The sequence below is a fragment of the Homalodisca vitripennis genome, chromosome 7 (assembly GCF_021130785.1).
Source record: "Homalodisca vitripennis isolate AUS2020 chromosome 7, UT_GWSS_2.1, whole genome shotgun sequence".
Taxonomy (NCBI): Eukaryota; Metazoa; Arthropoda; class Insecta; order Hemiptera; family Cicadellidae; genus Homalodisca; species Homalodisca vitripennis.
The window spans coordinates 12155314-12287500 of record NC_060213.1 but is presented as its reverse complement, the minus strand read 5'-3'; the positions used below and the strand labels follow the sequence as shown (position 1 = coordinate 12287500).

Genomic DNA, 132187 nt, shown 5'->3' with positions numbered 1-132187 from the left:
AATTATCGAAATACATAGCGAAAAAATATAATTCGAAGAATATGAAACCTATGAAACTAACTGAAGAAGAAGAAATTTTGTATCAAAATTCAAACGTTTGTAATATCTGTGAAACAGAAGGTTTTGATGGTGAAAAAAGATTAAAAGTAAGAGATCATTGTCATTTAACAGGTAAATTTCGAGGCGCAGCTCATTCATGTTGTAATCTGAATTTGAAATTTCCCCAGAACATCCCAGTTTTCTGTCACAATATGTCAAATTACTATACTCATTTGTACATAAAGGAATTGGCTAGACAATATGGAAACGTTGATTTGATTGCAAACACAGATGAAAAATATATAAATTATTCGGTAAATTCAAGATATGGCTATGAGTTTGAAGATGATAAACCTATAAAATTTAGTAGTAAAGTTTTCTTTCGAAGATACATTTATGTTCATGGCGTCATCTATTGAAAAGTTAGCTAAAAACCTCAAGAAAGAAGACTTAAAACATACAAATCATTTTATACAAGATGGGCGAATATTGAACGCAATTCTAGAAAGACAACCAAATGAAGAAGAAGAAATCTTTAAAATTCTATCTGGAAAAGGCATATTCCCTTACGAATTTATCGATAGTATTGAAAAACTTGATTACACAGAAGAGCTGAAAATTGAAGATTTCCATTCACTTTTGACAGATGAGAGCATATCTGAGAAAGATTTTCAACATTATTTGAGCGTTTGGAACAAATTAAAAGATAAAAATCTTGGAAATTACTCTGATTTGTACAATATCCAAGATAAAATATTGCTCGCTGATATATTTGAACATTTCAGAAACATTTGTCAAAATTGTTACAAACTTGATCCGGAACATTATCTAACAGCTCCAAGTCTCGCATGGGATCCTATGTTAAAATTAACGAAAATAGAATTACAATTGATTAGTGATTATAATATGTATTTAATGATTGAAAAAGGTATTCGTGGAGGCATTTCTCATTGTATTAAGCCATATGTTAAAGCAAATAACAAATATTTGAAAGATTTCGATAAGACAAAACCTGAAAATTATCTGTTGTACGTCGATGCAAATAATCTTTATGGTTATGGTCTTATGCAAAAACTGCCGTTTAGTGATATCAAGTGGATGAATAGAGTTGTAGCATTCGACTCGCCTTCGGCTCGCTGGGGGCTACGCCACCAGGCCCCTAATTATGGAGTTAGCTAAATGCGGGGATAAGCGGAACTCGGAGACAGGTTAAGTCCGAGCATTAGATTAGGGATCTAGAAATTTAAAGTAGACCTATTTTATTGATTCATTCTGGATTCAACCAAACTTTGGACTTTGAGGGCGTTTTGTAGCTTAAACATTACAGATACGAGAAAAAATGACTGGACCTTTCTTGTAGGAAATTTAATTTTATCTTTCGATTCTGACCTTTTATTTTAGCTTAGGAGTTTCGGTTTAGCCAATATACAGCATGGAAGAAAAGTTTGCACTGGTCAGCTATTGTGAATTGTTTAGTGAAATGATAATAAAAACAGATTCTAAGTTACAATTTTTAAATGTATAAAGGAAGTATAATTTGCTCAGGAGTTCAACTATTCATCCCACGAAACACCCTTTAGGGGAGTTAATGTTACCGGGGATTAATACATCAGGGGCTATAATTTACTCAAGAGATTATTTCGTTATAACAGGAAATTTCGGGTTTGGGGGTAAATGTTACCGAGGGTTTTAAGGCATAAAGATATAGAGAATAGTCATTGGACCTTTTTTGTAGTTCATTTAACTCCTGACAAACGATTTTTCCTCAGATTCGAGTTAGCTCTAACGGTTTGGCTGCTATCGGGCTTCAAAGGAAAGCCTGCAAGGGTGAAAAATGTAAAATTTTAGTTTTAGAGCCCGGCATCTAAATTTGACTTGAAAATTGCACAAATTTTGCACTCAATCACGTTTTATGACCAAACCGATGGAGACAGACAAAAACGATACTTGACCTTTTTTCTAGATCTTATCATTGTATATTTAGAATTTTTTTTATATTTACGCTAGATTCAGTAGTTCGACCGCTATCGATTCCAGAAAACAAAATGTCACGTCAAGATTACAAAATATTACCATTTATCATCCAAACGAAAGGAGATAGAGCAAAAAGTCACTGAACATTTTTTGTTGAAAGCATAATTTTGTATATAAATCAAATTTTTATATTGGGCTACAGTTAAAGTTTTTGCTGCAATGGAGCCCAAAAAACAAAATTCACTTAAACTTAAAAAATTATACTTTTAAACGGATTTTTCGGTCAAACCATTGAGGATAGAGCAAAATGTCACTAGATATGTTGTGTAGATCAACTAATTTCCTATATTTTAATAAAATTTTTTTGAGCTACAACAAACGGTTTACCCGCCATAAGGCCCGGAATTTAAATTTTAGTTAAAAATTTACACGTAATCGCGTTTTGCAGCCAAACCAATAAATATACAGAGAAAAGTCATTAGACCTTTTTAGTAGTTCCCTTCATTCCTGACTAACGATTTTCCCTCAGATTTGAGCTGGCTCTAACGGTTCGCCCGCTACCGGGCTTCAAAGAAAAGCCTGTAAGGGTGAAAAGTGTAAGATTAAATCAAAGAAATAGCTTGGGAGAAAAGTCTGCCCTGGGCAGCTAGTGTGAATTGTTGAGTGTAAATATAATAAAAAAACATCCACTAATTTAGTATTTTTAACTTGTTTAGGGGGTTTAATTTTCTCAGGAATTTATCTAGTCATGCCAGGAAATTCCCTGGGGGAGAAGGTTAATGTTACCGGGGGTTAAGACATCAGGGGTTTTAATTTACTCAAGAGATTATCTGGTTCATACCAGAAGATGCCGGGTGGGGGGTTCATGTTACCGGGAGTTAATGACACATGTGGGCATCTTGTAGAGGGTGTTGTGTCTGTGAACATAATTAAAATTCCCTCTGTCCCTATCTACTTTTGTAGCTTCGCTTACGCTCAGACAATTCGCGATGTGGGCTAGTAAACGTATACTAGTCATTCGTTCACATAGTAATAAAAACTCAATCTGGAACCGGGATGAGTTGCACACATTTGTGTTCTTTATCAGATTACTAAGTTGATCAGGGGCTTTCATTTACTCATGAACAATTCCGAGGAGGGGAGTTAGTGTTATCGGGGGTTATTAGAATACGTTTTTTTCTGGAGGAAATTTATGGACCAGATGATCCCAAACTGGAGCAATTTCTACAAATTGTGGTCACATAGATCTTAAAACCACCTAAAATAGCCAATTCACGACAAACATTTTTTTACTATTGAGAGCGTTTATCGGGCTTATGCAAGTATATAAGAAAAAGGTGCTTAACCATTTTTGTAGATCTAATCATTGTCTAGTTATAAAAAATATAAGTTTTAAGTTACAACCAATGGTTCAATCGCTACCGCATCCAGAAACAGAAATCTCATGTAAAAATTTACTAAATATTTGAATATAAACGACTTTTGCAGCCAAACCATTGACGATATGGCAAAAAGTAACAGAACTCTTTTTGTACATCACGTGATTTGCTAATTCCAGTACTACATCCGTTTTGGGCTACGATTAACGGTTTGGCCGCTATGGAGCCCGGAGTCTAAAATTTCACTTGAAAATTACGCCCCCAGGCCCCCAAAGTTAGTACTTAAAAATTCGGGGATTATATAGAATTGGTGATTGGTTAAATTCGCATATGAGGTTTCATGTTCCCTGCTGCATCCAATTCGGAGAATCGTACAGGTGATAATGCTTCGCTAACGCTCAGCCAAATTACGTATGGTATATAAAAATAAACAATGGATTTCGGCGAAAAATTTTCTGAATTGTTAGCAAATTTAGGAGACAAGAGAATTGAGGAGATAACTAAAGTCCAAGATTAGGTTCGCCAGAAAGTGGTAAGTTGAGTGTTTAATTTTAACCAGAGTTTTGAGTTTGAGGGCGTTTTGTGGCTTAACCGTAAAAGTTACGACAAACATTGACTGGACCTTTCATTGACTGGAAACACAATTTAATTTTGTATTTCCATTCTGCCGTTGGATTTGATGTAGGACCTTTGGTTTAGCCGGCACAGAGCTTGCAAGAAAAGTCTGCACTGGTCAGCTTTTGTGAGTTGCTTATTGTAAATATTATAAACACCCACCCTAAGTCAGTATTTTCAAGTTGTTTAGGGGTTTAATCTGCTCAGGGGTTAATTTAGTCATGCAAGGAAATTACGGAGGGGGGGTGTTTAATGTTACCGGGGGTTAAGACATCAGGGAGTTAAATTTACTCAGGGTGTTATCTGGTCATACCAGGAAATTCCAGGGGGGTAATGTTACCGGGCGTTAAGACACACGTGGGCCTCTTTTGGAGGGTGTTGTGTTTGTGAGCATAAATAAAATTCACTCTGTCCCTAATTACTATTGACCTTAGCTAACGCTCAGTCAATTCGCAATGTGCTCTAGTAGACGTATACTAGTCAGTCGTTTACTTTGTAATACAAACTAAATCTGGAACTGTTATGAATTGCACAGTTTTTAGTAGAAAAAATAAAAAATCCCTAAAATTGCCAATTCACAAAAAAAGATTTTGCCATTGAGAGCGTATAACAACCTTACGGAAAGATATACACCAAAAAGCTACTGAAACTTTTTTTGTAGATCCTATCAATTTATAAATGTTTTGAGATTTTTTAAGATAGCAAAATCGGGTCAACCGCTATCGACTCCAATAAAAAACTTAAACCATTATTAGGCATACCGATGGAGATAAGGCAAAAAGTCACTAGTCCTTTTTTGTAGATCGCATTATTTTGTTTTAATAGATTATTAAGTTGATCAGAGGGGGGTTTATGTTATGAGGGGGGGGGGTTATAAGTACGCGAAGTACTTTTCTGGGAAATCTGTGTCTGTGCTACAAGATTATGTGTACAGTAATTTTTATCAAAATAAAACGTTGATCTGGGGGTTTATATTACTTGGGAAATTGTCATTCAATACCAGAGTGTTGACAATGAATCACTATTTCATTAAATTAATTAAAAAGTACTCTGTCCCTATCTATTATTGACGCTTCGCTAACGCTCAGCCAATTGACGATGTGGGGTTGTAGTCACTCGGTAACGTAGTGACACTAGTTAAATCCTGAACTACAATGGATTGCACAAATTATAGTTGCATCATATTTACAACTCCTGAAATTGCTAATTACGACTAAGATTTTCCATTAAGAGAGATTTTATGGCTTACGTAAGGATATACGACAAAAAAGTACCTAACCTTTGTTTTAGATCTCTTGATTTTCTAGTTATTGAAAATTTAGGATTTAAGTTATGACCAATGGTTCGGCTGCTACCGCCCCCAGAAACAAAATTCTTACGTAAAAATTATAAAATATTTCCATTTAAACAGGTTTTTCGGCCAAAGCGACAAGTGACTTCGAAAAGGACTTTTATAAGCTCATGAAAAACTCTGTTTTTGGAAAATCTATGGGAAATGTGCGAAATAGATGTGATATCAAACTAGGAAATGAAGAGTTTTCAATGAAACAGGCCAAGAAAACAAACTTCAAATGCTTTAATATCTTTGACGACAACTGCATAGCAAGTCACATGTACAAACAAAAGGTTAAATTTAACAAACCGATCTACATAGGATTTTCAGTTCTTGACCTATCGAAATTGTTAATGTACGAGTTTTATTACGATAAATTAAAGAAGTTTGACCCAGATTTGAATCTGTGTTATATGGATACAGACAGTTATTTGCTAGAATTGAAACGAGATCCTTTTAAAATTATTAAAGAAAATATAGATGACTTTGATACGAGCGATTATCCAAAAGATCACTAAGGTTTCACTACTAAAAATAAGAAGATAATAAGGAAATTCAAAGATGAGTTAAATAGCGAAGTTTTAGAAGAATTTTGTGGTTTCAGATCGAAAATGTACTCATACAAGTATCTAGACAAAAATCCTGTAAAATGTAAAGGAATTAAGAGAAGCGTTGTAAATAAAACAATAAATATCGAAAACTTGAAGAGATGTTTGTTCGAAGGTAAAGAAGAATTTAGAGAGACGGCTTGCATTAAAAGTTATAAACATTAGTTGTACACAGTTATTATAAACAAGTTAGCACTTAGCGCTAAAGATGATAAGAGAATTATCCTAGAAAATAAGATCGATACAGTACCGTATGGCTGTACCATAGTTGTAATTATTTATGCTGAATCGCGGTAGGCTCTTTTTGTTAACTAGACGCGGTGCGTGGACATTGTTTGTTTAGTTAGACCGGTACATCAGCTGATCGAGATGACTACGGCGATACGTTCCGACCCGGCTCGCTGGAGAGAGAGGGGGATCAGTTGAGTCTTGAAGCCACAACGAGAAGGAGCAGACGTCGAGTAGAGCATCGGTTGTTCTTCCTCTAATCCTATAGTTTTGGGATCTAGAGTAATTCTTTTTATCGCGTGTAAATTTAATTCAAGTATTTAATTTTTCTTCAGTGCGTATTAAATCCCTATCTCCATAGTCTTCAAAGTAGTAAGTCCCGTACCAGCGTTTAGTTAATATCTTTTATTTTTTATACTGTTGTATTTAAAATTTCTAAAGTTTCCCATCTTTCAGAGTCTGAGAATTAATTCAAATTTTTGAAATATTGTGAATTAAATTTTGGTCCTAAAGTTAATATCAAGTTTTGTGTTATTTTGATTTTGAATATTTTGAGAAGAGAACTTTTTATTTTGTTTTGTTAATTTAAACCATTTTTGGAGAAGTATACATTTTTAGTTTCATTTTAATTTTAATTCTTTTTTTGATCAGACTCTTAATTAGATTTGTTCGATTGTGTGAAATTTTGAAGAAAATCGAATTTAAAGTTTGTAAACTTTGTCAAATTTTGAGTGAACTTTAATCTCGGAATAAATCAAGTATTTCCGAAAAGTTGTTTTGATTTACGAAGTATTAGCTCCATATAAATTTAATATATGTGCTACAATAACGGTACATAACTTGCGCAACTCTGCTATTTCTTTTTGAGCATAAACTTGTGTAACAGGTTACTTACAGGAAAGAACTTGTAAACTTGTATAAACTTGTCTGATTCATGTAAGTGTGTGTAACTTGTATAAGACTTGTGTAAGACTTGTATAAACTTGAAAAGTGTGTATAAACCTGCATAATTTTGTGTATTGTGTAAGACTTAGGACTTAGAATAGTATTGTGAGTTTAGAATATTGGATTTATATTAAGTAAATTATTTTAAAATAAAATGGAGCTAGCGCATGTTGATCTGTTGTTCAAAAAGGAATTAATATTTGAAATAAAATTTTAGGGGCGGAAATGCTTTCGAAAACGACACCGTCAGAATCTTAGAAAAATGTGGAGGTCCCCTTTGAAATTTAATATTAGGGGCAGTGCTAGTAATCTGAAAGGGGGTAAACAATAAATAAAATAATTATAGATATAGTAGAAAGGGTCAAGAACAATGAGGGCAGGAGAAATGATTATTGTGAGGGTTTCCTGTGTAAATGTAAAAAGGTCCGGATGTTCCCAACCCGCAATAATTCAGCGCGTTGTAAAAGTATTTGTTTGTAAGAGTCCGTATCATGAAGTATTATTACAAGTGAACCTGATAAGTGAAAGCGAAGTGAACCCTGATAAGTGAAAACAAAGTGAGCCTGATAAGTGACAGCATTTATGACTCAATAGTAAAGATAGGACTGGGCAATATGATTAAACATACAGATGTTAAATGCTTATCGGAAATAATAAGGAAATATCGATCCTGGTTAAATGTGTTTTTTTTGTTTTAAAATAAAGATAGTTTGTTTTCTTTTTTTTTGAAGGTGCATATTTCTAAATTAAAATTTAAATATAAAATGTGAAATTTGAGAACTCAATAAACATTAGCCCCCCCCCCACGGGGCAGAGGTCAGTATGTTTTATTTTCAGGACAATTATATTGTCGAAAAGGAACAGAAGATGGGTCTAAAACAATAAAATGGCAATATAATTATTTCTAAATTAAACTCAAGAACTGATTATATATTTATGTATTAATTTGGCCCAAAACACAAATCAAGTTAAATATGAGAGTCAAGTAGTTTATTATAATAGTAAAAATAAATATTGGAATATAAAAGGGTGATGTGACGACGTTTTTATTTCAGCAAATTGTATGGCTAAAAGATGAGAAGTCATGATATAAAATGCCAGTGTAAGTGTGTGATAGGAGTGTTGTTGTAAACCATGTAATTTTCAGGGACAATGAATGGCATTAATGGTGCATGAAGTTAATACACAGATGTATTCTGATGTATTGTGATATTTCTTCCCTGTTCCTTCAAATGTAGAAGGACAGGGTAATTTTGGTAATGTTGTGGTATTGTTGTCCCCTGTTCCTTCCAATAGAGAAGGACAGGGTAATATTTTTTGGTAACAATGAGTGGTATTGATAGTGATATTTCTTCCCTGTTCCTTCAAATGTCGAAGGACAGGGTAATATTGATTTTAATCACTATATGAGGTTTATTGTGTGTAAACAATTAATTATTGTGCTATTGTAATCCCTGTAAATTGATTGTTTTGTAATTAACAACATCTGGTAATGGTTTACATTCGTGACACTGGCGCAGGCGTACAATAAGAACACCGTGAAAGACTGACAGCCATACAATTATACGGAGGGAATATTTTGTAAAAAGGAATGTCCTCCAAGAGCTCAATGTCTCGTGGGCTGAAATTGTTATTAGATTGGAGGAGCAGGTAGCAGTGATATTAGTGAACAGAGCCAGCCAACCACAAAATCTACGAGGCCGCCGCACTGCACCGGCCGCACGGTCATTGGAGAAGCTACCAGCCTCATCTCCTCACCTACCACATCCCTCTGCGATGGCTACCTGGGGACCCATACTGGACGTCGGGCAATCCTACCACATCACCCCTTGGACTACACATCACGGCCTCCACGTAGTGATAAGTACCAAAGAATTGTTATTTAAAAGTGTGCATGTGGAGGGAAATTATTGTACTTAGTCCGGGATGAGTGTTTTAACGGTTTAGGTTCCTACCGTGATTTCAGCTTCGGGTTAGGGAAAATATATGTACCATAGTTGTAATTATTTATGCTGAATCGCGGTAGGAAGTAGGCTCTTTTTGTTAACTAGACGCGGTGCGTGGACATTGTTTGTTTAGTTAGACCGGTACATCAGCTGATCGAGATGACTACGGCGATACGTTCCGACCCGGCTCGCTGGAGAGAGAGGGGGATCAGTTGAGTCTTGAAGCCACAACGAGAAGGAGCAGACGTCGAGTAGAGCATCGGTTGTTCTTCCTCTAATCCTATAGTTTTGGGATCTAGAGTAATTCTTTTATCGCGTGTAAATTTAATTCAAGTATTTAATTTTTCTTCAGTGCGTATTAAATCCCTATCAGCCTCCATAGTCTTCAAAGTAGTAAGTCCCGTACCAGCGTTTAGTTAATATCTTTTATTTTTTATACTGTTGTAATTAAAATTTATAAAGTTTCCCATCTTTCAGAGTCTGAGAATTAATTCAAATTTTTTAAATATTGTGAATTAAATTTTGGTCGTAAAGTTAATATCAAGTTTTGTGTTATTTTGATTTTGAATATTTTGAGAAGAGAATAAAAAAGAAGGATTAGGGTCTATGTGTAAGGATTGTCGTAGTAAATATGAGAGAGAATTATACGAAAAAATAGAAAAATTAACGTTAGAAGGGAAAAAATGTTTCGTTTGTAAAGAAATTAAGAATATTTCAGAATTTCACAACTGGCATTATAGTAAAGATAAAAAACAAGCTTTTTCTAAGGATTGTGCTATAAGAATTTTCCGAGAAAGTCAAAAGAAACCGACTCATTGCGAATGTGGAAGAGTTCTTCAATGGTTACCTAGTTATGCTAAACATTTACAAACCAAATATCATAAGTCAAGAGTTTTTAATAAAATTTAGTAACATTTTCATCGTGTAATAATTTTTTCTATATAATTGGAGTCTCAAAAGAAATGTACAAAGTGTCAAGAATTTTATAAGGAAGAGAATAGAAAAGACGGATTGTACTGTTATTGTAAGTATAATGATGAATTATATGATAAAATGGACAAATTAACATTAGAAGAGAAAAAGTGTTACTTTTGTAAAGAAATTAAATATATTTCTGAATTTAATAACTGGAAGTATAGTAAAGATAGAAAAGATACTTTTTGCAAAGATTGTGCTAAAAATTTTCAGAGAAAGTTATAAAAACGAAACGCTTTGTGAATATGAAAAAAAATTCTACAATGGTTACCTAGTTATACTAAACATTTACAAATGAAATATTATAAATCGAGAGTTTTTAGTAAAATTTAGAAACATTTTCATCGTGTAATTTAGATATTCTATAAATCAGTTGAGATTCTGCCATATTTGTAGTAAAATGATTTCCGTTGTATGAAATATTCAAAGATTCTTTCATTTGGTTGTATAGATGTATACTATTTGGATCTCCATGTCTTAATAAAATTTCCATTTCTGGGTAATCAATTTTAATTTCTTTAAATCTTTTCGGTATTTTCTCTCTTTTGAGCTCTGATAACGTAATAAGGATATTCCCACATGTGATTCTTCTTAATTAATACAAAAACATGGTGTTTTTTCTTATCAAAATTTTTACATATCATATCTCTCTTCATTAATTCCATTCGCAATTCTTGAATCTCTTTTTTCAACGATTTCATTTGACCTGAAATGTGTAACTGTTTTATTTCATCTTTTAACTGTTTATTTTCTTTTTTGAGTTTGTACTCACCATATTTTCTAATGGAAGGTAATACTTCTTTCGCAACCCAATTTTTAAACAATTTCGCTTCTGATTTATGCGATCTCAAAATTAAAGAATAAAGTCCAGATTCATTAACGAAAACAGTGTTGTTTTGAAAGTTTGAAGGTAAGCTATTCAATAGACGATTCATGTCTTTAAACGTTAATTTATCATCTTCGTCAACGTTTAATCTGATCGTTTGCATAGTATTTTCATATTATAGAATTTTTGCAACATCATTAGCCTTAAACCAGATCATATTGTTTTCGTCTACAGTCGTTAAGATATTTGTGTTATTGAATTTGAGTTGATTATTGAGTAGGTCTACAAGTGACTCCATTTAGATAGAAACATTTTTAACTAGTAATTTTTATTTCAGTATAAAGACCAGATTCATTAATGAAAACAGTGTTTTTTTTGAAAGTTTGAAGGCGGGGGCGAATCACCCCTACCTTCAGAATGTATGTTTTCGAAGCTTTTTTATATTTTTCTTTAACATGTTCTTTAATTGCTTTCTTCGTATCTTTATATTATCACACCTCTGCAACATCTTTCGCCTTAAACCAAAATTCATTATTTTCGTCAACAATTGTTAAAATTTCTTTATTATTGAATTTGGGTAGATTCACAACTGACTCCATTTAGATAAAAAAAAAAATTAACAAGCAATTTTATTTAGAGTGTAAAGTCCAGTTTCAATGATAAAAACAGTGTTTTTTTGAAAGTTTGAAGGTAAGAACGATTCGTTCCCCCCTTGATTCATGTCCCATCATTCTTTCGACAATCTTAAATATATTGTTGTTTTACTCTCATTATTTAATAAATTTCCCTCAGAGTCTTGTATAGTTAGAACGATTTTTTGAATTCTTTTAATATTTTTTCTAATTGGAATATAATCGATTTCATTCGGTTTTTCACTGATTTTTTATCCATAAGCAACATTTGGGAAAAATGTGTACAAAATTTCAGATTCTTTGTGTAAATGTTCGGTATGATTTTCAAAACTAGGTTCAACGAGATTGCAGTGCACTTCAGTTACATCGAACGGTCTAAATTTTGGCGTTTTATTTCCTAAATATACCTGATTTGGCTCAATAGTTTCTTGAACAAACCCTAACAAATCTACAATAATTGCTGAAAACATTATTCATTCTGGAGATTTTATTTGAATTTTATTAGAGGGATATTTTTTTTGCATTTGAAACTTGTTTTCGTCAAAGTTTAAAGATTTATCTGATTGTTTGAATGTTTTCAGATAATTTTTAAAGGAATTTTTTATTTGATCGAAGGTATAATATCCTTTGCTTAAACCATAATATTTTGTTAAGTTCTTCTCACTAAATCCTATACAATAAGGATAACTAATATTTATTACAAAATTATCAGAATAAAAACCGCTTAAACCGATAAAATAATTTGATTCTTCCTCTAAATGAATACGATGTTCCAAGTTTAAAACTAATTTAGAGCTCTCTGAAGTCAACTTGAACAGCTTTATTTTCGCTATTTAAATGGAGAAATTTTTAAAGCAAAAAGATCAGATAAAATCAGATTGTTAATTGTTGGTTCAATTGGATGTGGAGAAACAACTTTATTATTAAATTTTATCTACAATAGGTTGATTCCTTATTCCAATTTGTATGTTTTTAGTAAATCTTTAGAACAAGACGCATACAAAAAATTACAACAAAGATACAAAAATATTGAGAAGAACTTAAGCAAAGAAATATCACATTTTTATAATGCTTCTGAGGACATAGTTCCGTTAAGCGAATGTAAACCCAATTCGTTAATCGTTTTTGATGATTGTATTTTGGAAAATCAGGACGTTATTATGGAATATTTCGTAATATCTCGTCACAAAAATATATCTTGTATCTCTCTTTCCCAATGCTTTTCAAAGGTTGATAAACAAGTTATAAGAAATAATTTGAATATGTTGTGTGTTTTTAAGCAAGACGATCACTATTCGAGAAAGATTTACAACAATTATGTGGGAACTGATATGAGTTTTAACCACTTTAATGAGTTATGTGATAAAATTTGGAAAGAAGGCTATGGATTTTTAACCATTAATCTAACTTTGAAGCCTAAAAATGGTAAATATTTGAATAAATTTTCTAATATTAACGTGTAATAATCTCGTACGTTTTCACGTTCCACGTTTACGTTCCACGATATTTATTTCAAGTTTTCACGTTCCAAGTTCATGTTTTCACGTTCCACGTTCACGTTTCAAAATTTTTCTAATGAAATGGTGAACGTAACTTCTGAAGAAGCGAAAAAACTTGATCAAATCGAAAAGAAATTAATCAAAGAATTTAAAGAACAGATTAGAATTGATGAAAAAGAACAATAATTTCTTCAAAATATTAATCAAAATGTAACTTCTGCAATAAAAAATGTTGAAGGTAAAATTGAAAACGTTTTAAGCGATAATCAAAATTTTATGAATTTGGTTCCAGTTGCGCACAACAACTTGCGTACAGTTGTGAGGACAATTTGCTGATATTTCGATTCCAGAATCTGAAGTAGAAGAGTTTGAATTGCCAAAATTACCATCTTCAACACCATTTAGACCTCGAATTATTAAAGACTTTACCATAGTTAAACCAATAAGTCCTTTAACAACGGATATAATAATTGGTGAAATTGGTAAAAAAATCCTTCCTAGAGCAAAGGATGATAAAATTGGTTTGTATTGGGATAGAAAAAAGAAAAGTTTTATGATTGGAAATTTACTTGTTAATTTTGAACATAATGATATAATTATTAATGAAAAAACGTATGAAGAAACTTAAGGTTTATGGAGATTATTAACGGACCATGATGTTCCAAAAGAAGATTTCTATTCTGAAGAAGATTTGAAAAATTATACTGAAATTTTATGGAAGCCTGATACAATTTACACAAATAATGAACCATCCACTAAAACACCTAAGTCAAGTAGAGGTAAAAAATATATGAATTTAATTAAGGGAATTTGGGAAAAACGAATCGAAGGATCAGGTGTGAGAAAATACAGTGATAATAAGATTGAATACAGATATATCGACGATTTGACAAAACTTGATGGAATTATTAATTATATTTATGCTCAAGAAAAGGCTGGAAATAAAATTTTTTTTATGAAAAGAAAGCGATTAAAGATTTTATTTCGAACAAACTTGATAAAATGATTGAAAAACCTGATGGAATTAAATATTTAAAACGAATTTTGCCCGCAATAAGTTCATCTATGATTGAAGGTAGTGGACTTTTGATTGATTTTATCAATAATTTACCTTTTGAATTACATGTACCAACTTATCAATATCTGGGGCCTGGGACAAAACTCGAAAAAAGAATGAAAAGAGGAGATCCTGGTATAAATAAATTATATCAAGCTGCAATGGAGCACGATATTTTTTATGCAAAACATAGAGACACAAATTCCAGACATATAGCAGATAAAGTTTTGCAAGATAAAGCAATGAATAGATTTTTATCAAAAGATGCTAGTTTAGATGAAAGATTTGTTGCACTTCCAACAGCTGGAGCAATGTTTTTGAAGAGAAAACTAGGAATGGGAATCGAAGAGAACTTGAAATTTTAACTATATAAATGGAGGTAAACGTAAATTTCAGCAAAAATCTGAAAGAAAAAATAAAATCTGCTTTTAAGAAGAAAATACCTGTTAGTATTCAATTTAAAATAGATCATCTAAAACTGGCGAAGGTAAGATATTTTTAACAAATAGACAATACAAAAAACTCGAAAAACATAAGAAAAACAATAAAGGAACCAGAATAGAATTTTCGTATAATCAATAAAAGAACTTAAAAATGGTGGACTTTTGAAAGATTTATTAGATTTTGGAAAAAATATTCCAGTTGTTAAAAATGTTGTTCCTTATGTTCGTAAGGCTGCTCCAGTCGTTAAAAAAGACTTGATTCCTATTGTTCGAGACATTTTAAATTGGTTAGATAAAGAGTTGGAAGATGTTACAGGATCTGGATTAGATGAAAAAACTTTAAATTACGTGAAATCAAACATTAAAAAAAAATTGAAATCAAACATTCGGGGAATTGGAAGAAATCTGCAAAAATATTAAACATTTTAGTGAAATATTCATGAGAGATACATTACCTGAAAAAGTTAAGAAATTTTAGTGTGGAATTGTGGATTTAGACTCGATAATGGGAAGTGGAACGCATTGGATTTGCTATTATAAAAATGATAAGATTGCGTTTTATTTTGATTCGTATGGAAGAATTAAAGGACAAACCACCGAGAGAATTGATCCAATTCTCAAGAAAAAAATCAAGCGTCAACTACAATGATTCTCAGATTCAAGATTATAAAGATCCCCCAATTTGTGGTCATTTATGTGTTTTTGTTTTGAATGAACTGAGTGATGGTAAATATTTTAAAGAAGTTGTTAACAAATTATTACTTAATAAATATGGATTCACAAAATATTTTTGACGTATTTGGTACAGAAATTAAAACAGAAAGTAATCAAAATGTAGATAATAGTTTGAATTTTGATAGTTTGAGAAATGAGTTTGATAACAAGTTAGAAAATTTATTACAAAACCTTCCAGATTCAGATATGTTTGCTGTCAAAATTGAAGATTTTAAAGCAGAATATGATAACAAACTTGCAAATTTCATGAGTTCAAATGAAGTTGCTGATAAAATAAAAACATTGGAAAAAGAAGTTGATGATGGTGTAAAAAATTATTTACCAATTTAATGTCTCTTATCGAAAAAGCTGATAAAATTACTGAAGCGATCAAAGTTAAAAAGAATTATGTTAGTTTGGCTAATAAGAAAAGAATTGTCGGTGTTCGACCTGGTATTGACAAACATGATGTTGTTGTTAAAGAACAAATTTTGAAACCTCTAAAATTATCAGAAAACATCGATATAGTTGATTTACATGATCCGAATGTTAAAAAAGCCTTAGATTTTAAAGGAAAAAGACTTAGCAGCGTTGGTAAGGGAATTTATCCGTTTGATGTTGTTGTAATGATTCAATTAGAAGATCATATTAAAATGTTTAATGAACTAAACAAAAATTACGAGAATCATAAACAACATGTTAAAGATTTTACAATAGAATTATATGACAAGTTAGAAGCCAGAAATAGAAGATCAGTAGAAGATGTTAGTGAAATTAATGAAAAAGTTATAAATCTTGCGCAAGACTTTAATACATATAAAAATAATGTTATTGAAACAATTATAAAACTTTTGCAAGATTTTAATGCATATCAAAATAATGTTAGTAAAACAGTTACAAAAATTCAGGAAGCTTTTCTTACATATCAAGATTATGTTCGTGAGAAAGTAAAAAGTAATGGTGAATTACTTGAAAGAGTAGATGATAAACATTCTTTGTATTTTGATAAAGTAAATAAACTAGAAGAAAACTTTAATACATTTAAAGAAGATGTTAATAAAACTTTTGAAAATATTGATAACAGATTGGATTAGGCGGCTATGATGACTAATTTTCCTTATATAAATGGCGCTCATATACTGTGTGAGATGTAAAGAAAAAACTGCAACAAATGATACAAAATACTATGCAAACATCAATGGAGTTAAGAGAATATCTGGAAAATGTGCTGAATGTAACACTAAAAAGAGCCAATTTATAAAAAAACTTGATTTTGAAATTTTTTCTTAATAAATAGAGATGGCGGGACATTACAGTGCTTTCGATCTTTTTATAATGAAACACGAAAGAGATTTGAAAAAAGAACATTGCAATGATATTTCTAAAAAATATGAATTATCCGAAGATATGATAAGATTATACGTAAACAAATTGAATTGGTATAACATTGCTAAATATCAAACTTTATCATCAGAGTTTATTCAAGAAAATATACATTATCAATTAAAAGATCATATGTCTGTTCTTTGTCTCTATCAACACTTGAGTATAAAGTTTTTGGATGAAAATAAAGATACAGTTGATTGGTACAATATTATAGATAGTGGTTACTATCCTGTGCAAATTTTATTGAAATATGTGACCGAGATCGCAAAATTTTAGGAAGAGAATCCCGAATATGACGAAGTTGACCATTAATAAATGACTCTAATCTTTATATTTATTTTACTAAAATATATATCTTTTCTTATAAAAACTTACATTAGATCGATGAAAAAATGATATCTTTCTTATACATGATGTTTAAAATTTCTAAATTTTTTCTTAATAAATAGCGGACTACAGAAAGTATGCTAGTGATATTGAAAGGGCGGAGTTTAAAAATTTCTATCCAATTAGTAAACAACATTTGAATGAACCGAATAAAAGAACTGAGCTTAATATTGATTTTGGAGATAATTTTGCTCGTCTAACTTCCAGTTTTATATTTCTGGAACTTTAACAAAACAAGATGGTCAAGCATATCTTGGAACTGATAATGTTAGATTAATCGATAATTTTATACCGTTTTTATTTTCTAAGTTGAAGTAAGAAAACACAATAAATTGATAGAAGAAGTCGAAAACTGTGGCCAATATAGCACAATTAAAGGAACTATTTCGTATTCAAAAAGTGATGTTATTTCTCAAACTTCTAATGGCTTTGAATCAGATTTTAAATTTGGTGTTTTTGAAGCAGCTAGAAATTTATCTCATTTTGGATTAGGATTTTTTGAAAATGTTACTATTCCGATCTATAAAGGAGGATTTTATCTAAGATTTATAAGAGCAGAAGACGATGATGTGATTCTGAAGACTGCAACTGGAAATGTTATGCCTGTTGATAGAAAAATAACAATTACAAATTTTTTTATTAGAGTTCCAATGATTGATTATAAAACCACGAGTAAAATTAGGTTGATTAATGAAATTACAAAAAGTCAAAACATTATGTTTAATTTTCTAGATTGGCAATGTATTGAACAAAAAGGTATTACTGGAACAACTTATTCGTTCGATATTACAAATATTTATAGAAATATTTTCCATCCCAAGTTCGTTATCATTGGTTTTAAAACAGATAGACAGAATAATCAAGAAAAAATCCTTCAAAGTTTTATAGTTTGAATGTATAAAATATCAGAGTAAAATTTAACGGTTCTTATTATCCAGATGAATTACAAAATTTGAACATTTCAGGAGGTCTTTTCAGAATCATGTATTAGATGTATCTAGATTTTAAGAAAGTTTACTGTATTAATAAGGAAATGTATTACAATCCTAAAGAATTTTTAGCGAATAGACCTATTTATGTCATTGATACAACAAAGAGTTTGACCAATATTTCTGGTTCAAAGAACGATATAATTATCAATATGGATTTTCAAAATGCTGTTACAAACGCGATTTGTTATGTTGTTGTGGTTTCTGAGAAAGTTTTTAGCCTATGATGTGATTAAGAACGATATTAGAGAAATTCAGTAAAAATCGCGTTATTTTCACTATTATTCATCAGATAATTTTCAAACTTTACAGAATTGTTAAAGACATTGATAAAAGTATACATTTTAAATTGCATTAAAAACACTTTGAAAAATTGGGGATGATATTAGGAAAAAACTATTTCAAGGTCATGGACCGGAAGTGATGATTTAAAAAAATACGTTTATTATTTACTGATCCTATATACCAAATTTCATCAAAAAAGCTCCAATAGCTTCTCGAGATATAAGAGTTTAAAGATAAGGGATGATTGAGGTAGATTTTGAAAATTTTGTTATTTTCATGAAATTTTAAGTTGAACTCGCTTGTTTTTGAAGTTTCAGATTTTTCTGATAATTTTTTTAATTTTTTTATGAATATTAAGAAATAGGGGATGATTTCACCTTCATGGATAAGTTAAGTCGAAAGAGTTAAGTATTTACTATATGTGTACCAAATTTCATTAAAATCGATTAAGTGGTTTTTGAAATATAAAATTATTAATAAACTTGTAAACTAGCACTCCTAATTGTAAAAGTGAGAACAACTTATAAAGCAGAGATATAGCTTATTACTTTCGAGACTCTCCGTAGCTTAGTTGGTAAGACGCTTGCCTTCAAAGCCTGAGGTTCTGGGTTCAAATCCTAGAGCTTCAGGCGCGCTTTTTATTGAGGAAGACATGGTTTTCGTTCAGTGGTTGGGTACAAGTCTTTACACGAGTGGCCATAGTGTAATGACTATAGAACAAGCCGAGTAATGACAACTGTGGTTGGCGCGCCATTTGCTTCCTCACCTTTCCACTTCATTCCTTCATTCCTTCTCTTCCTTAATTCGTTCATTACATTCATCATTCACATCGTTCATTAATACAACATTACACTTACAAACCACCCGACACAAATTCCCTAATTGTATCTCTCCATCAACTTCTACACAGTAGTTAACAAAGAAAATTGAGACTTGGGAAAAAAAATCCAGAGTCTTAAGACTCGAATTACAGCTCCTAGCCATTAACTTGGTTGGACAGTAGCAGTGCAGGGCCAAGTCTCTAAACAATAGACACCGTAGAAGTTGAATGTGATGTGATTCCCCATAGCGCAAACACGCACACTAATAACACTACACCTAAGACACAATCATTCATTTTGTCTTTAACAATAATTGATGATGTTCATATTATTCTCTTTCATTCCTTCTAAAACTTCAAAAATATACTCTTTCACTGATGAAAAATCTCGATTTCTTCCGTAATAATCTTTGTAATCATAGACAAAATATCCTAAATAGTTGAATAATAAAATAAAATCATTTCTTTTTATCTCGGTAGTTGAAATATAAACATAAACATTTGCGTTGAAAAATTTATATCTCGGCAGAGTTAGTTCCATAATCTCCATTCATAACAAAAACCTTTCTGTTTCAATGGAAGAGTATAATGCCAACTGTTACAAGTGTTATAATAGAGGAGAAATTATTGATAAAAGATATTTAGTTTGTAGAGATTGTAATTTAATTTTGTACGAAAGACCTAAACCTAAGAAATTTCGAAATAAACTAACACATTTAAATAACCTGCTTAGAAAATTACAATATGGAGACAAGAAGCAAACACAATTTGTTACAGAATTTAGAAAACAGAATACAAATTTTTAGTTATCTCTTAGAACTATTGAAAAAATTATTTTCCTTTTTAAAGAATACATTAGGTTTGTTGGTTTAAATACACACGTTTATTATGAAAAGATATTACCTGTATTTTTTCATTATCTGGATGTTGAATTTGTCTACGATTTTAAGCCAGAAATCCTCGATGATTTTATAGTACACTTGGAAAAGATAAATAATGTACCTCGTCAAACAATGAAGATGTTGGCAATTCCCTCGACTTCTCGAGTGATTGTTAGCAAATTTCATTTTTTCCGTCTTCAAATTTTTTCTATCTAAATGGAGTTCTTGAAAGAGTTGAACGCGGTTGGTGAATTCAAGTTTAAAGAATATAAGAAGTTGAATGAATTAGAAGAAAATAAGAAATACAAAATTTTGAATTTGGAGAAAATAAAAGATAAATTTGGGTTTACAATAATTGCCGAGTTGGAAGATTATAAAGTACACTTACCGAACAGACTTTTGACTGTTTTGGATGAAAAAAAGATTAGAGAATGGATGACTTCAGACAATACTTCAAACCAGGCCGTGATATATCTGTAGATGAGGCCATGATTTGTAACATGCTTTCTACTTGATTTAGTGTATGTCCCCAAATGAGCCTGATCACCTCATTAAAATATCTAATTAAAGAGCTAGCCTTTAACGTTTGGACGAAATACTCAAGCCTGGAAGTGTTGCATTTTGCCTAACCTACCATAAGGGCGCAGGAGAAATTCATTTTGCGAGTGAAGGACATCGGCTACTGCTAACAGTAGGTCAACAGCTGTTTACCGGTAGGGCAGGCTGTTGATAGTGATATTGACATTGATAGATTGATAGCGGTATCCCTGTTTAGACATGCTTACCAGTAAGGAACCTTCTAGTGGCTTCTGGACATTGATGATACGACATCGGACACTAGATGAATCCTCTACACTACGGTGGTTTACTTTGGTTTTCAGAAGAACATTTTAGAGGTAAGCAGGTGTCCTTATTAATAATATGTATAATCATGGACAGAATATCCATTACCGATTTTATAAATTCAAGCCCCAACCATAATTAAAGTATCAGTAATATTTTGAGTAAAGGGTCGATTGGCTGTAGTAGGCGGAAGCGTCACCTCGTGGCGTTGCCGAAAATATTTTCATGTCTGGAAAAGATAACTATATATTCACAAAATATATCCCAATAATTTCATAAAGGTGTAAAAACCCATTTATATAATAGGATTGTTGATTTCTGTATGTAAATTATTAATGATTATGTACGTTACCTTGCTAATTAAGGATGTTATAATATTTTCCCATTGTGGCCTAAGCAATGTAAAGCCTAATAAATATTAGATAATTTTATCTTGATCGCCAAAATGTAGAAAAGATAGTTTTGTTCATGTAATTGTATTACTTTACTGGAAGCCTCCCATTACTTCATGTAACTGCCCTACTTCAGTAGGTTAAAAATAATTCATCACTGTTGTAATAATTCATTTGTACTTCTAGTATACACTCCGATTAAAATGTTATAAAGAAATCATAATGAATACAATTAATCAGTCATGATACTTACATAAATGTTTGTCTACCCTAATTAATTATATAGTAATTACAAATAAATAATTAAAACTAAATCTGTTTTATTTTTAATATACATGCAATCTAAATTAGTAGTATACAATACCAACTCTTATTTAATAATACATTTAATTCATGTTCAAGTACAGTGTGCAACTTAGGTAAATATTCAGATGAAAGTAGATATATAGTTCACTACTTGTTTCAAATATAGAGAACTTTCATTAAGTTATCCTTGGTTGAGATAAATTAATTAAGTAATTTTAGTTATACGATCATTGTAACAGGAGGATTAGGAAACCTATTCAGAGTGTGGTGTTAAATTAATGTAATGTATGTAACGGTTGTAGTACAGTAGATGTTAAACAAGATAAACTATAAAACAACTTGGAATTACAGCCTAATTAATTAAATAATTATGAATGTTAATTTGATTAAACCAATTTATAATTTTTATGTCTTGTAAAACAATGTCGTCATGTCACAAGTCTACGTGTCACCATGAAAAATATTTGTAAATAATAATTGTGTATTCTAAGCTTATTTTGTATGTCACTAAATTTAATGTTTGCTCGCTCAGTAACATAGTAATTTCCTCTAAAATAAATATACCTATATAATCTTTTAGTATCTAGTATTGGTATTGCACTGTGCAATGTGTGATTGATTATTATTTTAATAAAAACTGTTTCTTTGAAAATAATTAGTAATACGGGCAGTAATAATGCTAAACTTAGTAAATACTAAAAGCAATTTAGTCCGAAAAGCACTCCATTTTTGGTCACAAAACTATTTCCGCTATGATACTTGTACCTTTTAGTAACTGTAAATGATGTTGCAATCCCGTGAAGATGCTGTGACAGTTACTTTTAAAATATGTCTTTTACTGTTGTCTTGAATTATTATTCGTTATGGTGCTTTCGTTATTGTATTTAATATTCAGTGTAGTTAAAACTTTGAATACGTTGTATGTGAAGTAATTTTAAGAGCTGGGCTATCATCTTTGTACATTGTGCAGGGTTTTTATTCCCTGGAGCTGATCGTGGCTACTGGACTGAGGATAAGTCTGTTAGCCCCACTGTTGCTGCACTCTCCGAGTTGCTGTTGTCGGCACCCGCCTGTTCGTCTGCCGTGCCGTACCGACCGACACTACCGTACCGCACATCCGGTTCACCCGCGGTCGTGTGCTTCCTCTCGGTTCGGTCGACTTCGTTGAAGTTACCGGGCGTGGACTTGTCGTCTTCTGGTGAGTGACTTACAAATTTTCTGGTGATCTCTCAGGTATACTATATTCCTCTCCGAGACTGGGACCACCCCTCTCGATATACCTCTCGAAGGATATTCAGCGCCTGGGACTCCAGAAATAAAAGTTGCATCAATTATTACTCTTTTACTGTCTTTAGGTAGTTAAGTTGGTTTATGTTTAATGTTTAATTATATATCTGTATTGTAAGAAGGGTTTAATTATCTTAAGATATCTTATCTAAGTCTGTGTGGTTATATCAGTAATAGTCTTGGTTATATCTAGTTGTTTTGTTTCACTGTCACGCAGATTAGAGGCAATACTGGCCGTAACTGTTATAAAATAATATAGGATACGTTTTTGCCCTTTACGGGAATTATTGCAATAAACTCGAGTCTGTAAAGTTCTGTAGTCTTGAGTTTCCCGTCTTCACAGCTTAACCATAATTTTCCTATACTTTTACTATAAAGTACTCTACTAAGATACAAGAAAAGCTAAGGATTCAATAATATAGTTACATTAATATAGTTGGAGTCACGCCAAACATTTTCCTACTTACTAAATTTATAAATATATTCTTATTCTCACAATTAAATTTAACGTTTATTGTAAACGGTTCATCGACCTTTGGTAATTCTCTTGGGTCCCTACACCTGATTACCCTGGTGAAGTCCCGGAACCTGGAAAGGACTGGTTCCTTGTTACAGTCCCTGGAGTCTCCTTCCAAAACAAGGTGGCGCCCCAAAATAAATATTGAACATTTTTCGTCGTTGTTGTGGACTTCGCCTAGGAATTGGAACAACTTACCCCCCTTTCCCCTGAGCTAGCCAGCATCAGTAACAGAGACTGGTGTGGACTGTTACAGATTGGTTTCAAGGGTCGGTTTTGTCTAAAGCAGTACATGCCGAAAAAGCCGACTGAATGGGGCATAAAAATGTGGGCGTCTGCTTGTAGCAAAAGTGGTTACTTTTTATTTGGTAAAGTATATCTGGGTAAGAAAGAAGAAAAAAACAATACACTTTTATTGGGAGAACAAGTTGTGATGGATGTGGTTGAACCATTTATTGGTAAAAACCATCATGTCTACTTTGATAACTTGTTTTTATCTTTTAATTTAGCCAATATGCTGTTAGAAAAAGACACTTATTCATGTGGGACAGTCAGAATAAACAGATTTGGATGGCCTACAGAGCTAAAAAAACCTAAATCGTTGAAGCTAAAAAGGGGTGATAGTGTGTTTAGGCAGAGTGGCCAGGTTATTGCGACTGTTTGGCGAGATAACAGAGAAGTTTTATTTCTTTCAACTAATTCTAATCCTGAGACAACTTTAGAAATAAATAGAAAAACAGGAAAGGGCAATGAAATTATAAAAGTAAATTGTCCTGAGGTAGTAAATAAATACACAAAAAATATGGGTGGAGTAGATAAATCAGACCAGTATCGCAGTTACTACGGTGTTGGTAGGCCATCAAAGAAATGGTGGAAATATTTGTTCCACTTTGTTATAAATACCACTATTGTAAATTCTTTTATTATTTATAAATTATCTAACTTACCTGCAGAAAACAAACATGGTCAAACACAACTGGATTTTCGCAAAAAGCTTGTTGAGCAACTCGTTGGCAATTTTAAAACGCGGAAGCGATTAGGAAGAAAGCGGAGTTTACCGATAGGTGTAGTGTCACCAAAAACCCCTCATGTTTTGGAGAAACAGTCACATGCAACAATCTGTGTGGTTTGTCGTGATAACAAAAAGAAAACTAATTCTGGCAGACCAATCAGAAGCTATTGGAATTGTAAGCAGTGCGACATTACGTTCTGTAAACATCCCTGTTTCCTCACGTACCATCAAAATAAAGGAGTCGAGATTTCTCAATGACTAGTAAGTAAAGAATTTATTTATTACTAAACATATTTTAGTCTTATCCATACATCTATCTAATAATTAAAATACAGAATAGATGCAAGCAATATAAGCCACTGAGCGCTCACCGTAACGCGCCGCCGCAAATTAATAGGTATCGTTCTGCCGTGAGCGCCTGAAATTAATGTGACCGGGAGAGGGTTAAAGATAAAGACTGTGTTACTATCAATTTTGTAGAATAGAAGATTATCATTAGTTCCCCACTTCATAGTACGCTTTTGATAACCATAGTTTGTGTCTCTTTTCATAAGAATCACATGGAATATTATCTATAGTAATACCTTTTGTTTCACGAAAAATATAGTGATATTTTATAAGAAAAATCTGATTGTGCTCTTTAATGAAGTTTGTTGATAAATCTTGATTCTCACAAAAAATCCTAAGGAATTCACAAGTAAGTCTTGATTATATTCAAAAAACGTACAATATTTAAAAAATTTCATAAAATATCGATGAAATCTCTCTGTTTGTTTCTTTTTTAATTTCTTTTCAATATCTTTCGTAATTAAGTTAAATAAACAATCCAATACATTTCGTGCTTTATGATGAAAAAACAACCCTCCATAATACGTTCTTTCTGCAAAAGAATTTACAAGTTCAATGAATTCTGTATCGGAAAGTGTCGAAGACGGTATCAACTGTTCTATAAAATGTTTTGGTAATTCGTTAAATTCATCTTTGTTGCACTGTTTAAACGCTAGAAATTTTAGAGACTTAGGTAAGTTCATGTTTGCCATTTAGCAGAAAAAATTTTTATTAAAGTATGTTTTTAGTAAAAAACTTTTAAATTGATTAAATTTTATTAAGATTTCGAAGATTTTTCGTTTATTCGTAGCAGATTTGACAACATTTCCAATATATTTTACATTAAATCAGCTTAAGAAAGTAGAAGCAAACAGCTATAGATTCGGTTATTTTTCATTCGTGAGTTACTGTTTGATTTTACAGATTCGTTTATTGTCCTTTAAACAGTGTTTTCCATTGATTTACTGTTGGCTCCGAAAGTGGTCTAGAAACGCCATATTACTATCTACTTATATATATATATATATATATATATATATGTGTGTGTGTGTGTGTGTGTGTGTGTGTGTGTGTGTGTGTGTGTGTGTGTGTGTGTGTGTGTGTGTGTGTGTGTGTGTGTGTGTGTGTGTGTGTGTGTGTGTGTGTGTGTGTGTGTGTGTGTGTGTGTGTGTGCGCGTGTGTGTGTGTGTGTGTGTGTGTGTGTGTGTGTGTGTGTGTGTGTGACAAAGAATGGTGCTATTTCACGGTGTCTTATTAGCTACAGAATATAATCTTGGTTTATTAAGTCTTCTATCGTAAATGTTCTCGGGATAAGAAAGTAAGAAGTGTACCTCTTACCTATCATCTGAATATAGAATCTGTCTGCACCTAAGAAGCTTTGTCTTTTAATCTTCAATACGCTTTACAAATATGTATAACTTTTATATATATTATGGTAAATGAGAGTTCAGAAAAGAAACATAAAATGTAACATTGGGTCTATTGGCAAAGGATAATTAACTATAAAAAATTCCTTCTGTTGACAAAAAGCTAAATTGTCAATAGGCTTGACATAGTGTTCATCGGCATAACTTTATTCAGTATCTACAAAGGTAGTAATAGTACACACCACGTGTCGTAACAGGCTTAGCTTAGGGTTAAATTCTGGTTTTTGTTAATTAAATTGGGTTTTTATATCTGTTTTAAATAATAATAGTATACACACGTATACACGATTAAATTATGTTTATGTTGCATTACTGTTCTTCAACCCCTACCCACCAAAGTTGTGTAATAAAATAACCATATTATTTGACACAAATAACTTGTAAGCACGTTTTGGAAAATAATTTCTTTCATAACATTATCGACTTACTAATATAATAAAATGTTAAAATTGATAACAAAGGGCTGATTGGGAAAAACGCCATGCGCATATAACACAAGCGATAACTACGTTATCAATCTCATCACAACGTCGACGTCCGGGGAGAACTAAATATGCTCCTATAATGGATTTAACACTAAACCCAATTTTATGCTGCTTAACGCTATCTATTTTAAATTATTTTTTGTTTCAAACTAGTTTAATCTAAAAATTATTTATTACATTTCGTCTGCTTATAACATTTTCTAGTAGATACACAAAATGCATTACAAAGTGAATAGTTCATATCTTTTATACGTTAATTTTGTAACCCCTAAGTATTTATCAATTATACAGAGTGTCTGTATCTACTTTGAGTTTTAATATATGTAGCTAAAATTCTGTAATGCCAAAGGTGTATTTAAATTTATGTAGTTAAATGTACAACTGGCTTTGCCAAAACAAAGTAATAGCAATTATTAAATTTACTTGTTAGTAGCTGATAAAGATGTGGTTGCCAAACTCTATAATACTTAATAATGAGAAATAAATAACCATATAAATTATTGTATACTTCTTTACATTCTTGTAATGCTTTGTATACAAACCACCATTTTAATAACCGATATGACTAATCGATACATTATTTCAATCTTATATCATATTTTTTGACTATTATGGACAATGTACATTTATGTAAGCATGTAGCCTACCTAGGGTCACTATAGGTAAACTATGGGATTCCTGAAACACCTGTGTAAGATATATTAAACTATATACTAAACAGACGATTTATACTTTCTAGATGATTGAAAAACTATGCTGAAGATCTATAAAGATAAAAATCCAACGGACGAAATAGACGTAAAAAAGGAACATGGGGATTCTATTTTAAAAATACATAAATGACATGAAGATATAATATTATATTAAGAAAAGAATCGGTATATTTTTGCAAAATATCAAAACTTGTCATCTTCTTCTATGAAATACAATATATATTATAAACTAAAATATTATATGTCTGTTATCTGGCTTTAATAATAAATGATTCTGGAAGTTTTCAAAGAATTTAAAGACTACATTGATTGCAATAATATTATTGATCGTGGTTAATAATCTATTTTAAATTTATTGAAATATGTAGTTAAAGTTAGGAAAATTAAATAAACTTATATTCAATGCAAGGAACTTGAATTAACTTGTTTAAAACTTAAAAAATAACTTTTAAATTTGATTTATTTTTTTAATAAGTTTTAAAAGAGTTTCACAAATAAATGAAGGATTACCAAAAGTATAAAAGCAATATTGATACAGCAGTATTTAATAATGTTTTTCTAGTTGTAATTGTAATGCACCAAAGTGCACAACGAAATCTTATACTGATTTCAAAGATACGCCTAAATTCATATTTTAACATTAATGGGTATATTATTTATACAGTGTATACTGTAATATATAATATATAGGCTATATAAGTAGATAAGAGAGAATATCTAATTATTTTTATTTTAATAATTTCATACTATTTTAATTTATTAAATTTAAAAACACAGCTAAATTATAGAAGATATTAGAAATTGAGGTCAATGAAATGAAATAAGGCAACCAATTTTTAAACATCCTACTAATATTATAAATGCAAAAGTTTGAACTTTTGGATGTTTCGATGTTCATATGTTTAGATGTTTGGAGGTTTGTCCTGGAATCACGCTAAAACTGCTATATGGAGTGTGCTGAAATTTGGAACAGATATAGCTTTTGGTCTGAATTAACACTTAGAGCGTTTTTAACACCCATAAGATATTCTTTTCTCCAAATAAAGTTGTATTTAAATTGAAAAATTAGTTTGTTTACATTCGAATGTTATGATATTGGAGTGTTTTACATTGGATTTGGCAGATTGCGCTACGACACGTAATATAAATTGAACTGATACTTAACAGCTGTTAACACTTTAAGCTGAAGTTCATCAAAGAGGCACAAACATTTGATTACATTTAAATTTTAGTAAATATTGAATTATTGTAAAGTGCTTAATCAGTAGTGTAATGCAGATTGCAAATACGAAGTTATATAATTTGAAATTTAGATTGCGCAAATGATCAATGATCTAATACAATCAATGATCAATCAAATCAAATGCTATTTATACGCTCTTATAACAACTACCTTATTGTATAAAGCTGTGAATGTTTGCACATAACGTAATCTAATCACAGCTCCTTTAACATTGTGTATGGCCTTTTTACTGTAGTTATTGAAAAGAAAATGGAGTTAACATTGCCCTAATACTTGAAGCATATACCCTTACACATATTTAGTGATCGATAAAAATATTAAAATCACTTAATCATAAAAATTTAATCTAAGTTAGATTCCAAAACCAACATATGAGACCATTATTTGGTTAGTGCAACAGCATAAATCAATTGTGGAACTGTAAATAGATTAGACCGGGGGTGAATTTAAACGACCAGAACAGACACATATTGACCGCAGCAACTTTTTAGTTGTACGATACACTTTCGTCATTGGGATAAAAAGGCTACCTATTAATTGTTACTGAAGCTATCGAAGAACTTCAATAAATTATCATGGAATGTTGGAGGGAAATACTAATCTTATAAAAACTGTTTCACTTTACGACTTCAGGATCCCAAACCTCTGTTCTTTAAACTTAAATCAAAAGTGGATCAGGAGATTGAAATAGCTTTGAGTGATTGACTATTGATTATCTGTAGACTGTTTATTGTGTCATAGAAAAAGAATACATAGATATATTGTCCAGTTTTCAACAGAAAGCCGCGGGTATATATATATATATATATATATATATATATATATATATATATATATATATATATATATATATATATCCGTGTGATATATGTGTGATATATATACATACATATATCACACAAATATATATATAGATGTATATATTTGTGTGTGTGATTTTTACGGATCGGAAATTTATCTAATCTCGGATTATGGTATTTTTTAATATCTTATCTATAAATTTGGATTTTATACTAGTTGTAACTTGAAATATTATCCTTGACGTGTGATAAATGCATTGAAGTTATTTTATTTCAAAAAGGTAATTCCCAGAAATTTTAAATCCCACATTCATGTGTAACTCATGCGCTCTCAAATAATGAGAAACTGGAAAATAGTTACCGTATATAATTTATAAATCCACACCATACATTCTGTAAGATTATACCTGTCAAGAAGACACAGTTACTTCAACAAAAAATAACTCAATCAGCAAGTATTTCTATTTAATTAGAAAGTACTCTATAAAGATAACCAACTATATTTCTGAACACTTGAAGGATATTTGAAACCTGCACTAATAAAATAGTTCCTGAATGCTATCATTGAGAAGTAACAGATTCTCATCTAGTTCGGAAGATATGCTCTATTGAAACCTCCTTCGGTTTTACGCCATAAGACCAAATTCTTTACTTTAAGTTTGTTTTTGACAATAGGATGATTGTGAAGGAAACAGTATTTTTCCTGTTACTGAATTTTTTTATCACTGAACGATGGCAAATGTCCAGAAAAGCCTCTATCCTTCATAAGGCTGATGTTAAACTACAAACTTTTTATGACCTCAATAATAGCCGTAATAAGATGGAAGATGCTCATTTAAAAATCATATTAATCCGCAACAAACCGTTTTATTAGTATACGATAATTATTGGTTTTATCGTTTTTTATTTATAAGTATCTAATCTGTTGATAATGAAACAAGAAATTGCATCAAGCTTGTCAAATTAAGGGTGATTAGAAATATTATTAATCTTATATTTTACATTAAACACATCCAATAGTTGTACGAAAAAAATAATAGCACCTAAAATCAAGAAGGCACAACTTACTCTTATGGAAGATGTACACAAATCTAGGTGGTTGCAAGTAGAGCAAAGCGTGATTAATCAACGTATGATGTTTATTAATTATTTATTTACTGAGTTTTTACCAGCAAATTTTTAAGTACCTCATTAGTAAATACTCTATACAATTTATGAATGAGACCCGTTTTACACAGATTAACGAAACAAGAATATCACATTTTAATATATGTAGAAGTTCACATCCCTCGCTTTGAATAGAGGGATGTGAACTTGATAGTTGAACTTGAAGACTTAAGAAGTAAACATATGAGACCAACGACTCCATATCAACCACTTCAACCAGTCAACTGCTTCAACAAAACTGACGACCTTTAACAGTGAATATAAAAGTTTTAGTATTCTATATTTGATAATTTGTTCCCTCTCGGATATGTTCTGGGTATGTCCATCGAGCAATTGAATGTTCTATTTTCAGTGTCTGTTATTTATATTTCTCCATACTAGATTACAGAAAGTTATGATGAGAAAAACTAGATTGTTAGATTGGATATACATTAACATGAAACATTACGTGAAAAACAGTTTTAGAGGATGATTGTCGGCTGTAGACAAAAATTTTTATACAGGTTGTTCACATAATTTTTCAAATAAATTAAAAATGACAAAGTGTTAGTACAATGATTTAATTCAGTATTGTAAAATTAATACTTATAAAACACTAATAGGGCCACAATAAATAACTATAATTTCGTACAATATATTAAAGTTTTTCATAACACTAGGCATTCAGGGGGCTTAATGGTTTTCAATGAATGTATGCCTTGCACTTAACGTGTAGTACGTGACGTAGGTAACCATTTAACAGTTTTACTTTGTATGAAAGATAAACGAATAGTTTACAATATTTAAAGTATCAAGCAAACGAAAAATTCTATATTTATTGGTCTTTTACTAACGCAATGATGGAGGAGTTTAATTTTCAAAAGTTAAACCTATCATACTTGTATTTATTATATTTAGTATATTCTCAGTTTATATGCCTGGAATATCGATATAGGATAAGTTTCAGATAACTTTGTAAAAAAATGATAATGTAATCTTGGAAAAACTATTTTTAATTAATGCTAAGTTCACGTAATGATATCCCTTTCATATCCCTGCAACGATCTTCTATAGATCATGTTCTGAAGTATATGGACACAGAGGCTAAACATATCCTTAAACTAACAAGCCTTGTATGCGGTTTATTCAAGTTTATACACTAACATTATACCATAATAGTTTTATTCCTGTAAACTTCATTGGATAAAATTCTTTTTAATAAATTATTTTTTATTACTTTCCTGGTTCTGTAGAACACCATGATAATAAGACATGTTTCGTAATTTTCTCCCTTAAGCAATACGATAGATTCAATCAGCTTCTTCTTATTGGAATATGATACTTAATTTACATACAAACGCTACAATAATAATTATATTTTATTATTATGTAAGGAATAAAATTATGCTCATGTTGTCTTTCCTATGTTGGTCACCAAACTAAACGCCTAAGCTCAATCAGTGATGATGAGTTAACATGATAGATACAAATATGCAAAGAAAAGCTCAAACCAATGCACAAATTTCAAAATGCATCGTTAATGAAAAGTTTATATACAACTTTCGTTGAAATGGAGTTGTTTTTTTTCATTCCGTTCTCAATAAAATGGAGTCGAAATATTCATTTTCGTTTCTTTTCATCTTTTAAATGTAAGTATGTTGCTAAAACGTAAAATATAGGCTAAATCTCGAAAACGGTTTATTGAAGAAATCTGCTAATTCTTAATTTTATTTTTACAATAAGTACAATGGTTTTAATAAAGAGATACAGGAAAATATTTCTAAAACTTTTAAAAATAAAAAAACCTATTGTAATACTAAAAACATGTAATCAAAATTACGTAACACTAAACTCCTGTTAAAATTTTTAGCTAAATTTCACCAAACAGGTATACATTTTGTAAATTTAAATTTAAGAAAATAAATCAAATATATGTAGTGCTATCAAGAGTGTAATTCGATTTAATAGTCATAGTTACTAACAGATTTTTCTTTTATATTCCTCCAGTGACGAATAAATCAGCTAAAGCATTGAAAATACTACTTAAACTGCTGTGATAAAACCCATCTTAATGTACAAAGCTGTGAAACTTTGCACATAAGGCACTAAAAGAAACTAGTTGGGTTTATTAAAATTGCGTATGATATTTTTATTTTGGCCTCACTCCCTTGGATACAAATACGCATCAACGAGTTATTCTGTCCCGGACTGCAGTATGGAAAGCCGAAAATAAACGACTTTAGAAAATGTTTTTATACCGAACTAGTCTTTGTAAGCTGACTTTTCCTTAAATTTTATTTATAGGAGTTAACAATAAAAATATATTACCTCCTGAAATGTCGCAGACCGGAAGTAGACGCATTGTTGGTTTCTAGAACTTACATACTCATATGTGCAGGTATATGAATGTTTTTGGTCATGGATACAACCCAAACTCAAATATGGAACAATAAACTAGACTAGAAGTGAGTCCCTATATATATATATAAGAGTAGATATGAATATGCCGGTTCTAGGACACTTTTGGGACAGTCAGAAAATCAATGTAAAATACTGTCCATTGAACCATAAACAAATCTGAGAAATCAAACAGGAAATCACGAATGTTAAATAACCGAATCTATAGCTGTTTTACTGTTCAATGTTTGCTTCTACATTTATAAGCTGTTTTAATGAAAAAATCCTGAAATCTTAATGAAAAATCTATAAACGGAAAAAATGAAATTTGCTAATAATCACTCGAGAAGTCGGGGAGAATGTGAGTAAAACCGCATTCTTTTCACGAGGTTCTTCATTTACTTTCTCCAAATGTACTATAAAATCATCAAAGATTTCAGGTTTAAAATCGTAGTCAAATTCAATGTCCAAATAGTGAAAGATTATAGGTAAAATCTTCTCATAATAAACGCGTGTATTTAAACCTACAAACCTAATGTATTCTTTGAAAAGGAAAATAATTTTTTCAACGGTTCCAAGAGATAAGTAAAAATTTTTATTCTGTTTTCTAAATTCTGTAACAAATTGTGTTTGTTTTTTACCTCCATATTGCAATTTTGTAAGCAGATTATTCAAATGTGTTAGTTTATTTCGAAATTTCTTAGGTTTAGGTCTTTCGTACAAAATTAAATTACAACCTCTACAAACTAAATATCTTTTATCGATAATTTCTCCTCTATTAGAACACTTGTAACAGTTGGCATTATACTCTTCCATTTTTACAAAAAGAATAAATGGAAGGTATGGAACTAACTCTGCCGAGATATAAATTTTTCAGCGCAAATGTTTATGTTTATATTTCAACTACCGAGATAAAAAGAAATGATTTTATTTTATTATTTAACTATTTAGGATATTTTGTCTATGATTACAAAGATTATTCCGGAAGAAATCGTGATTTTTCATCAGCGAAAGAGTATATTTTTAAAGTTTTAGAAGGAATGAAAGAGAACAATATGAACATCATTAACTACTGAATTTCTCTAATATCGTTCTTAATCACATCATAGGCTAAAAATTTCTCAGAAACCACAACCACATAACAAATCGCGTTTGTAACAGCATTTTGAAAATCCATATTGATAATTATATCGTTCTTTGAAGCAGAAATATTTGTCAAACTCTTTGTTGTATCAATGACATAAATAGGTCTATTCGCTAAAAATTCTTTAGGATTATAATACATTTCCATATTTTTGTAGTAAACTTTCTTAAAATCTTGATACATCTGATACATGATTCTGAAAAGACCTCCTGAAATGTTTAAATTTTGTAATTCATCTGGATAATAAGAACCGTTCAATTTTACTCTGATATTTTTTACATTCAAACTATCAAACTTTGAAGGATTTTTCTCTTGATTATTCTGTCTATCTGTTTGAAAACCTATAATAACAAACTTAGAATTGAAGATATTTCTATAAATATTTGTGATATCGAACGAATAAGTTGTTCCGGAAATACCTTTTTGCTCAATACATTGCCAATCTAGAAAATTAAACATAATGTTTTGAGATTTTGTAATTTCATCAATCAACTGAATTTTACTCGTGGTTTTGTAATAAATCATCGGAACTCTAATGAAAAACTCGTTAATTGTAATTTTGCCATCAACAGGCATAACATTTCCAGTTGCAGTCTTCAGAATCATATCATCGTCTTCAGCTCTTATGAAACTAATGTAAAATCCACCTTTATAGATTGGAAAATTTACATTTTCAAAGAATCCTAAGCCGAAATGTGCTAAATCACCGACCGCTTCAAATTGTCCAAATTTAAAAGTTGATTCAAAACTGTTTGAAAATACATCACTTTTTGAATACGAAATAGTTCCTTTAATAGTGCTTAACTGACCACAGTTTTCGACTTCTTCTATCAATTTATTGTGTTTTCTTACTTCAATCTTAGAAAATAAAAACGGTATAAAATTATCGATTAATCTAACATTATCAGTTCCAAGATATGCTTGACCATCTTGTTTTGTTAAAGTTCCAGAAATATAAAACTGGAAGTTAGACGAGCAAAAGTTATCTCCAAAATCAATATTAAACTCAGTTCTTTTATTCGGTTCATTCAAATGTTGTTTACTAATTGGATAGAAATTTTTAAACTCCGCCCTTTCAATATCACTAGCATATTTTCTGTAGTCCGCCATTTAATAAGAGAAATTTTAAACATCATGTATAAGAAAGATATCATTTTTTCATCGATCTAATGTACGTTTTTATAAGAAAAGATATAAATTTTAGTCATTTTTAATGATCTACTTCGTCATTTTCGGGATTCTCTTCCTTAAATTTTGCGATCTCGGTCACATATTTCAATAAAATTTGCACAGGATAGTAACCGCTATCTATAATATTGTTCCAATCAACTGTATCTTTATTTTCATCCAAAAATTTTATACTCAAGTGTTGATAGAGACAAAGAACAGACATATGATCTTTTAATTGATAATGTATATTTTCTTGAATGAACTCTGGGGACAGATTTTGATATTTAGCAATGTTATACCAATGCAATTTGTTTACGTATAATCTCATCATATCTTCGGATAATTCATATTTTTGAGAAATATCATCCCAATGTTCTTTTTTCAAATCTCTTTCGTGTTGCATTATAAAAAGATCGAAAGCACTGTAATGTCCCGCCATCTCTATTTATTAAGAAAAAATTTCAAGTTTTTATAAATTGACTCTTTTTTGCGTTACATTCAGCACATTTTCCAGAAATTCTCTTAACTCCATTGATATTTGCATAGTATTTTATATCATTTGTTTCAGTTTTTGCCTTACACCTCACACAGTATATGAGCGCCATTTATATAAGGAAATTTTATCATCCATAAAATCCTACATGAAGACCTATATCTTCCAAATCTTCCTCGAACTTATTAATTTTTTCTTCTAATTTTTGAAATTTGACAGCATTAGAATCATTGTATTCAACAAATTTATGACCAATATTCTCAAAAGTTTTCGTAGCATCTAAACTAAACTTATCAAAAGACTCTTTAAAATTAGTAAGTTTTTCATTAATTTCACCAACTTCGTCTACTGATCTTCTATTTCTGGCTTCTAACTTGTCATAGACTTCTGTTGTAAAATCTTTAACATGCTGTTTATGATTCTCATAATTTTGTTTTAGTTCATTAAACATTTTAATAGGATCTTCTAATTGAATCATTACAACAACATCAAATGGATTAATTCCTTTACTAACACTGCTAATTCTTTTTCCTTTAAAATCTAAGGCATTTTTAACATTCGGATGATGTAAATCAACAATATCGATGTTTTCTGATAATTTTAGAGGTTTTAAAATTTGCTCTTTAACAACAACATCATGTTTGTCAATACCAGGTCGAACACCGACAATTCTTTTTTTATTAGCCAAACTAACATAATTCTTTTCAACTTTGATCGCTTCAGTAATTTTATCAGCTTTTTCGATATGAGACATTAAATTGGTAAATAATTTTTTTACACCATCATCAACTTCTTTTTCCAATGTTTTTATTTTATCAGCAACTTCATTTGAACTCATGAAATTTGCAAGTTTGTTATCATATTCTGCTTTAAAATCTTCAATCTCGACAGCAAACATACCAGAATCTGGAAGGTTTTGTAATAAATTTTCTAACTTGTTATCAAACTCATTTCTCAAACTATCAAAATTCAAACTATTATCTACATTTTGAATAATTTGTGTTCCAAATACGTCAAAAATATTTTGTGAATCCATATTTATTAAGTAATAATTTGTTAACAACTTCTTTAAAATCTTTACCAGTACTCAGTTCATTCAAAACAAAAACACATAAATGGCCACAAATTGGGTGATCTTTATAGTCTTGAATCTGAGAATCATTGTAGTAGACGCTTGATTTTTTCAAATATTTAATCAATTCTATAGGTGGTTTGTCCTCAATTCTTCCATACGAATCAAAATAACATGCATTCTTATCATTTTTATAATAACAAATCCAATGCGTTCCACTTCCCATAATCGAGTCTAAATTCACAATTCCACATTCAAATTTCTTAACTTTTTCAGGTAATGTATCTCTCATGAAGATTCCTCTAAAATGTTTAATATTTTTGCAGATTTCTTCCAATTCCCCGAATGTTAAAGGTTTAAATTTTTTTTTCAATGTTTGATTTCACGTAATTCAAAGTTTTCTCATCTAATCCAGATCCTGTAACATCTTCCAACTCTTTATCTAACCAATTTAAAATGTTTCGAACAATAGGAATCACATCCTTTTTAACGATTGGAGCAGCTTTACGAACATAAGGAACAACATTTTTAACAACTGGAATATTTTCTCCAAAATCTAATAAATCTTTCAAAAGTCCACCATTTTTAAGTTCTTTCAACTGATTATAAGAAAATTCTATTCTGGTTCCTTTATTGTTTTTCTTATGTTTTTCGAGTTTATTGTATTGTCTATTTGTTAAAAATATCTTATCTTCGCCATTTTTTAGTTGATCTATTTTAAATTGAATACTAACGGGTATTTTCTTCTTAAAAGCGGATTTTATTTTTTCTTTCTGATTTTTGCTGAAATTTACATTCACCTCCATTTATATAGTTAAAATTTCAAGTTCTCTTCGATTCCCATTCCTAGTTTTCTCTTCAAAAACATTGCTCCAGCTGTTGGAAGCGCAACAAATCTTTCACCTAAACTAGCATCTTTTGATAAAAATCTATCCATTGCTTTATCTTGCAAAACTTTATCTGCTATATGTCTGGAATTTGTGTCTCTATGTTTTGCATAAAAAATATCGTGTTCCATAGCAGCTTGATCTAATTTATTCACACCAGGATCTCCTCTTTTTAGTCTTTTTTCGAGTTTTGTGCCAGGCCCCAGATACTGATAAGTTGGTAAGTGTAATTCAAAAGGTAAATTGTTGATAAAATCATTCAAAAGTCCACTACCCTCAATCATAGATGAACTTATTGCCGGCAAAATTCGTTTTAAATATTTAATTCCATCAGGTTTTTCAATCATTTCGTCAAGTTTGTTCGAAATAAAATCTTTAATTGCTTTCTTTTCATTCAAAAAATTGTTATTTCCAGCCTTCTCTTGAGCATAAATATAATTAATAATTCCATCGAGTTTTGTCAAATCGTTGATATATCTGTACTCAATCTTATTATCACTGTATTTTCTTACACCTGATCCTTCGATTCGTTTTTCCCAAATTGGTTTAATCAAATTGAGATATTTTTTACCTTTACTTGACTTTGGTTTCTTAGTTGATGGATCATTATTTTTGTAAATTGAATCAGATTTCCATAAAATTTCAGTATACTTTTTCAAGTCTTCTTCAGAATATAAACCGTCTTTTGGAACATCAGTGCCTGTTAATAATCTCCATAAACCCTGAGTACCTTCGTACATTTTTTCATTAATAACTATGTCATTATGTTCAAAATTTACGGGCAAATTTCCAATCATAAAACTTTTCTTTTTTCTATCCCAATACAAACCAAATTTATCATCCTTCGCTCTAGGAAGGAATTTTCTACCAATTTCACCAATTATTATATCCGTTGTTCCAGGACTTATTGGTTCAACTATGGTAGATTCTTCAATGATTCTAGGTCTAAATGGTGTCGACGATGGTAATTTTGGCAATTCAAACTCAGATTCTGGTATCGAAATATCGGCAAACTGTCGTACAACTGGAACCAAATTCATTAAATTTTGATTATCACTTAAAACATTTTCAATTTTGCCCTCAACGTTTTTTATTGCAGAAGTTACAGGTTGATTAATTTTTTGAATAAATTCTTGTTCTTTTTCATCAATTCGAATCTGTTCTTTAAATTCTTTGATTAATTTCTTTTCTATTTGATCAAGTTTTTTCGCTTCTTCTGAAGTTACGTTCGCCATTTATTTAGGAAAATTTTGAAACGTGAACACGAAACGTAAAACATAAACGTGGAACGTAAAAACGTGAACACGAAACGTAAAAACACGAACGTGAAACACGAACGTAAAACGTGAACACGAAGCGTGAAAACGTGAACGTGTAACGTAAAACGTGAACACGAAGCGTGAAAACGTGAACAGATTTACCGTTTTTCAGTTGTTTTCATAATGTAAATAAAAAGTAAAGATAATGTAAAAATAATTGTAACAAATATTTTATCAAGTAGATTTGTCAGACCACTGAACAGCATTTATATTAGAAAATTTATTCAAATATTTACCATTTTTAGGCTTCAAAGTTAGATTAATAGTTAAAAATCCGTATTCTTCTTTCCAAATTTTATCACATAATTCATTAAAGTGGTTAAAACTCATATCAGAACCAACATAATTGTTGTAAATCTTTCTCGAATAGTGATCGTCTTGCTTAAAAACACACAACATATTCAAATTATTTCTAATAACTTGTTTATCAACCTTTGAAAAGCATTGGGAAAGATAGATACAAGATATGTTTTTGTGACGAGACATTACGAAATATTCCTTGATAACGTCTTGATTTTCCAAAATACAATCATCAAAAACGATTAACGAATTGGGTTTACATTCGCTTAACGGAACTATGTCCTCAGAAGCATTGTAAAAATGTGATATTTCTTTGCTTAAGTTCTTCTCAATATTTTCAAATCTTTCTTGTAATTTTTTATAGGCGTCTTGTTCTAAAGATTTACTAAAAACATACAAATTGGAATAAGGAATCAACCTATTGTAGATAAAATTCAATAATAAAGTTGTTTTTCCACATCCACTTGAACCAACAATTAACAATCTGATTGGTTGATCTTTCTTATTTTCTTCAAACGTTTGAAGTTTTATCTGATCTTTTTGCTTTAAAAATTTCTCCATTTAAATAGCGAAAATGAAGCTGTTCAAGTTGACTTCAGAAAGCTCTCAATTATTTTTAAACTTGGAACATCCTATACACTTAGAGGAAGAATCAAATTATTTTATCGGTTTAAGCGGTTTTTATTCTGACAATTTTGTAATAAATATTAGTGAAAGTTCTCCTTATTGTATAGGATTTAGTGAGAAGAACATAACAAAATATTATGGTTTAAACAAAGGATATTACACTTTCGATCAAATAAAAAATTCCCTTAAAAATTATCTGAAAACATTCAAACAATCAGATAAATCTTTAAACTTTGACGAAAACAAGTTTGAAATGCAAAAAAATTATCTCTCTAATAAAATTCAAATAAAATCACCAGTAAGAATAATGTTTTCAGCAATTATTGTAGATTTATTAGGGTTTGTTCAAGAAACTATTGAGCCAAATCAGGTATATTTAGGAAATAAAACGCCAAAATTTAGACCGTTTGATGTAATTGAAGTACATTGTAATCTCGTTGAACCTAGTTTTGAAAATCATACCGAACATCTTCACAAAGAATCGGAAATTTTGTACACTTTCTTTCCAAATGTTGCTTATGGATCAAAAATTAGTGAAAAACCGAATGAAATAGACTATATTCCAATTAGAAAAAATATGAAAAGAATTCAAAAAATCGTCTTAAATGTTCAAGACTCTGAAGTAAATTTATTGAAAAATGAGAGTAAAACTACAATTTACTTAAGATTGTTGAAGCAACGGACATGAATCAAGGGGGTCTATTGAATAGACTACCTTTAAACTTTCAAGAAAAGACTAGAAGATATACATTTTCAAGGGTATCGAATCGCGACTCTTACAAAAATTACATCCAGACACTATTTTCGACCTTTACACTCAAATAATAGCTTGTTAAATTTTTTTCTATCTAAATGGAGTCAGTCATAGATCTAAGAAATAATCAACTTACATTCGATAACACGAATATCTTAACGATTGTAGACGAAAACAATGTGATCTGGTTTAAGGCTAAAGATGTTGCAGAAATTTTACAATATGAAAATACTAGACAAGATATCATAAATAATATTGATAACGACGAGAAAATAGCCTTTAAATATATAAATTACAAGAGTCTATGCCATAGACCCTTTCAAAATCTTCATCCTGACACTATTTTCGTTAATGAATCTGGCCTTTATTCTCGAAATAAAACTTACTAGTTAAATTTCTTTTCTATCTAAATGGAGTCAGTTGTGAATCTACTCAAATTCAATAATAAAGAAATTTTAACATTTGTTGACGAAAATAATGAATTTTGGTTTAAAGCAAAAGATATTGGAATTTAAAAATACGATGAAAGCGATTAGAGATCACGTTAAAGACAAATATAAAAAAACTACGATAACATAGATTCAGAAGGGGGGAACGAATCGTTCTTACCTTCAAACTTTCAAAAAAACACTATTTTCATTAATGAACCGGGCATATATTCTTTAATACTGAAATCTAAAATGAAGATTGCAGAAACGTTTCAAAATTTGGTTCAAAGCAAAAGATGTTGCAGAAATTTTAGAATATGAAAACACGAGGCAAGCTATCATAAATAATGTCGATAATGATGATAAAAACAACTTTTGTATGTATAAATTACAGGAGTCTATCCCATAGACCCCGAGAAACAAGGGGCTATTCGAATGACCCCTTAACAATCTTCATCCTGACACTGTTTTTATCAATGAATCTGGACTTTACGATGAAAATGTTTCTAAATTTTATTAAACTCTAGAATTATGATATTTTGTCTGTAAATGTTTTTGAAGATGAGGTAACCATTGAATGATTCGTCCACACTCGCAAAGAGTCGGTTTCTTTTGACTTTTTTGAATAATTCTTTTAGCACAATCTTTACAATGTGCATGTTTTTTATTTTTACTATAATGCCAATCGTAAAATTTGGAAATATCCTTAATTTCTTTACAAACGCAACATTTTTTCTCTTCTAACGTTAATTTTTCTATTTTATCGTATAATTCTCTGTTATATTTACTACGACAATCCTTACAATAATAGTATAATCCATCTTTTCTAGTCTTATCTTGAGAAAACTTCGTCAAATCTTTAAATTCTTGACACTTTATACATTTCTTTTCAGCCTCCATTTATATAGAAAAAATCTTTGACTTTCTCAATTCATATTCATAAAACTTTCCGGTTATTTCTTCATTATTTAAATCTTTTATACTATAAGTTACAGGATCTGTGTTATTAATTTGATAAATCACAAAGATTTCTCTTGACCAATTGTTCTTATATTTGTTTGAAAATGTTTGTTTTTTACTAACAATTCTTACATGATCATTGACTTTAAATTTAGTTTTTGTGTGAATTTCTGGTGGAATATACTTGAAAACGGTCTCTAATAACTCCTTTTCTGCATCTTTATCTACGTCTTTAGGCTTCATTTTGATTGTGCTATGAACAGTATCGTTATATTTCTTTACGATTTCTTGAAGAATATCGATCCATTTAAAGTTTTTATTAATCTCAAAAAGAACCTTCATTCTTTCATTTTGAGTTCTGTTATATCTCTCTACGATACTTGATTTCTCTTCGTTTTCAGTATGATAAATCTTAATGTTATATTTCCTCAAAACATCGTTAAATTCTTTATTTTTAAACTCTAAACCCTTATCTGTATGAAGTAGGTTAGGAGGTTTGTGATTGATCCTTATGGCATCTTTTACTATATCTTCGAAAGCTTTTGAAACATCCTTGCCGTTTTTTCTTTTGATAGCTCTTGACCAAGCATATTTTGAGAAAGTATCAATAACATTTAACATATACTTGAATCCATCATTTTGATCCGAATAGTTAGACATTATAACTAAATCTGCTGCCCATAAATAGTCATTCCTAAAGTTATAATTTTTCTCTTTTTAAACTTTTTTCGTACTGGTGCATGAATTTCTCTAGCTTCAATCTCGATTTCTTCCTTATTCTTAGATTCTTTCTTTACTTGTTTTTCATTTGGATTCTTTATAAATTTACTCTTATTTGTCTTACATTTTGAACATTTTGCTGCAATTCTATACAATCCGTTTTGAGTTTGAACGATTTTAGAATCTATATTTTTCGTTTTTTTCTTGCATTTGTGGCAGTGAATCAAATCATCTTCCATTTACATGTCAAAGTTTCCAAGTTTATTTAACTCATCTAATATATCAGATTTTGCTTCATTTTTATAGCCATAAGGTACTGTATCGATCTTATTTTCTAGGACAATTCTCTTATCATCTTTAGCGTTCAGTGCTAACTTGTTTATAGTGATGGTATACAATTCATGTTTATAGCTTTTTATTACAGTCATCTCCCTAAATTCTTCTTTATCTTCGAACAAACATCTCTTCAAGTTTTCGATATTTATTGTTTTATTTACAACGCTTCTCTTAATTCCTTTACACCTAACTGGATTTTTGTCTAGATATTTGTACGAGTACATCTTTGATCTTAAACCACAAAATTCTTCTAAAACTTCGCTATTTAGTTCGTCTTTGAATTTTCCTATGACTTTCTTATTTTTAGTAGTGAAACATTCGTGATCTTTTGGATAATCGCTCGTATCAAAGTCATTCAAATTTTCTTTAATAATTTTGTAAGGATCACGTTTTAATTCTAGAAAATAAATGTCTGTATCCATGTAACACAGATTCAAATCTGGATCAAACTTCTTTAATTTGTTGTAATAAAACTCGTACATTAGCAATTTTGAGAGGTCGAGAACTGAAAATCCTATGTAAATCGGTTTGTTAAATTTAACCTTTTGTTTGTACATGTGACTCGCTATACAGTTGTCGTCAAAGATGTTAAAGCATTTGAAATTTGTTTTCTTAGCTTGTTTCATTGAAAATTCTTCATTTCCAAGCTTAATATCACATCTGTTTCTCACATTTTCCATAGATTTTCCAAAAACTGAGTTGTTCATCAGCTTATAAAAGTCCTTTTCAAAGTCGCTTGTAGCTTTGGTTCTCGTGTTTGTGTTAAAATCAATGTAATCTTTCATAAAAGGCTTCTGATCGAATGCGATAATTTTATTCACATGTTTCAAAATCATACCTTGTTCCAAATAGAACTTTAAATTTCTCGAATGAACAACGTATTCAGTTTTATCCAGTAGAGTTGTGCAAAGTTTGTTTTTAAAATGTTCTGGAGCAAGAGGTAAATCCTTGTGATGTTCGTGTAAATTCGTTGGATATTCAAGATCAACTTCGAGAATATAGCCATAATCTTCGTCGCCAGTGAGTTCTAAAATTGTTTCTTGCCATTCTGCTGTTGTATACGTTTTAGGATCCATCCACTTGATTTCGTTATATGGTAAATTTTGCATGAGGCCATACCCATAAAGGTTATTAGCATCGACGTACAACAGATAGTTTTCGGGCTTTGTCTTATCAAAATATTTCAAATATTTGTTATTTGCTTTAACATATCGTTTAATACATTGAGAAATGCCTCCGCGAATACCTTTTTCAATCATCAAATACATGTTATAATCACTAATCAATTGTAATTCTATTTTCGTTAATTTTAACATAGCATCCCATGCGAGACTTGGAGCTGTTAGATAATGTGCTGGATCAAGTTTATAGCAATTTAAGCAAATATTTCTGAAATTTTCAAATATATCAGCAAGCAATAATACATCTTGGATATTGTACAAATCAGAGTAATTTCCAAGATTTTTCTGTTTTAATTTGTTCCAAACGCTCAAATAGTGTTGATAATCTTTCTCAGATATGCTCTCGTCTGTCAAAAGTGAATAGAAATCTTGAATTTTCAGGTCTTCTGTGTAATCAAGTTTTTCAATACTATCGATAAATTCATAGGGAAATATTCCTTTTCCAGATAGAATTTTAAAAATCTCGTCTTCGTCATTTGGTTGTCTATCTAGAATTGCGTTCAGACCATCTTGTATAAAATGATTTGTATGCTTGAAATCATCTTTTTTGAGGTTTTTAGCTAACTTTTCTATAGACGAGGCCATGAATCTGAACGTGTCTACGAATGAAAACTTGATGAACTTTCTTGGTTTATCATCTTCAAACTCATACCCATATCCAGAATTTACAGAATAATTTATATATTTCTCATCGGTGTTTGCGATCAAATCAACGTTTCCATATTGTTTAGCCAATTCTTTTATGTACAAATGAGTATCGTAATTTGACATATTGTGGCAGAAAACGGGAATATTCTGAGGAAATTTGAGATTCAGATTACAAGATAAATGAGCAGCACCTCGAAATTTGCCGGTTAAATGACAATGATCTCGTACTTTTTTTCTTGTTTGATTATCAAAACCCTCACATTCACAAATATGACAAAGACTGGAATTTTGGTACGCTAATTCTTCTTCTTCGGTCAATTTCATAGGTTTTTTGTTCTTAGAATTATACTTTTTAGCTATGTATTTTGATATTTTATTGAGCACAATTTATACAATTTTGCAGGAACATGAGGCAAATCGTCTTCATTTTCGGCTCGATAACATATCGGTTTATACATGCGATTCGTCACATTTGACACTAAATATAGAGTAAAACCATAAGGAATATGCTTCTGAATCTTGGTTGTAATCGATCTTTGTGGATTGTTCTTGCATGTGGGAATCTTCTCTAATATGCTTTCAAAATCCATATAAATAACGTAAGGATGGCTAAACTTCTTTTGATAATTAATAAATTTAGTTGTTTGGCCTGGAAAGGGCATAATTGGCTTACAAACTTCGTGTTGCTTGCAAATTTCTAAATGATCTGTTAAATCTCCAGATTTGTAGAAATGGCTTAAACATCTTCGACACAAGAACGTCTTGTGAGCATTTTTTGATAATTGAGAACTCGCTAATCTACTTAAATCTGTTATCAAAACATAATGGGATTTATCATCTTGTTTAAAATACAATAAGTCAATGTTTAACTCGGCATCATATTTTTCAGAAATTTGTAACGGAACAACCTTAATATTTTCATCAAAACTGTAGACATTGATTGACATTTTTGGATATTTGTACTTGGAATTGTAGCTTCGTTTCTCGAATAATTGTATATCTTTTAAGGACATTGGATAGTCAAATCCAGAAAATATCTCGTCATTTACAAATTTTTCATATTGTTTTACACGTTCAGGATGAAATTTTGATTTTTCAATTGCACATCGGATAGAGTAAATAAAGCAATAGTCATCTTCATTTTTGATATTTACACAAGCTTTCTTTACCTTTATTTCTTGTGGTAAATCGATATATGATCCTGCGTTCAGCATTTCGTGTTTATTAAGGCTCAAAATCAGTTGTTTAAAGCGTTTTAATGTCCATCCAGAACCTCGATTTGGATGATTTGTCTGTTCTCGATGTGTTAATTTATTAAATTGTTTACAAATAAAGTCGTTTACATCAAAGATCTCGTCTGCTTTTATAGTAAAGTACATTGGACAAGTTTGTGTTTCACCGTTCACTAAAGTTCGTTCGTATTCGCATTCTAAAGAGAGATATCCTTTACTATTTTTCACAGTTTCTTGAAATTTTTCGATTAAACTTTTAATTTCTGGGCGCAAAATAGAAAGATATTTGTAAATTGACATGAAATTGTCGTTCAAATTTGTTAAAATGTATTGCTTAAATAGACCGTGTATTGAGGATAAAACTTCTACATCAATGATATTTTCAGATTTGTATTTATCAATTTCTTCGATCATTTCAGACTTAGTTTTGTCGTTAGTTTCGATAGCCAATTTTTCAGCTATTGAATGAATTTTTTCATCATTAAATAGATTGAGATCTTTTTTACTTTCCTTAAAATTTTTCTTTAGTTCACGCAATTTTTCTATATTATACATGTTTTGGTGATCGGCAATTTGATTTTCTTTAGCCCAAGTCCTCAAATAATTTAGTTCTTTTTCATAAATGTCTTTGTTTTTTAGATGATTTTTCTACTTATAATGTCGGGTATAATGATGTTCGAAAATGTCTTTTTTGCAGTACGGGCAGGATATCTTTTTCCTATCCATTTAAATAGGGAAAATTTGAATCTGCCAAGTTTTACTATTTAGTAAAATATCTTTTTATTAAGCTGAAAAATAGCAATAATTCAGTAGATTTCTAAGGATTTTTATCAAAATTTGATAAAAATTAGCACAATTTATGTAGAAACAGCGTTAAATGTTTCTATTTATATAGGAAAAATTTAAAGATTTTGATACAAATCAGCAGAATTTATGATTTAACAGCGTTAGATTCTTCTATTTATATAGGGGAAATTTGTATAACTCAGACTTTGAAAAGTGGAGAATTTTACTAGAATTTGACACAAATCAGCACAAATTGTAGTAAAACAGCTGTAGATTCTTCTATTTAGATAGGAAAAGAATTTATTTAGAGATTTTCTAAATTTCAAATTTTTAGTGATTTTTCGAGAAATTTCGTTCGAATTATCAACTTTTAAGCTAAAATCCGCAATAATTAGAGATATTTCAGTAGATTTTCAGGATTTTTTAAAAAAACTCTAGTATGTATGCACCTTCAGAGCTGTGGTTTTGACCCTAAAAACACGTTTTTTAGGGTCAAAACCCCGGTTTTTTGTGTATTTTGGAAGTATAGTGTTGATTTTTCACCTTAAAAGTGAAGAAGTATTAATTTTTTTCTATGTAAATGGCACTGTTACAAGAGTTGAATAAGGTTGGTGATTTAACATTCAAAGAATACAAGAAATTAATAGAATTAGAAAAAAATAAGAAATACAAAATTGTGAATTTGGAGAAAATGAAAGATAAATTCGGGTTTACAATAATTGCCGAGTTGGAAGATTGTAAAGTACACTTGCCAAACAGATTTTTGACTGTTTTGGATGAAAAAAAGATTAAAGAATTGAACAAAAATGAAAAATTACACTTGGTTGTTACTGGAAAGAAGACTATTAAAGATAAAGACTGTGTTACAATTAACTTCGTGGAATAAAGATTTCGAAGATTTCTGGATTTTTTCATTAAAACAGCTTAAGAAATTAGAAGCCTACAATGAACAGTAAAACAGATATAGATTCGGTTATTTAACATTCGTGATTTCCTGTTTGATTTCTCAGATTTGTTTATGGTTCAATGGACAGTATTTTACATTGATTTTCTGACTGTCCCAAAAGTGTCCTAGAACCGGCATATTCATATCTACTTATATATATATATATATATATATATATATATATATATATATATATATACAGCCGTCCCTATATACGCGTATATATACAGCCACATTTGTAACTCACTGATAGGGTATACGAAATTCTAACCCCATTCTAGATGTGCTGTAAACACGAAATATTGCACGCACGTAGCTTATGCCTTCAAATCACCAGTAAAAAATCTGAAAACCTGAAATTTTTATTTCTAAACCCTTCAAGATAATTCGCGAAGTTGGCACTTTTTAGCCCTTGCAGGCTTTTCTTTAAAGCCCGATAGCGCGCGAACTATTAGAGCTAGCTCGGATCTGAGAAAACTAATTTATCGGGAATACAGTGATATAGAACAAAGGTCTTTTAAAATTCTGCGCTATCTCTATTGGTTTGGCCGCAAAACGAAATTATTTTCGCAATTTTCATTTAAACGTTTACCTTCCGGGCGAACCGTTGGTCGCAGCTCAAAACAAATTGTTATGAAATTTAGAAAACAGGGTGATCTACAAAAAAGTTCCTGTACTATTTTGCCCTATCCTCAAAGGTTTGGCCGGAAAACGCGTTTAAATGCATTACTTTTTTAAGTTTTATATGGAAATTATGATTCTGGGCTACATTACAGCCAGCAATTTAAGGTTGCACAAAATAAAAAGGGTTTTCAATATAAATCAATGCGATCTACAAAAAATGTTTAGTGACTTTTTACTCTTTCTTAATTGGTTTAGCTGTAAAACGTGATTATGTTGAAAATTTCAATTAAACCTTACCTTCCAGGTTCGATAGCGGCCGAACCGTTGGTCCTATCTTAAATTTAAAAATAATTTTGACTAGTAATTGAAGCGATCCACAAAAAGGATCGTTGACTTTTTGCTATATCTTCTTTTTTATCCCCTAATTTTAACCCCTGATCAACGTTTTATTTTTATAAAAATTACTGTACACATATTCTCGTAGCACAGAAACACATTTCCCAGAAAAGTACCACGCGTTCTTATAGCCCCCGATAGCAAACCCCCTCCCGCGAATTTCCTGCTAGATGAATTCCTGATTAAATTAAACACCCTGATCAACTTAATAATCTGATAAAGTTAGTTTTTATTTTGTTTGCACTAAACAATTCACCATAGCTGGACAGTGCAGTCTTTTCTCCCAAGCTCTGTACTGCCTAAACCAGAGATCGTAGGTTAAATCCAACAGAAGAATCCTCTTAAATTTTCAATTTTCTACAAGAAAATTCCGGTCACTTTTTGTCGTATTTCTAACGGTTAACCCGCAAAATGCCATTGAAGCCAAAACTTTCGTAAACATTCAACACTACTTTCGTAAACAACTGACTATAAGTATACGTCTACTAGAGCACATCGCGAATTGGCTGAGCGTTAACGAAGGTTAATAGTAAATAGGGACATAGTGAACACCCTCCGAAAGAGACCCATGCGTGTCTTAACCCCCGGTAACATTACCCCTCCCTGGAATTTCCTTGTATGACCAGACACCTCCTGAGTAAATTAAACCCCTTGATGTCTTAACCCCCGGTAACATTAACCCCCCCCCTGGAATTTACTTGTATGACCAAATAACCTCCTGAGTAAATTAAACCCCCTGATGTCTTAACCCCCGGTAGAATTAATTCCCCCTGGAATTTCCTTGTACAACCAGATAACCTCCTGAGTAAATTAAACCCCCTGACGACATAACCCCGGTAACATTAATCTCCTACCCAGGGAATTTCCTGGCATGACTATAAATTCTTGAGCAAATTAAACCCCCTACAAAACTTAGAAATATTGACTCAGGGTAGGTTTTCTTATTATACTTACACTCAACAATTTCCAGTAGTTGATTGGTGCAGACTTTTCGACCACGCTCTGTACCTCCTACAAGAGAGGTCGCAGCTCAAATCTCAGGTCACATTCGAAAGACAAAATTAAATTTCCGACAAGAAGGTTCAGTGACTTTTTCTCGTATCTCCAACGGTTAAGCCACAAAACGCCCTCAAACTCAAAAGTTTGGTTAAAATTAAACACTCTATTTTCCACTTCCTGGTAAACCTAATCTCGGACTGTAGTTCTCACCAAAATCTTCTTGTCTCATAATTTAAATAAAACATCACTTACTTTTCTACGAAATCCATTGATTATTTTATACATCACTCATAATTTGGCTGAGTGGTAGCAAAGCACCCGAACATTCTTGAGAAAGGATACAACTGTGAACATGAAACTTGGAAACCTCACGTCCGAATTTAACCAATCACCAAATCGCTCTTATCCCAGAATTTGGCCAACACCCAAACGGGGGGCCTGGGGCCGAAGGCGAGTTCAGTTGTATGCAGTCAGAATAGAGACTTTTGCTACGGCAGTAACTTTTAGTCATACACTACTATTAATACCACTAGTGAATTAAAAAACCAATTCCAATATTCATTTCATTTTGAAACATTAAATTAATATCGGAATATGTATTGAAATTCAGTAGGGGTATTAATTAAAAATATTTCCAATGTACCAATAATTTTCATACAAGACTATAAGTATATAAGGGATTAAATAAGTATATAACAGGGAAGAAGATTCAACCATTTTAGATCGTGTGCATGGTGGATTGTTTTACTAGTAAACCAATTTAATTCAATGAACAGTGTGACTTTTGTTTGCATTAAGTATTTTCAAGACCTGAGAGACGTCCTCCTAACGTGATGAAAATCTTATATTCACATAAAATGTTTAAGTTTTATTATAACCTTCATAAACTCAAGTTATATTATAATATTAGTCATCGTTCGACAGCTGGGGGGCCGGTTCCAGATTTAACTGACACCGTCTATTTTCTTCTTCGTTATGTAGCATTAAACACAACATTGGAATTTCAAATATCTTAGACTGGAAGTAGTTTACAAGGGCCGGTAGTAGAAGTTTTATAATTAAAGAAGATCTTGAAAACCAACAAATATTGTGTATATTGATCGATCAAAAGAAATTAGGCCAAAAAGGCAAACTCAACTTATAGCACAAAAAATATTACCTTAGACCGGGTGTAGATACTTTTGACCGATGTAGGTTTCCAAGATGGTTATATGTTTATTTTTGTACAGAACCCAAGATAATAACTAGTAAATATAGCCTACTTATGTTTAAACATTATCATTGGGCTCCATTATATTACATCATAGATGCTATTGTTAAGAATGCTACGGCCTTTGATTTTAAAATTTGCGTGCGAAGCCGTGAGTTACAGCTAGTGTTTGATAAGATCAAATAATATATAGAAAGAGCTATTACCTTCAGTCTATTATGCAGGGAAAAACGGTCATTACACAGTTATGAATATTACCCCTAACACACTCGATCATTTTGGCTCTGCCCGATTAGTTAGCGAAGACAATCATACTAATTATGAGTGGGTCAGTGATCAGGTTATACCAACTGTATAGATTGCGACGTCATTGTGTTAATTCTAATACCAATTTGAAAACTGTTTTGGAGACTAGTAGAACATTTAAAAAATACTTTAATTCGAAGTGTTGGAAAAAAGTTATTTTTAAAATAATTGATTTAGATGTCGGGTTTTAAAATATTTTTAGGACAATTTATTTACATAGTATAATCTTTTTGTGCAAAAATATTTGTTGTTTTTTTTATCTTGTGTTCATGTCTAAATATAAGTCCAAAGAACGAACAGAACAAAATCATAGCCTTATTAGTTATATAGATAAAGTTAACTTTATGGAAGGTAGGGAATCCGACTCACCTTAAGTATATGAATACACCAAACAGACTTGAAAGGGGATGTTTGGGAGTTAAACCAAGAGGATTAAGCTAGTATTCTTCACAGGCCTAGCCAATATCTCAAATAAAAACGAAACAACTGGATTTTTTTTAAATCCAGCCTTAATTTCAGAAAATGTTTTGATCATTTTGTTTGTACAATGTAAATAAAATCGAAATAATTAAAAATGTAATATCCAACCTATCGTAAATATGTTAGAACATCATCTCAGAATTCTTTCCAAAGATCCCACTCTGTTGTTTGTGGTTATTTTTCTAAATATTGGACACTTGAGTAAAAATCGTAAGGACGATTGTAAATCCCAATATTCATTACGTGAGATGAAACTGGATGGATACAAACAAACTACGGAAGACTATTTATAAATGGCCAAAGAAGATCAATCCACTTTGTTCCCAGAACCTTATTATACTCAAACCGCTCTCTTCAGAAACTAACTGTTAACAAACCAGATGTTTAATAAGAGACGTCTTTGGTTGTACGTTCTCAATATTGCCAATAACACATGGAACATGGAGATTAATGAACTTTGTTCATGGACAACGCCCTTTTCCAAAACTACATGTTAACTCACTATTTTATAAATGAATTTATTACATCATAATAGTGCATTGTACAAATCATAATTGGAATTAACTGACCACTTCTGCAAGTAATGTGGTCAGTGGACAACAATAAAACACATGTTTGTTTTCTGAGTCCAGAAAGACAATTAATGCAAGTTGTTATCAGCCGGGCTGCTCTCCACGGCGTCAAAACACCAATCACTGATAAGCTTTCAACACGAAAATTTCACTTCACACAACTGATATGCTTAATTTGAATGTATTTACAAGAGCAAATGGTTAATGAGACATTATTATAATTATATATACTCAGACTAAAGAAGCTATATACATAATAATAGTGACATTAAACATTAACTACATTATTTGAAATTTATATATACATAATTATGTAGTAATAGCTTTTAACCGCGGCTTTGCACGCAATCTTAGAACCAAAGTCCTCATATTACGTAGTAAAAGCAATTATGATGTACAGTGATGGGGATGTTTGGCACGTGTAGGAGCATTTCTGGTTCTAATTAATTACATACATAACGTCACAGCTGAATCTGCCTTGTCATCCCGATCAAGAAAACACAAATCTCAGATCACACAGGTCTCGGAAACTTACTTCGGTCAAAAAGCGTATATTTCCAATCCTTATCGTATATTTCAGGTCTAACATATTTCCAGTACTGTAGAAGGGTTTGCCTTGTTGTTCTGACAAAGAAGAAATATATATATATATATATATATATATATATATATATATATATATATGTATAATTTAACGAAACCATAAAATCGTTTTTGGAACAACGATGAAAAGACGAAGATTTGTCACAGAGAACTAACATAAGCATACTAACACCAAAATTCCCCAGAACTCCAACATTTATACACTTCCAAAAATTCATAAGAATGTCAGACCACCACCAGGACGTCCAATTGTTGCCAGTTATAGAAGCCCGACTGAAAGAATATCAGGTTACATTGATGACCAACTGCAGCCTTTTGTAAAACTACTTCCATCTTATGTTACAAATACTAATGATTTTATTGATAAACTCTCCCAAATTACACAAACTTTACCAAAGAATTTAATCCTAGCCACAATTGATGTCACATCACTATACACCAAAATCCCACATGATGAAAGCATAAACGTAACTAAACATTTCCTTGATACCAGATCAGCACATTCAAAGTCCTCTACTTCTTTCCTTTTAACAGTAATAGAGTTTATCCTAGCAATGAACTGTTTTAAATTCAAAGATGATTTCTATTTACAAATAAAAGGTACAGCCATGGGAACACGAATGGCACCCTCTTATGCAAATCCTTTTTATGGGCTTCTTTGAAAAAAATTTCTTAAATACCCAAAATTAACTTCCTCTGATCTGGTATCGTTACATAGATGATATTTTATTAATATAGCAACATGGTGAAAATCTCCTTAAATATTTTCTAAATTCCCTAAACAAATTTTCAACATTAAATTTAACTTGGAAATATTTCCACACAATCATTACCTTCTTAGATGTTGATGTGTTTTTAGAAGACGGCTTTCTTAAAAGAAATACACGTTAAAGATACCAACACTATGAATTACTTAAATTATACTACTTGCCATCCTACACATATAAAAAAAAGTATTCCAAAAAGTTTAGCCATTCGAGCAAAGAATTTATGTAGAAAAGAGTCTGATTTCACAAATTATATTAACAAATTAACAAACACATTCAAAAAGTTAAACTATCCCGACAAACTTGTAAAAAATCAAATTAATAGGACAAAAACTTTTAATTACAAGAAATCTTCTACTCTAGATGAACCTAAATTTACTACCAAATTCTACCCTGGACTTAACAAAATAAACCCTGTAATTAAAACTGCTTTCCATATTCTACAGTCATCATCGGAAACTAAAAATATATTTTCAAAACCACCTAGGGTCATCTTTAGAAGACCGTCAAATCTTAAAAATATGCTAGTACGAACCAATCTTAAACACAAAACTCGAGAGCAAATTTTTAACGGTTGTAAACCCTGTCAAAAACCACGTTGTGGTACGTGCAAAATTGTGTCCTCTAGTCAAAATTTTAGTAGTAACATAACGAATAAAACGTGTTCAATTAAAGGAACAATTGATTATAATTTAATTAATATAATATATCAACTATAATTGTAATTTTTGTACTAAACAATATATTGGCCAAACCTCTAACCCTTTTCGTATCAGAATGACAGGTCACCGTTACAGTATTGTTCATGGAGATGACAAGCCCCTCGCTGTACATTCCAGAGAACATAATCAGGACAAAATTGAAAACTGTTACAAATTAAAAGGCATTAATAATATTCCATTGCATGCCAACGAAAATATAAATAAGTTTAATTTGAGAAGGAGCGAAACTGCTCATCAACTTGTTTTAAGATCAAAATTTCCTTTAGGTTTGAACATTCGTTTTGGTTCCTCTTTTTTTGTTCCTCTTTGGTATTTATGATGAGACATCAGCTGTGAGGTATTTTTCCTCTGTTTCAGTTCTTTTTCTTGTTTCTATTTTGTTAGTTTAATTATTTAATTTTGTAAATATTTATACACTATTTGTTATCTGAAGAAGTATGCTGACATACGAAAATTTATATAAAGAGTTTACCAATATTTAGTTTTTTATTTTTACATGAAGAGAATACTTATTGATATATATATATATATATATATATTATATATATATATATATATATATATATATATATATATATATATATATATAATGATTGTAGAAATGATTGATTCTATAATTTTTCTTCATTTATACATAAAATTTTTAATATAATAATAATACTTTATTTCCACTATTTACAAGACAAATACAAAACGATTTACATTCTTAGGAAATACACTGAACAAAAACCAGTAGCTGGTCAGCGTAACAAAAACAAAACAATTTACAAAATAAAATTAAGAGTCCTTTCCTCAATCAATACTTAGAACATCCTTCTACAATTTAAACCTATAATTTGCATGTAATGAATTATATAAAACTTAGACATGCAAAATCTAATTTTTTACATTAAATTCTCGGTAGAAGTTTCTATTTGTATAAATAAATTATATAAGGCTACAACATTTAGAAGGATAAAACAATATGTTTTGAGTTACTTATAAGAAATTTAAAAAGAAATACTACTACTAACTCAATATAAACTGACTAAGTAAGTTGAAATTAATATAATTGAGCGGCGCGATGGTCAGTATTGAACGGGTGATACATTTTTCCCCACTCCTCATTGGTGAAACATTAACTTGTCACTCGCCAGTCTATTTCTAGTTTTGAAATTAGTATAATTAAAGGGAACGACGGTCAGTATTGCACAGGTTATACATTGCTTCTCCACTTCTCATTGGTCAAAAATCCACTTGTTACCCGCCAGTCAATTTCTAGTTTTGAAATTAGTATATTTGAGCGGCGTGACGGTCAGTATTGGACAGGTGATACATTGCTTCCCCACTTCTCATTGGTGAAACATCAACTTGTCACTTACCAGTCTATTTCTAGTTTTGAAATTAGTGTAATTGAGCGGCGCGACGGTCAGTATTGGACGAGTGATACATTGCTTCTCCACTTCTCATCGGTAAAACATTCAATTGTCACTCTCCAGTCAATTTCATGTTTTGAAATTTATATATTTGGGAAGCATGACGCTTAGTGTTGGACGAGTGATACATTTCTTTTCTACTTCTCATTGTTAAATCATTCAGTTGTCACTTGCCAGTCTATTATCAAGAATGAAATTAGAATAATTCTGTAGCTCAATGCTTAGGTTTGGGAAGCTTGTACATGTACTTCTCACTCCTTATTGTTTAAACATTTACTTTTCTCTCAGCAGTTTATTTTCTGGCACGGAACTAGTAAAAGTTAGTAGAAGATTTATACGTTTCCTCCCTTCACCTCATTGATGAAACATGCAGTAGTTACTCTCCAGTCTGAGGCCTAGTTAAGTAAAATAACATATTCCAAATGGTATTGGAATAGCGTAAGAAATAAAAATGCTGAAATTAATGTAATTATATCGTAACATGTTCTTCTTTGATAAACACGTCATGTAATACAAGACGAAAATAATTATATAATTATAATATTATTCCAGACATTAATCTTACGCATTTGGCATATTATGTTTGACATAAATGTACCCTTAATCAGTAGATAATACCAAGGTTAATATTTATTATTCCGTAAGCCAAAAACTGACAATTATTTTTGGAGCGAACTGGAGGTCATAGTCAGCTAGGAGAAATATTTCTGTCATATTATTTAAGGGGGGAAATATTTAATGTTTTAATTATTCATTAAAAATTTATTGCAGGATAAAATAGATTCTGTGTATGTTGGGAAGGGCATTCTAGTTACACATTTTGTATGTCTCATATTTGACAAATTGTTATTATATTTTAGTTGTCTTCTAGGTCTTCTGCCAACATAATACATACAAATAATGAACAATACATTTATAGAATATTTTAGATGAATATTACAAATACAATTTGCTCTTACACAATATAAATATAATAAGACATATGCTAATTAATGGCAGTTGTTTTGGAGGAACAGGAGCTATAGTTGCTGACTAGAAAGGTTGCCAGGTTTGCTTGTGTGTGATGTAACGAATTGTTTGTTTTAACGAATCTTCGAAATCAGAATGAACAATTGTGTCCAACATTTTCATAGCCTCAATCTAAATACAAATTCATCTAAATCTAACGTTTTAAATTTCACTTTACACCCAGTAGACTTTGAGTATGGACCTAGCGTTATGTTAGCGGATACAATACTAGAAGAAGTCTATTCCTCAAAATTCCTTGGAATTTGCCTTGATCAAGGTTTGACATGGAATGTTCACATCAATCACGTTTCCTCAAAATTAGCCTCAGGCATTTATGTTCTGAGGTCTCTAGCCAAATACTGCACGGTTTATTTGGGTGTGAGGTAGGAACGGTTGCACGGTTTACTTGTGTGTGGTGTAGGAAAGGTTGCACGGTTTACTTTTTTGTGATGTGAGGTGAGTGTAGGAACGGTTGCACGGTTTACTTGTGTGTGGTGTAGGAAAGGTTGCACGGTTTATTTGGGTGTGAGGTAGGAACGGTTGCACGGTTTACTTTACTTGTGTGTGGTGTAGGAAAGGTTGCACGGTTTACTTTTTTGTGAGGTAGGAGAGGTTTCACAGTTTACTTGTGTGTGGTGTAGGAAAGGTTGCACGGTTTACTTTTTTGTGAGGTAGGAGAGGTTTCACAGTTTACATTTGTGTGGTGTAGGTCGAGTAAAAATCGTGTTTAAAGGCTACTTGTGTTCAAATACAATTTTCGGAAACAAGTCCCCATAAGGAGATAACAAGGAGAAGTAACATCGTAAGATAATAAGTTTACATAATCAAACACCCTTATATTAAAACTAATTAACAGTGAACTTACGTAGCTTTTACTTTTGAATTATAAAAAAACCAAAGTTATAGAAATACAATAAGAAACAATACACTAAATAGGGATATATGTTTGAGAATAGAAGGATGATTTAGTTTTTGTCCGATTAATGTGTCTAAAATATATCAGCAACAGTATGTTTGTGGTAATAAACCTGAGCGCTAGTTGACCTGGTGCCTTGCTTGTATCAATATTTATAAGGACTGTGTAGGTATCTTGTTAATTACCATATCTGTTAGCACTTCTGTGGGTCAGTTTAATATAACTGTCGCCGTTGCAGCACTTGTCGTTTTCTAGAAAGTTAGTTTGGATAACTTTCTTAGTTACATGAGGAGAAAATGGAAATTGGCGGTATCTCTAAAATTAGGGATTCCTTGTAACTCGGCCGCCAATTGACTTGCCAAATGATTCTAACGAAGCTTTAACATCAACGTGAATAGCTTAACCTTAATCCCTATGACATAGCTCTTTAATAGCTTTACAATGAAATCCACGATAAATTTATCAAGTATTTAGATTTGGTTTTCATTTATTAAATTGAAATAGTGGGAACGTGCTTAAATCTTCTTGTAAATCAATTTTGTTCATAACAACTAGATAATGACTAAATTGGATTAAATTATTATATGGTTGGGTTGCTTTAATGGCATATTAGTAGAAAAGCATTGTGTGCTCTGTAAGGTGAGTGACACCACGAGACGCCTACTAAACTCGGTGAATCATTGATATCCTGTAGTTAAAGGGAAGTGTTTTTATTGTAAAATATAATTGAAGCGAATTTAGACAGAAAGTCCTTATGGTTTTCCGTTAGATTATAATTAGAACTATATTTTAAGAATGAAATTAGAATGTCTAACCTGATAAAAATCTTTCAGTAACTCGACTAAGACATAGTACCTTCCTTATAATTAGTGCAGTATAATTAATTATTACTATGATGCCTAACAGACTATACTTTTTCATTATCTTATACCCTTTGTATACATAGGAATAAGATTTTAGTTAGTTTTAGCTGATCACATTTATATATGATACGAAAAATTTTATTGATTTACCTACTTACAAAGACAGACACAAGCAACTGCTAAATTAATAAATAAAACGCTAAAAATTGATAACCAAATAGAAAGGCCGCTTTCAAAAACGCTTCCCATAATCCCATTTCGACATTAAGTGACCTCAAAATAGAATCCGGAAACCAAGCTATACCTTTTGTGTAGGTTTACCATATTATAAAATTGATGGCTAACTCCTCCTAACAAACTCTTAGTTACTACATTTATTCATATAAACCGTTTTCAATCGCCTTTCCTCACAAATTACTAATTAATAATATTTTATTAATAATATTTTAACTCCCTTAATTCAAATTATATTCAAAACGTAATTTTTGTATTTGCTTTGACTTCTAAACTGTTTTATTTAAAGTTTTAAATATCAACAAAACGTATGTTAAATATAAGTTACAACGAAGGAGGAGGAGCTCTTCTTATTGGAATATAAATGTTCTATTATTTTACTAAAGAAAATTATTGGATAATTGTGAGTTTTTCTTTAGTAAAATTATACAAAAAAAAAATTATGTTACAATGTTGATTGATAGTTACTTTTATGGAATGAATTCCTATTAATGGAACCAATGATAGGTTTGATATTCTGAATCTATGATATGGTGTATATATTGTGTACTCAATATGTACAAGATATTAAATATTTAATATTTAGTCAACAAAAGATAGTAGTGACAAAAAAGCAGATCAAGAGTGTTGTTTACCTACCATTGTTTGACGGAAAGCGAACTAACGATGCCTTATCGCTGTTATAACTGAGTAGCTTTGTAACGTGATGGAAGGATCTACTATAACATATGTTTATAGGGACCTTTTGAGTTGAATATCTCTAAAACTCTTCGTAGTTCCAATTCCGTTACTTTCTAAGATAACAATCATAATAATTATCTCAGTAATACTTATAATAATGTAAATTTAACACAAACACAAAATCTATTATATCAGTTTCCTGTATAAAATGAAAAAGTAATCGACAGCTTATGCCTCTGGACCATAGTTATTCCACATATATCAATACTAAACAAAATTGCTGTAAGCATTGTAACTAATAAATGTAGACGGTCAAAAGTAGTTAAAATGTCTCTTGACATTTCACTATATAATCTAGAATACTCGTATTCTCAGTCTAATGCCAGAAAGAAACGCCGTGTTTCGCAGGATCGGCGCTCTAGAGATGTCAACTTAATGATTCGCTACCGCCATCCTCATAACCAAGATAAGCAACAAATTAGAAATTCCCGACTTCGATACACAAGTGCTATTTCTTTAGACAGAAATCAATGAACGAGCGCGTTATGGAGTAATGTCAAGAAGCTTGGTTTTGGTCAGCAACCTTCTCCTGCCTCTGTTAATACTCCACGTAATGATCTAAACGAGTATTTTTCAAAATTTTCTCAAAAGTCTATCACCGCAGTTATTCAAACCAGTAGATATTAATATGGGGGTTCTAGCGCACTATTGGGACAGACCGAAAATCAATGTAAATTGACATACAAAATCACGTTAAATAGAACATAAAACACAAAATTCACGTTTATGTTACGTTCTAAACTCCAATATGACAACAAAAACGTAAACAGGACAACAAGAACTTAAACATGACAACGTGAACGTGAAGTTTGTGTTTTATGTTCTATCGTGATTTTGTATGTAAATTTACATTGATCTTCGGTCTGTCCCAAAAGTGCGCTAGAACCCCCATATTACTATCTACTCAAACTCATTTACGTGAATTAAGTTAAAAAACCATAATATTCCCTCAGACAGACAGTTTAGTTTAAAACCAGTCTTATAGGTAGGTGTCCTTAAACAATCATACGTATACAAACGAATGCTACGGGTTCGGACAAAATATCAATCTTATTAGTTAAGAAAATTATTTTACCTGTTATCCATGTCATTACCGAAATGTATAATAAATCTCTCACAACAGGTGCTTCCCCACACAATGAAAGTCCGCCTTAGTTTGTCCACTAAATTTATTTATTTATTTACTTAATTGTCAAAGACGCCTTACAAACATAATGCTTTCGCATAAACTCGTGAACTATTACAAATTGAGTACTAAACTAATTAAACTAAATTTCTACTTTACCAATACATGAATAGATTGTAAATTTTTCTTATTTCAAGTCGGGTGCCTCAAAGTCCTGACAGAGAACCCAAGTACTCAGCTACACTGTAGAATCATTGAGAAAGTAAATAGTCTTTTGAAATTATTTGAATCTTGGAAGCGATTTTTCTTTCCTTATTGAAAGTGGCATATTATTGTAAATTGTTATACATGTATAAAGAGCCGATTGCCGAGTGGTCTAAGACGTTGGACTTTGGGTTTGAGCTAGAGAGAGCGCGGGTTCAAATCCTGTCTGTGACCGTTGCACTTTTTATCAGTACCATCGACCTTGTACTCTATAACAGCTCTTAACAGCTCTTTCGAAAGATCTTGAGCAAACAGTGCAATCACAAATATCGGATTTCTTATCTAAATAAATATTATTAATGTATTTCAGTCTGGCTCTCGCCCAAACAGTACAGAAACTAAACGTCTGAAAATAACTGACTACACGCATCAAGGTCTTTATATCTTACTATTTCTGTTAACCTTACTAGGTCTTCAATATAATCATTCTTAAAAATCTATTGAAAAAGCTTAAACATTTAGAATTCTCTGACAAAGCTTTAATATTGATAAAATCATATCTTAGGGACAGAAAGCAGTGTGTATACAATAATAACTCAATGACTGATTTCAGAACTATGACCTGCGGAGTTCTGCAAGGATAAATTCTTGGCCCACTACTTTTTATTATGAACATAAATGACAATTACACTATACTGCGACGTTGCAAATTTCACTGTTATGCTGATGATTTACAAATCTTTCACACTTTAACATTATCATCGTAAACCAAATTGTAAAGTATATAAATAAAGACATACAACGAGGTGTTCAATGGACTTTAACAAAATTTACTAAAGCTTAAACCGGACAAAACCTAACCCATGATTGTCTGTCATCAACGACTTGCGAACTCCATTGACCTACCACATATACTGAAAACAATAATTGTAGACGGAAAAGTCTTACCATACATTTAAAGGGTGAAAAGTCTAAGACTAATCATAAACAAAACGGATGGACCAGTGTTGTACACCTATAACAGGATGATCGCTCCTAGGCACACAATGAAACGAATGCAAGGACTTGTAACATTTCACATTTAACTTCTGTTAATAAAATCGTTTGTGTTTCCCTACTTTAACTAGTGCAATTCTTTATTCAATGATATGGCAAAACATTACTGCATTCGCTTTCAATTTGAGCTACGTCGAAGGGATATTATTCATGAATTTCAAAATTAGAAAAATCAAGATTGTAATTTGTAATTTTTTACCTCTATTATTGAAACAGATTCATCAAAGTATTTATCTGAAAACTTTCATTTTTTGGCAGGAAGTGGCGCAAGGAAAACTCGTACTGACGCACTGTCTTATAATTCCAATACACATAACCACAACCTATAAACCGATCATTCAGCGTCACTGCCTGTAGATTATGGAAACTGGGCGCCAGGAACGGTTAATGGCGGCGCTGAGACGAAGATAGCTGGACCGGTTGATCGTGGCGGCCGGCAGGGCTACTTTTTGAATCGTAACTATATGAATATAAGAGTGAATGGAATAATGTGCCAGTAAGTTTAATTTAGAGAAGCCTTATTTTATTTATATGTTAGTTTGCTTATTTAAACGCATATGTGACAGATACGGCCAAATACAAAATAATTGAATCGGAAAAAGTAAGCGCTCTGTGGTGTAATGGTAGCACATTCACCCGGCAAGTGAGAGATCCGGGTTCGACTCCCGGCGGAGCAAGTACTTTTTGCGATTCAATGTTTATTGAAATTATATATATATATATATATATATATATATATATATATATATATCTAACTCAATTACGTTAAAGCCTAATTAGTTCTTCACCCCGCTATAGATCTTGACACTGGTGAGGAGAATATAAACACTAGTGATATATATCTGACGCAATTACCTTATAGCCTAATTAATTCTTCACCCCGCCACAGATCGTGGCACTGGTGAGGGAAATTATAAACCCCGTTATGATATATATCCGACGCAATTACGTTAAGGCCCAATTTTTTCTGCACCCAGCCACAATATATGTGACGCAATTATATTAAACCCTAATTAATTCTGCACCCCACCATAGATCTTGACACTGGTGATTAAAATTCAAAACCCCGGTGAGATATATCTGACGCAATTACGTTAAAGCCTAATTAGTTCTTCACCCCGCCATAGTTCTTGACACTAGTGAGGAGAATATAAACACTAGTGATATATATCTGACGCAATTACGTTAAGCCTAATTAATTCCTCACCCCGCCATAGATCTTGACACTGGTGATTAAAATTCAAAACCCCGGTGAGATATATCTGACGCAATTACGTTAAAGCCTAATTAATTCTCCACCCCGCCATAGATCTTGACACTAGTGAGGAGAATATAAAAACTAGTGATATATATCTGACGCAATTACGTTAAGCCTAATTAATTCCTCACCCCGCCATAGATCTTGACACTGGTGAGGAGAATATAAACACTAGTGATATATATCTGACGCAATTACGTTAAACCTAATGTATTCCTCACCCCGCCATAGATCTTGACACTGGTGAGGAGAATATAAACACTAGTGGTATATATCTGACGCAATTACGTTAAAGCCTTATTAATTCTTCACCCCGCCATAGATCTTGACACTGGTGAGGAGAATATAAACACTAGTGATAAATATATATATATATATATATATATATATATATATATATATATATATATATATATATATCTAACGCAATTACGTTAAAGCCTTATTAGTTCTTCACCCCGCTATAGATCTTGACACTGGTAACGAGAATATAAAGACTGGTGATATATATCCGACGCAATTACGTTAAGGCCCAATTCATTCTGCACCCCGCCACAAGATCGTGACACTGGTGAGGAAAATTATAAACCACGGTGAGATATATGTGACGCAATTATATTAAACCCTAATTAATTCTGCACCCCACCATAGATCTTGACACTGGTGATTAAAATTCAAAACACTGGTGAGATATATCTGACGCAATTACGTTAAAGCCTAATTAATTCTTCACCCCGCCATAGATCTTGACACTAGTGAGGAGAATATAAACACTAGTGATATATATCTGACGCAATTACGTTAAACCTAATGTATTCCTCACCCCGCCATAGATCTTGACACTGGTGAGGAGAATATAAACACTAGTGGTATATATCTGACGCAATTACGTTAAAGCCTTATTAATTCTTCACCCCGCCATAGATCTTGACACTGGTGAGGAGAATATAAACACTAGTGATATATATATATATATATATATATATATATATATATATATATATATATATCTAACGCAATTACGTTAAATCCTAATTAGTTCTTCATCCCGCTATACATCTTAACACTGTTGAGGAGAATATAAACACTAGTGATAAATATCTGACGCAATTACCTTAAAGCCTAATTAATTCTTCACCCCGCCACAGATCGTGACACTGGTGAGGGAAATTTTAAACCACGGTGAGATATATCAGACGCAATTAGGGTAAAGACTAATTAATACTGCACCCCAACCGTTATATATGTGTGGTAAATAAATGTGTTATCATATTTGCACATTTCGGCTTCGCATAATGTTTTCAGTCCAACTTGTGTGTTAATATACTGTACATGCTCTTTTATATAACCTCACTTGTTTGTTTTTTGCAAATCATATGTCGTTAATAGCTTTACCATTGGCTTGGAATAAATAAATAAACATGGATAACTGTACTCAGGTATAATTGAGAATGGACAACTAATGGAACTTCAGAGTGATATTTCTTCACGCCGTGACAGCAACATAGAGAACGTTACAGAGCGAGTTGACGACTGTTTGGCCATTAAGTTACAGTTCCAGTTTAACGAACCCTTCCATTTGCTACTTTCACAGATTAAACTGATGTTTGTAAAAGTTCATAACTCTTAAGTACCAGAAGTCATTTGTCTTGAATCCCCTTTTTACTACACCCAGGTTAGTGGTATTATGAATATATTAACGTTACAGTTGCACTAAAATTTTTAAATGTTAGTAATACACAGACTTAATATAAAGCTATAATATAGAGTAAACATTTATACAATGAACATAAATCATTTTATTTGGACGCTGCGATGAATGCCAAACTTTTCCGATCCTACACTTACCTCGTATTTATCTTTACCATCTTGAAATCAGTAATTCGTATTTTGTAAGTTACCCTCTTAAGATACGTAACTAGTATCGATCTGTTACCCTCTTGGGATCGTAACTCGTAATGAACAGTTATCCTCTTAGTTACCCTCTTGGGATCTATAACTCGTAATGAATTGTTATCCTCTTAGTTATCCTCTTGGAATCTATAACTCGTAATGAATTGTTATCCTCTTAGTTATCCTCTTGGGATCCGTAACTCGTAATGAACAGTTATCTTCTTAGTTACCCTCTTGGGATCTATAACTGGTAATGAATTGTTATCCTCTTAGTTATCCTCTTGGGATCCGTAACTCGTAATGAACAGTTATCCTCTTAGTTATCCTCTTGGGATCCGTAACTCGTAATGAACAGTGATCCTCTTAGTTACCCTCTTGGGATATTTAACTCATAATCAGTAATCCTCTTGGGACTCGGAACTCAGAAAAGATCTAACGGTCTTTTGAGACACTCAAACAGTAACATCTGTAATGCAAATGTACCAGTTCCATGGCCTCTTTGCTATGCTGATCAGTTCTGAATTAGCACGATAACAGCACTAGTGGCAAACTGGTTATTCTATTTCGCATTTTAAATGACAAACGCTCTTGTGCGAAAACGTCTACAAACACAGAAATAAATTATGGTTTTGGGATTCGTAAACATCGTGATAACGAAAACAAGTTTTGCTTTCATTTCTTTCACAAAAATGTACTTAAAAGTACCATCAAGTTTTGTCAAATCATCAATATATCTGTATTCAAACTTATTATCACTTCATTTTCTTGCACCAGAATCCTCAATTCCTTTTTGCCAAATTGGTTTAATTAAATTCATATTTTTACCTATACTTGATTTAGTTTTTTTAGTCGATGAATCATTATTTTTGTTTATTGAGACAGATTTCAATAATACTTCTTTATAATTTTGTAAATCTTCTTCAGGATATAAATCATCTCTTGGAACATCATTGTCTGCTAATAATCTCCACAATCCATGAGTACCTTCATACACTTTTCATTAATAATTATATCATCATGTTCAAAATTCACGGGCTAATTTCCAACTATAAAACTTTTATTTTTTCAATCCCAATATAAACCATTTTATGATTCTTTTTCCATGATGACATTTTTACCGATTTCACCAATTATTATATCCGTTGTTCTAGGATTTATTGGTTCAACTAATGTAGGTTATCAGATAATTCTTGGTTTAAGAGGTGTTAAAGATGGTGGTTTTGGTAATTCAGTTTTTTTTGCTTCTTCTGAAGTTACGTTCGTTATTTATTTAGAAACGTGAACGTGAAAAGTGAATGTTAAACGTGAACTTACAACTAAATATAGAATTGCCGTTTTTATGATAAATTCATAATGTAGATTAAAATGAAATATAATGTAACTCATATTTTATCAAGTGGTTTTTTTAGACCCCAGAGCATCATTTATATTAGAAACTTTATTGAAAATTTTACCAATTTAGGTTTTAAAGTTAAATTAATTGTTAAAAATTCTGTTTTCTTTCAAAATTTAATTACATAATTCATTGATTGATCAAAACTCACATCAGAAGCAACATAATTATTTTACATTTTTTATTATACTGATCATCTTGCTTACAAATATGCATGATATTTAAATTATTTCTTATAACTTGTTTACCAAACTTACACAAACATTGAGAAAAAAAAATAAATACAAGATGTTTATGACGAGGCATTGCGAAATATTCTTTCATAAAATCTTGATTTTCTAAAATACAATAATCGAAAACGATTAAAGAATTTTGTTTACATTCGCTTGATGAAACTGTTCCCTCAGAAGTATTATAAAAATATAATATATATTTTCTCTTAAGGTTTTCTCAATATTTTCACATTTTTCTTGGGATTCTTTTGTATGCGTCTTGTTTCAAAGATATACCAAAAACATACAAGTTTGATTAATGAATAAATTTATTGTAGACGAAATTCAGTAATAAAGTAGTTTTTCCACATCCACTTAAACCAACAAGTAACAATCTCATTGGCTGATCTTTCCTATTTTCTTCAAAAATCTGCAGTTTTATCTGATCTTTTTGTTTTAAAACATTCTTCATTTAAATAGCGAAAATGGAACTATTCAATTTAGCTTTAGATAACTATTAATTAGTTTTAATCTTAGAACATCATATTCATTTATATACAGAATCGAATTATTTTATTGGTTTAAGTGGTTTTATTCTGATAATTTTTTTACAAATATTAGTGAAAATTCTCGTTATTGTATAGGATGCAGAGAAAAATAAAACAAAAAAAATATTATGGTTTTAATAAAGGAAATTACACATCTGATAAAATAAAACATTATCATAAAAATTACCTGAAAACATTCTGAATGTCAAATAATTCTATAAAATTTTAAGAAAACAAATTTGAAATGCAAATATTCTTTGAATAAAATTCAAATAAAATAACCTGTTAGAATTATTTTATCGTCAGTTATATTACTATTACTAGGGTTTGAACCAGCAACAACTTAACCAAATCTTACATATTTAGAAAATAAAACTGCAAAAGGTAGACCATTCAATTTAACTAAAGTACATTGTAATCTTGTTGAGCTTATTATTGAAAATCATTTTGATCATTTTTATAAAGAATCGGAAATATTGTAACACTTTCTTTCCAAATGTTGCTTATAGATAAAAAATTAGTGAAAACCCGAATGAAGTCCATAACATTCCTATTAGAAAAAATTTTAAAAGAATTCGAACATTTGTTCTTGACTCTGAATTTTCAAACTGTTGAAGAATCTACAGGAAATATTTTTAAGACTGAAGAATAATTTTTAAGAGACGACATGTTACTTAAAAAATTTTCTAAAATTAGTTGATAATGATGAAAAATTAAAAATTAAGGGGCTATTAAAAATAACCTTAAACTATTGAACAAACACTTTGAATGTTCAAATTTATACTGTTTTAGTTAATGAATATAGTCTTCATTCTATAATTTTCAAATAAAATAAAACAGATTCAAAAATCTTTCAAAAGTGGGTTACAAAATAAATTTTACCTTAAATAAGTTAATTTGGTGAATACAAACTAGGATTAAGCAATTAACTGATAAAATAAATTATATACAAACAAAAGATAAATGAAAATCAATACGAATAGAAAATCATGAATTAAAAGTTACCATCATGAAGAAAGATGTTGTTTGTAAAGATTTTTATATAAAAATTACACGAATTTGTTTTACTAAATAAAAATCATCCTTAGGAAAATAATTATGATATAATTATAGAACAAAAAAAGAAAAATACTAAAAAGATTTAAAGTAGCTGAAACATATGATCTGGAAATAGATATTTTAATGAGACGTATGGGCCTAATGCAATAAATCTTTATAGTAAAATTAAAGAAACATTGCCTATTCAAAACAGTGGAAATCTTTTTATTAAAAATACTACAGATACTTGACTTATTTAACAAATATATAAATTACATGATGATAAATTTAATACATTTTATTTAACTTTTGAATTATGATATTTTGACTGTAAATATCTTTGAAGATTTTGTAAATATTCAATATCTCGTCTACACTCTCAATGGTTCCGTTTCATTTGATTTTCTCTGCAAATTCATTTTACGCAATCTCTACAAAATGAATATTTCTTATCCTTGCCATCTATTCCAATTATTAAATCTGGAAATATTATTCATTTCATTACAAATGAAACTTATTTCTCTTCCATAGTTAATTTTTCAATGTTATCTTCTAATGTTTCATAATATTTACTGTACCTATATATAATGATCTAATATTACATTATATGTTATAATAATGTATTATTATATAATGTTTTAAATTCTTCCCAAACCAGTTAATATACAAATTAGATATGTCTTTATGAGTGAACGTCCTTATGCACAAAACATTGAACGAGTTAACTCAATAGTTAGCATTATCGCGTGGAACTGATTTTCTACTACCACTGCAACTGATTACAAAGAGTTAACAGAAAGAAGCTCTCTGAACCAGGAGCTGACCTTTGTCCGTCAATCTCGCGAGCGTTTCACCTTGCTTATTACAGTTTAGCAGTAAAGAAAGCGTGTGCTATGTCAGGAACTCAATTTCTACTACCACTGCAACCAATCGTTTAATAGAGAGTAACTCTCTGAACCAGGAGCTGACCATTGTCAATCAATCTTGCGAGCATTTCACCTTGCTTATTAAAGGTTAGCAGTCAAGAAATCTTGTTCTTTGTCAGGAACTCATTTTCTGCTACCGCTGCAACCGATCGGTTAACGGGGAGTAGCTCTCTGAAAGAGGAGCTGGCCGTTGTCCCTCAAACTCGCGAGCATTTCACCTTGCTTATTAAAGGTTAGCAGTCAAGAAATCTTGTTCTTTGTCAGGAACTCATTTTCTGCTACCGCTGCAACCGATCGGTTAACGGAGAGTAGCTCTCTGAAAGAGGAGCTGGCCGTTGTCCCTCGAACTCGCGAGCGTTTAACCTTGCTTATTAAGGTTTAGCAGTCAAGAAAGCTTGTTCTATGTGAGGAACTCATTTTCTGCTACCGCTGCAACCCATCGTAGCTCTCTAAACCAGGAGCTGACCATTTTCCCTCAATCTCGCGAGCGATTCAGCTTCCTTATTACAGTTTAGCAGTAAAGAAAGCATGTGCTATGTCAGGAACTCATTTTCTACTACCACTGCAACCCATCGTTTAATAGAGAGTAGCTCGCTGAACCAGGAGCTGACCGTTGTCCCTCAATCTCGCGAGCGATTCACTTTGCTTATTACAGTTTAGCTGTAAAGAAAGCTTGTGCTATGTCAGGAACTCATTTTCTACTACAAACTGCAACCCATCGTTTAAAAGAGAGTAGCTCTCTGAACCAGGATCTAACCGTTCTCACTCAATTTCGCGAACGTCTCACCTTGCTTATTACAGTTTAGCAGTAAAGAAAGCTTGTGTTATGTCAGGGACTTATTTCCTACCACCACTGCAACCCACCCTTTAATAGAGAGTAGCTCTCCGAACTAGGAGCTGACCGTTCTCACTCAATCTCGCGAGCGTTTCACCTTGCTTATTACAGTTTAGCAGTAAAGAAAGCTTGTGCTATGTCAGGAACTCATTTTCTACTACCACTGCAACCCATCGTTTAATAGAGAGTAGCTCGCTGAACCAGGAGCTGTCTGTTGTCACTAAATCCGAAATCACTTTACAAAATGAAAGGCCATAGAATTATATTAGATTTTAAACATAAACTTTATTAAATCTAATACAACTTATATCTTATAGGAATGTTTTATAAGATTTTATAAAAGTGTGCTGTTTGAATTATTTCTATTTCATTTTCGAATCCATGGTGGCCACTAAATAAGACTTTATTTTTAGTAGGGCTTGAAAATATATTTTGTCATAATGAGGCTGTAGATGGCAGCCATATTAGCCACACATTAATTTGTGTTAAAGGAGCAGAGTTTGAGCTAATAGGGTTAATATCGCTTGCAAACTGGATGGAGTTTCCATGTAATACAAGTACGTATTTGATTTCAAAGCATAGTTTTTACTAGGTAATGAAAGTTTCATCTCACGTAGTTATATCACAAGGGGCAAAGTAAAAATCTTTTTATAGACATTCCATTAGAGTTTAACGAAGTGTCTAATGCGTGAATCGATGTATAATTTAATTGCGTTTACTGTCAATATTATAACTTCTGTATAACAACATATACAAACTTCTGTAAAGTGATGTGTGCCATAAAAAAGAATTATAAATTTGGTTCTTCAAAATGAAAATATAAAATTAGAGTTAAGTAACATTTAGGAAATGTGGTTTGGCACAGTTAACATCGACCAACATGAGACACACCGAGACTTCGCTTCCCCGAATTATTATTGTACTGCCCATATTATTGATGACTATTATCATCACACAATGTCTTCTGCGAGACGTCCTTTAGATGTCTGAAAAATGTGAAGGAAACAGGATTTTTCCAGACATTTGCCTCGTTCAGTGATACAAACAATCAGTAACACTACGTTTAAAGTTCTGCAATCTGATCTCTACTTCAGGCAAATAATTAAATCCAGCACATAATTACAAACTAGCTTAAGATAAACTAATCATACCAAAGCGTTGTGTTACGCTTAAGTCAGGAATTACAACCACCATGCTGTATGTAAAATTTACTCTAAAACATGCACTTAATAAAAAACTATACATAACACTAATCATTAAAACAGAACTACAGAATACAGGTCACAATACGCCTACATTCGTCTACCAACCACCTACCTCTTAGTTTGTAATAATGTATTAGGTTAGTTATTTACCTGAAGAAGAGATCAGATTGCAGATCTCTAAAAGTAGTGTTACTGACTTTTTGTTTCACTGAACGATGGCAAGTGTCCGGGAAAATCCTGTTTTCTTCACAATCCATCCAGTAGAGAGGATTTGTATGTTCTGGACACGTGGCGTCATCACTCAGGAATGCAGGGTCAACAACCGCTCGAAGTCAATGACCTTCTAGGTCATGGTGGAGGTCAATGACCTATTCAAGGTCAAGGTCAATGACCTTTTCAAGGTCGAGTTTGAGGTGAAGGTTGACAGGTCAATGATCTTCATGTGTGTATGTATTTAAGTATTATAATATATACCGGAAGAGGTGTAGGAAGAGGAGGAGGAGGGGATAGGATGATGAGAGATGTAGTATCAGGAGAGCAGGATAGTCACGCGGATGTTCAAGAAGATGACGTAAGGTTATAATAGGAGTAACCAGTTGGCGGTGAGAGGCACTTGTTTTCTGCAGTTCGTTAGAATTTATAATGTACACATGGAGAAAAAAGTTCACCGATGTTTTACGTCATAGACCTACTATATAAGCGATTTGATCTTTGATAAATGTAATCATTTGCCTCCTAATCTACAGTGTGTGTTTTGGTCTGTCTGTAAGTTTTTCTATATATAATATTTATATTATATTTTTATCTAGTTAAAATATAAAGATTTAAATATGGACTTCCCAAAAGAAGGAGTATTTACAATTACCGACTCTTTAAGGGTTTTTGTGCGTGAAAATTTGTCTAAAACATATGTGGCTGTTGAAGCAAATGAAGAAACTGTTGTATTAAATGTACATAATTGGAAAAAATTTTAAAATATTTCTCTGTTATTGATAGTGAATTTAGATGGAGAGAATCTGATTATGATACTAATTGACTTGTTTTAACAAAAACAGTAACATTTTCCAGTCCTTTAGTTAGTAAATATTATATAATGGGGGAAGAAAATAGAAAATCAGAGTGGGAACAATGTGCAAGAGACAGAATTTGTTAAAAAAATTGAACAATTTGAACATTTATTTGTTAAAAGAAACCTTGAGATAGACATGTCAGTGGAAAAGTACAACGAGTCAGCATTATGTGTATGGAATGTTTAATGAGTCATTGCAACGTCAAGTTACACAACTTGTTTATTTCAAAGCGAAGTAGATTGCGGGAATGTAATAATGAGTGATTGTATTTTGTCTTTACTTCCATTAGAGTTACAGTTTAAAATATTAGTTAATCTCTCATATGAATATTTTTATTTTATAGAAAACGAATATTTTTGGTATTTATTTTGTAAAACACGTGCAGTTAAAAACCTTAAACAAGATTTTCTTGGAAAAGTAACTATATTATTAGTATAAGTTTAAATAATATTTCTAAATATTTAGTTTCTTTTTAAGCATCTATATTGTATATAGGTCAATTCTATTTAGATCGACATCTTACAGATTTTGTAGCATATATAGGAGATCATTTTTTATAAGTGGCTACATGTTTTCTATGTAAAAGGAAATTGCTCTATTGATAATGAATGTATCACGAAATATGTAATTTTTGTAGGTGATACAAAATGTAGTATTAATAGAATATTAGATTTTAAAAACTTACACAATGAAGAAAATTTGTACCAGAAATTTCATGATCTTCAATCAGATGCTTTAACTTTTTCCAAAAGGGAAGTTTACTGTTATATTTCAATATATAAAACTATACCAATAACAATTTTTAATTTTGAACAAATTTCTCAGTCACTTTGGTTGTTTATGCAAAATCAGAATGTCAAAGGTTTCCTCGTTTCAGTAAATTGTTATTGTTATGGGTTAAATATGTTAAATTGATAGTTCTTAGTTCATATTGTTTTATAGGATGGAGTTTATTTTGGGTTTCCAAGGCTTCAAAAGCGTAATTAATAAGTTCATCAAAAAAGAGCTTGCGCTACTCTCAACTGACAAACAAGTTTACCAACTACAACTATTCCAACCACCATGCGCATTCGACAAACTCCCTCCTGATTTACAGAAACAAGTAAATTGGTTAGAAACCCAGCATCACGGTCTGCATTGGAGCTCCGGTACGAAACAGTATTCTGAACTAAAAGAAGTTTTCAAAAATATATCGATTCAAGGCTCTGTACATGTTAAAGGTAGCGAAAAAGAAAATTTCACTAGAAATTTATTATCTGGATTTGATGTTAAAATAATTAATATTGAGAACCTAGGATGTCCTAATTTGAATATTATAAAAAAATGAGTGTAGATGTTTTGAAACCTTGCACATTCAATCACAATTCTTCAAATTGTGCATATATAAATGTTCACGCAATGTTAAATTGGTTTAAAAATAAAAATTTAATTAATGAACATCTGGAAAAAACAAACATTGCAATTAAAATGTATTTAAACGGTTTCACCTTGACAAAAGATAATATAGAGTATTTGCCAAAAGAGTATATAATAAACCATGTTCGTGATGTAGACTCTATTTAAGATTTAGAAAAAATTTGAAAAACGATAAGGACATTCTATGTTGTTTGCGTTGTCAAATACATTATTTTCCAGGAATGTACCAAATAGAAGAAATTGGTATTTTTGTGTCCAGAAAAAAACTGTTTAAATATTCTTTTCACGTACTGTAAATATATTTATATATAATATATATATATGTATATGTGTGTGTGTGTGTGTGTGTGTGTGTGTGTGTGTGTGTGTGTGTGTGTGTGTGTGTTTTAACTTGCGTTGCCAGACACATATGATGTTCCAAGACCAAAGAGAAAGGAAAAAAGCTGTATTCAGATACTATAAATATATATATGGATTTTAATTAATATTGTCTTTTTATTTGTGTACGCTTTTCCCTTTTTTCCTTTTTTCCTTTGAAATTTTAAACCAGCAAGAAGAAGATTATTTCGTATTTGTTTATAATTAAATTTATTAACGTTTTGCTGTTAATAAAATTAGTGCTATTTGTGATCTATAATGTTTTACTTATAGTTTTGTTATATACTAAATATGAATATAAAACAAGGAATAGCAAGAGAACTTCATAGACAAGTTCGTAAACACTTCCTTAGGCGATATGTAGAACTGAAAGGGTTAAACGACTTATACCAAGGTGATTTAGTTAAAATGATACCTTATTCTAAGTTTAATAAAGGATATAAATATATAATGACGATGATTAATTGTTTTGTCAAATTTGCAATAGCTGTTCCGTTAGAATCTAAAAGTGCTACTGATGTAGCGTTTGCATTAGAACCGATTTTATCTCTATTTTCAATTAAGAATATCCAGACTGATGCCGGAAAAGAATGGTATAATACAGAAGTAGAATATTTGTTTAATAAATATAATATTAACCATTATAAATATTTTTCCGATTTAAAAGCAAGTATTGTAGAAAGCTGGAATCGCACATTAAAAAATCAAATGTGTATGTCATTCACTGTGCAAGGTAATTATTCTACCTAATTTGGTAAAACAACAAAATAATACAGTTCATCGTACAATAGGAATGAGACCGATTGAAGTGAATAGTAAAAATGAAAGGAAAATATTAACTAGAATTAAAAACGCAAGAAAAAAGTTTTACTTAAACAAATATTTAAAGTTGGTGATCGTGTTACAATAAGTAGAGTTAAACATATTTTTACAAAAGGTTATTTACCAAAATGGAGCATTGAAATTTATACATTATGGAAAGTACAATCTACATTTCCTGTTACTTACATTTTAAAAGATGATAGAGGAGAAATAGTACAAGGCGGATTTTATCGACAAGAAACTAAATTTAACGATATTTATTTAGTAGAAAAGATAATAAGACGTAAAGGTGATACATTTTTAGTACGCTGGCTAGGATTTTATGAATCACACGACAGTTGGATTAATAAAAAAGAATTATTAAAATGAAATTTACTAAACAAAGTGTACAAATGTCAATAATAAATTTGGATAGATTAGTTAGCGGAAAGTCAAGTGATATGCATAAAACCAAAAAGCATAGCGATTTGTTACCTGACACAATAAGATGTATAAAATGCGGTCCTTCTAACAGCGGTAAAACTAATTTAGTTTGAAATTTACTATTCTCACCAAAAGGTTTATTCTTTTGCAATGTTTATATTTTTCTAAATAATTATTTCAAGAAAAATATACATTTTTGGAATGTGTGGTAGCAAATATAAAGGAAATTGGTTATTTTTCTTTTTGCGATAAAGATGAGGTTCTATTTCCTAGTGAAATTAAACCATATTCAATTATGATTTTTGATAATGTAATATGTGATAATCAAAAATATATAAAAAAATTATTTTGAAATGGGACGTCCTTGAAAAATTGATACTTTTTATCTCTGTCAAACATACAGTTTTATACCTAAACAGCTAGTTTGAGATAATGCAATCTTTATAATATTGTTCAGACAAGATTATAGAAATATATATCATGTATATTATAATGATCATGTAAACATGGATATGACTTTTGAACGGTTTAAAGTAATGTGCATTACAGTACAGAATCATGGGAAAAAATCAATTTGTAGTGATTGATAAGAATAAAAGTTTAAATAATGGACGTTATAGACTAGGTTTTGGTATTTTAATTTCAGATTTTCAAATAAATATATAAAACTAGTTTAAATGTTCTCATTCATAGTGAGTATTTTGTTGAGTTAACATCATGGAGGAATTTGATGATTCTTGGTTTCAAAACAAAACATAAGACGACGCGGTTAAAGAAATACATAAATTAAGAAAATATATAAAAAATAAACGTAGATCGATTAAACGAGAACAGTTTGACACAGAAAATATGGGAAAACAACTGAAACCTGTGTCGGAACTGTTAAATAAAATGTTAAAAGAAGAAGAAGACAAAGAGGAAGATAACAATAGAATAAATGTACGTAAACGAAAATTATTTAAAATCTAAATTGAATCTGATTCAGTTTCTGTAAAATTACGAGTTTTAGAACCTCCTCAGGGTTTAAAAAGAAAGCAAAAAATTAATTTACCAACAAAACATGATTTTGAAAGTGATTATGAATACAATGATGGTACTTTAGACATTTCAAATTCTAAAAGAGGACTAATTCAAATTCCGAATGAGAATAACAGTGATGTGGAAACAGTTGGAACGGATGAAGAGGAAGAAGAAATGGAAACAACACAACAGCAACAACAACTGCTGTTACTCCATCAAGATCAAATGTGTTTGAAAAAATATATCAAACTCAGCCTACAGGCGAGGAACTATTAAAAACACCTAAAGTAAAACAACATGCTAAATATTATATTGAAAAATAATTTACAGGTAAAATAGCAAAAGAATATTTTTCTAAATTAATAACAGGTAGTAAAAATATTGATCATAACTATGGGTTACATGTTGAGGGTGTTTCTTAGAAAATCGATGATAAACTTGTAAATATCGATTGCGATGATTTAATTATTGATGGAATACAATATGAAGGAACACGAGGACTTTATAAATCAATATTTATGAATAATCCTAATGCATATACTTATTTTGAAGATGATTTAAAAAATATTATTTAATTATAATGCAAACCAATGTACATAATTCTAATTATTAGACTTCAGGAAAAGTAAGATCAAATAGAGGCATCAAGTATAAAAATTCTATTTCTCGAATATTAAAGAAAAGAAAACCAAAATCTATGAAGAACAATAACACCGATGAAAGTGGTAATTAACAAACATCCTCAGGTAGTGGAATAGTACTATTTAAATTTTCTTCTTTGGAAAACTCAGTCAAACAGAGATAATAAGTATAAAAATATTATTTCTCGAATAATTAAAAAAAGAAAACCAAATTCTATGTTGACCACTTATACAGATAAAATTATTCACCAAGAAGTGTCAGACAGTGGAATAATATTATCTAATTTAAAACCAGATGTAATTTACTATGATGATAATAACGAACTGGTCAATAGGTTGAGAATGTTACTGGCTTCTCAAAAAGCGGGGAATACAGCAAATTAAAATGAAATAAATTCAATATTAGAAGAGTTACATGAATTAAGAGATAAATTATTTTAATAAATGATGTTTACAATACTTGTATTTTTCATTTTTAATTCATTATTTGTATATGATAGTAGCTATAAGTGTTGATAAGTTTGGTCATTTTTCGAATAGTTATGGTATTAGTTCTAGTAGTCTGAGAGGACCTAAGGGTGATGGATTTCATATCGACGGTGATGGAAATTATGATGTATTAAATAAGAAAGTTTGTAATCTAAGTGATGCAACAGAACCTAATTATGCAATAAATTTTATTACTTTCAGCGATGCTATTCGAAATTGTCTTACAATAATAAATAAAAAAGTTGAAGAATTAAAAACTGATTTTCAGGAAATGTTACCGGTTTAATCATGTTGAAACTAAATTTAAAAATGAAATAAAAATAGTTAGCAATGTATGTTTAATACGGTATACAAAATTATTACATTGCGTTTGTTGAAAAAAGAAGAATCGTTGTTGTGGTAAGACAAGAACTAAACCTAACTAGAGAAAAATTAGAGCAAACCGTTAGAGTAATAAAAATAAACACTTTAGATTTAAAAAACGAATTTGAAAATTTTACTAAAAACGAATTTGTAACTTTAAAAAATTATTATCATAATTTTAAATCACATGTTCGTGATACGATTCAAGAAATATTACAAGAATTGGAAAGCGATAAATAAGAAATAAGTTTAGTACAATTATGTTATATTATATTATGGCTAGGAAAAACAGTTGTGCTAGTAGTTATTAAGTCTCGGGACTGATAACATCACTTTCCAATGCAGCAGGTTCAGTTTTAAATAAAGTAATCGATATTTAACGATGGAAATACACTTACCAGGTTACCAATTTTGTGGCCCAGGAACTAATTTAAATAAAGGACTTGCATTAGTTCAAAAAGGAATTAATAAACTTGACTCTTTGTGTCGTCAACACGATATAGCGCATGAAACATATAGTAATAATAAACAGAGATCTATTGCTTATCGTATATTAGTTGAAGGCGCTTGGGAAAGAGTTAAAGCATCTAAATCAAGTTTAGGTGAAAAAGCAGCCGCATGGACAGTTACTAATATCATGAAAGCAAAAACCAAACTTGGAGGAGGAGCAGGAGGAAGAGGTAGAAAAAAGAAAAAGTCAGACAATTGCACTAAATGTAAGAAAAAAATAAAAAAAGAAAATTAATAAAAAGAAAACGGTTTAAAAAATGTAAAGGTCTATATTTAAGACCGTATTAAGGTTCTGGCCATTAAAAAAATCATAATGTACTAGTCAGAAATAATCGATCGCTTAGGTAATAGACCATTGACGAATAAAGATATATTAAAATGTGTAAAAAAACTTAAATGACCACATTTTAGAGGGGTATTTATGCGCGATTTATTTCTAATCAGAATACACAATAAAGAATCTGCAATTATAAATTTAGACAGTTATGCTGTACAAGGTACACATTGTGTATGTTTTTATAAAATAGGTTTAAATGTTGAATATTGCGATAGTTTCGGTAATTTGCGTCTACCAATTGAAATTCAAAAATATTTGAAAAGTGTTGATAATAACAAAGTGAATATAAAATATAATTATTTTCCTAGACAACGAGCCGGCACTGTGAATTGTGGTCATTTGTGCTTGGACTTCCTAGCTGTACGAAGATGATTTGTGTTACTGGAAAAAATTGAAATTGAAAATGTTCTCTTTTTCTACCTTTCGATTTGGGTTCGTGTCATGAATGGGAATTGGGATTTTTAGATATAATGACATATAATTCAATTCCAAATTTTGAAGAAAATATAAATAATAAAATCAACATTGGTACAGACGTAATAAGTTTACCAACAGGTGCATACGAGAAGAAGATATTAAAAAATATATTACGAAAATCTTAGAAGAAAAGAAATCTTCTACTATTTTCAATCTTGTTGCAAATAATAACGCACTTCATTGTGAAATATTATGTAATCAAATTGTAGACTTTACAGTTCCAAATTCCACAGCGAATCTATTAGGATTTACAAATAGTAAAAACTTAGAAGCAAATAAATGGCATATATAATTTAATCAGGTCGCCATTAATAAAGTGGATATCATTAGAATCACTTGTAATATTGTTAAAGGATCTTATAGAAACGGTATAGAAGGACATGTGCTTCATGAGTTTTATCCCACTGTAGCACCTGGTTATAACATTGTTAAAACACCAAATATTGTTAAATATTTACCAATTACGAAACAATCAATATTAGATGAATTTTATATAACATTAGAAGATCAACAAGGTTACTTAGTGAACTTTAGAAGCGAAGAAATTAATTTAAGAGTTGATATAAGAAAAAAACTGGGTATTGTATTTCCGATTAGAGAAAATAATCATAGTATTACAACTAGCGTTTCTAGTATATGGAATAATAAATAAAAAAAATATCAGTCATGTTCAAACCCTGAAACCGTTAACATAAAAACATTTTATTTTTCTACAAAATCTTCCGGAATTTAAAAAAATTAAAAATGAGTAATATAATGTTAAAGAAAATATAGAACTTGATGAATCGCTTATAGAATGGTAATGGCATTCCCACAATCCATACACATCTAATTCTTTTAAAAATAGCGAAGAAATTCGTATTCCTGTTCATCAACAAGACGCATATACGTGTTCTAATAAAAGTTTTGTACTGATTGAAGAAAAAATTATTAACTCTACTGATTTAAAAGATGACACTACTTTAAGTCTAATTAATAACTGTATGGCTTTTTTATTTCATTTATATGAAATTTGTGGAACGGAAATTGATCTTGTAAAAAATATTGGTGTAACTAGTACTATGAAAAATATACTTACACTAAAACCGGGAGATGAAAACTGGTTAAACAATGCAGGCTGGAATCTACCTTCGATGGACGTTCTTGAAAATAAAACCAATTTTTCATTTTGTGTGCCACTCCAATTATTATTGGGTTTTGCAAAAGATTATAAAAAATACTTTTAAATGTAAAACAAGAATTAGTGCTGATACGTGCTTCAACTGATAAGAATGCAATTCTTCAAGCTACACCAAGTCTTCACGAGTGTTCATTTCAAATAAATAACATTGTTTGGAAAGTTCCTTGTGTTCGTGCTGATGATTATATAAGATTATAATTACTAAACATTACTGACTCTGATCAGCCAATAACAATGGCGTTTAGAAGATTGCAAATTCATGAATATCCCTCACTTCCTGTTTCTAAAGCTCAAACTTGCACTTGTACCGGATAACAATAATAGATGGGTTTGGTGACTTCTGAGGTCGTAATAATAAATACTCGAATTTCAAATTTACTAATAAGTTCAATTTAATCAGCGAAACTTACAAGCACCACTTTTAGTTGGTAAATTAAATGTATACCTTGCCACGTTGCTGCCAATTAGAGTACAAGAACTAAAAATGTATATCTGATAGGTGGGCCTAAAATATCCAATGTTCTATGGAATTATGCCTACGATGTTTTACTTTATAAAAACATTAAGATTTTACTTCCCTTCGCAATGTGTAGACTCACAACCCGGGTGTCAGCGTCTTGGCACGAGACATTGAAGCTGTAGTCTAAGAAGGGTTATTTCTAGTCGGTAATTACTAGAAGAGGGTCCAAGTTATGACGTTAAGTTAAGTTATGGGTTAAGTTGTAGCCATCTACTCAAATAGTACGTGAGATACGTGAGCTCGTCTAAAATAAATTCGCGACGGTATTAGCCATTTAATGAGACAAAAAACTTATTACAACAACGTGCTCGTCAGAAGGACGACGCCACAACTTGTATCTATTTCAATCAAGCCAATAAAAGATCTTTAAGGGTAAGTTACTTTACTATTTACAACTTTACTTTACGTTACATTCATTTTTATATGTTTGGCATCAAAGAGCTAATTTAATAATACGAAAAGATAAATTTTACTTACGGAAAAGGCGCGCGAGGTCAGATCGGTCACGTAGTTGGGCTGCTACAAAGGGTTAGAATAAAATATTCATACGCGTGCCAATTAGGTAGTTACTCCGCCGATAATTTAGTTCCGGAACATTAGATAAAAAAAATATTAAATTATACTGGCTGACTAGGTTGTGAAATTCACATGATATAACATCTAACTAACTAACGGTACAGATATCCCCCCTGCTTTGATTTCACAACCTAGAATCAAAGCAACTTTACTTTATTTGAAACATATTATAAATAACAAACTTAACTCAACCTTTTGCTTATTGCACAAATTCAAATTTTATACCATAAAAATACGATAGCGCGGGGTTTCAAGAGTTTTCAATGAAATCCGCTAGATCGCATACCAATGCAGTTCTCCCGGCATCTGATTTCTTTTATCTGCTCGCTTGGGGACCAAAAATAGAAAGTTGTTTTAGACAAACTATTTCCATGCAGTGCACGTTGCAGCGTTTTAGAATTTGCAGGTCGTTGCTAGAATAAGGGCATTTAAGGCGATTAAATAGTGAATAAGTATAGTGTAGTGTTTTGTTAGATAGGCGCCACGTTCTTTCCTGTTTTTGCATTCATACCAGTGTCTTGTGTATAGTGTTTTGTCGTTAAATACCCTGAGACTTGCGGACAAGTTACCAATATTGATCGAATACGGATGGAATGAAACGTCCCCTCACGAGAAGCCAGGTCTCACATTTCTTATTAATACTACATTACTTTTAATATGTATATTCACATACAATATCATACACATCTTACATCTACATGACTTATAATACTTCCAATATATATATATATATATATATATATATATATATATATATATATATATATATATATATATATATACAAAATTCAAACTTCAGCATTTCGACCTACGTACAAAAGACATACACAATTTTTCATATTTGCTTCCTTTGTTACAAACAGTCAGGATTAACTCTGTCTCATTTCTTTATACAAACTCTATTTACAAATTCGTTTTCTATATTTTATTTCCATTCAAACATTCGTTTAGAATTCACCAAACAATTAACTTCCTGGATTTTATTTTATCTTTCAAATTTGGCAACAAGTGGTTTCTTATGCTAGGGATGTTACAACGTTTTTCTTTCATACAGAACATGTCTTAATTTAACTTTAAATCTACAATATGAACCTTTTTACATTCAAAACATTTTCAGTGTGTTGTACAATACAAATTACGGGGCTTAAAAAATATAAAATTCTATAAATTCCTACATATTTTGGTGCTAATTTTGCACAAAACTTTCCTACTTTATTTCTTAGATAGTAGGTTCTAATCCATACTAAGGCTTGTAATTCAAAAAAGAAGCATATCGCATAATAGTAATAGACAAAAGTACTCCGAGCAAAATGTCACGAATTAGATCATTTAGCTTCCAAAAATTAGATACAGCATTATTACAGGAATGTTTAAACATTAAATCAAAGGCAGAAAAACCTGTGCTTTCATAGTGGGCGGTGTTTAAACTTAATTGTATATAGCCTAGGTCATTATCCCAATTACTATGACAGTTGTGATAGAAACTACGTCATAATGTTGATATATTTCTAATATGCCTTTCTGATTGATTTCCATTTGCCCTGTAAGGTCTACGGTGTTCAATAAAATTCTTAAATAAGAACTTCTTAAAATACAGTGATGTAAAATATGCGACATTGTCTGACACTATTAATTTAGGTACAGAAAAGTTGTTAAAAATAATGCGGTCTAATTTATTACATATTTCAGCACTCTTGTGAGGTGTTTCGGTGAACTCGCTTTTTATATCGTCTGCCCTGATAGTTGCAGTCGTGCTGGGTTCTATTCCAGGGTTGTGATATCGACTTATAGCTATTTCTATCTTACCCGCGCCCTCACCGTACGCTGGTAGAGATCGATATGATACACAAGGTTAAACGGAAGTGAACAGAAAATCTCAGACTCGTTCAGAGTGAATTCAGTTATTCGCACTCTTCAGTAGAACGATATCATCACAGTTTTCTGTTCTATGTTTCGCGATTTTACGTTAATAAATGTTGATTAGAGCTGAAATAAATTCTATTGTAACGACGACTATTTGGCAATTATTTGTGCGTGAGAAAACATATTTTTCATATCGGTGGTCCGCGAGATCCTTATACCACAACCGTTGACTCGAACCAGTCTCTGTATCGTCTGCTCGTTTCTTCTTCCTTCAGTGTGTTGTTGTGCTGTGTTAAGTTGAGTTAAGTTATGTTTTGACTTTATAGTATCAAAATAAAATATTAAATATATCAAACCAAACAAATTCCTTCTCTATACTAACAAGACTAACGTTAACATATAAGTTTATAAGTTAAGCTGGAAGCAAAATGTCTAAGGGGAGTCTTGTGTTATATCCCTCCCCTGTGAAGCAGCTAAATTCCTTCAAGCAAATATATTTAGGTTATTTAATACAAGTATCTTAGTTCAACTATAATACAGGTATTTCGTGTGTACTATTTTCCTCTTTAGACCCTTAGTATCAAATCTATTAATATTGACAAGCATTAAAAATTTGTTTTAGCCTAAAACCTAATATTCACTTTGAAACATACTCTTCGAAGTAGGAAGAAAGCTTATACGGTTTACATGGTACTAAACAAATATTCAGGAACCGGGCTGAGAATTCAGAGGTTTATTAAGTCAATGAATAATATATTTGTAAACAAGGCCTAGGTATAAATTAAACCTAGATAGCCTAATTAAGTTCCCAGCCTATCCTGGCGTTGATCAATAGCTTTAAGCTTAGGCTATTAGGCCTACGCAACTTACAGTAAATGAAATATATTATCGTGAGCTATAGAAAGGTTTATATAGGCTATATCTAGTAGATTGACCAGGTACATACGCCTAACTTATCTTATGCACCAAACTATTTACTTTTAAGAATAGGATAACAAACCTATGCAACTTATAGGTGGCAAAATATGCGTTTGCAAACTAGGAAGGGTAGTGAAAGGTAATAGGACCTATAGTGAATAAATACACTACTATCACCAACCGAAATAACCTATAAGCTGCTGTTAACCTATCCTACGCACCGAATTATTAATTTTAGGAATAGGATAACAAGCCTACGCGGCTTATAGGATGCAAAATATGCGTTTGCAAACTAGGAAAGGTAGTGAAGGGTAGTGTAACCTATATTTCATAGATACACTACTGTCACTAAACGAAATAACCTATAAGCTGGTCTTAACCTATCCTACGCAACAAATTATCAATTTTAGGAATAGGATCACAAACCTACGCGGCTTATAGGATGCAAAATACGCGTTTGCAAACTACGAAAGGTAGTGAAGGGTAGTAGAACCTATAGTGAATAGATATATTACTATCACTAAACGAAATAAATTATAAGCTTGTCCTTACCTATCCTACGCACCGAATTATCAATTTTAGGAATAGGATCACAAACCTACGCGGCTTGTAGGAAGCAAAATACGCGTTTGCAAACTAGGAAAGGTAGTGAAGGTTAGTAGAACCTATATTTAATAGATATACTACTATCACTAAACGAAATAAATTATAAGCGGGTCTTAACCTATCCTACGCACCGAATTATAAATTTTTCAAAGATTCGGAATTCAAGGTTAACGAATCAGTACTAATTTTTATATTCAACATTCGATATTCGTACTGTTTTTAAATTCCCTTAGTCATTAAAATTCGGGGTGACTCAACAAAAGATGATATATGCCAACTGCGTATTCTCTCGTACAGGGTTTCTCTCCTCGACTCGACTTCAGACTTCACAAACTGACGTTAGCAAGCAAAAACTCTTCGTCCCTTGTCGGATCGGCTGTATAAGTAGACCGCCAGCCGGTCATGCGCAGAGACGCGTTTTCGTCAGTCATCGCCAGACGCTGCAGCGGTCATATCGGAGCTCCGGCTAACTGCACTGCCCCGAGTAGAGAGGTTCCCTAACCTCAAATCGACTCCTTCTAATGGAGTGACGACGATGACTATCGACGAAAAAAAATAAATCGACACACCTACTTGTCAAAATAAACGTTTTCTCATTTAAGAACAAAAAAACGGGGTATAAAATTGAACCCTTACACTCTTACATTCCCTCAAAGGGATGAGCCATAGAAATTTACTAGTGGCATCTACAACTACAAGTAAATATACATTACTGTTTCTAGTTCTCACTAAGGGACCCAAAAGATCTACGAATAAACAATTCATATTGTTCTTAAATGGTACTGACACTAATTCGATTTCACATTTTCTTTGGCACACTTTGCTCATTTTACAAACATTACATTCTTATAATTTTGCCTTTATAATTTCGTTTAAATCAGGTCTATAAAAATACTGGTTAATTTTTCTTTGCGTTCTAGCAATGCCTAAATGACCTCCAATTAAAGAACTCTGACAGAATTCATATACTAAGTCAATTACTGTACAGGCAAAAATATCTTCCTCTTACATTTTATATTCCTGTTGTACATAAGTAAATTGTTTTTTATAAAATAACATAAATTATTACTATTACTTTTTACAGATTGAATGATTTGCTGAGTTTCTTTATCATGAAGTTGATATTTCTCTAAGTCCTTATGCTAATGGCAAATCATTTATTAACAACCACAAATTATCCTCGTTATTACACTTATTATTAATCTGTATTTTAGGCTTTACCTTGGATGTTTGTTTACATTTTTGCCTTCGGGAGGAGTTTGAATGGCAGAAGGAAATCTATAAGCTATTTTTACTCCGGTCTGGAACGTTGAGGTGGTCACTGGGGCTCGGATCAGCTGTTCCCGTCGACTCGCTTTCAAACATACGCAATAGGGCGCCTGCTAGCGCATTATCGGTAGAACTTTTAAATTCCACCTCAAATGGTAAATTCAAAATCCTCTCGATCCACCGGGCAAGTCTTCCTACCTTTCTTTCGTGATTGTGGACATAGGACAAAGCTTGGTTATCAGTAACTAATTTAAAGGTTTTAACTTCTAAAAATTCATGCCATTTTTCTATGCAAATTAGTGCACTCAAAACTTCTTTTTCATAAAAAGTATATTTTAATTCGGCATCAGTAAACTTCCTTGAGTAATAAGCTATCGGCATTAATTCATTTAGGTCGTTTTCCTGTAATAAACAACCACCTGCGGCTATTCCACTAGCGTGTGTCATTACTACAAATTGTTTAGAAAAATCGGCTAACTGGAGTACAGGAGGATTCATTACAGCTTCTGTTAACTTTAAAAATGAATCTTGACATTCACTTGTCCAAAATATTAGTTTTTCCTTCTTAAACGCTTTAAAGGATTACATAATTCGGCATAATTTTTAATAAATTTAGAAAAGAAATTGGTCAAACCTAAAAACTGTGAAACTTGTTTGGCGTTCTTATGCGGCATAAATTCTCTTATACTCCTTGTTCGCTCGGGATTTATAGTAACTGTATTATTTTTTATTAAATTCCCCAAAAATGAGATTTCCTCAAAACAAAACTTTGCTTTCTCTAGGTTTGCCGTTAAGCCATGTTTGCTTAGTCTATTTACAATTTCTCTGACATGTACTAAATGCGAATTAAGATCTTTACTGTACACTAAGATATCATCACAAAAATGTATCACATATTTAAATTTTATATTGTCTAGGACTTTGTCCAGATAGGCGGACAATACAGCACTACCAATATGTAAACCAAAGGGGACTCGTTAAAATTTATATTTACCAAATATAGTACTAAATGAGGTAAGATCTTGACTATCAGGTGATAATGGATATTGTAAAAAACTTTTTCATCTATGACTGAAAAATATTTAGCTCCACTAAGATGTTCATAATAGTTATTTAAATCACCAATGGGAGAATAAATTTTTTGTAACTTTTTATTTAATTCAGCGTAATTGACTACAAGTCTGTCCTTTTTTGTTAAAAAGGCTGGGTTGAAGTAGGCTGAAGTGCTGGGTTCAATTACTCCTTGGTCAATCCAATCCTGTATTATTGTTTTCATCTTATTTACAGTGGGAGGCTCATAAAATAAAGCCTAATATTTACAGGTGTGGGGTCAATTAGTAATTTTAACTTCCAAATCTAGAGACTCTCCTAATTTTGGAGTAAAAACATTTGGAAAATCCCTTATAAGGTTTTGTATCTGAGCCTCAGCTCTACTGCACCCTATTTTTACATCAATGTTGTTTAATTCATGTTCAAAAAGCAGTTGTCAGACAATTGAATTTTCAATAACATGAATCTCCATCAAGATCTAAAATTAGTTTCCTATTAGTTATAAATGGGTTTCCTAATACAATGTCCCATTTTAAATTATCCAATACAATAAGTTTTACTTACCAACCAAATTTAGAAATTTTTATCTTAGCATAACAGTAACCAAAACATTTTATATCAGTGTTATTTGCAGCAAACATTCTATCATCTGACTTTATTAATTTAGAAACATTTTTATTCAACAATAGGCTATCATAAAATTCTTTACTCATTATATCTCTTGTAGCACCAGTGTCTAATAAGCAGTTTGTTTTTACATTTTTACCCACTATAGCTTCAAGTAAAGGCATATTGTTACACTGTTTAAGATTTAGTATTAGATTAGGTTTTCTATAGTTCAATTTACTCCAATTTTTTATTACCTTAGCACAGACTCTCATAAAATAGCATTTTTCTTTTCTTACTGCATTACTATTTATAAAATTAGTATTCTTAGACTTATGAAACCAGGGAGGGATATTTTTAGGTGTTTTGTGTAACACCACTCCCCTCCCAACTAGTTTTTTGGCTTCCTAAAACAATGTTTTGCTAAGTGGCCAGGCCTATTACAATTGAAATATAAATTTGGGTTTTTTTTACAGTAAGTCTACTTTTTCTAGGTTCAACATGTGGTGAATTCAACACTGGTTCAACAAGTGGTTCTACACAAGTGGTTCAACAAACTAAGTTCCGTACAGCGCAGCGGTCTGAGCGGAGTGTGCACGGGATGTTCCGAGAGCGGAGGACTCTCTTCAGTACGTACCTGTTAAGTTCTGTGCTTGAAGATTAGCAATAGTGTTTATTTGTGGATCCCATATTCTCACACAAAACATTGTTACTTGACGACATCATTCATGTAGAATTCTAATTTTGTGGTTTTTCGTAATTAAATTAAAATTCGGATGATGTAGTCGTTGTACAGGGTAATCTCAGTAATACACTTTAATTTACCAAGGCTTTCCCCCACCACTGGTTTTTTTGTTTCTTGTGAACAATTATGATCACCTCTTTATTGAAGTGCCTCCTCCCGGATTGTGCTGTGAGGACGAGATCCAAGTGGACCCTAGGACTTTGCCTCCGTGGCCGGTCTCCGTGTCGCTGGCCGTGGTTGGGCTGCTGGTGCTGGCCTGCGTGCCCCTAGTCTCCGGACAGAGGGAGTTCAGGGTGACAGAGAACACCTCACCCTACAAGGGCTACAGCGGGATCCAACCTCGCCCTGATGCGGAAAGGCTCATCTACTACCATGAGCAGACCATCGCCGTCGTCGAGGTCGGCCCCAAAAGGGAGCTCTTCAACTGTGAACTCATCGAAGTATACAGACCGGGGGAGCTGAAGACGGCTCTTCGCAACATGTCAGAGTTCGCCAAGCCGTACCGTCTGGAATTCGACGAGATGATCAACCTGATGTCTCTCTGTGGCAAACTGTCGCCACCGCTCCTCGACAATGAGTTGCCAACCAACCACAGTCCGGGGAGCAGGGCACTGGCCACTGTGAACCCCGTCACTTTACTCAGCGGCATCCTCCCAGGAACTAAATGTTGTGGGGCTAGAGATCTAGCCGACAACTACTTCGACCTGGGAGTGGAAGCCATGCTAGACAAGTGCTGCAGAACCCATGACCTCTGTCCTGTAAAGGTGCGGGCCTACACATCACGGTACAATCTCACAAACAACTCATTGTATACCAAGTCCCACTGCACTTGGGATGCCATTCTCCTGCAGTGTCTCAAGGACGGTCAACACTCGACGGCCGATATCATGAGGAACATCCACTTCAACCTGCTCAAGGTGCCTTGTGTACGACAGGGCAAGGACAGGACTACCTTCCATCCAGCAGAGCGGCACTACAACCCCATCATCCGGGGATAGAAAACAGGGACCAATGTTGTGCTAAGGGCTGTGACTTTCGGAAACGGAACTTATAGATTTTCTCGTCGTTTTTAAATTTCGTATGAGTGATTAGCGTGAACACTGACAGTTAAAACATTTTGGTTTAGTAAAGACGTCATTTCGTAAATAGATCATAGAACTTCAGCAGCTTCTTTAGGTGCTATAGATTAGTTTTAAAATCGTTTTAAACTACAGGAAGGATTTATTATGTTTTATATTTTAGGGTCCACAGACCAGATTGAAAAACAAACCGTACATAATGAATTACGATTTTCATAATTTTCAGTTTTTTTATTAAGAATAAAATTTCTGCATGAATTTGGAAACCGATTTTTCCTGAATTGACAACATACAACTAGTCCAAAATATTGTTTTTTATAAACTTGATTATTTTAATTACTTATATACAATTCATTAATTTATAACTAATTTTTATACTAACTATTAGATGATTTTGGGATCCTCGACTTAATAATAGCACAGGATGAAGAGCTCAATAATTTAACATAAGTCAAACTCCAATGGTGCAAATTATATATATCTCAGTGTTGTTGTCCAGTTTCCTGAACTTCTGTGAGGTTGTTTACTTACTTATAAGTAAAAGAAGAATGTAATTCCTCGTTGGTTTATAATGTATTTCTGTGAAATGTAATAAAGTGTTTATAATAGTCTTGAACCAATTTATTGTAATGGCAACAAGTTTATTGATAACATTGTTTTCATATCACTATATAGTACATTTAGAGTAGGTTTATAAATTACTTGTAAGTTTTTTAAGACAGTACGAAAATATAAACAAATAATGTTGAGTTGTTGAAAAGAAAAAGAAAATTATTATGTGTACCGGATGACGATAACACATGGGGGTGGTGACTTCTGAGGTCATAGTAATATATACTCGAATTGCAAAGTTTACTAATAAGTTCAATTTAATCAGCGAAACTTACAAGCACCACTTTTAGTTGGTAAATTAAACGTATACATTGCCACGTTGCTGCCAATTAGAGTACAAGAACTAAAAATGTATATGTGATAGGTGGGCCTAAAATATCCAATGTTCTGTGGAATTATGCCTACGATGTGTTACTTTATAAAACATTAAGATTTTACTTCCCTTCGCAATGTGTATACTCACAACCCGGGTGTCAGCGTCTTGGCACGAGACATTGAAGTTGTAGTCTAAGAAGGGTTATTTTTAGTAGGTAATTACTAGAAGAGGAGTCCAAGTTATGAAGGTGGTAGCCATCTACTCAAATAATACGTGAGATACGTGAGCTCGCCTAAAACAAATTCGCGACGGTAATAGCCATTTAATGAGACAAAAAACTTATTATAACAACGTGCTCGTCAGAAGGACGATGCCACAACTTGTATCTATTTCAATCAAGCAAATAAAAGATCTTCAAGGGTAAGTTACTTTACTATCTACAACTATACTTTACGTTACATTCATTTTTATGTGTTTGGCATCAAAGAGCTAATTTAATAATACGGAAAGATAAATTTTACTTACGGACAAGGCGCGCGAGGTCAGATCGGTCACGTAGTTGGGCTGCTACAAAGGATTAGAATAAAATATTCATACGCGTGCCAATTAGGTAGTTACTCCGCCAAAAATTTAGTTCCGGAACATTGAATAAAAAAATAATATTAAGTTATACTGGCTGACTAGGTTGTGAAATTTACATGATATACAAATCTAACTAACTAACGGTACACACTGTTAAAACTACATCTTTGGCGGAAAAGCCTCGATATGTAATAATAGGCTTTCAAACAAATAGAAAGGATACAAATAATAAAAATTCATTACATTTTGATTTTTTAAATTTGGAAAATGTAAAACTTTATTTAAATAGCAAGTATTATCCTTATGATAATTTCAATGGATGCAAATCACTAATGTATGAATTGTATTCAAGATTCCAGTCTTCATATCATGCAGGAGGTGATAACCAACCTTGTCTGAGTAAAAATGAGTTTTTACAAAAATTTCCATTTTTTTGTTATTGATTGTTCAAAACAAGTTGATACAATAAAAACAGGAGCATTGGATATAAGAGTTGGATAAGAAGCGAACGAAGACTTTCCAACTGGAACTGCAGTTTATTGTTTAATTATACATGATGCAATTATACAATACACACCATTATCAGGAATTTTAAAGGAAATTATGTAGAAAGAAATGTTAATTTTTTTACTGATGGTTATTACTTCCTTTCTGTATTGAAAAATGGAAACTAAAAATAAAATAAAAACAAAGGTAAATGTTAGTATAAAATATATTTGTTAATTTTATGTCTTATACATACCATATTACAGCATATTATATACAATATATACATAAACACAGTAATTAACTCATTTTTTAAATAATTTATTTCCATAAGCTAACTTATTTATTCCATCGTTAGTAATGAAACGTTTGTCATCGTTGGATTGAAACATCCTCATTTTTCATCTTATATTAGATGATAAAAACAAACAGTTTTTATAGTCATAAAATGTAATGTGTTTTTTTATTACTGATTGTGTTACACCTTTTGCTTTTTTCAAATTAATTTTTTTACACTTTTCTAAATACGAATAATTTACAGTTCTATACGTATAAAAATTCCACTATAGGAACACCCATACATTCATTTTTGAAGCAACCTAGTTTCTTTTTATTTTCTTCAAAATAACATTTATGATTTGAAGGATAATCTGACATATCAAAGTAATTTCTCATATTTTCACTATTAACATCATTATACAAATCGTTAGTAAACATTTAATAAAAAAATGAATCTGTATCCATATAGAGTAAGTTGACATTATTATCTAAATAAAATGGTCTCATTATATTATAATGAAAATCATACATATGAAATTTACTTGTTTCTAAAACTGTAAATCCTATGTAAATGGGTTTGTTAAATAATACAACATCTTTATTACATTCTACAGCACTTAAATTTTCATAATAAATTATTCTGTTTCTAAAATTAGGCCTGGAAATTAATTTTGTTAATCTTTTCTCAGTATTGACTAGTTCCAAATTTAGTCTATCCCTTACGTTTTCAATTGATTTTCCAAACATGACATTATTGAGTAATTTATAAAAATCTTTTTCAAATTCATTTTTTGCTTGTTTTCTTTTCTCCGTATTAAATAATATGTACGACTTAAGCCAAGGACTTTGATTAAATTGCAAAACTCATGTATTCTTTTTAATACCAACCCGTTGTCAAGTGCTTGTTTCAAATCAACATAATGACAAACATAATTGTCTTTATCAAAAAGTGTAGTGAGTAATTTAACCTGTTTTCAATTTGGTGGAGATTTTTTTCTAGTAAAAATGGTAAATCATTGTGATGTTCATGTAAATAAGATGGATATCCAACACTGCACTCAATAATATATCCTATTGGATTATCATTTGGTACTGATTGTACATTAAACAGTTTTATTTCTTCCGTTGACAACCATTTAAATCCATCTTTTGGTATACATTTAATCATAGCCCAACCATAAAAACTGTTTGCATCTATATAAGTCAAATAACTAGAAGGTTTACTAGAATCATATGACACGTCATTCAAGTATTTAATATTATCTTTAGCATGTCTTTTTACACAATTTGTAATACCGCCTCGTATTCCTTTTCCAATAAACATATACATATCATAATTATGAAGTAATTCTAATTCTACTTTTGTGAATTTTAACATTGCGTCAAATAGTGGGCAGGATCCAATTCATAATTATCAAGACATATGGTACGAACATTTTCAGAAATATCTGCTAATAACAATACGTCAGTACGTAAATATAAATCTGAATAATCACATAATGTTTCACAATTAAATCGTGACCAAACGTCTTTTGCATGAACAAAATCTTCATCTGAAATATGTTATTCAGTGATTTTATTAAAAAAACAATCTTTTGACGGTTATTGTCTGTCTTCCAGTTTAGCCCATGAATCAGTATATTCATAATGATAGACAACTTTTGTTGTAACATAAGGTAAATCATCATGATTAAAAAATAATTGAATATGATAAAATTTGTAAATTGGTAAATTATTTGCCAATTAAACTAGACTGGAATTTAAAAATATAAAACTATCGAGAAAACGTAATTTAATTTTACCACTCGTTTGTTTAGAAAAACTAACGTATTCTTCAGAAGAGTTTGGAATAACATTAATTTTTTGTTTGTCACAAGTTAATTGTTTAACAATAAGGTGTGTATCATAATTAGAGATTCCGTGTAAAAATACTGGTAAAAATGTTTGGTTTTTTCTTTTTAAGTTACATTTATTGCAGAGTAAGTTTCTAAAACGGCCAGTTAAATGACAGTGATCTTTAACTGGACGATCAATCGTTGAAAACTCTAAATCACATGATTCACAATTGGTAATAGTACGAATTCTATTTTCTTCATCAACCGTCAGTGGAATCATAGGTTTATTAATATTATTCAAATAAGCTAATAAATTTGAAATTGAAATGAGATAATCCATAAATTTCAATTTAGCATTTGCTCCTCGATATAGATAAGGTTAGTTCGGTAATTGACTTGCAATATGTTCCGGTAAATCTTTATCAATAACTAAATATACACAAAAACTCATAGGCTCATGGATTTCATTATTAGTTGTATAAATTGATTGTTTTTCATCAACTGTCTTTAAAATACATTCAAAATCACAGTATGCAACTACAGGAACCTTATATTTAAAATGAAAAGTTCGAAATTTTAAAGTTGACTGACGAGGCGGCATTTGTGCTTTCAAAGGTTTATTAATCTTACAATCTAATTTGTGAACATTTAACTTTGCAATTTTATCACATCCCGTGTGCCAAACATCTCTTACAAAATAAAATTTTCCTTGTATGAAGAGAAATTTGACTTCTAACTAATCTCGAAAAATCACTTACATAATAATAATGGTTATTACCTCGATCGTTTGATAACAGTAATAGATCAAAATGAGTTCTGGCCTCTTCAAAACATAGTCTAAGTTGATAAATTTCTAATTTTTCATTAATTATAGATGTACATCTCTCATCAATACGTTCTTTATGATTTCCTTGAACATAACGAGCTAGAATCGACCATTGAAAACATTTATTATAGTTTATATTTTATTTCTAATATATTTTAGAAGAATAACATAAGAAGACTCTCCCAATGGTCTATATTTACTAAATCGTAGAAGAATTCCATCTACAGAATTTAACGTCCAACCACTGCCTTTTTCCTAAATATTCGTTTTCTTCACTACAAATTTTAGTAATCATATTTCTCAAAATACTATTTAAAGAATCTCTTTGAACCACTGTGAAATTGGATGTTTTGAAATATATCTCTTGGGTTTCCTTTGTTAATGGTTTAACATAACTACACTCAACTATAATATAAAATTTTAATGCTCCAAGTTCATTTAAAAGATTTTGAACTATTTTTTTCATTTCGAAACTTGTAAAATCATATCTTTTAAATTAAAATTATTGTTTTTTAAATAATAAGTTTTCAATATGTCTCTAAATGCATTTTAAAGTTCTATAAATTTATTATCAGGACACACTAGTTTCAATCTGTTCTTTTTACGTTTTAAATTTGGAATTTCTGGTGTGTTCATGTTTTCATCAGATAATAAAGAAGATGGCGATGGACACACTTCTTCATTCTGAACTATTTCCATTGTTTCTTCATCCCTATCTAATCTGTTCTTTTTACGTTTTAAATTTTAAATTTCAGATGTGTTCATGTTTTCGTCGGATAATAAAGAAGAAGAAGAAAATGGCGATGGACACACTTCTTCATTCTGATCTTTTTCCATTGTTTCTTCATCTCTTTCTACTTCCAAAAATAGGTCGAGAAATAAATACACACTTATTTCTTTTTTGATTAAACAATTTTACAAACTTATCTGTCTCACCATCGTCATTGTTGTCATCATGATCAATATGATCTGATTCAGACGAAGATGAGGAAGAAGGTATTACACGTTTTGCTCTTTTAATGCCTTTTTAGGAATTTTTTTACTATCTTTTAATTCAATACTATTTTTATTTTCAAATAGTTTAGTCCTTCCAATGTCTTTTATCTTTTGGATAATATTTACAGGAAATGAAAGTCTAGAATCTTTTTTTGTTACAGGTTCAAAAATGTTCAATAAATTTTCGCAAGTTTATTCTAATAAATTAAAAAACCTGTTTATCTTGGGAAAGATCGCCTTCTAGCATACGGTATTTGAAAAATACATCACAAAAATTTTGTAATACATAGAGCAACTGTACTGCGATTGGATTCATATAAATTTCTTGAGATTTTTGTAACTCACTAACTAATTGTTGCCATACGTCCAAACTTCTAAAGCCTACCATCCACAAATTTTCTACAATTTGAATTAATGTTAAAAACGTACCGAAGCTTGAGGTTGATTGTTGCGGTTGCTGTTGTTCTTGTTGTTGTTGTTGCTGTTGTTGTTGCCGCTGCTGCTGCTTACGTTTAAGCAATGGTGGAGGAGGAGGGCTTAACAGTTGTCATAACTTATTGGTGTTCTCTTCGGAAGGTATTAAATAACAATATCGGAATCCATTACTAGAACAAAATTCACGATTATTAACAAAGAAATAAATAAAACAATTATTCATGTTGTAAATGAAGTTGAGCGGTAAAGAGATTCAAACATAAAGTAAAAACAAATACATACCAGTAGTTTGAGTGTTTCTACTTCAACGGTTGAAACGCACTAAAGACAGAGCTTTCTTGTCCGGCTTATAAAGGAACAGTCAAGGACAGATCTACTAGTTGATTCCACGTAACTAGCTTACATTCACACACTTGCACAACAAATAATACTCGTTTCTACTATGTTCGTTTTACAAATCATTTAGTGTAATATTTATAACAAAAACCTTTCCAAAAACATTGACAACTATGAGGAATAATACATCCTATACAATTGTTGCTTTTTTGTACTAAAACAAGAGATCCATCACTAATTTGTTGTAACTGAATATCATGATGAGGCAAATATTTGTGTATTGACATATAATTAAAATTACGAATATCACTGTAATACTGTTTAATAGGTAATATGAAATTAGTTTTGCAAGATTTCGCTGCGATACAATTGAAATCCCGCACAAACTTTATACTTATACGTCTGTTAATGGAATGTTTTGGATATGCAATAAAAATTACATACCGTTGTCTACACTTCTAAAAAACCTATCTTCAGATTGTAAATAATTAAAACGAAACACATTATACCAATAGTTACAACTTGTTATATCATTATCATTATCATTTTAAATATAATCAGCAAATAAGAAAAGAAGTCAATCTATTAATACAGAAATGTCCAAAATATAAACTTCTCCTAGGCAAAGATGTTATATATTCTAAATTATTATTATACATATAGTGTAAAATATAACTAGCTTTCCAATCGAAATCCAATATTTTATTATTTAAATTAATTCTTCTACAATACATTTGCCAAAAATGAGATCATTCAATTAATTTAACATTATCAAATGGTAATTAAGGAAAATCAATAGTTGAATCTCTCTTGGTAAATCCGGTATCTGTTGCAACAATGTCATGGCTCATCAATATACATAACGCGCTTGATAAATCTACTAGCTATTGCAACAATGTCTTGAATTATTAATATACAACACATGCGGTGCAATTAACATCTAACAAACAACCTTCACTTACTTTGTAATAAACAAAAACATCACTTTTCCTCCACGTGCACATTACAAATTCTAATGAGGCAGTGTAAACAAGTGTCTTTTACGTAACTTAATCACAACCGGTTAGTCCATATACTGAACTCTCTCAGGGAAAATATCCCGCTCGTAGGGAAATTTCTCAGAGGAAAATATCCCGCTCGTAGGGAAATTTCTCAGAGGGAAATATCCCGCTCGAGGATTGTCATTGACTTTGACCTCGTGAGCGGTTGTTGACCCTGCATTCCTGAGTGATGACGTCACGTGTCCAGAACATTCAAATCCTCTCTACTCCTTCCATCGTCAAAAATAAACTTTAAACACAGACTCTAAATCATGCTGATTAGAGCTGGACTTCTGTTTAGCACTGTTAGTTATCAAAACGTGAAACTTATTAGTGATCTAATTACACCGTAGGATCAGACCTTACTCAGTAAATCGCCATGAATGCGAGCACAATCTGTAAGCGTGTACACTAATTAGTACCATAATTTACAACATTATCTTTGACGCATTTTAGTTGCGTTTTATGGGCAACACATGTTGACGCAAGCTGAATAGACAGCAATTTTGCGTATAGTTAAAGTTTCTCTATAAAATTAATTCACTTTATATTTTTTGGTAGTACAATCTATATGATCTATATTTAATTTATTGCCCACCAAAACACAAAAAATATTTAAATGTTTTATTTTTATTACTTCAGATACAAAATAAACGGTCTGCCGTTAATCTAAAATGTTCAAAACATATTGGTGCTAGTATATAGTAATGTGGCGGTTCTGGCTCACTTTTTAGACAGACCGAAAATCAATATAATTACTGTTTAAAAGATACAATTTTAAAATAACTATGATAATCTATGTTCAAGCAACCTTTCAAGGACAACGTGTGGAATTTTCCATGGAATTTATGTTGGCAATACTCGAGTGAAAATACAAAAATAATTAGTTAAATTAAGGTGAAAAAATCGACATTTTCTTCTAAAATACACAAAAACCAGGGTTTTGACCCAAAATCACGGCTTTTAAGGTGCATTCACATTTAGAGGTATTTTTTTAATCCTGAAAAATCTACTGAATTATGTATAATTATTGTGAATCTTTAGCTTAAATTTGATGATTTGAATGAAATTTCTCAAATATTCATTAGAAAATTGAAATTTAGAAAATCTTGAATTAAATTTTTTTCTTCTTTAAATGGAGAGAAAAAAATATCATGCCCGTTTCGTAAAAAAGAAGTTTTTGAACATCATTATACCCGACATTATAATTCTAAAATCCATCTAAAAAACAAAGACATTTATGAGTAAGAACTAAATTATTTACGACAATGGGCTAAAGAAAATCAAATTGCTGATCAAGAAAGGTTGTATAATATGGAAAAATTAAGGGAATTGAAGAAAAATGTCAAAGTTGAAAAGAAAAATTTTGATCTATTTAATGATGTAAAAATTCATTCAATCGCTGAAAAATTGTCAATTGAAACAAACGATAACACTAAGTCTGAAATTAATGATCAAATAGATAAAACTTTTAACGACAATCCCACCGAAAATTTCATTAATGTTGAAGTTTTATCTTCTATCCATGGTCTTTTCAAGCAATACATTTTAACGAATTTAAACGAAAATTTCATGTCAATTTACAAATATCTTTCTATTATGCGGCCAGAAATTAAAAGTTTAATCGAAAATTTTCAAGACTGTGAAAAATAGTAAAGGATATCTATCTTTAGAATGCGAATACGAACGAACTTTAGTGAACGGTGAACCACAGACTTGTCCAATGTATTTTACTATAAAATCAGACGAAATCTTTAACGTAAATGACTCTATTACTAAGCAATTTAATAAATTAACGCATCGCGAACAGACAAATCATCCAAATAAAGGTTCTGGATGGACATTTAAAAGTTGTAAACAATTAGTTTTAAACCTTAACAAACACGAAATACTGAATACGGGATCATATGTCGATTTACCACAAGAAATAATGGTAAAAAAAGCATGTGTGAATATAAAAAACGAAGATGATTTCTGTTTTTTTTATCAATTAGATGTGCTATTGGAAAACCCGAAAGAATGCTGAAAGAGCAAAACAATACGAAAAATTCGTGAATGACGAAATATTTTCAGGTTTCGAGTATCCAATGTCTTTAAAAGATATACCATTATTTGAAAAACGAAGCTACAATTCTAAGTACAAGTATCCGAAAATGTCTATAAATTTGTATAGTTATAATGAAAAATTACACATAGTTCCGTTACAAATTTCAGAAGTGTATGATACCGAGTTAGAAATCAATTTATTATATGTTAACAAGATGAAAAATCTCATTATGTGTTGATAACAGATTTAAATAGATTAGTGAGTTCTCAGTTATCTAAACACGAACATAAAAAACTGCTATGTAGAAGATGTGTAAGTCATTTCTACAAACATAGCGCTTTAGTTGATCATTTAGAAATTTGCAAGCAACATGAAGTTTGTAAACCAATTATGCCATTTCCAGGTCAAACAAAATCATTTACTAATTATCAAGAGAAGGTTAACCATCCGTACGTTATTTATATGGATTTTGAAAGCATATTAGAAAACATTACAAAATGTAAGAATAATCCACAAAAATCTACTACAACCAAGATTCAGAAGCATATTCTTTACAGTTTTACTCTATATTTAGTATCGAATGTAACCAATCGCATGTATAAACCTATATGTTAATACAGTATGTTATCGAGCCAAAAATAAAGACGATTTGCCTAATGTTCCTGCAAAATTGTTTGAAGAGCTTAATAAATTATCGAAATACATAGCTAAAAAACATAATTCAAGGAACATGAAGCCTATGGAATTAACTGAAGAAGAAGAAATTTCATATCAAAATTCAAACGTTTGTCATATCTGTGAATGGTCTGCTTATGATGTTGGGTCCATTCAGTATTTACTCCTGATAGTTGGAAAGATAACAGTTATAATAAAGTGAGAGATCATTGTCATTTAACCGGCAAATTTCGAGGCGCAGCTCATCCATGTTGCAATCTGAATTTGAAATTTACACAAAATATTCCAGTTTTCTGTCATAATATGTCAAATTACGATACTCATTTGTACATAAAATAATTGGTTAAACAATATGGAAATGTTGATTTGATCGCAAACACAGATGAAAAAAACACAGAAGAGGTTGTTGTCTTTTTTAAATACAGTAAAATTTTTCTCGCCCTATCAATTCGGATTTACTGAAGGAAAGAGTACTGAGACCGCAATTACAACTCTTATGGAAAATGTTTAACACAGTATTAATAACAATAATAAATCTTCCGGTATTTTCATAGACTTTTCAAAGGCTTTCGATTTAGTAGATCACGGAATACTTTTAGAAAAACTTAAGGCTGCTGGAGTAAGGGGAGTTGCGCTGGACTGGTTTGAAAGTTATTTAACGAACAGAACTCAAAAATTGAATATAGCTAATATTACCAGTAACTCAAAACCTGTATCCCGGGTCGTCCCTCAAGGCTCTGTGCTTAGTGCAACTATGTTTTTAATATTCGTGAATGATTTACTATGCGTTCCCTTCAAGGGAAGAGCCACAGCTTTTGCTGACGACATTGCTCTTCAATATAATAATACACACTGGACTAACATTTTAGAGGAAATGAAATTCGACATTCGGTCATTAAAAGCGTGGTGTGAAAATAATAACATGATAGTAAACGCCGAAAAAACTAAATTTATAAATTTTGGTCTTAAACGTTTTTCTTTCGACAACAACTTGAAATTTCACGTAAATATTAACTGCGAGAATGACAATAAATGTAAATGTCCAGTTATAGAGCAAGTGAATCAAATCAAATACCTTGGCATAATAATCGACGAATCATTATCCTGGAAACCACATACAGACAATCTACAGTCACAATTAAGAAGAAACGACAGAAAATTTTACTTTTTGAGGAACTTGCTACCTGAGGCTGTAATGCGCACCCTTTACTTTGCACTAATTTACTCCAGATTTATTTATGGGATAGAAATTGGGGGGGGGAGCTAGTAATAAAGCTTTAAACCCACTGGAGATAATACAGAAGCACTTTATTAGAATAATAACATTTAAATGTAAACGTGAGCCGTCCCATCCTCTGTTCAGACAGTTGAAAATACTACCATTAAAATATCTATTTGTATTTAAAGTATTAAAAACGTTTTATATGCGAAGTGGTGATGACAATAATAAACAGTTTAAATATTATACGCGAGCTGCTTCAGAAGGTCTTTTCAAAAGACCAAAAGTGTATAAGTCATTCTTTAGAAAGTCATTTGTATTTTTAGGTCCAAAATTGTTTAACCTGCTACCAAACCAATTCAAAATTATTTGTAAAAAACATTTATTTAAAAAAAAAATTAGAATTTGGTTGCTGGAAAAGGATGAAATTACTGAATTAACAGGCATCATTCAGTGATATATTATAAACTCGATGTAAATTAAAATTGTATTATCCAATGATGTAATACTTCATCTTGGGAGTAATTTTAATTTCCATTAAATGTTATGTTGTGGATGAAACATTGAAAATGGTAGCATTAAGTTTAGAATATATAATATTTTATTTCTGTTTCGTAAAATTTGAAAATGTGTACTTACTGGGGTATTAATAATTTTAATAAGAAATAATCTATAATTCTTAGTTTTGACTTAATAGTTTTGTGTAAATACTTTGTGTGTATATAGTAGGCGCTGCAGTGGACCGCCAGTTTAAGTGTCAAATATAGACTGTTGTATGCCAATTTAGTTGTTTGATAAACTGTGCTAGCCATCGCCACCTGTCTAGATGGCTAGAATTCCGAGTTTTTAATTATGATTTATATCTGTATTTATTTTCAAATGGAATAAAATATTTCTTATTCTTTCTTAAAATATATAAATTATTCAGTAAATTCTGGATATGGCTATGAGTTTGAAAATGATAAGCCTAGAAAGTTTGTTAAGTTTTCTTTCGTAGACACATTTAGATTCATGGCATCGTCTATTGAAAAATTAGCTAAAAACCTCAAGAAAGGTGACTTCAAGCATACAAATAATTTTATATAGGATGGAAGAATATTGAATGAAATTATAGAAGACTGCCAAATGACGAAGGCGAGATTTTTAAAATATTTTCTGGAAAAGGCATATTTCCTTACGAATTGATCGATAGTATTGAAAAACTTAATTACACAGAAGAGCTGAAAATTTAGGGTTTCTATTCACTTTTGACAGATGAGAGCATATCTGAGAAGGATTTTCAACACTACTTAATTGTCTGGAATAAATTTTTTTTAATCTAGGAAATTACTCTGATTTGTACAATATCCAAGATGTTCTATTGCTTGATGATATATTTAAAAACTTCAGAAACATTTGCCTAAATTGTTACAAACTTGATCCAGCACACTATCAAACAGCTCCAAGCCTCGCATGGGATGCTATGTTAAAATTAACGAAAATAAAATTACAATTGATTAGTGATTATAATATGTATTTATTGATTGAAAAAGGTATTCGTGGAGGCATTTCTCAATGTATTAAACGATATGTGAAAGCAAATAATGAATATTTGAAAGATTTCGATAAGACAAAACCTGAAAATTATCTGTTGTACGTTGATGCAAACAACTGCAGAATAGCAAGATACAATTTTAGAACTCACTGGCGACGAAGATTATGGATATATTCTTGAAGTTGATCTTGAATATTCAACAAATTTGCATGAAAATCATAAAGATTTACCTCTTGCTCCAGAACAATATAAAAACAAGTTGTGTACTACTCTATTAAACAAAACTGAATATGTCGTTCATTCAAGAAATTTGAAATTTTACCTCGAACAAGGGAAGGTGTTGAAACATGTGAATAGGGTTATAGCATTTGATCAGAAGCCTTTTATGAAAGAATATATTGATTTTAATACCAATATGAGAACAAAAGCTACAAGTGACTTCTAAAAGGACTTTTATAAGCTGATGAACAACTCTGTTTTTGGAAAATCTATGGAAAATGTGAGAAATAGATGTGATATCAAACTAGGAAATGAAGAATTTTCAATGAAACAGGCCAAGAAAACGAACTTCAAATGTTTCAATATCTTTGACGACAACTGTATAGCAAGTCATATGTACAAGCAGAAAGTTAAATTTAACAAGCCAATCTACATATGTTTTTCAGTTCTTGACCTTTCAAAACTGTTCATGTGCGAGTTTTATTACGATACACTTAAGAAGTATGATCCCGATTTGAATCTATGTTACATTGATACAGATAGTTATTTTCTTGAATTGAAACGTGATCCTTATAAAATTATTAAAGAAAATATAGATGAGTTTGATACGAGCAATTATCCAAAAGATCATGAATGTTTCACTAATAAAAATAAAAAATTTATAGGAAAATTCAAAGACGAACTTAATGGCGAGATATTAAAAGAATTTTGTGGGTTGCGGTGAAAGATTTAATCGTACAAATATCTAGATAAAAATCCAGTAGTGTAAAGGAATTAAAAGAAGTGTTGTAAACAAAACAATAAATATCGATAATTTAAAGAGATGTTTGTTTGAAGATAAAAATGAATGTAGGGAAATGACTGTAATAAAAGCTATAAACATGAACTATATACGATAACAATGAAAAAACTAGCATTGTGCTCCAAGGATGATAAGAGAATATTGTCCTAGAAAATAAGATTGAAACTGTTGCATATGGATATAAAAATGAAGCAAAATCTGCTATATTAGATGATAAGAGAATTATCCTAGAAAATAAGATCGAAACAATACCGTATGACTATAAAAATGAATCGGAATCTGATATATTAGATGAATTAAATAAACTTGGAAACTTTGATAATAAATGGAAGATGATTTAATACATTGTCACAAGTGTAAGAAAAAAACTAAGAAATTTCTATGAATATGAATTGAGAAAGTCAATGCTGCAATTTTTTCTATATAAATGGAAGCTCAAAAGAAGGGTGCAATTTGTCAAGAATAAAAATATTTTGAAGAATTTCATAAAAATAAGACTAAAAAAGGAGAAATAGGCTCTATGTGTAAAGATTGTCGTAGTAAATATGAGAGAGAATTATACGATACAATAGAAAAATTAACGTTAGAAGAGAAAAAAATGTTGCGTTTGTAAAGAAATTAAGGATATTTCCAAATTTTACGATTGGCATTATAGTAAAGATAAAAACACGCATATTGTAAAGATTGTGCTAAAAGAATTATTCAATGTGCGAGTGTGGACGAATCATCCAATGGTTACCTTATCTTCAAAAACATGTACAGACAAAATATCATAATTCGAGAGTTTAATAAAATGTATTAACATTTTCATCGTGCAATTTAGATATCTTATAAATCAGTCGAGATTCTGTCATATTTGTGGTAAAATGATTTCTGTTGTAAAAGCAAATTAAAGATTCTTTCATTTGATTATACAGATTTATACTTTTTGGATCACCATGTCTTAATACAATTTTCATTCCTGGATAATCAATTTCAAGTTCTTTCAATCTTTTTGGTATTTCTCTTTTTTGAGCTCTGATAACATAATAAGGATATTCCCACACGTGAATCTTCTTAATTAATACAAAAACATGGTGTTTTTTCTGATCGAAATCTTTACAAACAAGGTCTGATTTCATTAAGTCAATTTTTTCACTTTGTTTTGCGATTATTTCCGTTTTTATTTCATCTTTAATTTGCAAGTAAAACTTCGTCCTTTAAATATTTAATCTTGTTTTCAAGTTTTTACTCACCAAATTTATGTATGCTTGGTAAAACCTCTTCTAAAACCCAATCTTGAAACATTTCTGCTATCTTCGTTTTTGATTTCAGTATTGAAGAAAATATGCCCAGTTCATTAATGAAAATAATGTTTTTTTGAAAGTTTGAAGGTAAGAACGTTTCGTTCCCCCCTTCTGAATCTATGTTTTTTGAAGCTTTTTTTAATATTTTTCTTTAACATGAATCTAATCGCTTTCATCGTACTTTTAAATTCCAATATTTCTGCAATATCTTTTTGCCTTAAACCAAAATTTATTATTTTCGTCAAAAATCGTAAAGATATGTTTGTTATCAAAATCTAAGTTGGTTATTGAGCAGATCCACAACTGACTCCATTTAAATAGAAAACAATTTAGCTAGTAGTTTTTATTTCAGTATAAAGACCAGATTCATTAATAAAAACAGTATTATTTTTAAGAAAGTTTTGGGGGCACTCGAGTGACCCCAAAGATTTTAAGTCGAAATAGCATTATCAACTCATTTTTATTCCTTTTTAAATCTTAAATATACGGTTGTTTTACTCTCATTATTCAATAGATTTCCTTCAGAGTCTTGAATAGTTAGAAATATTTTTTGAATTCTTATTTTTTCTAATTGGAATATAATCGATTTCATTCGGTCTTTCACTGATTTTTGATCCATAAGCAACATTTGGGTAAAATGTGTATAAAAATTTCAGACTCTTTGTGAAGATGTTCAGAATCATTTTCAAAACTAGGTTAAACAAGATTACAATGTACTTCAATTATATCGAACGGTCTAAATTTTGGCGTTTTATTATTACCTAAATATACCTGATTTGGCTCAATAGTTTCTTGAACAAACCCTAATAAATCTACTATAATTGCTGAAAACATTATTCTTACTGGTGATTTTTATTTTGAATTTTGTTAAAGAGATAAATTTTTTGCATTACAAACTTGTTTTCGTCAAATTTTAAAGATTTATCTGATTTGTTTGAATGTTTTCAGATAATTTTTAAAGGAAATTTTTATTTGATCGAAAATATAATATCCTTTGTTTAAACCATACTATTTTTGTTATGTTCTTCTCACTAAATCCTATACAAAAAGGAGAACTTTCACCAATATTTATTACAAAATTATCAAAATAAAAACAACTTAAACCTATAAAATAATTTGATTCTTCCTCTAAATGAATAGGATGTACTAAGTTTAAAACTAATTTAGTGCTTTTTGAAGTCAATTTGAACAGTTTAAATTTCGTTATTTAAATGGAGAAATTTTTAAAGCAAAAAGATCAGATAAAACGTTTGAAGAAAGTAAAAAAGATTCAATCAATCAGATTGTTAATTGTTGGTTCAAGTAGATGTGGAAAAACAAATTTATTATTGAATTTCATCTACAATAGAAAAAATTCCCTTATGCATTTATGCATTTGAATTCCCTATTCAAATGTATATGTTTTTAGTAAATCTTTAGAACAAGATGCATACAAAAAATTACAACAAAGATTTGAAAATATTGAGAAAAACTTAAGCATAAAAATATCACATTTTTATAATTCTTCTGAGGACATAGTTCCATTTAAGCGAATATAAACCAAATTCTGTAATCGTTTTTCGATGATTGTATTTTAGAAAATCAAGACGTTATTAAGGAATATTTCGTAATGTCTCGTCATAAAAATATCTCTTGCATTTATCTTTCTCAATGCTTTTCAAAGGTTGATAAAAAAAGTTATAAAAAATAATTTTAAATATGATTATTTGTATTTTTTAAACAAGATGATCACTACACTGAAAAGATTTACAATAATTATATTGGTTCTGATATGCGTTTTGATCAATTTAATGAGTTATGTGATAAAATTTGGAAAGAAGACTATTGATTTTAACTATTTATCTAACTTCGAAGCCTAAAAATGGTAAATACTTGAATACATTTTCTAATATAAACGTGTAATAATCTCATACGTTTTCACATTCCACGTTCACGTTTTTACGTGCCACGTTCAAGTTTTTCACGTTCCAAGTTCATGTTTTCACGTTCCACGTTCACGTTTCAAAATTTTTCTAATTAAATGGCGAACGTAACTTCTGAAGAAGCGAAAAAACTTGATCAAATCGAAAAGAAAATTAATCAAATGAATTTAAAGAACAGATTAGAATTGATGAAAAAGAACAAGAATTTCTTCAAAAAATTAATCAACCTGTAACTTCTGTAATTAAAAAATGTAGAAGGTAAAATTGAAAATGTTTTAAATTAAAATAAAAAATATGATGGATTTTCTTCCAGTTGTATGAAAATTTGCCGATATTTCAATTCCCGAATCTGAAGACCTTGAATTGCCAAAACTACTACCATCTTCTACACCATTTAGACCCTGAATCATTGAAGATTCTAGAATTTACAATAGTTTGAACCCAAGTAGTCCTAATCTGGGACAACGGATATAATAATTAGTGAAATAGGTAAAAACTTCCTTCCTAGAGCAAAAGATGATAAATATTGGTTTGTATTGGGATAGAAAAAAGAAAAGATTTATGATTGGGGAAATTACCCGTTAAATTTAGAACATAATGATATAATTATTAATGAAAAAACTTATGACGGTACTCAAGGATAGTGGAGATTGTTAACAGACAATGATGTTCCAAAAGACGATTTATATTCGGAAGAAGACACTTGAAAAATTATACAGAAGTTTTATGGAAGTCGGATTCAACTCAAGTAGAGGTAAAAAAATATATGAAATTTAATTAAACCAATTTGGGGAAAATCGAATCGAAGGATCTGGTGTAAGAAAGTACAGTGATAAAAAGATTGAATACAGATATATCGACGATTTTACAAAACTTTGTGGCATTATTAATTATATTTATGATCAAGGAAAAGGCTGGAGCAATTACAGATTTTATTTCGAACAAACTTGATGAAATGATTGAAAAACTTGATGGAATTAAATATTTAAAAACGAATTTTGCCAGCAATAAGTTCATCTATGATTGAAGGTAGTGGACTTTTGAATGATTTTATCAACAATTTACCGTTTGAATTACACGTACCAGTTATCAAGACTGTGAAAATAGTAAAGGATATCTATCTTAGAATGCGAATACGAACGAACTTTAGTGAACGGTGAACCACCAGACTTGTCCAATGTATTTTACTATAAATCAGACGAAATCTTTAACGTAAATGACTCTATTACTAAGCAATTTAATAAATTAACGCATCGCGAACAGACAAATCATCCAAATAAAGTTCTGGATGGACATTTAAAAGTTGTAAACAATTAGTTTTTAAACCTTAACAAACACGAAATACTGAATACGGGATCATATGTCGATTTACCACAAGAAATAATGGTAAAAAAGCATGTGTGAATATAAAAACGAAGATGATTTCTGTTTTTTTTATCAATTAGATGTGCTATTGGAAAACCCGAAAGAATGCTGAAAGAGCAAAACAATACGAAAAATTCGTGAATGACGAAATATTTTCAGGTTTCGAGTATCCAAATGTCTTAAAAGATATACCATTATTTGAAAAAACGAAGCTACAATTCTAAGTACAAGTATCCGAAAATGTCTATAAATTTGTATAGTTATAATGAAAAATTACACATAGTTTCCGTTACAAATTTCAGAAAGTGTATGATACCGATTAGAAAATCAATTTATTATATGTTAACAAGATGAAAAATCTCATTTATGTGTTGATAACAGATTTAAATAGATTAGTGGAGTTCTCAGTTATCTAAAACACGAACATAAAAATAACTGCTATGTAAGAAGATGTGTAAGTCATTTTCTACAACATAGCGCTTTAGTTGATCATTTAGAAATTTGCAAAGCAACATGAAGTTTGGTAAACCAATTATGCCATTTCCAGGTCAAACAAAATTCATTTACTAATTATCAAGAGAAGGTTAACCATCCGTACGTTATTTATATGGATTTGAAAGCATATTAGAAAACATTACAAAATGTAAGAATAATCCACAAAAATCTACTACACACCAAGATTCAGAAGCATATTCTTTACAGTTTTACTCTATATTTAGTATCGAATGTAACCATCGCATGTATAAACCTATATGTTAATACAGTAATGTTATCGAGCCAAAAATAAAGACGATTTGCCTAATGTTCCTGCAAAATTGTTTGAAGAGCTTAATAAATTATCGAAATACATAGCTAAAAAAACATAATTCAAGGAACATGAAGCCTATGGAATTAACTGAAGAAGAAGAAATTTCATATCAAAATTCAAACGTTTGTCATATCTGTGAATGGTCTGCTTATGATGTTGGGTCCATTCAGTATTTACTCCTGATAGATGGAAAGATTAACAGTTATAATAAAGTGAGAGATCATTGTCATTTAACCGGCAAATTTCGAGCGCAGCTCATCCATGTTGCAATCTGAATTTGAAATTTACACAAAATATTCCAGTTTTCTGTCAATAATATGTCAAATTACGATACTCATTTTTACATAAAATAATTGGTTAAACAATATGGAAATGTTGATTTGATCGCAAACACAGATGAAAAAAAACACAGAAAGAGGTTGTTGTCTTTTTAAATACAGTAAAATTTTTCTCGCCCTATCCAATTCGGATTTACTGAAGGAAAGAGTACTGAGACCGCAATTACACTCTTATGGAAAATGTTTAAACACAGTATTAATAACAATAATAAATCTTCCGGTATTTTCATAGACTTTTCAAAAGGCTTTCGATTTAGTAGATCACGGAATACTTTTAGAAAAAACTTAAGGCTGCTGGAGTAAGGGGAGTTGCGCTGGACTGGTTTGAAAGTTATTTAACGAACAGAACTCCAAAAATTGAATATAGCTAATATTACCAGTAACTCAAAACCTGTATCCCGGGTCGTCCCTCAAGGCTCTGTGCTTAGTGCAACTATGTTTTTAATATTCGTGAATGATTTACTATGCGTTCCCTTCAAGGGAAGAGCCACAGCTTTTGCTGACGACATTGCTCTTCAATATAATAATACACACTGGACTAACATTTTAGAGGAAATGAAATTCGACATTCGGTCATTAAAAGCGTGGTGTGAAAATAATAACATGATAGTAAACGCCGAAAAAACTAAATTTATAAATTTTGATCTTAAACGTTTTTCTTTCGACAACAACTTGAAATTTCACGTAAATATTAACTGCGAGAATGACAATAAATGTAAATGTCCAGTTATAGAGCAAGTGAATCAAATCAAATACCTTGGCATAATAATCGACGAATCATTATCCTGGAAACCACATACAGACAATCTACAGTCACAATTAAGAAGAAACGACAGAAAATTTTACTTTTTGAGGAACTTGCTACCTGAGGCTGTAATGCGCACCCTTTACTTTGCACTAATTTACTCCAGATTTATTTATGGGATAGAAATTGGGGGGGGAGCTAGTAATAAAGCTTTAAACCCACTGGAGATAATACAGAAGCACTTTATTAGAATAATAACATTTAAATGTAAACGTGAGCCGTCCCATCCTCTGTTCAGACAGTTGAAAATACTACCATTAAAATATCTATTTGTATTTAAAGTATTAAAAACGTTTTATATGCGAAGTGGTGATGACAATAATAAACAGTTTAAATATTATACGCGAGCTGCTTCAGAAGGTCTTTTCAAAAGACCAAAAGTGTATAAGTCATTCTTTAGAAAGTCATTTGTATTTTTAGGTCCAAAATTGTTTAACCTGCTACCAAACCAATTCAAAATTATTTGTAAAAAACATTTATTTAAAAAAAAAAATTAGAATTTGGTTGCTGGAAAAGGATGAAATTACTGAATTAACAGGCATCATTCAGTGATATATTATAAACTCGATGTAAATTAAAATTGTATTATCCAATGATGTAATACTTCATCTTGGGAGTAATTTTAATTTCCATTAAATGTTATGTTGTGGATGAAACATTGAAAATGGTAGCATTAAGTTTAGAATATATAATATTTTATTTCTGTTTCGTAAAATTTGAAAATGTGTACTTACTGGGGTATTAATAATTTTAATAAGAAATAATCTATAATTCTTAGTTTTGACTTAATAGTTTTGTGTAAATACTTTGTGTGTATATAGTAGGCGCTGCAGTGGACCGCCAGTTTAAGTGTCAAATATAGACTGTTGTATGCCAATTTAGTTGTTTGATAAACTGTGCTAGCCATCGCCACCTGTCTAGATGGCTAGAATTCCGAGTTTTTAATTATGATTTATATCTGTATTTATTTTCAAATGGAATAAAATATTTCTTATTCTTTCTTAAAATATATAAATTATTCAGTAAATTCTGGATATGGCTATGAGTTTGAAAATGATAAGCCTAGAAAGTTTGTTAAGTTTTCTTTCGTAGACACATTTAGATTCATGGCATCGTCTATTGAAAAATTAGCTAAAAACCTCAAGAAAGGTGACTTCAAGCATACAAATAATTTTATATAGGATGGAAGAATATTGAATGAAATTATAGAAGACTGCCAAATGACGAAGGCGAGATTTTTAAAATATTTTCTGGAAAAGGCATATTTCCTTACGAATTGATCGATAGTATTGAAAAACTTAATTACACAGAAGAGCTGAAAATTTAGGGTTTCTATTCACTTTTGACAGATGAGAGCATATCTGAGAAGGATTTTCAACACTACTTAATTGTCTGGAATAAATTTTTTTTAATCTAGGAAATTACTCTGATTTGTACAATATCCAAGATGTTCTATTGCTTGATGATATATTTAAAAACTTCAGAAACATTTGCCTAAATTGTTACAAACTTGATCCAGCACACTATCAAACAGCTCCAAGCCTCGCATGGGATGCTATGTTAAAATTAACGAAAATAAAATTACAATTGATTAGTGATTATAATATGTATTTATTGATTGAAAAAGGTATTCGTGGAGGCATTTCTCAATGTATTAAACGATATGTGAAAGCAAATAATGAATATTTGAAAGATTTCGATAAGACAAAACCTGAAAATTATCTGTTGTACGTTGATGCAAACAACTGCAGAATAGCAAGATACAATTTTAGAACTCACTGGCGACGAAGATTATGGATATATTCTTGAAGTTGATCTTGAATATTCAACAAATTTGCATGAAAATCATAAAGATTTACCTCTTGCTCCAGAACAATATAAAAACAAGTTGTGTACTACTCTATTAAACAAAACTGAATATGTCGTTCATTCAAGAAATTTGAAATTTTACCTCGAACAAGGGAAGGTGTTGAAACATGTGAATAGGGTTATAGCATTTGATCAGAAGCCTTTTATGAAAGAATATATTGATTTTAATACCAATATGAGAACAAAAGCTACAAGTGACTTCTAAAAGGACTTTTATAAGCTGATGAACAACTCTGTTTTTGGAAAATCTATGGAAAATGTGAGAAATAGATGTGATATCAAACTAGGAAATGAAGAATTTTCAATGAAACAGGCCAAGAAAACGAACTTCAAATGTTTCAATATCTTTGACGACAACTGTATAGCAAGTCATATGTACAAGCAGAAAGTTAAATTTAACAAGCCAATCTACATATGTTTTTCAGTTCTTGACCTTTCAAAACTGTTCATGTGCGAGTTTTATTACGATACACTTAAGAAGTATGATCCCGATTTGAATCTATGTTACATTGATACAGATAGTTATTTTCTTGAATTGAAACGTGATCCTTATAAAATTATTAAAGAAAATATAGATGAGTTTGATACGAGCAATTATCCAAAAGATCATGAATGTTTCACTAATAAAAATAAAAAATTTATAGGAAAATTCAAAGACGAACTTAATGGCGAGATATTAAAAGAATTTTGTGGGTTGCGGTGAAAGATTTAATCGTACAAATATCTAGATAAAAATCCAGTAGTGTAAAGGAATTAAAAGAAGTGTTGTAAACAAAACAATAAATATCGATAATTTAAAGAGATGTTTGTTTGAAGATAAAAATGAATGTAGGGAAATGACTGTAATAAAAGCTATAAACATGAACTATATACGATAACAATGAAAAAACTAGCATTGTGCTCCAAGGATGATAAGAGAATATTGTCCTAGAAAATAAGATTGAAACTGTTGCATATGGATATAAAAATGAAGCAAAATCTGCTATATTAGATGATAAGAGAATTATCCTAGAAAATAAGATCGAAACAATACCGTATGACTATAAAAATGAATCGGAATCTGATATATTAGATGAATTAAATAAACTTGGAAACTTTGATAATAAATGGAAGATGATTTAATACATTGTCACAAGTGTAAGAAAAAAACTAAGAAATTTCTATGAATATGAATTGAGAAAGTCAATGCTGCAATTTTTTCTATATAAATGGAAGCTCAAAAGAAGGGTGCAATTTGTCAAGAATAAAAATATTTTGAAGAATTTCATAAAAATAAGACTAAAAAAGGAGAAATAGGCTCTATGTGTAAAGATTGTCGTAGTAAATATGAGAGAGAATTATACGATACAATAGAAAAATTAACGTTAGAAGAGAAAAAAATGTTGCGTTTGTAAAGAAATTAAGGATATTTCCAAATTTTACGATTGGCATTATAGTAAAGATAAAAACACGCATATTGTAAAGATTGTGCTAAAAGAATTATTCAATGTGCGAGTGTGGACGAATCATCCAATGGTTACCTTATCTTCAAAAACATGTACAGACAAAATATCATAATTCGAGAGTTTAATAAAATGTATTAACATTTTCATCGTGCAATTTAGATATCTTATAAATCAGTCGAGATTCTGTCATATTTGTGGTAAAATGATTTCTGTTGTAAAAGCAAATTAAAGATTCTTTCATTTGATTATACAGATTTATACTTTTTGGATCACCATGTCTTAATACAATTTTCATTCCTGGATAATCAATTTCAAGTTCTTTCAATCTTTTTGGTATTTCTCTTTTTTGAGCTCTGATAACATAATAAGGATATTCCCACACGTGAATCTTCTTAATTAATACAAAAACATGGTGTTTTTTCTGATCGAAATCTTTACAAACAAGGTCTGATTTCATTAAGTCAATTTTTTCACTTTGTTTTGCGATTATTTCCGTTTTTATTTCATCTTTAATTTGCAAGTAAAACTTCGTCCTTTAAATATTTAATCTTGTTTTCAAGTTTTTACTCACCAAATTTATGTATGCTTGGTAAAACCTCTTCTAAAACCCAATCTTGAAACATTTCTGCTATCTTCGTTTTTGATTTCAGTATTGAAGAAAATATGCCCAGTTCATTAATGAAAATAATGTTTTTTTGAAAGTTTGAAGGTAAGAACGTTTCGTTCCCCCCTTCTGAATCTATGTTTTTGAAGCTTTTTTAATATTTTTCTTTAACATGATCTAATCGCTTTCATCGTACTTTTAAATTCCAATATTTCTGCAATATCTTTTGCCTTAAACCAAAATTTATTATTTTCGTCAACAATCGTAAAGATATGTTTGTTATCAAATCTAAGTTGGTTATTGAGCAGATCCACAACTGACTCCATTTAAATAGAAAACAATTTAGCTAGTAGTTTTTATTTCAGTATAAAGACCAGATTCATTAATAAAAACAGTATTATTTTTAAGAAAGTTTTGGGGGCACTCGAGTGACCCCAAAGATTTTAAGTCGAAATAGCATTATCAACTCATTTTTATTCCTTTTTAAATCTCAAATATACGGTTGTTTTACTCTCATTATTCAATAGATTTCCTTCAGAGTCTTGAATAGTTAGAAATATTTTTTGAATTCTTATTTTTTCTAATTGGAATATAATCGATTTCATTCGGTCTTTCACTGATTTTTGATCCATAAGCAACATTTGGGTAAAATGTGTATAAAATTTCAGACTCTTTGTGAAGATGTTCAGAATCATTTTCAAAACTAGGTTAAACAAGATTACAATGTACTTCAATTATATCGAACGGTCTAAATTTTGGCGTTTTATTACCTAAATATACCTGATTTGGCTCAATAGTTTCTTGAACAAACCCTAATAAATCTACTATAATTGCTGAAAACATTATTCTTACTGGTGATTTTATTTGAATTTTGTTAAAGAGATAAAATTTTTTGCATTACAAACTTGTTTTCGTCAAATTTTAAAGATTTATCTGATTGTTTGAATGTTTTCAGATAATTTTTAAAGGAAATTTTTATTTGATCGAAAATATAATATCCTTTGTTTAAACCATACTATTTTGTTATGTTCTTCTCACTAAATCCTATACAAAAAGGAGAACTTTCACCAATATTTATTACAAAATTATCAGAATAAAAACAACTTAAACCTATAAAATAATTTGATTCTTCCTCTAAATGAATAGGATGTACTAAGTTTAAAACTAATTTAGTGCTTTTTGAAGTCAATTTGAACAGTTTAAATTTCGTTATTTAAATGGAGAAATTTTTAAAGCAAAAAGATCAGATAAAACGTTTGAAGAAAGTAAAAAAGATCAATCAATCAGATTGTTAATTGTTGGTTCAAGTAGATGTGGAAAAACAAATTTATTATTGAATTTCATCTACAATAGAAAAAATTCCCTTATGCATTTATGCATTTGAATTCCCTATTCAAATGTATATGTTTTTAGTAAATCTTTAGAACAAGATGCATACAAAAAATTACAACAAAGATTTGAAAATATTGAGAAAAACTTAAGCATAAAAATATCACATTTTTATAATTCTTCTGAGGACATAGTTCCATTAAGCGAATATAAACCAAATTCTGTAATCGTTTTCGATGATTGTATTTTAGAAAATCAAGACGTTATTAAGGAATATTTCGTAATGTCTCGTCATAAAAATATCTCTTGCATTTATCTTTCTCAATGCTTTTCAAAGGTTGATAAAAAAGTTATAAAAAATAATTTAAATATGATTATTTGTATTTTTAAACAAGATGATCACTACACTGAAAAGATTTACAATAATTATATTGGTTCTGATATGCGTTTTGATCAATTTAATGAGTTATGTGATAAAATTTGGAAAGAAGACTATTGATTTTTAACTATTTATCTAACTTCGAAGCCTAAAAATGGTAAATACTTGAATACATTTTCTAATATAAACGTGTAATAATCTCATACGTTTTCACATTCCACGTTCACGTTTTTACGTGCCACGTTCAAGTTTTCACGTTCCAAGTTCATGTTTTCACGTTCCACGTTCACGTTTCAAAATTTTTCTAATTAAATGGCGAACGTAACTTCTGAAGAAGCGAAAAAACTTGATCAAATCGAAAAGAAATTAATCAAAGAATTTAAAGAACAGATTAGAATTGATGAAAAAGAACAAGAATTTCTTCAAAAAATTAATCAACCTGTAACTTCTGTAATTAAAAATGTTGAAGGTAAAATTGAAAATGTTTTAAATTAAAATAAAAATATGATGGATTTTCTTCCAGTTGTATGAAAATTTGCCGATATTTCAATTCCCGAATCTGAAGACCTTGAATTGCCAAAACTACCATCTTCTACACCATTTAGACCCTGAATCATTGAAGATTCTACAATAGTTGAACCAAGTAGTCCTGGGACAACGGATATAATAATTAGTGAAATAGGTAAAAACTTCCTTCCTAGAGCAAAAGATGATAAATTTGGTTTGTATTGGGATAGAAAAAAGAAAAGATTTATGATTGGGGAAATTTACCCGTTAATTTAGAACATAATGATATAATTATTAATGAAAAAACTTATGACGGTACTCAAGGATAGTGGAGATTGTTAACAGACAATGATGTTCCAAAAGACGATTTATATTCGGAAGAAGACTTGAAAAATTATACAGAAGTTTTATGGAAGTCGGATTCAACTCAAGTAGAGGTAAAAAATATATGAATTTAATTAAACCAATTTGGGAAAATCGAATCGAAGGATCTGGTGTAAGAAAGTACAGTGATAAAAAGATTGAATACAGATATATCGACGATTTTACAAAACTTTGTGGCATTATTAATTATATTTATGATCAAGAAAAGGCTGGAGCAATTACAGATTTTATTTCGAACAAACTTGATGAAATGATTGAAAAACTTGATGGAATTAAATATTTAAAACGAATTTTGCCAGCAATAAGTTCATCTATGATTGAAGGTAGTGGACTTTTGAATGATTTTATCAACAATTTACCGTTTGAATTACACGTACCAGGTTATCAATATCTGGGGCCTGGGACAAAGCTTGAACAAAGACTAAGAAGAGGAGATCTTGGTGTGAATAAATTAGATCAAGCTGCAATGGAAACACGACGTTTTTTATGCAAAACATAGAGACACAAATTCTAGGTCTATTGCAGATAAAGTTTTGCAAGATAAAGCAATGGCTAGATTTTTATCCAAAGATGCTAGTTTAGGTGAAAGATTTGCTGCACTTCCAACAGCTGGAGCAATGTTTTTAAAAAGAAAACTAGAAATGGGAATCGAAGAGAACTTAAAGTTTTAGCTATATAAATGGAGGTGAACGTAAATTTCAGTAAAACTCAGAAACAGAAAATAAAATCCGCTTTTAAGAAAAAAATACTTGTTAGTATTCAATTTCAAATAGATCAAATAAAAAATGGCGAAGATAAGATATTTTTATCAAATAGACAATACAATAAACTCGAAAAACATAAGTAAAAAGGTTAAGGAACCAGAATAGAATTTTCTTATAATCAGTTGAAATAACTTAAAAATGGTGGACTTTTGAAAGATTTATTAGATTTTGGAGAAGATATTCCAGTTGTTAAAAATGTTGTTCCATATGTTAGAAAAGCTGCTCCAATTGTAAAAAAAGATGTGATTCCTATTGTTAGAAATATTTTAAATTGGTTAGATAAAGAGTTGGAAGATGTTACAGGATCTGGATTAGATGAAAAAACTTTGAATTACGTGAAATCGAACTTTACAAAAAATTGAAATCAAACCAATAACATTCGGGGAATTGGAATAAATCTGCATAAATATAAAACATTTTTGAGGAACTTTCATGAGAGATACATTACCTGAAAAAGTTAAGAAATTTGAATGTGGAATTGTGAATTTAGACTCAATTATAGGAAGTGGAACGCATTGGATTTGCTATTATAAAAATGATAAGATTGCGTATTATTTTGATTCGTATGGAAGAATTGAGGACAAACCACCGATAGAATTGATCCAATATTTGAAAAAATCAAACCTTTATTATAATGATTCTCAAATTCAAGACTATAAAGATCCCCCAATTTGTGGTCATTTATGTGTTTTTGTTTTGAATGAGTTGACTGATGGTAAAGATTTAAAAGAAGTTGTTAACAAATTATTACTCAATAAATATGGATTCACAAAATATTTTTGACGTATTTGGTACACAAATTAAAACAGAAATTATTCAAAATGTAGATAATAGTTTGAATTTTGGTAGTTGGAAGTAGGAGAAATGAGTTTGATAACAAGTTAGAAAATGTTGAAACAAATGATGTCAGATTGATTGATAATTTCGTACAATTTTTATTCTCTAAAATTTAAGTAAGGAAACTCAATAAATTGATAGAAGAAATTGAAAATTGCGGTCAATTAAGTACTATTAAAGGAACCATATCTTATTCCAAAAGTGATGTATTTTCAAACAGTTTTGAATCAACTTTTAAATTTGGACAATTTGAAGCAGTTGGTGATTTAGCACATTTTGGCTCAGGATTTTTTGAAAATGTCAATTTTCCTATCTACAAAGGTGGATTTTACATTAGTTTCATAAGAGCTGAAGATGATGATGCTATATTAAAAACAAAAACTGGAAATGATATGCCAGTTGGTGGCAAAATTACAATTAACGAGTTTTTCATTAGAGTTCCGATGATTGATTATAAAACCACGAGTAAAATTAGGTTGATTGATGAAATTACAAAAAGTCAAAGCATTATGTTTAATTTTCTAGATTGGCAATGTATTAAACAAAAAGGTATTACTAAAACAAATTATTCGTTCGATATCACAAATATTTATATAAATATATTCAATCCCAAGTTCGTTATTATAGGTTTTCAAACAGATAGACAGAATAATCAAGAAAAGAATCCTCCAAAGTTCGATAGTTTGAATGTAAAAAATATCAGAGTAAAATTGAACGGTTCTTATTATCGAGATGAATTACAAAATTTAAACATTTCCGGAGGTCTTTTCAGAATTATGTATCAGATGTATCAAAATGTTATGAAAGTTTACTACAAAATATGGAAATGTATTACTATCCCAAAGAATTTATAGCAAATAGACCCATTTATGTCATTGATACATCAAAGAGTTTGACAAATATTTCTGGTTCAAAGAACGATATAATTATCAATATGGATTTTCAAAATGCTGTTACAAACGCGATTTGTTATGTTGTTGTTGTTTCTAAAAATTGCTTGAATATGACGGGATTAAGAATGACATTAGAGAGGTACAATGAGACCACTAAACCATACTTTCTACAGTCAATTCTGTTTTAAAGTAATGGACAAGTAATCTCAATTAAACCTAAAGAATTTTGAATACAGATTAATATATTTTTTAATTAAAGATTGAAATAACTTTTTGTTTGAATGTATTCATAAGTAAAATATGCTTTAAAATTTATATCACTTAAATTTTTGATGAATACGTCTAATTCTAGGTTACTTAAACTACTTACATCTAACTCATTTTTACGGGCTAATTTTATCCTGTTATATGTATATAAGGAATCTAAAGATATAATATTTTTATCTTAAATCTAGTCATAATATGTTTTTGAATTTTAGAAAGGTTTGAGATATTTTTATTACCCCAAGTGGTTATTGAATAATTTAGAAAAGACATGAAAAATTACTAAAATACAGATTTTAAAAGTTTTCTTCCTTACATACATATAATGGTTTAACAGCTTTTTTAATTTGTTTTTCAATACACTGGATATGTTGATTAAAAGTTAAGTCTACATCTATGATACAGCCTAAGTACTTATACGATTCAACTTTTTTAATATCTAGTTGTTCGTCTGATTTAGAGAAGTCTATATATATATTCGGTTTTTTGTAGGTTTAAAGTTAATTTATTTTGGTGTAACCAATTTTTAATTTTTGTCAGGTCCTCGTTTGTTTTTTTATATAATACATTGCCTTGACTATTAAGGCTGTGTCATCAGCAAAGAGTACTAGTTCACCATGTAAATTTAGATTTATGATACTATTGATGTATATTAAAAACAAGAGAGGGCCTAAACAACTTCCTTGAGGTACACCACAGGTGATTTTTTTTTAAATTTGAAATTTTGTTACCAATTCTTGTATTGCAGAACCTGATATCAAGATAACTAGCAAATAAGTCTAAACATTTACCTCTAATTCTTAATTGTTCTAATTTGTATAGTATCTTAAAATCTACAGTATCAAAGGCTTTCTTAAGGTCTAGAAATGTAATTAATGTATTTTGATCAATGCTGTTTACAAGTAAATTTATTGTTTCTTCTGTATTTTTGTTAATTCTAAAAGCAAATTGTTTTCTTGATAACAGGTTGTATTTTTCCAAAAAACTATATAATCTTTCGTATAAACATTTCTCAAATATCTTGCCAATTATTGGTAATAAACTGATTGGTCGAAAACTTAGATGGATCTGATAAGATTCCTTCACTTTTATAAATTTGACTGATTGTTGCTATTTTTAGTTTATCGGCAAAAATACCAGTTTGAATACTTAAAGTAAAAATGTATGCTAGTGGCTCACTTAATACATATACAAGGAGTTTAATTAGCTCGATTGGAAATTTATCTGATCCAGATGCTTTGTCATTTTTCAAAAGTTTGATTTTGTTCTCAATTTCTAATTTGGTAATTTCAGAGAGGCATATAGAATTCGGATTTGTTTTAAGTTTTTCATATTCTAGATCTGGAATCTTTGAAGCCAATTCTAAACCAATATTTGCAAAAAAAATTGTTCATTCTGTTTATATCACCAGTGTATCCCAAGGTATTTTAGATTTGTTTATAAATTTGTTTAAAATATTCCATTTTATTTTGGTATCAGATGACTTTTCAATCAGTACTTTATAGTACGTTTCTTTTAAGATGTTACAATAATGTTTGAGTTTTGATTCATAAACTTTGCATATTCAAGTTTCTTCTGTCTAAACAATTTGTTTCTAATTTTAATTGATGTTTTAATGTCAGTTGTAAGCCAATTTTTGTCATCTGATTGAATTTTGAATTAAGATTTTTCATTGTTTTTTAAATGGTTTTTGAAATTAGTTTAGAAATGTAATTGTAAGCTAAATTTGGATTTTTATAATTGAAAGTGGAATTTAAATTGAATTGTTTAAAAACTCATCTGTTATCTTCATTCTTCATGGAAGATGAGCAGACGTAGTAGGATGATGTAGAAGACACGGGATGAACAAGACCTGAGTAGTAGTGGATGAAGTGTTGTTTGAACAAATGTTCCATATATTCGAAAGTAAAGAGCAGAGTGTTAGCCTGTGGTTGCAGTGGTTTTGATAACGGATGATAAGCAATTCCTGTGGTTGCAGCGGTTTTGATAACGGATGATAAGCAATTACAACTTCTCTGACCTTCACGCTTTGTAGTACACTGTTCTATTGACGTTGATGATTGAATGTAGAAATGGTTCAGGATGATTTTTACTGTCGATGATGTAGAAGAAAGTTTCTGAAGACCACTATGTTTAAATTCGTAGAATAAAAAGCACATAATATTTGTCACTTTGTAAAATGAAGAAATAGATGATTTTTACTGAGTTTTGAAGATGATGTGGATAGTTTTTGAAGAAAAGATTTGGAAATGCGTTATTAAACAGTTTTGAATGAACTTTAACACTTTTTAAAGAAACTTGTAATGAAAATAATAGAGTAAAAATGAATGTGTCCGGTCACTCTAATGACTGAAGAAAGAATGGTGTGTCATCTGATTCAGTGCTGCCATTCTTTATTGTGTAGCACAAAATTCCCACCCGAGTATTGCCAACATAAATTCCATGCAAAATTCCACACATTGTCCTTGAAAGGTTGCTTGAATACAGATTATCATATTTATTTTAGAATTGTATATTTTAAACAGTAATTATATTGATTTTCGGTCTGTCCCAAAAATGAGCCAGAACCGCCACATTACTATCTACTGGTGCTAATTTATTTGATAAAACGCTAGACCATATATTAAAAAGCATTTATTCGAATTTAATTATTATATAAACATTTCTCTGCATCGACATGTACCGTCAATTTATGGTCTGTGTTTATTACGTTAAAATGGCTGCGCGGGAATAAATAAGGGTTTCGTACTCCTGTAGCCGACTGAAGCCTCTTATGAAGTATGGCTGTTATCCCACCATTTGGTGGCGACATCTTTTGCTTTTATACTTACTTCTTTGCTAACAAAATATCTGTCTTAGTTTTAATAGAGAACATTACGGGTTTTATTCAGATAATTGTTTACAAGAACAATTTTTTAGAATACATCCATTATAATATATGAGTCGTCAGAACTATAGATCATTTTACATTCTTTACATATATTGTCGTATTATGAATAACTGTTATAAATTTACAAAATTATAAATACGAGTAAGAGATCAATATGTAAGAGATTTTGTAATATAAAACCCTTGGATTATATTTTTAGGCGCTTTTCATTAACAAACTGTAGTGCGGCGGCCAGCTTCTTACAACTGTAAGGGCTTGAAATGTATATATCTTAACATATTCATTTGATTGAGTTTTAATATTACATTGGGGTGTTTCTGAAATGTGTATTTCAGTATCAATTAATATCTAAATTTTGTATTTCATAATGCGTAAACAATTGCGTTCATGATGAAGCTCTTGAAATACTTTGGCCTTGCCTTAGGAAGCCAATGCATTTAATATGTACAAAAACCAAAACTTTGTTAAATAGTCATTGCTCCTAAGCGTTTCCAACAGGTCTCGACAAAAACCAGAAAAAAATAGATATTAGTAATGTAGCCGGCCGCAAACGCCTTAGAACTAGCTCCTAGCCAAAGTGGTCATCTTAAAATTTATGTGGCACTTAACTGCAATTCGGAAATACGTCACAAAAACTAGCTATTAGCAGAATAGTAATAATTAACACGTTAAGTAATTAATTATTGACCAATATTTATGTAACGTTTTAATTATATATGTGTAGATTGCGCGAATATTCTTACGTTTTCGTTTACTGATTTGTTAGTGACTCGTGTATAGTTCTAAATTTTGTATCGGTATCATCATTTTACAGTGGCTTTTTCTGATTTCCATAGGCAAAATAAGAGTAAGTTTTTCATCCGAATGTCCGGCAGTGAATTTCTAGAAACAATAAATATTTTTGTTTCACGATTCAAATCTAGAATCTAGGTTATCTATTCCAGTGCATGTCCCACGATTCAATTTTGACTGTTGTCAACAGTACTGAGAGGGTAATGTTTCGTAATGACCAGCTACAAGTATTGAGTTATTATTGCACCACCTAGCAATCAAAGATCTAGTGTTCGATGTCACGATCAGAAATTGGATTGTTTATTTAATTGTTCTAATCCAATTGTGCACGCAATCTCCTAAATTTATGGTACGCACTGTTAGAGTTTCTCACCACTCGTCATTTGGTCTCGAGATGATGAAAACTGCAAACAAAATTATACAGAATTTTAAAATTACATTTTTCAAAAAACATTACTCAAAAGCTATGTTTTGATGTTGTATAATTAGTTTTCTTTCATAGTTTTATGTAAATAATGAGTAGAAGACAGAATATTAAAGAACATGAAACGAGTTATGATTGAATTAAGATATCTATCTATATAAAAATGAATGTTTGTATGTATGTCCTTTATAGAATCGCAAAATATTAGACAGACCATTATGAAAATTGGTATAGATACGTATTTTTCCACGGATAAGGTTTATAAGCTGTGCCCATTGATGTAACTCACCACCAAGCGGCGCTGCAAAAGACAAAAGGTTTAAAAGCGCCTGCACACTAAAACTGTAATTACGAGACAGTTACGTATATTAAATAGCCATAAACTATTTGAAGGCGCTAAGTTATTATATATATTTGTCTTCAATATACATTTCTGATTGAACTTAAAGTTTGAGTGTTAGACCACTTCATAATAAAGTACATATACGTGCACAATGGCTATAAACATAAACAGATTTTCTTGATCATGGCAACAAGGCATACTCTACATCGTCGTTGTAAATATAATTCATTTAAACCATAAGTTCACATACACGGGCAAAGCTTACGTAAAGCGTGCAAAGCCGCGGGAAACAGCTAGTAATTTATATAAATAGATGGACAGAAGCATTTAGTTCTGCACGAATAGAGTCATATAAAGGCCGGAGACAAATGTAGGAGTAAAGCAGACATGTCTGATATATCCGATTATAGAAATGTATTACATCTATCTTGATAGTACTGTGAGGTGTACTCATGAAACATTGATTAGGAAGAAGATCAATGGTTCTATAGTTATTAATCATTAGTTCTATAGCTTCAGTTGTAGGATTCATCATTGGAACTTAGTTTTAATCTATTTACACAGTTATTGCGTTCGTATGTCAAAGACTGAATAAGGGAGATAATTTTCACTGAAATCTTAATCAAAGCACATTACATTTTTTCAGAACTTATATTAACATCCAATTTACTATATTTACCATAGTTATGTGCTTTATGAAGCACCGTAAGGCTCAACAAGAGCAGATGTGTGCCCTTTCACACTACATACACGATGATCTCGTATGTTCCCTTTGGATTGTATCATTGTTTAAATGAGGATTTTCATCTACAAATCTTAAATATGTTTTCAAGAATCAACATACAATGAGTTGGGTAGTTTTGACTCATGGCATTTGAAAACTTTAAACACTTAATATGACCTAGTATGGGTTATTTTAAAAAGTTTATGTATTTTTATGAAAATTTTATTTATTTTATATTTTATTGTTTATGGGTTTATGGTTTTAAAATAATATAAGGCATTACTTATTTTAAGCGCATTTTGTTTCCTTACATTGTGTTAAATGAAAACGTAAGTGTATATATTTAAAGAAAGAAATATGTTAAAGCAATCCATGACGATCCCAGAAAATAATACAAGTGGTTTATTACACAGTAACTGCAGCTACTGTTTCTTAAACCGTAAACTAGTTGCAACTGACACCCAAAAAATCGCGTAACAATAGATCTGTTCTATATCGCTGTAATAAAATATACCATCTAGAAGTACTTGTGCTTTACTGAATAATTAACTAAAAATTTATACGCAGAATATTTCTAGAGAGAATCTATTTACTATTTACCAATCTGAATTAGATTTAAAATTAATATTAAGAAAAGATTTTTGCATAGCTGTTTGTTAGCTATACAATGTATTATTTACAGCATTCTAGCGGTTAAACATAGACTTTCACTTTATAATTGTTCAAAGAAGTCGAATGATTACTCCCATATGTGTAGCATATTTTGGTTTATTTTGTAACCTGAAACAATCAAATATACTAATTGAAATAGATGAGAAAAACATTTGTTTCCAGATACAAAAGTAGGCTCTCTTTAATAAAAGTATATTTTCCTGAGAAAACACAAGAACATACAGGGTGACAATTAAGTCTGGAACCTCTTTTTTAATTTTTAAACCACAACATAAAAAAACCAAAGTTCACACTTGCTTACTGTTGATAGTAACGCACACATCTGGCCAATTACCAACCGGATAATCACTTTGGGGGACGGTCCACAAGAAGTCAGACAAAATTCTTAATATCAGCATAGGTCAAGTTTGGTATCTAATTTAAGGGCTCACTTAGCAGAGTACAATTCCGCAAACCGGATTTAAAAAGGTGGATTCATTTAGTAGTTGTAGCTGTTTGAATTTTAAAACTATTGAACAATTGTTAAATTATTAAGTATTACAAGAAAAAACCAATTTTTAAGTACCTGTGATCAAAGTAAGTGTTCAAAATGTTCCCCTCCCATCATCTGACAATTTAGTAATTGAAGCCAGGAATATTATTACCAATAACACAAATACTGTTAGAATGTGAAAGTGGCTCTTTGGGTTTTCCCAAAGAGTGAACTTTGACCCCCAAGTTAACTTTGACTTCAACCGTTGTTATCTGTATTTTGTTAGGAAGGTAACAGTTTAGTTCCACTGAAGCTTTCAGTGGGTTTAGTTATGCAGATGGAATAATTTTCACTCATTAACAATTTTTTAAATTGGTTATTAATTTGTTTATTCACCGTTATGTCACTTAGTGAGCGTGAAAGGATAACTCTTTAATGATGTGTGGGTGGGGGGATAATGAAAGATCATATGAAGCAGTTAAACATTTATTCAATGATACTTTTCCAGAGAGATATCCTATCTCTAAATCCACAGTAATAAAGACAGTGGCCAATTTTGTAGAGACTGGTACCGTTAACGATCGTTTCAGAACTGGAAGACCAACAACAGTAACGGGTGAAGCCGCATCATTAGATGTTCATCAGTCTTTCGTCGAAATCCAAATGAATCAGTTAGATCAGCTGCAGAAACTCATGAAATGTCTCGTGAGTCAGTCAGAAATATGTTAAAAAAGACAGTTTTCAAGGCGTACCGAGTACATCTGATTCAGGAACTGAACGAAGACGACTTCGATCGGTGGCTCGAAGTTTGTGAAGTAATGATGGATAGAATTGACCGAAAACAAATCCTTTTGAACGATATTTTATTTTCTAAAGAGGCAACATTTTTGTTGAATGGGAGTGTCAGTAGACATAATTGTCGGACAACAGCAATCCGCACTGGAAAGAAGAGAGTCATACACAGCATCCACAGATAATTAACGTTTAAGCAGGTATTATAGGAAATAAAATTGTGGGCCCATTATTTATCAATGGTAATTTATATGATGACTCGTACCTAGCATGCTCCAAAATGAGATAATTCCTGCACTACAAGCTGCTCTTGTTCGACAATTAGAAATAATTTATTTTCAACAAGATGGCGCGCCACCACACTTTACTCTCCTTGTTAGAGAATACTTGGATACAATACTCCCTCAAAGATGGATTGGAAGACGTGGTGCAGTAGAGAGGCCTGATCGTTCCCCTGCTTTATCTCCGCTGGAATTTTTTTCTTTGGAGATACTTTAAAGATAAAGTTTCTCGTACTAAGCCTCGAGATTTGGCGCACCTAAGAAATCTCATAGTCCAAGAAGCTCAACATATTCTCCGTGATTACCTTCAAAATGCAGTGGATGGCTTTTAGAACCACCTACGACATTTCCAGACGATGGGAGAGGAACATTTTGAACACTTACTTTGATCACAGGTACTTAAGGTGTTTACTTGTAATACTTAATAATTTACATTGTTCAATCGTTTTAAATTCAAATAGCTGTAACTACTGAATGAATCCAACTTTTGAAGTCCGGTTTGCGGAATTGTACTTTGCTAAGTACGAATTTTAATTTTGATACCAAACTTGACCTATGCTGCTATTTAAGAATTTTGTCTGACTCCTTGTGGACCGTCCCCCAAACAGATTATCCGGTAGGTAATTGGACAGATATGTGCGTTACTATCACCAGTAAGCTCGTGTGAACTTTGGTATTTCTTTCTAGTGTGGTTCAAAAATTAAAAAAGAGGTTCCAGACTTAATTTTCACCCTGTATATTATTGATCAGGGCATATTACTAATTCAAATGTGACACCATAAAAACATTCGATCGAACATAAACGACAGGAATCGGACGATATAACTCCTATATACATAGATATGTATATATATATATATATATGTATATATGTATATGTATATATATAATATATATACATATGTACGATGTAACTCCTATATACATCGTAGAATCGTTACATCGTCCGATTCCTCCAACAAACAAAACAACAAGACAGATTGGTTTTAAGAGCCCTAAGCAGATGATTTTTGACTAAAGTTAAATTTTTAATCATCCATATCAATATCATAATCTAAATAATAGAGAAAATAAAAACAAAAGTAAGGACAATAAATATAGTGTATTACTTCTAAATAAAAAAGCTATCGGTAACGTAAGAGCATTTTGCTGTTAAAATTATATACGTGTTGAGATTGGGAGTAGCCATGCCTGGCATTCCAGTTCATGCTTAAAAACAGACACAATATATCTAAATGGATAGGGTTCTGACTGAGTCCATAACTTTAGGTGTATGCGTCTGACAGTGTCAGTCACATATGAGGCGGTACCAAAGTACCATATAAGTTGATTCAAGACTGATTTATAAAACTCTAAACTATTTGTAATATAATTAATAGTAGTAGCGAAATTTATAAGACAACAAACTAAAAAGTACGATAACACTAAGTGTAGTGTAAAATAAATATCTCGTAAGAGAGAATCGGTATTAGTTTGAAGGGTGACAGAGAAAGTGACAGGCGACATGCCACTCTGTCAAAGCTGTCATGTTTCTATTGGAATCTCTCTTCGAGTGCAAATCATATTCTGAGTGGTAATATAATTGAACATTTTATTAGAGAATATCGTTATTAGTGTGAAGGGTGACAGAGACAGTGACAGGCGACGAGCCGCTCCGTCATAGCTGTCATGTTTTTATTAGAGTCTCTCTTCGCGTGCAAACCATATTCTGAGTGGTAATATAATTGAATATTTTATTAGAGAATATCGTTATTAGTGTGAAGGGTGACAGAGACAGTGACAGGCGACGAGCCGCTCTGTCATAGCTGTCATGTTTTTATTAGAGTCTCTCTTCGCGTGCAAACCATATTCTGAGTGGTAATATAATTGAATATTTTATTAGAGAATATCGTTATTAGCGTGAAGGGTGACAGAGACAGTGACAGGCTACGAGCCGCTCCGTCATAGCTGTCATGTTTTTATTAGAGTCTCTCTTCGCGTGCAAACCATATTCTGAGTGGTAATATAATTGAATATTTTATTAGAGAATATCGTTATTAGTGTGAAGGGTGACAGAGACAGTGACAGGCGACGAGCCGCTCTGTCATAGCTGTCATGTTTTTATTAGAGTCTCTCTTCGCGTGCAAACCATATTCTGAGTGGTAATATAATTGAATATTTTATTAGAGAATATAGTTATTAGTGTGAAGGGTGACAGAGACAGTGACAGGCGACGAGCCGCTCTGTCATAGCTGTCATGTTTTTATTAGAGTCTCTCTTCGCGTGCAAACCATATTCTGAGTGGTAATATAATTGAATATTTTATTAGAGAATATCGTTATTAGTGTGAAGGGTGACAGAGACAGTGACAGGCGACGAGCCGCTCTGTCATAGCTGTCATGTTTTTATTAGAGTCTCTCTTCGCGTGCAAACCATATTCTGAGTGGTAATATAATTGAATATTTTATTAGAGAATATAGTTATTAGTGTGATGGGTGACAGAGACAGTGACAGGCGACGAGCCGCTCTGTCATAGCTGTCATGTTTTTATTAGAGTCTCTCTTCGCCTGCAAACCATATTCTGAGTGGTAATATAATTCAATATTTTATTATAGAATATCGTTATTAGTGTGAAGGGTGACAGAGACACAGACAGGCGACGAGCCGCTCTGTCATAGCTGTCATGTTAATATGGGGCGAGTTGTTTATTTTTCTGTTTAATTGTCACTTTCAATTAAAAAGGTTTCTTTTAAACACTGTGAGTATTGTTTTTTTTGTTTAGTAGAAGCATACAGTAAAATATTGTTGGATGAAGTACTACAGCTTTTCAAGTATATTTCGTCTTTAGTCTAAATGATTATGTTTTTTAGTTTGTTAATTATAATTAGCAAGGTAAAAGTCAGCTGTGTCTGACAGACGCCACAAAGTGCGACTCAACTGGTAGCAACGAAATATTTATGGACTCAAGAATTTTATTAGTTTTTATTTAGTACAATCACTGACCACAATACTTGTAAGAGTGGTCAGTGTTTTGCAGGGAAATTTTCATTTAGTTTGTTTTTGTGCATTTTAAATGCTGGAATAAATCATTATTCTCATTATTCTCCTGTTTCTATTAGAATCTCGATTCGTGTGCGAACCATATGTTCAATCTTTATTTTTATTACCACAGAAGTGTGGTAATATAATATAAATCAATATTTTCTTAATCAGAATCGTTGGAAATATAAAGGTTATAGACACAGAGATTAATAACAACAACAAAGAAAAATATATAAAGTTAAGTGAATCAATAATTAAATAATAACAATAAATATACATATTTAAAATCACCCAAAAAATAATTACTTGGAAATCAATAAGTAAGAAACATATTATAAATTAGACGCAACTATTATACAACCTAACAATAAATACGAATATGTAGGTAACTAAAAGAATAATTAAGTAATACAATTGAGAATATTATATTCAACATATAATGAACATCATATATAACAAATTAATTAATAAATGCTTCTAAGAATAATAAACCTAAAGAAATGGTGTTATAATTGATGTTTCAGGAGCCTCGATCACTCCTTCCTAAATACCATACCAGACACGCTAAACACGCCCAAATTACTTCCACCTGAAAGCATAAAATTGTTATCATTATCGGAAGAAGAAGCGAGGACACACGCATTGCCGTCCACACACGGACTTCAAACAGTAACCTGCTCCTGCTGTACAGGCGTGGAACTCGGAAACAAAACGCTCCTAAACTGACGACATCGTCCACCAGCTAACCTACCAACGAAAATACCTGTTCCACTACAGCCCTGCAGCTGCTGTTTAGGCGCTGAACTCGGGAACAAAGCGCTCCTAGACTGACGACATCGTCCACCAGCCCACCTACCAACGAAAATACCTGTTCCACTACAGCCCTGCTGCTGCTGTTTAGGCGCTGAACTCGGAAACAAAGCGCTACTAGACTGACGACATCGTCCACCAGCCCACCTACCAACGAAAATAACTGTTCCACTACAGCCCTGCTGCTGCTCTTTAGGCGCTGAACTCGGAAACAAAGCGCTCCTAGACTGATGAAATCGTCCACCAGTCCACATACCAAACCTTGCGAAAATACCTGCTCATAACAACCTTTATCATACCTGTAAGTGTTGTTATGAGTTTAATAATGTTAAAAGTGTTGTCGGGGCCATATTCCAAGACCGAGGCTCTCAGGTTGCGCTTGATCTCGCGTAAATTGCAGAACCATTTCCATAAATTCAGCTGTATAAAATTGAATTATGATAGGCCGCGGACATTTTGATGTAGGTCGACTCATTCGGTGCCGCATGTATCAAACAATCAGGAAAGTAAAGTCTATGAGGTTACTAATGTGCTTGATAAGAAGGTGTAAGTTTTCAAACTTGTCCTCTGGAATACCACAAATTATCGAATTATTGCAGTGTGAGTATTGTTCCTGAACATTGATTTCACCCTGCAACTTATTTAATTCTTCATTTAATAGACTATATTCTACCTTAATATTCGCAATGACTTCTTCGCAGGTTGATATCTGTTTTCCTCGTACTTCTAATGTTTGCCTAACAATTTTATGCCTCCGTGCCAAAACTCTATCGAAGAAGTATTTTTGTTCTTTTTTCATGTTGATAATGTCAGTTAATTCTGGTCCAGTTTCCAGAGTGGAATTTAGTTTGTCGTCTAGCGAATTAACAGTCGGCGCTTCGTTACCTTCGGTATCAGACTTTCCTATCCGCGTCGTGAGCTTTGACCAGCTGGCATTGTGTTTCACCCACACACTGTACACGATCACACTTAAAAATGTATTGATACTGGAAACCACTTCATTAAACTACATTCAATTCGCACCAAGTACTTATGAACTGCTAACGTGAAACACTGGAAATTTTCCTACGAAAACGCTATTTGTTCCCTACTAAAGATTAGTAAAACCACATTACCAATAGTACTCAAGTCTCATTCCCACTCTAGTCGTCCCCATAATGC

The 132187-nt window shown here is 30.9% G+C and overlaps 1 protein-coding gene across 1 annotated transcript; it reads left to right on the top strand.

Annotated features, from left to right (window-relative positions):
* The first annotated feature begins 20392 nt into the window (after window positions 1-20392).
* Window positions 20393-89686, top strand: LOC124366617. The gene is made up of 4 exons (XM_046823213.1): window positions 20393-20456; window positions 22473-22574; window positions 88438-88572; window positions 88836-89686. Exons 1-4 carry the CDS (start codon window positions 20393-20395, stop codon window positions 89684-89686), a joined length of 1152 nt encoding a protein of 383 aa, XP_046679169.1.
* Window positions 89687-132187: the final 42501 nt, after the last annotated feature.

Coding starts and splice junctions, on each gene's coding strand:
- LOC124366617 (XM_046823213.1), top strand. CDS start 20,393: ATGGATGACTTCAGACAATACTTCAAACCAGGCCGTGATATATCTGTA. Junction 20,457..22,472: donor TGTAGATGAGGCCATGATTT/GTAACATGCTTT, acceptor TACATTGTGCAG/GGTTTTTATTCCCTGGAGCT. Junction 22,575..88,437: donor GCTGTTGTCGGCACCCGCCT/GTTCGTCTGCCG, acceptor TACTTTTTCTAG/GTTCAACATGTGGTGAATTC.